This window comes from Primulina tabacum, chromosome 5 (assembly GCF_025594145.1).
Source record: "Primulina tabacum isolate GXHZ01 chromosome 5, ASM2559414v2, whole genome shotgun sequence".
NCBI classification, from domain to species: Eukaryota; Viridiplantae; Streptophyta; class Magnoliopsida; order Lamiales; family Gesneriaceae; genus Primulina; species Primulina tabacum.
In genome coordinates, this window is record NC_134554.1 from 41,821,568 (window position 1) to 41,965,746 (window position 144,179).

The following is a 144,179-nucleotide window of genomic DNA, read 5'->3' on the forward strand; positions in this document are numbered from 1 at the left end:
CTCTAGGAGATGTTGGATGTATCCAATTAAGAAAAAATCAGATGTTTTTCAGATCTTCAAAGATTTTAAAGCGCGGGTTGAACTTGATTTTGAAAAGAAAATCAAGTGTCTGAGGACTGACAATGGAAGAGAATATACCAGTGACGAATTTAATGCATATTGTCAACATGAAGGCATCAAAATACAATTCACGACGGCTTACACACCTCAACTAAGGGTGGGCGTCGGGTCGGGTTTCACGGGTTCGAGCAGTACAGGTCGGGTACCCGAAATTTTCAGGTAGCACATTTATTACCCGAACAGTAATCGGTGCTACCCGATGGTTCGGGTACCCAAAATTTTTGCGTATGGTCGGGTACCCGAAATTTCTGTCAGATTTAATCCTTGCGTTAGAATTTTGATTCATCAAGAAATGCTTGAATCATACTGTGCAGCAGAGTTTTGAATCTATGGAAGCCAAACCAAACATATGCAGAAGGCAAAACCATCAATCTATACAAGTATACAACAGTAAATATGTATCTTCTTTATATCTCAATATATATTTGTTGATATCTACAACAATAAATAGTTGTAGGAAAAACATCAATCTAAATAAAACATATTCCAATCAATGGCAAAACCACTTGAATTCATCATAGACAAAAAATCCATCACATATTAACCAATCCAATCATCTTCAAAAGTTGGACATATAATATTGACAGAAAAACTTGGCGTGAGAACTGGTCCAATGAAACATATAATATTGACGGAGGGAAGGAGGGAAGAGCAACTGAAACTAGGCGTGAGAACTGCATCAATTTTCGGGAGGGAAAGAGGGAAGAGCAACTGAAGTAGTTCATCACGTTTGACGCCCAACAAATAATAATATTTCACAATCCTAATAAAACTGAAGCAATTCATTCCCACGTACCAGAAATCATCACCTTGAACAAATGTATACTCACTTTTTCAGAAGAGGCAGCTGATTGGCTGAGGGGTGACCGACTGAGGCGCAGCGTCGGGAGGAAAGATGAGGCGCAGCGTCGAGAGGGAAGAGGGAAAAGTTGAACAGCCGAAGAGTGATTTAGGGAAGGAATACTGATTCACTGAATAGGGAACAACGAAAAGTGATTTAGATTTTAGGGATTTAGTTTTTTTATTTCTTATTTTAGAATATAAAACAATATAAATATATATATATAATATATATGTAAATATGGAATTTCGGGTACCCGTTTTTTATTTCGGGTAGAAGACTACTACCCGACACCAACCCGACATTTTAATATCGGGTTCGGGTTTCTACCCGAACAAAAAATTGAGGAAAAAAACCGATCCGATCGGGTAATAACCGATCGGGTCGGGTCGGGTACCCGATACCCGATCACAAACGCCCACCCCTAACCTCAACAGAATGGAGTGACAGAGCGGATGAACAGAACCTTGTTGGATAGAACAAGAGCTATGTTGAGGACTGCGGCTCTAGATAAGTCATTTTGGACAGAAGCAGTCAAAACCGCTTGTTATATTATCAATCTTTCTCCTTTTGTAGCGATTGATATGAAGACTCCGATGGAGATGTGGACCGGAAAGCCGACAAGTTATTCTCATTTGCATACATTTGGAAGTCATGTGTACGTTCTGTACAATGAGCAAGAAAGATCGAAGTTGGATTCGAAATCCAGAAAATGTATCTTCTTGGGTTATGCTGATGGAGTAAAGGGGTTTTGCTTGTGGGATCCTACCAAAAGCTTGTCATCAGTAGAGATGTTATCTTCGAGGAAGATAAAGTAAAGGGAGACAAAGATATACTTAATTCAGAAACTACTATATTTCAGGTGGAAAATAATACGGACGAATGTCAAATTTCTTGTGAAGCAGTACCAGAGCACGAAAAAGAAGAGCATGTTGAGTCTGAGATTTCCAATTTGAGGCACTCCACTTGAGACAGAAGATCACCAGGTTGGCTTTCAGATTACGTCACTGAAGCAATATTTCATATTGTCTGTTATCAGAGGATGGTGAGCCATCGAGTTTTCACGAGGCTACTCAAAGCTCGGATGTATCCTTATGGATGATCGCAATGCAAGAAGAGTTGGAGGCATTAGAAAATAATAAAACTTGGGATCTTGTTACACTACCACTAGAGAAGAAAGCCATTGGTAACAGATGAGTCTATAAGATCAAGCGTGATGGAAATAACCAAGTGGAGCGCTATCGTGCTAGATTGATGGTAAAAGGTTATGCTCAGAAAGAATGTATTGACTTCAATGAAATATTTTCTCCTGTGGTGCGGCTTACAACGTCAGAGTAGTGATGGCATTATGTGTGGTGTTTGACCTATATCTAGAACAGCTAGATGTGAAAATGACGTTTCTTCATTGAGATCTTGAAGAAGAAATCTATATGCTCAAGCCAGAAGGCTTCGCGAAAAAAGGCAAAGAAAACTTTGTTTGCAGGTTGAACAAATCTCTGTACGGTCTCAAACAGGCGTCGAGGTGTTGGTACAAAAGATTTGGTTCCTATATCATGAGCTTTGGATACAACAGATTGAGTACAGACCCTTGTACATATTTCAAGAGGTCTGGAAGATATCGCTACAATGGAGGCATAATACATGGCAGCTACTCAAGCTTGCAAGGAGACAATATGGTTTAAAAAGGTTATTGGAAGATATCGGACACAAACAAGATAATGTTCCTTTGTTTTGTACAGGTAGAGTGCCTTGCACATCGCAAGGAATCCAGCCTTTCATTCCAGGACGAAACACATTAGAGTCCAATTTCACTTTGTTCGAGAAGTAGTAGAAGAAAGAAGCATGTATATGCAGAAGATCTATTCAAAAGATAACATTGCTGATTTTTTTGACCAAGCTAATGAACACTGATAAGTTTGAGTGGTGTAGATCCTCAAGTGGCCTAGCGGAAATGTAAGCAGCAGAGAACGACGAGATTGAAAAGTTATGTGGAGATGTGTTTGATTCTCAATCAAATCTCCAAGTGTGAGAAATGTCGGCAAAATGAGTTTGCAGACACAATTAATGAAAGTTGATGATTGGTTGGGGGAAACCAGTGGAAAAATTAAAGTAACGTGTTTAATTAATGCAAAACGCGTGAAAGAACTCTATAAATAGAGTTTCTTCCATTTATTCTAAAATCATCTTTTCTTCGAGTTTTCTCTCATCTTATAAAAATTTAAGTGCTTAGTTCTATAATATTTGTGATGTTTTTTGTTCTCATATATTAAGAGAGTGTGTTCTCTTTGGAAACACAGTAAGTGAATTGTACACCATAAAAATATTATAGTGCAATTCTTTTCATCTTGCACGTGGTTTTTACTCTAATAATTTTTTAGGGGTTTTTCACGTAAATCTCGGTGTCCAGTTCATTCTTTATTTTCATATTTATTATCTCAAATTACCGCAAGTGGGACCAACAAAAGAGAGATATTAATGCATGATAAAAATTATGTTCAGTACAATTTTAAAAGAGAAATGCAACATCCCAAATTCGACGATTGCCCTCACTGTACCAAGACGAGCCTTTCCAACGTGCTTATGTCCTCACTCACACGCACCCTAGGAAACTTCCCAGGAGATCACCCATCTCAGAATTGTCCCAAGTCAAACATGCTTAATTTTGGAGTTTTTATGTGATGAGCTTCTGAAAAGAAGACGAGAACACGCATCTTAGGAACATTCATAGGCGATCACCCTTCCCAAAATTGTCCCAGGTCAAACACGCTTAATTTTGGAGTTTTTATCTGATGAGCTTTCGAAAAAAATACACCTTCTTTTTGGGAGCTCATCAAATAAGATCTCCAAAGTTAAACGTACTTGACTTGGAGAAATTATGGGATGAGTGATCCTCTGATAAGTTTCTTAGGATGCATGTGAGTGGGGAAATAAGTACGCTGGAAAGACTGTCTTGATACAGTGAGAACAGTTGTCGAATTTGGGACGTTACATAAAACTAATTTATTATGAAAATTTGTAGTTCTGATATATGTGTGGTCCATAAAAAATTAGGAAGGAAATAATTTTATATTTTAAAATCAAATCACTAATTTTTGAATTTGGAAGGATGGTTTTGAAAAATTAAATAAATTTTACCAATATACCGAAAGTTAGTATGTCTAAATGAAATAAATTTAATTAATAATATAGATATTCCAGTACAATTTGTTCTTTTTGCTACATAATAAGATAAAAAAATTTAAGATATTTTGAGAGAGTAAAAAATCTAGATTTTTAGCCCGTGTCTATATATATATATATATATATACATATATACACACACACATTTATATATGACAGATGCATATCAGTTTTTTAAAAAAGGTTAAAACTTTAATTAACTTGGATATGAATGTGTGTAAATGTAATAATTTAATAATATATGGATTTATATAAACTTGTTGAAAATTTATAATAATAGATATTGAATATCAACCTAAACTGTCACGTTCCGAAACTCAGGATTGACATCTGCGTTGTTTAACAATCACACAATCGAAACAACAAGCCTTTGTAGCATAGTGTAAACCAAAACCAGTTTATATATCATAATCTCAAACGAAATTAACCAATGTCTTTACAATTAAAAACCCAAAAATGACAGAGTTTAAATGCGGAAACGTAAAACTGCATGATAATAACTTAAACTTAATCTAACTCTTGAATATTCACCATCCCCAGAATTGTTCGGACTCTTCTTCCTCAAGTTCTTCTTCAAGCTTATCTGGGAAGGGTTGTAAGGGAGGTGAGTATTTGGGAATACTCAGCAAGTGGGGGCATATTGATCACAACACAAAATATTTAAACAAGTTTCGAAAACAACACATACATACATCATGCTTTTCGTATCGTAACATCATATTCATAACATAATAGCACTGCGATTTTTTCACCTTCTATGGTTTATTGACGTCAGCCCTAAGTTTTAATCTTCTAAGGGGGCGAGGCCATAAAACGGTTCTATCCTACCGTGAAGGGCCATATGTTGGAGCTCCACCCATTTTCAGGGAATCCTCACATTTTGCCAACACGTAAACGTATCAAAATTTCAAAAAAAAAACGTATAGACGGAAGACGGTGCTCGACCGAATTTTAAAAAAACGAACACATGCAAAACCGAAAATTTAAACATTTAAAACAGCCCACTTATAGTATTTGAATGCTAAAAACGTGGATATTTGGCTTCGGGAACTGGTCGCTACTCGTGCTTGCTCGAACAGTGCTTCGGCTTCGATTCTAGCCTAACTTCGGGACGATTTTCGGGCAGAGTTTTGGCTAGGGGAGCTGCTGGAATTTCGAAATTTGCAGCAAGGGGATTTCGAAATTGGTGGTGGTTTGTGGAGTGAGGGTGATGACCTATTTATAGGTGGAGGGATATGAATTAAATTTGGTACTCAAATCCTACCAAAAATCATGTCAAATCTCATAAATTTAACTCCAATCTTCCTTGCCATTTTCGAAAATCTTGCTACCTAAGTTGAGTGATTAAATCCTTGATTCTTTCCCCTTTGCTTGGCTCGAAAATTGTGATGCTAGGTCAAGGGATTTTTGAGCCAACTTGATGATATAGTTTCCAATCACACTAGTATCTATCCATCACAATAACTAGGAAATTAATCTATGAGAGATTTTCGAAAATATCTAGCAATTACCATGCCTCAATTATTTTAATTTGTATGATACTCAAATCTTGCAAGACTTCCTTCCCAATTTTCGAAATTGCATGCCTTGGTATAAATATTATTGACTTGGTAATTAAGATTTTAAATAATAAAATTTTCAATACAAGGATTTACAATATAATTCCCATTTATCCCAATAATCCAATATCCAATTAATTTCCTTGAAAATATTTAATTACAAGGTTGATTAAGAAGAAAATATTCGATCCTCACATAAACAAAGTCTGAATTAAAAATCACGACATGGAAGAAAAAGGGTCCCCTCCCTTTGAAGAAAATAAGAGGGCACAAAATAACCAAAGCATTATGGAAATGACATAATTTGTAAAGCTTATTAATTTTCATTTTAATTTTTGCAAAGAAGGTACGTGGCCCACTCATGAAAACAATGACGCGATTTGTTCTTTATTATTAGAGAAAAGCATAGCACCATCGTATTGTGGATAGAGACCCATTCATTAATACTAGTAAATAAATAATATATAATTTGTATATAAGTAAGAATATATATTTTATTTGAACTTGTTCAGCAAATAATGCTGAAGATTTTTGTTAATGATTAAAATTTATTAGTTATCAAGATTTTAAGTTTGGGATTTAAATCTAAATTAATCTATTCATAAGAAATTTTCTCCCAACTAAAAAAAAAAATGGCTCAAGTTTTTTTTTTGTATATATGATAACTTTCAAATAATTTATGGAAAAAATAGCAAATCAATACATCGTTACAACAAAAAAATTGGGTAAGCTACCAAAGAAGATAAAAACTTAAACTCAAAAAATCGTAAACTAACAACTTATGACACTAGCAAAAAAAAGTTAGGATTGTTTCGTTCAGAAAATATACTCTTCTCTTAGCATTACTATTTTTATATATCCGTATATCCACCTTAAATTTATGCTACTCTAATCTTTTGTTCATGTGCTCACTTTGCTGCCCAACATTCATATCCATATGATATAGTAAGGCCTAACATTTATGTTAGGATCAGTTTGATATTGTGTCAAAGTGTTTAGAAGATGGTTGAATAAACACCTTAAGATTTTTGGCTCTTTTCAAAATAATGAATCAATTTAGTGATAAACTGAATTCAAGAATCTTGTTGTCGATATCAGTCAGTTAACTAGTTTAAAGTTAGGAAATAAACTAACTGATAGATTGAATACTCAAAGAATAAATGAACTGTTGAACACAAAGATTTTTATGGATGTTCGGAGATTTCAAACTTTTTTACGCCACCCCTTCTATTACAAGGATAGATTTTCACTAAAAGATTTTGATTGATTACAGAAACTGTAATAACCTACTTCAATTTGGACTTAAACACTGTCAAACTAGAACTCTTAGTTTCTTGCAACTTATCAGTACACAAACTGATTATCTTTCGTAGCACAACTGATATCAAAAGATCGAATATTTCAATGTAAAGTGCTTAGTGATTTTGCTCAAATGATAGCCTGAATGCTATGAATATATCTACGAAGTATGAGCTTTTTTCTGTGTAACTATCGTAACTGATCTTGTATAACTGAATCTTTCTCTTGTTCTCTCTTTCAAGAATTCTCAATTCAAAAATCAATCAGCTTCTCACTTAACTCCTCATCTATTTATAAGCTTTGCTTCCAACGGTAACATTGAATGCATTAATTAATACATCAGTTGATTCGTCATTTCTGAATATTTCAACATTCTTCTGACAATATATAATACGATGTTTCAGTTTGCTGTGTGGCGCTCCTTCTCTTAGTTGCAGTCTGCTTAGTATGATTTGTCGATTTAAAGCTAGTCAAACTGATGACGTGTCAAACTGACTACTCGATTGATCAGTTTAACTGACTTAAGCCGTCCTATTCAGTTCCAACTGATGGTTTAGTTGTCTTTTCAGATTCAGTTAGTTTGTTAAGTTCGATTGCATATGATCACATTAATACTTCAGTTTTAGATAGCTTCGGTTCGAATTACTTCAGTTGTATGGTTTCAGTTTAGCTGATCAGTTCTGCAAACTTCGATAATTTATTCGTCAAACTCCGAAATCTTTAATTCTAACAATTTCCTCCTTTTAGGTGTTTGAAAAAACTTAGATTTCGAGAACTGATATAACTGATAGTAGATAAAATAATCTTCAATAGAACTGTACAAATTCGTACACAATAAGAATACAGATCGAATGAACTGTTGAACTATCGAACTGATTGAACTGTACATTATTTCTTTGTTTTCTTATCAGATGATCCTTGATTAGTTGGATGTCCATTTCTTTTCTTTGAAGTACCGTCTTGACCTTGACTTAGCTGTTGTTCCTCTTCCCCATTTTTGTCAACACTTGCCATGTGAGAGAGAAGGCGGAGTTCTGACTTGAGATACTGCATGAAGCATTTGTTCTTGCATTAAGTCCATTTTCTTAGACAAACTTGTATGAACACTGCAAGTGCAAGACATAATAACAAAAATATTGTGGAAGTGACATAATTTGTAAAGTTTATTAATTTTCATTTTAAGGAAAACGGAGTGTTTCTGCAAAGAAGGTACCTGGCCCACTCGTGAAAACAATGACGCGATTTGTTCTTTATTATTAGAAAAAAGCATAGCACCATCGTATGGTGGACAAAGATATATAACTACGAATATATATTTTATTTGAACTTGTTGAGCAAAAACTGCTGAAGATTTTTGTTAATGGTTAAAATCTATTAGTTATCAAGATTTTAAGTTTGGGATTTAGATCTATTCACAAGAAATTTTCTCCCAACTCAAAAAAAAAAAAATGGCTCAAGTTTTTTTTTTTTTTTTTTGTAAAATCGATAACTTTCATATATTTATGGAAAAAATAGCAAATCAATACATCGTTACAACAAAGAAATGCATAAGATATTAGAGAAGATAAAAACTAAAACTCAAAAACTCGGAAACTAACAACTTATGAAACTAATAAAAAAAAGTTAGGATTTGTTTTGTTGAGAAAATATACTCATTTCTTAGCATATCTATTTTTATATGTCTGTATATATCCATCTTAGCATACTCATTTATGTCACTCAAATATTTTGTTCATGTACTATCTTGGCTACCCGACACTCATAACCATATGGTATAGCACGCCTAACCTTTATGCTGTAAAACTTGATTGTCTTTGATTTTAAGATACCTTATGATCACACAGAATACAAGATTCACTTCTCTACTTCAACCATTTTATTTGTATTCTATTTGATAAAATCTCTATCAGTCTTCCCATTTTTATATAAAAATCATCCTAGATATTGCTAAAAATGGTAAATGTCCTTATGTCATAATGATGACATTTGTTTGTATTGAGGAAAGAGTATAAATGGAATAAATAAACTCTTTAAACAATTTTGCGATTAGAAAGAGTTACATTAGTTTGTTCTTGAAATATAAAAAATGAACCAAACATCAATAGATTTTATGAGTTTAATTTGGTCATAAATCAAGCGAAAAACACTCAATATAACATTCCAAAAATTGATTAAACATTTTGGAAAACGTTTGAAAAGAATGTAAGTTTAAATAATTTTAGTTGAAACATTTTGTATACAACATTTTTAATATTTTAGGTCATACATAAAATGCTTCAACAATACCTATCAAAATAGTAACAATAATTAATCGTGGTAAAGTAAAGAGACACATTTGTATATGGAAGTTCGAAAGTCAAATCTTTTTATGTCTCTCCTTCTTCTGTTGTCAGAAGGATTTCACTAGAAGACTTTGATCTATATAAGTCATTTCTACAAATCTTATTCAAATTATGTCACATTCTTGATTGGAACTCCTAACACACTCTCAATGTTCTTGAAAACAAGTCACAACCAAATACACATTGATTAATGTCTTTGTATAGAGACTCTCACTCAACTATTTTATGCAACACATATATCTTTTGTCTGAGTGAGCTCTTTTCAAATGATGTATTCTTCAATAATTGAACATGGAAGAGTGTTCGAACAGCTTAATTTAGTGTGGATGATTCTTCTTTGAAAGCTTATCTCTCATCTTCTCTCCCACACCTTACTTTTTTTGGTTTGCTCTCATTCTAGTTCATATTCTCTTTATAATCTTCCCATACTTTGAATACCCATCAAAAGATCTTGTTTGATCTTTAAAGTGTTGTACTTATAATCTCCAAGAATGATATGAATGTTAGAAAAAAGAATATTATTGTTTGGAAATGTTATAGACATTTTCTAACAATCTAAAGGTCACATTTGCTTTGTTGTCCATTTTCTACCATTGAGCTTGTATGTTGACCGAGATGGTTTGACCGGCTAGTCAATAGCTGGTTCAAGTTATGCTAGTCATTTTTAACTCTTGTTTCATTGATTTCTAGGCAAAGTGCTGGACATGAAAGTTCATTGTCTTAACTTTCCACATAATCAAGAATAACTTGAATTTGAGTTTGTATGAGAAAGATATGTTTAGAATACTCGATTGTATACCAGCTAGAACTTGTTTTTCATTCAGTACAGTTTTTCACCATCTTATGATCCGATATGGCCTTTGACTTTGTAATATTATTTTTAGATCATTGTATTAGATTCGTAACACATGCTACTTAGTTCCATTTCAATAACCAAGATGTGAGATATGACCAAAATATTATAACTTGTTTTGTCAAGCTAATTGTAGCTTCAACTCCATTCAGGTAGTCTTACGACCAATATTTCGCATATATAACATATGAATCAATCTTCTGGATTGAAATATTATTTATAGCATCTTGAGTTGACTGTTCAACCGTTTTGGAAGTTCGTCGTTTGTGAAACGTCCTCGACTTTTTCTTCCTTTAAATTATAAACTTCGAAAATACGAAATAAAATAAAAAACATTTTCATAAATCATAATAATTAGCATTTGAAATATCAAGTGCATAAAAATATCTCTAAATCATCAACTAATCAAAAATCCTACGTCGACCTTTAAAAACACCAACTAACATAAAATTAAAGCACAAAAAAATATCTCTAATAAATTCCTTAACATAAATCTTTCAAATCTTTTATCTATCAAGCTAGTGCGAAAAATAAATGTCCCTCTGGAGTGTACTACTGCACTCGATCCACTCAAGCGTCAGCGCCTCCTCCAATCATTAAATCCCGCATCATTCAAACCAAGAGAATATAATGACTCATCACGTTCTAAACATGAGTAGCAAATAATACATATACAATCACATGCATTGAAAATCATACTTTTACTTAAAATAATCTTTTGAAAATAAATAAACCATTTAAAATCATTTTCAGCATACATAAATCGTATCTCGTAAAAATCATTTTAATCGTAAAGCTTTCAATTCTTTATCATTTTGGGTGAAGTTTGATACTCGAAAGATGACTAGCATTTATCCTTTGGTCTACTGATCAGTCTTCAGCTCCACATGACCCATGGGAGTGGGCACTAAGCTCCACAATGGAAATATGATCGTTGGGATTTCTCTGGGGCCTTTTCCCGTAAACGGGGTCCCTCATGACATCCCAACAAAATTGTAAGTTCACATTTCCTTCTTAAAACAAATCCCCCACATATCATATATCATTTGTCACAGTCAATTCACATCCCTCAAAATATTTTTCCTTTTATTTTAAAAACATAAAATATCATAATTTTTCACAAATAGTATTTTAACAATAAAAATTGCAAAATTTTATCATAAATTATAAAATGTCATATTTTCATCAAAATCATCATTTTAAATCATTTCACGTGCATTATGATCCTTCAGGACCCTGCCAATCTTTTACAAAATTCCCAAGTGTAAAATGACTGTTTTGCCCCTAGAAGTAAATTTCTCGATTTTGACTTTTTCCTACTTTTAATTACATGCGCATATCCCAAATAATTATTTAATCTTAAATCTAATTTTTCACAATTTTATTCCGCTTAAATTCGAGGCTTTATATTTAATTCTTTAATTAATAATTCTTGAGCCATTTAATTCCCGAATAAATTCAAAACTTAATATTTTGATCCCAAATTTTAAACATAACCTTTTTATTTCCAAACTTACCCTTGTAAGCCATGAACCACCCCCGTGGACCCATGGTTCCAATTTTATTCTTTAATTTCGAAATAATGACCCTTAACCAAGATAACCGAGCCATCTCTTGATTCCACCGAGCCACGGCCGAGCCACCTCGAGCCAGACCCTACTCAACCCACCTAGGTACCCTAATGACCACTCTTGACCCCTAGAACTAGTCCCTATCTCACGCACATAGCCCTGCACTGAAGGCACATGAGCTGCGTGCATGCTTCTTCCTTCGCTAGGACTCTTGGTTAACTAGGACTCCTCTAGCCACTTAACCAGCGATTACCTCGGACCCTCACCGACACTGGACAACACCCAGACACAACCAAGCCCAGCCCAGACCCCAGACCAGCGTCTCGAGCCACCTGAAGACCAACAGCAGCCGCGTGCTCCCTATGGTGTTCTCCACGTTTTGCTCGAGCCTTCCCTAAACCAAGCCACACCAGCCACTGCCCTTACCCTAGACCATCTTTCTTAGACCCTAAAGGACCGACCACGAGCTGCCCAGTCCTAGCAGCGAGCCCCCTTGGCCGCTGCTGATTTCCACAGCTACGACCAAGGAGTCCTAGCCATGTTAAGACTCTTCCTAACCCTGACCCACATCCAGCCCAGGCCCCAACCCAAGCCCTGGCCAAGCTGTGAGTCCCCATGCAAACTATCGAGCCACTTGAATGCTATGCATGAAAATGGCACCTAGAAACCCTTGGTCCCTCTTCCCTTGCCATGCCATGATTCCAGCCTTGTTTTCCTTTAAAATTAATCATGTTTTAGCCATATTTCATGTTGCATTGGCAGTGTACTCGTTGGAAATCATAAACGTTGAAAACTTTTTAAATTATTTGACAAACTATGAACCAATCGTACAAACGTATTTTTCATGCATAAACAATTAAAACATGCATATTATGATTTGAATGATACTTAAAAGAGTTTAGAAAACATGCATTTGCGTTTAAAATGCTCGAATATTCAATCGTCGGCGAGGGTGCGAATATGGATGACCGGACGACGAAGAACTCTAGTCTTTCCTTCCTTGATGAATCTCGAATTTTGTGTGTGTGCAAGGGAGTGATTTCGGCTGCTACAAGGCTGAATTATAGTGTTATGAAAGCCTATGAGTCCTTTTATAAATTTAATTAACATGATAATGGGCTTTGGCTTTGGGCCTCCAAGTATAGGAGCAATTGGGCTATTCAATTTGATTAAATTGGGCCCAATAACACTTATTAATTAAAACATAAAAGTTTATAAATTTTAGTTTTCAAAAATAATATTTGGATCTTTTAAAAACTCCTTGTTTGTCCAAAAGCGACTTCCCGGAAAAAATCGAGCTCGACTCGTAAAATAATTCGAACTCTAACATTTCAAGAAAAATTAAATCATTTTTAATCATATTAGGAATCCTTGAAAGTATTTAGCGAATATAAATATTCTTGTCTTGCTCGTCCCCGGTCTCTTTTCTCCTGCCTATTATCTAATAATCGGGTAAAATCTTCAAATTCATGAAACCATGTCATATAATCATTTAATTATGCAATAATATTTTTAATCATTTAATAAATATCATGCAAGTATTTAAAATCAATTAAATAAAACAATTAAGCAATTTAAATAATCTTGCATGCATGTGGTTTACGTAGGTTTGATTTTTCGGACGTTACAGTTTGAATCATGAAGTGATGAGATATGCTTGAAACAATCAACAATGCTAGAGATAAAACTAAGCTAAATTCGAGTTTCTGCTTTTCAATCCTTCCAAATTGAGATCTACACATTTAGTGAAATATGTTAGCAACATAATAACAAGTTTTTTTTTTATCATCAAGATAAAGATTGCTAGTGATTTTCAATCCAAAAATATTGAACATTTTAGCTCAGGGTATATATTATATCAAAATAAAAATCTGATATTAAGTATTTTACTATCCACAAATTAAGTCATTGAGTTATTTTCTTGATGATTTTTGGATAGTTCATATATCAAAATAAATTAACCCCTCATTTTGATTTCCAACCTTTGAAAATTCTAGGTAACTTTTAAAAGGAGTAAATTATAATTTTGGTCCTATAACTAGTTTTGTTGGAACATTTAAGCTTTGCTGATGTACTCGCATTAAGAAATTAATTAAAAAATATTGAAATTCAGCACACCGAAAAATTCAGTAGTCGATAATTTCAGTAGACCACTTGCATATTTATCATAAAATTAACCAAGGTTTACCGAACTGAACAGACAACCATCATTGGCTGATCATTCACTACTGAATTAGGTCAATGGTCATTTATGATATCATATTTGCTAACTTATTTAATGAAGTATGATTTCAACAATTCAAATATTCAGAGAACGTTCAGTAAGCTATTTATGGAAGTTATTGCAACCATTTTCTTGTCATTTTCATAAGCATTAATTGGTGATTTCTATTTTTGGATCATGAAAAATGACACATGACAAGTATGATTGCATTTATGACTTTGGTAAGAATAATTTTTAGCCATTCAGATTCGAAAGTCAAAGATCATCAATAAAATGGTGACTCCTAGTTCAGTAAAAAAGGACACATACTTATGCGATCTATCTTTATCTATTGATTTATAGTTCTACTGAAAATATTCTAAGCACACATTCAAATTTTATCAGATATTTTGGAGATAATCTTTTGTTGTTTCGACTCACCATTCTCATTATAGCTATCCATGCCTATCTCATTATTTGAGTGAGTTATTGTAACTGACAGAAAGAGTCTTTCTGATCAAAAGGGTGTTTAAAATCTTGAGTAGTTGATACTAAGAGTTTCAGTAGTTAGTGTTTAAGTCCTACTGAAGTGAGTATTTACAGAAGCTATAAACATCAAAGCTTTTTAGTGAATAACTTCTGAAAACAGAAGAAATGGAGACATAGAAGGATTTTAGCCTTCGAACTTCTAGAAATAATTATATTTTTTACTTACCGCACTATTGTTTTTGTACCTGTTATGTCTCGGTAGACTCATTTCACATTGCACATCAATTGTCTGCTGAACTTTGACGATCAATATCAGAATTCTGCTGTTAACACTAATAGAGTCATCTAAAATTCAGAGGAGATGAAAATTGTAAGATGTTTATTTATTCCTTTAAGCACTTTCATTGATCCTAACAAGTGACATCAGATATGGCTCTCTTTGCCTCTGAACCCATATATACATCGACAAAATCTTTCAGCAAGATCCTTATGTTTTCAAAGGAAGAATTTGACAACTAAAAGATCACAATGCAGGCTCATCTAACTACCCAAGACGACGACATATGGTACGTAATTACTGATGGACCAAACAAAATCATGAAGGAAAATACCACAATAGCCATTACTGATGAAGCACCTCAGATGATATAAAAGCCATAATCAAAATGGACGTATGACGAAAAAAAGAAGGAACATCTAGATAACGTGGCGAATGACATATTATACAAAACCCTTGATAAAAACACATTTAGTGAGATCAAAATGTGTACATTGCAAAGGAGATTTGGGAAATTTTGATTTTGCTATGTGAGAGAAATGATCAGACAAATAAGAATAAACACATAGTATCCATTCAAAAATTTGAGAACATCAATATTAAGTTCACAGAATCTTTGAATGAATTTGATGAGAGATTCAGTAGAATCATTATCAAGTTGGCAGCTCTTGGAAAAGAGTACACCAACAGGGAAGTAGCATTGAAAGTTATGAGAGCTCTTCCAAAAAAATGAGACATAAATGCGGTTGCCATGAGGGAATCAAAAGATATAAAAAAAAGTTGGAGTTGCATCACTTGTTTGATGACTTCAAGGCATAAAAGTTTGAATTGGAAACGAGAAGTAGAGAGGAGCCTACTTTTAATCACCCAACCAAAGCTCTTGTTGTCACCACTGCTGAACATGTCTAGAAAAAGACTTATGAACAACTGTGCCATGATGCTATGTCATTGTTTGTTAAGAAATTTTCCAAGTTCATGAAGAAAAACCACATGATATTTCAGAACTCTAATAAGAATTATAAGGAGTCACCATCTGATGACATGAAATGTTTTAAATGTGGGAAGACCGATCATTTCATTTCTTACTGCCCTAAGCCAAAGAAAGATGATTATAGGAAGAAATGACACAAAAAAATGACAAGAAGTCTCGCAAATACCGTAAGGATATGGTTGCTGAAGATAGTAAAAGCAATAGTGAAAATTCAAGTTCTGAGTCCTCTGACACAAAGAGCCAATATAGTGATAGTGATACTTAAGGAGTTCAGTGTTCCATGGTCGATAATGATCTGAACATGACTAATGATGAGGTATTTGACTTTGACTCAGATGAATTTACAATAGCTTATTTAATTAAAACATTACATGATATGGTTGAGGAGTATTCAAAGCTTTCTTAATGATTCGAGGAAGTCAAAGCTGAAAACCAAAGCTTAACCAATCATATCAATAAGTCCATTTGTTCACGAATGGATAGTTGTAACGATCTCAAAGCTGAAGTGATTAAGTTAAAGAATGAGAATAAAAGAGCGATTTATGATTAATAGTCGCTACTAATAAAAAATCAGAAGTTGTCCTTACTAGTAAATACATGGAATGAGTCTTTTGTTTTATTAGAAAATATGCAAGAGCTACGAAAGAAATCCAAAGAAAGAAATGATCTTAGATTTATTAGAAATAAAATCACTTCTGAAACCACTACTCAGTCGTAGCTGAATATGTGCAAAGAGAAATATATTTATTTTGTTAAGTTCATTGCTATATATGAACACAATGAACCTAACATTCAAGTTGAAAAATCTATAAATTAGATAAAAAGGGTAGGCATTTTGGATTCAGTTATGTTTAGCTTGAGAGGAAAGCTTATTCGAATACTATATCCATTAGAGGGTCAATTTCAGTAGAGCACACCTCAACGAAGGCCAGACTACCTATACCAAAACAACAGACCTGTTCAGCAGAGATATAAATTAGAAGAGAAGAACATCGGCGAAAGACAACATGGTAGAATAAATTTTCATTTTAGATATATCCCCTTACACAAAACCCAAGGTTATCCGAAGTACAAGACATTTTTTGGGTAGTAAAAATGTAGTTACCGATCATGCTCTCGAACCATGTGTACAAATTTCATAAAGCTTTATATAGATTAAAGTAGGAACCAATGGCATGATATGACACACTATATCAATTTCTAAATGATCATGAATTTATTAATGGGTCAGTAGACCAGAAATTATTTAATTCACTAAAAATGATCATATCTTACTCTTACAAATTTATGAAAATGACATTATTTTTGGATCTATTGACTCAAATTAATGCAAGAAATCTAACAAGTTAATGTAGGATAAATCTGAAATGAGCACGATCGGAGATCTAGAATTATTCCTAAGCCAAAAAATCAGACAGATGGAATCTGGAATATTCATTAATCAAATAAAATACACCAGGGGAGATGCTGAAAATGTTCGGAATAAAAATATGTTCTTTAGTAGTGACTCATATGAGTTCATCTACTAACTTGATAAAGGCGAAGTGATGCAAACGTGGTTGATCAAGCACCAAAGAAAGGATGGGAGTCGTTGGAGTTGCCCGAAGGACCTATAACGAGAGGACGAAGTAAGAAGTTTAAAGATGCACTTCAAGGACTCATGATGAGCTATCAAGGAAGTCCTACAAGTTGGATGTCTAAATTAGAGGAGGTTGGGAATCATGGGAATAATATTGGAGGTTTTTGGAATGTTATTCAAGTGCAATTGCCGAAGGTGGAGCGCACCCGCGCCAGTTCAGGGACTGCACCCGCGGTCCATGATAATCAAATTTAAGAGAATATTGCCGAAGCTATACCGCACCCGCGGTCAGAAGGCGAGCGCACCCGCGGAAGGAGAGCGCACCCGCGGAAGGAGAGCGCACCCGCGCTCTTACAATGACCGCACCCGCGGTCCTTTTATTCGAACTTAGCCGAAGCCACACCGCACCCGCGGTCCAGTATGCAGCGCACCCGCGGTCTATTGTCAACTTCCGTGTCAAAGTTGCTAATTATCTTCTTTAATGCTTTCTACACTACTTTTTATGGGTTTTATTAATTATATAATGCATTGTAATGACCAAAAACAGGATATTAAAAGATTGATATCAAATACATTGAGTTCTCTCAATTTTCAAAGCTTTTTAGCTTTGTTCTTCACAAGAAGAAAACCAAATCAAACTTATCAAAGATTTTCATCTTTGTGGCGTTTGTCGATTGTTCTTCGCACGGATTGTCAAAACAAGTTCTTTGAAGGTTCGTTTGAAATTCAATTGTTTTATCGTTGATATTTGTTGCTAAGTTATAATCTCTTAGGGGTGAATATCACAAAATCGTTAATTGTTTCAAAAGATCGGGACAACATAATCATTCCTTGTTTGTTATTGAATTGAGGGTGCGATTTATATATTCGTGCTTGCCTTTCATTCGTACGAGGATTCGTATCATTTGGTATCAGAGCTTTGGCTCATTGATTCAAGTAAGTATCGTTGTTGTTATTTTTCAGATCTGTCTCAAATTTCATTCTGTTTTCAGATCTGTGGTATCCTTTTGTTTCTATTGTCATATCTACCTAAAACAAAAACAAAAATTTGTTTTGTTTCAAGTTTTGTGTTATCCTTTGTTCTATTTTAAGATCTGCGTTATTTCTATCATCTTTTGATAATCCAGAATTCCCGAAAAATTTGTTCTGTGTTATTCTGTCGTTCTTGTTTTTGTGCAATCCATGTGAAACAGTTGCAATTGTTCACAAGTTGAATCTTGTTAGTTTGATAAAAAAATAATAATATATATATAAAGATTGAGCACACCTTTGAGAGAACTATCAAATTCTAGTGAAAAAAAAACATTTGAGTGCGAGTGTTATTTCTTTGGAGTGATCGTGAGAATTTGGGTGAGGAAAATCTTTTATTTCTACTAACATTTTATTGCAGGTACAAAATCTGAAATTAAAATGGAGAGGGAAGTAGGAGAGAGTTCGAACCAAGGGTTATCTAAGGTTCAAATGGAGGCGTTATTTGGGCATTTTAGTAGAATGTTGAGGGCCGAGTTGGATCCTTTAAATGAGAGGTTGGATAGGCTTGAAGTTAGTACGAGTGAAAATAAATCTAAGCCTAAAGGTTTGGGTAGAGTGGATGAAGAAGAGAATGATTATGATTTGGAAGGAGAAGAGGATAGCCAAAACGAGAATTGGGGTAGAAGCGGAAGAGGTAGAGGATTTGGTAGGGGAAGAAGAGAAGCCTTACGTGGTAGGTACGATGATGGGAATAAGGAAGATAATAACATAGGCAGCATTAAGATGAAAATTCCGTCGTTCCATGGTAAGTCGGATCCAGAGGCTTATTTAGAATGAGAAAAGCGAGTTGAATTTGTGTTTGATTGTCACCATTATTCCGAACAAAAGAAGGTTAGGTTGGCCGTGGTTGAATTTGTTGATTATGCACTAATTTGGTGGGATCAATTAGTGACCACTAAGAGAAGATGCAATGAGAGGCCTATAGAAACTTGGGCGGAGATGAAAAGCGTAATGAGGAAGAGGTTTGTACCAAATCACTACTATAGAGAAATGTTTAAGAAGTTACAAACTTTGAGACAAGGTGTGAAGAGTGTTGAGGACTACTATAAAGAATTGGAAGTAGTCATGATTAGAGCAAACATAGATGAGGATAGTGAGGCTACTATGGCTCGTTTTCTGTGTGGTTTGAACAGGAAAATTCAAGACCAAGTGGAGCTTAGACATTACTTGGATCTAGATGAAATGGTGCAAATGGCGATAAAAGTGGAGCAACAACTCAAGAGGAGAGGAGTTGGTCGTACCACACAAACTGGGAATACATCAACACCTTGGCGTTCCAACGTTGTTAAACGTGAAGAAAGCAAGGTAGCGGTCAAGCCCAAAGTTGACATTAAACAGGAGGCGCCTAAGCAGGGAATGCAAGGTAAACCTGAAACTTCTATTAATCGTTCTAGAGATATTAAATGTTTTAGGTGTCAAGGAATTGGACATATTGCTAGCCAGTGTCCCAATAAAAGGGTGATGGTGTTGAATAATTATGGGGAGTATGAATCTCATAGTGAGGGAGATGATGGAGAGGATGAAGATGAGATGCCTGCATTAGAGGATCCTGATGAGGGATATGAAGCGGTTGTGGGTGAGGCATTAGTGACTAGGCGTATCATGAGTGCCCAAGTCAAAGAAGAGGAGACGAATCAGCGGGAAAACTTGTTCCATACTAGATGTTTTGTCAGTGGCAAAGTTTGCAACGTTATTATAGATGGAGGAAGTTGTACCAATGTTGCTAGTCTTGAGATGGTTGAAAAATTGAGCTTGCCTACTTTGAAACATCCTCAACCATATAGGCTACAGTGGTTGAACGACTGTGCTGAAGTGAAGGTGAACAAACAAGTTTTGGTTGCATTTTCGATTGGGAAGTATGTTGATGAGGTATTGTGTGATGTGGTACTAATACATGCTTGTCATATTTTGTTAGGAAGACCATGGCAATATGATAGGCAAGTGACACATGATGGGTTTAGAAATAAATATTCTTTTGTACTCAAGAAAGAACCCATTGTTTTACTTCCTTTGTCCCCAAAACAAGTGTTGGAGGACCAATTAAAAAAAAAGAAGAGAGATGAGGCCGAAAGAAAGAGTGAATTAAAAAGTGAGATGGCCTTTGAAAAGAAAAATGAAATGGCTAAAAACAAAAGTGATAAAAAAATTGAGATAGCCAAACAAAAGATAAATGAGGAAAAAGAAAATGAGAGGAAAGAGACCAAAAAGAAAATATATATGGTCCAAAAGAGTGACATGAAACAATTGTTGCACACACATGATACACTTGTGTTGATTCTTTACAAAGAGATTCTCTTTAACACAAGTGATATAGCCGGAAATCTTCCGAGCATTGTTGTTTCCCTTTTGCAGGAGTTTGATGATATATTTCCGGAGGAGCTACCTCAAGGAATACCACCATTGAGGGGGATTGAGCACCAAATTGATTTTGTGCCCGGAAGTGCATTACCAAATCGTCCAGCGTATAGAAGCAATCCGGAGGAGACCAAGGAGCTTCAACGGCAGGGGATACAAGTGGATGAGGACAAGGTAAGTGCTATTCGAGATTGGCCAACGCCTGCTTCTGTTGGTCAAGTTTGAAGCTTTCATGGTCTTGCAAGCTTCTATAGGAGGTTTGTAAAAGATTTCAGCACACTGGCGGCACCGATGACGGCGGTGATTAAGAAGAACGTTCCATTCCATTGGGGCGAAGAGCAAGAGAAGTCTTTTAATATTATTAAACAAAAGTTAATTAATGCGCCTTTACTTGTTTTGCCTGATTTTTCTAATACTTTTGAAATTGAATGTGATGCTTCAGGTGTAGGTATTGGTGGTGTTTTGATGCAAGGAGGACGACCAGTGGCGTATTTTAGTGAGAAACTCAATGGAGCAGCGCTGAACTATCCAACGTATGACAAGGAGTTGTACGCGCTTGTGAGGACTTTGGAGGTGTGGCAACACTACTTGAAGCCTAAAGAGTTTGTTATTCACACGGATCATGAGTCTCTTAAGTACCTTAAGGGGCAGCAGAAGTTGAACAAGCGGCATGCCAAGTGGGTTGCATTCATAGGTACATTTCCCTACATCATCAAGTACAAACAAGGTAAGGAAAATGTAGTGGCTGACGCATTATCACGGAGGTATGTACTAATCTCTACTTTGGAGTCTAAAGTTTTGGGGTTTGAGCATGTGAAGGAATTATATGTGTTAAATGAGGATTTTAAGAATGTATTTGAAACATGTATGCATGGTCCACATGACAAATTTTATTTGCATCATGGTTTCTTGTTTAAAGAAGATAGGTTGTGCGTCCCTAGATCATCCATTCGTGAATTACTTGTTAGGGAGGCACATGGAGGTGGCTTAATGGGGTATTTTGGTGTGGCTAAAACTTTAAGTGCATTGCATGAACATTTCTATTGGCCACACATGAAACGTGACGTTGAGCGTGTTTGTGATAAGTGCATTACTTGTAGACAAGCTAAATCTAAAACACAACCACATGGCTTGTATACTCCACTTCCCGTCCCTAGTGAACCTTGGGTTGATATTTCTATGGACTTTGTTTTGGGGTTGCCTAGGACAAAGAAGGGGAGGGATTCTATATTTGTTGTTGTGGATAGATTTTCTAAGATGGCTCATTTTATTGCTTGTCACAAAAGTGATGATGCATCTCCTCACATTGCGGATCTATTCTTTAGAGAAGTCGTTAGGTTGCATGGCATGCCTAGGACTATTGTTTCGGACCGTGATGTTAAATTCTTGAGTTATTTTTGGAAAACGTTATGGGCTAAACTTGGCACAAAATTGTTGTTTTCTACTACTTGTCATCCTCAAACGGATGGGCAAACTGAAGTTGTCAATAGAACTTTAGGAACACTTTTGCGTGCTATTCTTAAAAAGAACTTAAAGAATTGGGAGGATTGTTTACCATTTGTTGAGTTTGCTTATAATCGTAGTGTGCATTCTACTACGAATTATTCACCATTTGAAATTGTATATGGTTTTAATCCTTTGACTCCGTTGGATTTGATGTCTTTACCTGTGAGTGAAAGGTTGAATATGGATGGCAAGAAGAAAGCTGAATTCGTTAGAAGTTTGCATGAGAAGGTCAAGGATAACATCGAGAAGAAGAATTTACAATACACTAAGCAAGCCAACAAGGGAAGGAAAAAGATGGTTTTTGAAAAGGGAGATTGGGTGTGGTTGCACTTAAGGAAGGAAAGATTTCCAGAAAAGCGACGTTCAAAACTCTTACCTAGGGGTGATGGACCATTTCAAGTACTTGAAAAGATCAACGACAATGCCTACAAATTAGACCTACCAGGTGAGTATAATGTCAGTTCTACTTTTAATGTTAGTGATCTTTCGTTGTTTGATATAGGAGATGATCAAGATTTGAGGACAAATCCTTATCAAGAAGGGGAGAATGATGCAAACGTGGTTGATCAAGCACCAAAGAAAGGATGGGAGTCGTTGGAGTTGCCCGAAGGACCTATAACGAGAGGACGAAGTAAGAAGTTTAAAGATGCACTTCAAGGACTCATGATGAGCTATCAAGGAAGTCCTACAAGTTGGATGTCTAAATTAGAGGAGGTTGGGAATCATGGGAATAATATTGGAGGTTTTTGGAATGTTATTCAAGTGCAATTGCCGAAGGTGGAGCGCACCCGCGCCAGTTCAGGGACTGCACCCGCGGTCCATGATAATCAAATTTAAGAGAATATTGCCGAAGCTATACCGCACCCGCGGTCAGAAGGCGAGCGCACCCGCGGAAGGAGAGCGCACCCGCGCTCCTACAATGACCGCACCCGCGGTCCTTTTATTCGAACTTAGCCGAAGCCACACCGCACCCGCGGTCCAGTATGCAGCGCACCCGCGGTCTATTGTCAACTTCCGTGTCAAAGTTGCTAGTTATCTTCTTTAATGCTTTCTACACTACTTTTTATGGGTTTTATTAATTATATAATGCATTGTAATGACCAAAAACAGGATATTAAAAGATTGATATCAAATACATTGAGTTCTCTCAATTTTCAAAGCTTTTTAGCTTTGTTCTTCACAAGAAGAAAACCAAATCAAACTTATCAAAGATTTTCATCTTTGTAGCGTTTGTCGATTGTTCTTCGCACGGATTGTCAAAACAAGTTCTTTGAAGGTTCGTTTGAAATTCAATTGTTTTATCGTTGATATTTGTTGCTAAGTTATAATCGCTTAGAGGTGAATATCACAAAATCGTTACTTGTTTCAAAAGATCGGGACAACATAATCGTTCCTTGTTTGTTATTGAATTGAGGGTGCGATTTATATATTCGTGCTTGCCTTTCATTCGTACGAGGATTCGCGTATCACGAAGGGTGAATTTTGGAAGAGGTAACTCTCTATCGAGGTATTAATGGATCTTTTTTTTTTATTTAACCTCCGGTAGACCAGATATAATGTTTTTCTTTTGTATTTGTGTTAAATTTCAATCTAATCCCAAGAAATCTCATTTTATTGCTATTAAAAATGTACTGAAATATTTGAAAGGGACACATAATATTGGATTGTGGTATCCAAAAGATTCCACGTTTAATTTAATTGGATATTCATATGCCGAATATGCACGGTGAAAATTAGACATTAAGAATAATAGTGGTCCATACCAATTTTTTGGTGATCGACTGTTATCATGGTTCAGTAAGAAGCAGATTTATATTGATAAATCAACAGCAGAAGCTGAATATTTGGTTGCTGGAAGTTGCTGCACTCGGTTGTTATGAATTCAACATCAAATACGTGATAATGGAATCCGGGCATCTAAATCACTTATTTTCTATGAAAAACAAGTGCAATTTTGATTAGATACAATCTATTGTTACACTTTAGAACTAGGCAATCAATATCAGACATCACTTCATCAAATACCACACCATGAAAAAAGATATCAGATTGGAATATGTGTCTACTGAACAATAGGCTGCTGAAATCTTCACCAAACCCCTACCTAAGGCTATGTTTTCTTATTTCCGAAACATTTTAGGATTAATTGAACTATCTTGAATATCAAATGTTTTTATACATGATCTTAGGAGGTATTATTTCTTTTGATGATCAATATTTTGTTACTGAACATCAATCCACTTATTACAATGATAAACAGAAGGGTCTGTTGAAAAGAAACACGTGTTAAATCTCAGCATCCCTCTATTCAGTAGCCCTTATCATATAATGTAGTTAGTTTGATTTTTGATTTATTAACAATTAAGATAATCATTGGTTGTTGACCTTTAAATTTCTTTAAAATTCTAAAATTCCTTTGTCATCTCCGGTCAATTTTTTAAAATAAATTTGAAAATAACCCCAGACATGCTGACACAGGACACTTTGTCTACTATTTTTGGTTGTACATATACTCTCACTGCCACTAAATTATTTATTTTATTCTCGCAAACCTTTCATATTCTTGATTTCAGCACTCTCTACATTATTTGTTCTCGAGAATTAGTTTGGTTCGAATCTCTTCTATATGAATAAATGGAAGCCTACAGAACGAACACATATCAGGTGAATTTTGAGTCATTTTATGGAATAAAAGAAGCTGCTATGGTGAAAATGTTCATCTTGGGAAGTGTTGGACTCGTCCCTTTCTAAGTCTTCTGATGGTTATCTATGTAGACACCATTCTCGATTTTAATACTCATGCCACCGTTACTACTGATAAACAGATTTTCTAGCCATTATGTGGACAAAAATATTTGTTTGATGAAGCCTTATTTGCTTCCACTCTCTCTCTCACACACTGCCAACTGAGGGGCTTTCAAACTTATCATAGCTATCTCCATCCGTCGTCTCTTAGATGAAGCTAGCTAAAATTTTATATTATCGAATCTGTTATCTTTGTCTCTTTCAAGAAAAAGTAAATGATGATGGAAGACCAGGTGCTGATGGATCTTATCTCCAGGGCGTTGCTAGTGAAGGCTGATTCTTCTGATGCCATCAATAAAGAAAAGTTTTTGGTGATGGATGATGTAATTGCTGAAAGTAAAATCAATTGGTACTCATTTATTTTCAATGTCTTGGTGGACATGATCACCAAACACTCTACTGGATTTGTTGTGCAGATCAGCAAGATGCTCAATATTCTTGGAGTATCAGTGTCTACTGCTCAGGACTGGAGCAAGACAGAAATGCTAGATGATGCTAATGTTCTTGCCTAGATTCAAAGGCGTATTGTTTGAGAGATGAATGTTAATATGATAACAGTAGTGTAAGGTTATGAATTTGTGTTTTATCAGAATTAAGTGTTGTGTTAAATGTTACAACATTTAAGACAACATCTAGCGGAATATTAAAGTTTGTAACACAAATTGATTTTAAATAACTAGATGGACAAGATTAAATTTGCACAAGTATAAATATTTGCGCGGTGCCTCAGGGCAAAAATTAATCACTATAAAACCAATGAGTTTACACGAAAACAATTTCAATATTGATTATGACTAAAATCAATTTCCTCAACACGTTGAGAAACTAAACTGTTTTCTAAAACAACTAATAAAATTAAAACATAAACAAGAAACCAAAATGTGATGCCAAAAGCTTGGAGCAACGAAACAATCTTCGGCCAACACTTGCACTCATGTTGTCTGAAATGTCTCCAACAATCCTGGCAGCATGAGCAACAACATTGTAAGGTCTAAAATTAAGACGACGTAATTCAACTGCATGCAAATCTAGGGAATATGAAAAATGAGTAATTAATTGATTTAATTGCTTATTGATTATGTGACATGCACGAATATATGTAAATATGATTTAATTGTCATTATGCATAAAACTATATTTTTAAGGGATATTCAAGTTATGATCGAGGAACGGAGACCGAGGGCTGCAAAACGTAAAATGTTTTTATTAAATAATTATTTTAATTGTTTAAAATATGGTTGATGGTTTTTCATAATTTTGAAAATAAGGGGTTTTGAGATGATTTTATACGCCGGAACGTAAATTTTATCGGTGTTGGTTTTTCATAATTTTGAAAATAAGGGGTTTTGAGATGATTTTATACGCCGGAACGTAAATTTTATCGGTGTTGGTTTTTCAACAAAAATACAAACTCTTTGGCAACCCGACTTTTAAATTCAAAAACTTATTTAAAAAACTATTTTAATATTTTAATTAAACACTAATGGGCTAAATGAGCCTAACTAACATGGTTAATGGGCCAAGACTTTGATTAGTGTCTAATTAACTATTTAATGTGTAAAATAAATCCCATAACCTACCATATGCACGCCTCCACCCTAGCAATCAAATTCAGAACTCTTTTTCTCTCCCAAAACACTCCAACACACGACACAATACACACATCAATTTGAAGAAAATTTCGAAAGTTCAAGGAAGTGTCAAGCCAAGATTCTTGCCCCGTTCTTCGCAATCGTCAACGAGAATTCGTGCGTTTAAAATGCAAAGGCACGAATACTTCTTTCTTTCAAAACATCATCACATTATAATATATTTTTATGCATGAAAAGTTTGGAAAACAAGTGACATTTTTGTTTAAATTTCGTTTTTGCACATGACATGAAATTTCAAGTATGATTTTTGATCCAAATTGTGTTGTTTATGTGCATAAAGGGCCTGCCATGATTAGGACATGTTTAGACATTGTTTTACATGAGTTTAGAGTCTTACATTCAAGCAAACCACCATACACGATCATAAACACAAGCTGGTGCATAAGTTGCTGTCATGGTGATCATGGGTTCGGTCTTCAACCAGGGAGGCTTGGCTTGGTCTTGGATTCTGGTCAGGGATAGCTAGGGATGTGGTTGAGTCGGGGGTAGGGTCCTAGCCATGCTAGGATTCGATTTAAGTGGGCTGGGAGGAGTCCTATCCAACAAGGACTCCTACCCAAGAGGTGCGACCAAGGACGCGCGGGTTCAGGGACTTGTGCAGGGATCATGGCTCGGTCTGGGGACTTCGGGCTAGGCTAGGGTGTGACCTTAGGGTCTAAGGTGAGTGCACAACATGCTGGTTCAGGGGCTGGGCACGCTGGTCAGTTCCTAGGAATGAGTCAAGAGTCCTACATCAACTACAATTCTCGGCCGAGTACAAGTGCTGGTTGGGTGCTTTCGGTTCTAGCCTAGGGGTCCTGTCCGTGGGTTCCAAATGCACAGTAGGGTGCCTTAGGGGGTTGGTCAGGGTTTGGTCAGCATGGCTTGAGGGTGGCTTGAGAAAATCGAACCATGGCTCGGGGGCGAACTATATAGGTCAAGTTAGGGTTTCTAATGAACAAACTAATGGAAACACGGCTCACGGGGGTCGAGTCATGGTTCACAAGGGCTAAAATAATGTAAAAAGTCTATGTTTTACATCCTATGAATTTTATATTAAAGTTTGAAATTTTTTGGGATTAAAACGCCTTCAAAACGACTAATTACGAATTAATTAAAAAGTCAAGTTTTTAAGCTAAATAAAATTATGGGAATTTTTAATGTAAGCTTAAATAATTGTTTGGGACATGTTGGAGTCAATGAAGTTAAGAAAACGTCGAAAACGTGAAATTTTACGTCCAGGGGTAAAACGGTCATTTTACACCTAGAAATTAGTAAACGTCATGGCAGTGCCTTAAATGCTGTTTTATATGCTAATATGATTATTTTCAATGATTATGGATGTTTATGAATTTTTATATGTCAATTTACTATTTTTAAATGTTTATGATTTTTGTGATTTAATTACGAGCATTTAAAAGACATGTTGCATGCTTGGTTTAAAGAAAAACGATATGTGATGAAAATTGTAAGGTTTTTATTCACTCCCCTTTCTATTGCATGCTTGGTCAAGATCAGACTTATTCTGTTGACATCAATAGAGGTCACCTAAAAGGTAAAAGCGATGAAAATTGTAAGGTTTTTATTCACTCCCCTTTCTAAAGCACATTCACTTTGTCCTAGTTCAATTTTCATTTATAGTCATGAATATTCTCAAGTTGTAGTTTTAGTGCAGTAAGTAGGTCATTGTTTTCACTTTTAGTCATTTTCACCAAATTGCAGGTGCTAACATGATGCCGAACTTTGATGATCATGTGACGCCTGGTACTGTTGACGTGTATGATATCGCGTTACTACTCTAGAAAAAAATCTAAACGTGAAACCAATTACCAAATTATTTGAGTACTAAACTTCTAATTGAAAGTTTTAGAACTAAAAATGAAAAATTGACTAGTCCTGCGACCAAAATTGTAACAATAACCTCATTTATAATTTCTTCCCAAAACCCTCCATGTTGGCTTATAATCCCTTTTTTCCAAAGACTTTCCCTCTTTAATCAATTGAGGTTTTTGCTTACTTAATGCCAATTTCTTAAGCTCCAAATCACCAAATCTTGGAATTTCACCATATTCTTGAGGCTCTAGCTTAACATAAAAGTTCTCATAAATCCCATCTCCAAATTGCTCAATTCCAAAATGTACGGCATCATCAATATCTCCATTGTGCTTAAAAATATCATAAATTTCAAGAGAATCTGCTATGTGAGTGTTGGGATCATCTAGTGCGTTTTCCCCAAACTAGACTGTATTCTGAATAATTTGGATGATGGCTGGCTTGATTTCGAATTGATTTTCCCGCACAGTCGGTCTCATTATGCTTGGGCGTGTTCCGTTCAGAAAAGGTTGTGCATATTCCAGCATGGGTATGCGCCTTGGCTCCTCGACTCGCCGCTCTTCATTATCTTCATCCTCGTGCTTGTTCATGTTCATTTTGTCTTTGATTCTCTGATGTTGTCTTCTTCTGCTTAAGTTTCATTCTGCAGCTTTATCTATTGCTATGAACTCCGATTCCATGGTAGATCTAGCAATGCAAGTTTGTTTCGATGACCTCCAAGAAACTGCTCCTCCACCAATGCTAAATACATAGCCGCTGGTGGATTTGGAGTCATGGGTATAAGAAATTCAATTTGCATCACAGTATCCTTCAAGTACTGCAGGATACCTTGTGCAATTTATTCCATATTCTGAGGTGTGCTTTAAATATCTAAGCACCCTTTTCAACGCCTTTCAGTGTGCATCACTAGAATTACTTGTAAACCGACTTAACTTGTTAACCGCACAAGCGATGTCAGGTCTAGTACAATTGGTGATGTACAAAAGGCTTCCAATAATTTTGGAGTATTCCAGTTGAGAAACTGGTTCTCCACGATTCTTCGCCAAATGGACATTCACGTCTAAAGGCGTTTTTACTGGGGTAAAGTCATAAGCGTTAAACTTTTTTAACACTGTTTCTACATAATGAGATTGAGATAGGACTATTGCTTCTGGAGTTCTAAAGATTTTAATCCCTAGAATTACATCAGCAATACCCATATCTTTCATATCAAAATGTTTTGTCAACATTTTCTTTGTACCCTTAATCAACTCTTGACTATTCCCATTATTAGCATGTCATCCACATATAGACATACTATCACATAACATTTTCGAGTGCCTTTAATGTAAACACATTTGTCACACTCATTAATCTTAAATCCATTTGACAATACCACCTTGTCAAATTTTTTGTGCCACTGCTTGGGCGCTTGTTTAAGTCTGTATAGTGACTTAATTAAACGACAGACTTTTCTTTCGTGTCCTTTAACTATGAAGCCTTCAGGTTGCTCCATATATATTTCTTGTTCAAGTTCACAATTTAAGAATGCGGTTTTAACATCCATTTGATGTATCTCAAGGTTATGCAAGGATGCAATAGCAATGAGTACACGAATGGATGTTATTCTTGAAACTGGTGAATAGGTGTAGAAGAAATCATGACCTTCTCTTTGTCTATAGCCTTTGGCCACAAGCCTGTCTTTGTATTTTTCAATACTTCCATCAACTCTCATTTTCTTTTTCAATATGCATTTGCATCCTAATGGCTTGGGACCTGGTGGAAGATCCACTAGTTCCCAAGTATGGTTTTGCAAAATAGAATCAATTTCAGAGTTGATGGCTTCTTTCCAATAAAGAGCTACAGGGCTAGCCAGAGCATCTTGTATGTTCTTTGGTTCATTCTCCAACATAAAAGTATGGAAGTCTGGACCAAAAGACTTTGAGATTCTAGCCCTTTTGCTTCTTCTTGGCTCTTGCTCTTTTGAAGAGCCTTCCAATGGTATATCACTTTCATTTAGAGTTGGATCATGTGTAGGTACTTGACCTTCATGCTCCATCTCAAGTTTTCGCTTGCTAGAACCATTTTCTTTCCTTTCTTTATAAGGAAATATATTTTCAAAAAATACTGCATTTCTTGACTCAATTGTCATGCCCGTATTCATTTCTACATTTTCAGATTTGTGCACTATAAACCTATAAGCACTACTATTATGTGCATACCCGATGAATATGCAGTCGACCGTCTTTGGTCCAATTCGCTCTTGTTTAGCCTTTGGTATTTCAATCTTAGCTAGACACCCCCACACTTTGAGGTACTTGTAGGAAGGTTTGTGACCTTTCCACAATTCATAAGGTGACTTGTCATTTTTCTTGTGGGGTATCTTGTTCAGGATGTGATTAGCCGATAGTATTGCTTCCCCCCACAAGTTTTGGGGTAGTCCTGAACTTATTAACATAGCATTCATCATATCTTTCAGAGTTCGATTCTTTCTTTCGGCAATGCCATTCGATTGTGGTGAATAAAGAGCAGTCGTTTCATGAATTATACCCACAGATGTGCAGAATTCATCAAACGGTGTTCCGTATTCGCCCCCTCTATCGCTTCGAACCCTCTTTATTTGTTTGCCTAGTTGATTCTCAACTTCGGTCTTATAACATTTGAATGCTTCAAGAGCTTCATCTTTTGACCTCAAAAGATATACGTAACAGTACCTTGTATTATCATCAATGAATGTCACGTAGTATCTTTTCCCTCCTCTAGTTTGTACAAACTTTAAATCACCAAGATCGGTGTGTATTAGTTCTAGAGGAATTGTACATCTTTCAATCGAGTGGTAAGGCGCTTTGGTCATTTTTGCTTCAACACATATCTCGTATTTTTGTGTTGGATCGACGTTGTGTTTAGAAAATAATTCTCGTTTCATTAAACGTTGCAAGGTATTAAAATTTACGTGTCCTAAACGAACATGCCATAAATGAGAACACTCAAGCAAGTAAATAGAACTTTTGGCTTTATTACTTTCAACAACATTTTGGCATATAGCCATTACATTCAACTTGAAAAGGTTCTCATCGAGATATCCTTTTCCAATAAAATGATCATTCTTGGTCAATACAAACTTGTTAGACTCAAATACTAGTCTAAACCCATGTTTGACCAACAAAGACCCCGACACGAGGTTCTTTCTTATGTCTGGTGCATGAAGTGCATCAACAAGGGTTACTTCCAAACCCGATGTCATCTTCAATACCACATTTCCGGTGCCCACCACCTCAGATGTAGCGGAGTTCTCCATGTATAGTTTTCTCCCGGCCGATGGAGTGTATGTGGAGAACATCCCCTTGTTTGAGCATATGTGTCAAGTTGCTACAGTATCAACCCACCACTCATTGGAGTTTTCAACCAAGTTGTCTTCCAAAATAACTGCAGTCAAATCAAGTTGAGAAAAATCAAATGGTATCGACCTTTCTTGAACTACATTGGCTTGAGGATTTCCTTTCTTTGGCTTCCTACAATCCTTCGCCATGTGATTTGGTTTTCCGCAGTTATAACAAGTTCCTTTGAACTTTTTCTTGTTTGGTGGTTGTTGGCCTTGTTGTGGTTGCTTATCAAACTTTCTCTTCTTCCCTTGAAAACTCGATTCAACAATGTTCACCCTTGCTGCCATTTTACTTGACTTGGCCTCGGTGCTCTTGTTGTCCTCTTCTATTCTCAATCTCAATGAGATCCTCCAATCTCATCTTCTTTCTTTTGTGCTTCAAATAATTCTTAAAATCCTTCCACAATGGAGGGAGTTTCTCTATCATGGCCGCAACTTGGAAAGACTCGCTTAGACTCATTCCTTCCGCATGAATCTCGTGCAAGAGAAGTTATAGTTCTTGCACTTGACTCATCACAGATTTTGAGTCCACCATCTTGAAGTCCAAAAATCTCCCAACAATGAACTTCTTCAAGCCCGCATCCTCCGCCCTGTATTTCTTATCAAGCATTTCCCAAAGTTCTTTGGCGGTCTTGACTTGACAATACACATTGTACAATGCATTATCAAGTCCATTGAGGATGTAGTTCTTGCACAAGATATCACTTTGGTTCCAGGCATCCAAAGCGGCCCTCATGTTGGTATCTGTCTCGTTTTCAGCAACGGTGGGAGGATCCTCCTTCAAGAACCTTGACAAACTCAAGGTTGTGAGATAGAAAAGCATCTTTTGTTGCCATCTTTTGAAATCCGTACCAGAAAACTTTTCTGGTTTCTCTCCTTGTGCAGTGGTTGCATGTGGTGTTGTAGATGTTGATGCCATTGAAATTCTTCTTGCAAATGATCAAAAATCCAAATTCTTCTTAAGATTGTTGTTTGTGGTATTCAAATATGAGAGGAAAGCAAGAAGAAAATAGATGAATGGCTTTGTAGAGGCAAGTGTTGAATACTTTCTCCTTAAGAAAAATTTGCCCCTCACAATGTGCTAGAGGCTTGTGGCAATCTTCTCCCAAGATACAACTACAACTCTTGAATAATGAGCACTCAAATATTCAAGTTCTATCACAAGGAAATGAAGAAACTCTCTCTTGTTGAAGAAGGAAGAAGAAGAAGGTAATATGCTAATGATATGTTGTGTATGTTATATTTGATTTTCAAAATATCAAACATATAATGATTTTCATGTGAAAAGACATGATCTTTCATTCATAGGGATATCCATTGGCCATTGTAACTGATCACAAGTATCAAACAATGCCAAAGGAATGCAAAAATGTCAGAAAAACGCAGAAAAACTCGAAGTGACGCGTCTGTGCGCGCAGGGGCGCACGCCCGCTCGCATGCTGCCGAGCAGCGCTCGGCAGCGCCTGCCGAGAGCGCTCAGAAGGCGCGCGCACACGCACGCAGAAACGCGCGCGGGTGGCAGGCGCGCGCACCTGCGCGCAAATCCGCGCGCAGGTGCGCGCCTGTTACTGTTCATGCGCAATTTTTTTTCTTTCGATTTTTCGTCTCTTACATGTTCTGTCTACTCGTTTGAAGTTCTTTCAATTTAGATGAACTCGTTTCGAGTTTAATTCAGTACAACCGAACTTAATATTCGTTCATTAAGCTTCGTTTTTTTTTTCGAATTTTTTCAATCAAAACATTGATTAATTTGCTTAATTTTCATTCATTAAGCATCACATTTTCCAACAGACTCTACCTACGGCCACTATTTATAGGCCTTCAAATAACTAGCTGAAAGGTCTTCCGTTCATGGCTATTCGTTCCATTTAAGCATCATTATTCCTCCTTCATTGTGCTGTTACAAGTCTATAGAATTGTTTTACCTTCCTTTCCTTTTAATTCTCGAAAATATGGTAGTGGAAAGGCGTGGTTAAATCCAAAAATTATCGTGTGCCAAACCAAGCCTTTAAAAATTCAACAATTACTATGTAGGTAAATGAATACAATTATGGTAGTATGCACAATGTATGAATTTCTAATTCTTGGCTTGGTACAAGGGTGTATGCATAAAATCTACAAGGACTATCAAAATTTATTTCCCTTAAATTCTAAAACTTAAATCAGATAATGACAGCTCTGGTGCTCGATAATGGCAAGGTGTTTGGTGTTCTTTTGGTGTATTTTACTCTACTTTTGGCTTCAATTTATAGGCTGCAATTAACCAGCTGAAAAGTCCTTCATTCATGGCTATTCACTCCATCTAAATATCATTATTCCTCATTCATTATACTGTTACAAGCCTATAGAATTGTTTCACTTTATTTCTTTTTAATTCTCAAAAATATGGTTGTTGAAAGGCGTGGTTAAATACCATTATTCCTCCTTAATTGTGCTGTTACAAGTCTATAGAAATGTTTCACCTTCATTCCCTTTTAATTCTTGAAAATATGGGTGTTGAAAGGCGTGGTTAAATTCAACAATTATCTTGTGTCAAACTAAGCCTTTAAAATTTAAAAATGCAAGGTTTGGATGGTTGTTACGTGGCCGATAGAATGTGGTCAACACCACAATTACTATGAAGGTAAATGAATACAATCATGGTTGTTTGCACAATGTATCCATTTCTAACTCTTGGCTTGGTACAAGGGTGTATGCATAAAGGCTACAATGAACATCATAATTTATTTCCTTCAATTCTAAAACTTAAGATTTGCACTTGTGCTAAAGATATTACGATTCTGGTGCTTGAAGATGGCAGGGTGTTTGGTGTCGTTTTGGTGTGATTTTACTCTACCTTTTGCCATTTGTTTTAAGCTACAAATAACCAGCTGAAAGGTCAATCATTCATGGCTATTCACTCCATTTAAATACCATTACTCCTCATTCATTGTGCTGTTACAATTCTACATAATTGTTTCTAAAACATCTACTACTAAAATACTGCTATTTTTTGCAAGCTAATTTCGAATTGCTCATACACATGCATGCGAATGAAAACAGACCACCATACGTATAAAAATTTATTCAATCAATGAAAGAAAATACTGTAGTTAAATAAAAATATAAATATCAACAAATCCCTAGACTACTGATTTAAAAGAACTTCAATGCAATAAACAGAATCATGTCAAATCCTCAACATGTAAAAAGAAGTGAAACACAAAACTCAATGTATCTGTAGAACCCGTAAATTAGACTACGTATAAATCATGCATAATTCTAGTATTTTAAATTAAAATGATTTTATTGCATGAGTATTTAACTGCTTTTCTTTAAAGTTAATTATTTTATGCAGTAGTTTAAATTTTTATCTTTTCAGTTAATTCAGTGAGGCCGGACTGGAGTTGGAGTTTTGAGATAGAATTTAAGAATTAAGAAATCATTCCAAGAGTTTATTTTAGCTAGCTAATAAGTTGATTTAAGTTAAAAGGAGATTTAAGGAATTATTTAAGTAACTTGAGGTAAGTAGGAAATAAGTTCAATTAGGTTCCATAATTAAGGTGTTAATTCCTTAAATTATTTAAAAGATAGGTAAGGCTCTTAAGGTTTAAAAATTTACTAACTAAACAATATTTTTCCCTCCATTTAATTGTTCAATTTTCGGCCACCCCTTAGTTGAGTAAACAGTTACTTGCCAACTCACCTTTGACCATTTCCTTGTCATCCCTTAGCATGATAATTTTTTCATTTATTAATCACCCTTAATTAATTAATATTAGATCAATATCCCAGCCTTGTTTAGCATGTAGGATTCGGCCACACCCTATCCATTTTCCTCTCCAACAAAGCATTTTGATATCAAACAAATTCAAATTTCAAAAAGAGGTAGACTTGGTCTTGCCATCCCTCTTATATTACAACCCCTTCACCTCACTCTCCTAACCACCATTTCCTCTCCCCCGTCAACGAAATTGAGAGCATTTCAGAGTTTTAAATCGTGAGCCTCATAGCTAATAACAAGAGGAAAAATCGAGTAGCAAGCAAGAAAGAAAACGCTCCGTCTCCTCCGCGTCGCGTCGTTGCGTTTCGTTCGTTTTCTTTTCAAAACGAAACAAGGCATGTATATGTTCTTTGCTCTTCAATAAAGTTGTATTATGATTTTTAAACACTACATGATCATGATCTTTCATCCAAAACCGAAATACATGACAAAACATTTCGAAATCCAAGATGCAGATTTTCGGCCCTTCCTTGTGCTACTCACGGTTTACTTGTTTTTGGTGTTTCAGGTGGATGGCTCATGTCCAGGATCCCTAAGCTGCATTTAGACATGTACTAGGACATGTTAGGAACACATTTGTCCATTGGTTCTAGCCCCATACCCACTGGAATCAAGAAATGACAGCAACTTCCCCATGAGTGTCATATTGTGTTTGATTTTCTGTCATGTTGCTGTCAAGGGGAAGTGTCTGATCTTGGCTGCCCTAGGGGCCTATAGCCATGGTTAGAACACCTCCCTATCATGTCTAAGACGTGACCAAGTCGCCCTTTTGAGTCTTGGTCCATGGTTGCATCGGTTTTTAAATCGAAACACAAGGACAGCCCCTTCCCTTTTTGGCCCTTCTCATTTTACAGCAAGTGTGTTTCGGGTTTTGTGGAATGGTGTGGATCTTGGTTGGCCTATGGCCCTTAGCCACGGTTCACACCCTACCTCTGGATGTCTAGATCATGCCATGGTCAACCAAATGGCCACTGGAATGGTCCATGACAGCAAGAACCACGGCAACATCCCACGCGCAGAATTAGTGCTCGGTTGGGACGTATGGTTTGGTTTCTGGTGTGATTCGAATTTTGGCTGGCCTAGGGCCCTTAGCCATGGTTCAAATCATTCCTTATGATGTTGGTAAAAGGTTTTGGTCGGTGGTTCAAGCCCCAATGCCCATTAGCCTCGCAAACAACGCAAGGAAACCAAAGCACAGCTGCTGTATTTTTGTGACAGCAACTTGCTGCTTCGGTTCAGTGGCTCGTTTGAGTTCTTGGTTGGCTTTTAGCCTATGGCCTTGGACTAGACAGTGCCTCATCAAGTTGGGAAGGTCATGTTTTTGGCCGTTCGTTATTCGAATCATTTTTGAGGGCGTACGAGAAATTACGGCTCGTAAAGAGCGTTTCATGTTTTGGCCTCCATTCACCAAAATTTCGGCCCTTATAATTTTTGGAGCATTACTTCATCATTTTAAGTGTATTTTAATCATGACTAAATGAGGATTCGGTGTTGGTTCGAGTTGGCACGGAGTCATGATTAAATATGAGGTCGTTGGGTGTAATTGTCTCGTTTTTGGATTCAATTACAAAGTTTGGTCAAGAAAACCATTTGCATATTTTTCATGATAAATTTAGGTCGCAGCGAGCCTGGGAACGATCCAATCCATGTGGTAAAATAATACAGGATATTTCATTATGCCATTTAATTATATTACGTGCATAAAAATATAAAATATTCATTTTTGAGATTTATGCGATATTGCTTGTGGCCATTTCACTATCATGGGAGCTTTGTATTATCCGGTCGCCAGTTACCAGTCAGTTCAGTTCAGTTCCACCCAGTATACTGTGGCATTAGTCTTATCAGACGTTCATTATTTCACCCGGTCGCCAGTTACCGGTCAGTTCAGTTCAGTTCAGTGCAGGGGCCACTTGCGTAGACCATAATCTCAACAGAAAATTATTACATGTTATTTCATTACAGGGCTCCAAGGAGCAAACATTTTCACTATGATTTTCAGTCAGTTATGCACGTATTATAATTAATCATGACACGATATTTTACGTTATGCCTCATGACATAATATTTTTACTCTCATGCAAATTTTACTATATTATTTACTCGTTATTTACGATATATGCATGCTGAGTCTTTAGGCTCACTAGACTTGATTGTTGTAGGTGCTGATGATGTCGGGGCCGAGGGCGGGGACCAGTGAGCTAGCTTGGGTCGGCAGTAGTGGAACCCGAGGACCTCATTTACAGCATTTACCATTTTTTTATGCTCAAACATTTTATCTGTTGTTGCATTACTTTAAATAATTTCTTCCGCTGCAATTTTGAACATTAAACTTGATTTATCAGTTTATTTTGTGAATGAGGCATCTTAATTATTTTAAAAAGAAAATTTTAAATTTTTTCACAAATTTTCAAACATGAATTTTCGGGCCATTATAGTATCATCACTGACTCATAACATAAAGTGCGAAAATATACAAGATCCTCGCGTCATCGTGAGCACCCCCAGCTCCGCCTACTCAGTTTTCAGCGCCTCCAGTCTCAACTCATCGAGGTCACCTGCATCATTCACACCTAAAGAGTCTAAAGACTCAACACACCTGAATTATTATAACAAGTACATATACATAACATGCAACAGTGAAAAGTACTGTAATTAACATACATTTCATGATCTTAAAAGCATGAACTTAAACATACCATGTCAAAGTATAATGTGTCCATGACATATCTCATTATATCAACATATGCGTGTTCATTTTCTTTAATTGAATTTAGATCATTAGTTGTGACTTTCGTATCAGCGTTAATCGATAGATACATCTACGTAAAACTGTCGTACCCGACGACGGGGACATCAGCGACAGTATTACCCATCTCCTGAGCCTTGGCCTTACATGTTCTTATTCGTATTCGTATTAGTCACAACCAACTCTCATCCTTCAAAACATATCATCATATTCATCACTTATAAAAATCATGCATATATGTAAATTTCCTTAAAATCAAGCATGCAACGTATTTTTAGTATTTCCATAAAAATTCATGTTCATATTAACATATACGTTTTAAACATGCAATTTTGGTGATCAGTGCGTTGCCAGGACTACGAACTCGACTCAGGTGCAAAATGACCATTTTGCCCCTGAAAACACCTAATTTACCATTTTACCAATGGACTTTAAAATTTCGACCCGAAGCCAACCGAACTCCTTAAAACACCTCAAAACATATTATAATAATGTCTTGGACGTAAACTCGAACTCATGCAAGAACTTCTATAATTCGTTTTAAAACTTGGATCGGCGTCCTGGTTTTAACCCGAATCAACTCGAAACTCGACCAAACTATTTAAAACTTAAACCATGACTTGAACCTACATGACCAGCCCTTAAACCACTTGTTTCAGACCACCTAAGACCCTCGAAAACCCTCGACCAGCTGTTGGAAATTTCGGCCCTCCTCAAGATTCAAACCCTAGTGCACCTAGCCTCTCAAAACTCGACCCTATACCCGAACCAATGTGATCAGCCATTAACCAACTATTCTAGGATCAGGATCAAGCCGTGGACTCCCTGATGAACCAACCCTACTCACGCCTACAGACACATGCACGGGGATTGGTCGGTCTCACCAAGAAGTGACCCGACTAGCCCTTTAACCTTCACGTTGCCTCTACCCTTGTGTCCAGTTTCTCACGGCCCCTTCCCAGCCTTGTCACGCACCCACCAGGGTCTGAACCACGGCCGAAACTGAGGCATGCACTACTGCTCCCATCCCTTTCACCCAATCTATCCATATCGAGCCCTAACCCTCGACCAACCCCTCGGCCTTTGCATGTTTCGGTCCCCAAATCCAATTTTCCTCCTAGACGTCTTCCAACATGATGAACACCGCCCCTAAACTGATATTTAGCAGTCCCCTTACACACACAAGCAAGAAATCGTGAGCCTCATGAAAAAAATATGCATGCTTTTGTTTCAAAATCGTGTAAAACCAACTCACAATGATAAATTTGATGTTTCTTACGCAAAAACATACAAATACACATATAATGATGTGTATGATGAGAAAAACTGGATTTTGAGCGTGCCTTTGCGTTTATACGCTAGAAACCTTAGAGACTTTCGTGTAGAACTTGCACCGTAGAGGCGGGGAAGGATTTCTTTGCAAACTTGGGAGAATTTTCGAAGGATGCTGCTGTAGTTTTTCGAAAATTGCTGCTGTTGCTGCAAGGTGTGGGGCGGCCAAAGTGTAGGGAGATTAGGTTAGGGTTTGGGTGTAGGGTTTTAATAAAATAATTAGTGCTAATGAGCCCTTAATTAAAAATAAAGAGATTAAAATGATTTTAGGCCCATTAAGCAATAAAATTACCCCATAAGCCCAAAAACACTCCCGAAAAATATATCGTTTAGGTACGTTTTTGAAAATATTGTCTGATCCCTCAAAAAGTTCCCCGACTTGCTAAATTTTGTGTACCAGTTTAAAATATGACCTGACGAGTAAAAATAGCCCACCAAGATCCATTTTCAAAAATCGTAATTAATTACACCATATATGAAATAATTAAAAATAATTATTTAATAAAAATATTTTTCCTTACTATCCCCGGTCTTCATTCTCGTTCGAGCGGGAAGTACCACTAAAAGCCTTAATGCATGAAACCTTAATAAACCATGAAATAAAACACATATACATGCAATAATCATGCATTTAAAGTTTTAAAATAATTAAACATATATTTTAGTAAAATCATAAATTGGATGCAATTAGGTTACGTAGTTCGAATTTTCTATACCATACAATTTCACTTTCCTTCTCTTTTACTTCTAAAAACTATGGCTATTGAAATGCGTGGTTAGATTCAACAATTATCTTGTGCCAAACTAAGCTGTTGGGGATCGATAAGGATTTTAAAGGGGGGTGAATAAACTATTTCCTTTGTTTGACGATTTTGCAAATGGTACTAGAATCCTGTTAGAGATTATAGCTGGTCTTGTTTGAATGTAAATCCAGCAGATCACAATAAGTGCGGAAACGATCCAATGGAGTACGATGAAAAATAATAAAACAATAGGCAGTAGAACAGTGGTTGTTTCTGGAAGTTCGAAGATAAAGTTTTCTACGTCGCCCCTTCTTCTGTTTCCAGAAGGTATCACTAAAAGAGTTTGGATATTATATTATAACACTTGTACACACCCACTTCAGCAGGGCTTATCCTTAGCCTACTGAAACTCTTAGTTACAAAACTCAATAAAACGACTACAACAATGTTCTGGAAAAGATTCTTTTCCAGTTTACAAACTCTTCTCAATGATATAGTAAAGTTTTTAGCTTGAAGAGGTTTTCGAGACAGAAACAGCATAAAGTGATCTCAGAAGATCGGATATGGATAATAAAGCATGTGCTGCTTTTCTGTATGTTGAGCTAGAAGATAAGTAGTTGATGAAAGCTCAAAACTCACGTTGGAATAATCATTGCGTTGATAATAATAATTACGTTGTTTTCTATAAAGGATTGACCTCTATATATATAGAAAACTTGAGTCCAACATAAACAAAACGGCTTCTTTTGACTTCTTATAGAATCAGCTTTATCACTTAAAAAAGAGGGTCCTGCAGAAAGCTTTCAGAATAATCAGTCTTTGCTTTATACCAAAACTGGTAAGGCGTATTAAATAACTTTGTACATTATTAATGGTTCAATTAATGCTAGTACTAGGTAAAGTAACGGTAGCATTTAAGATTGTAACGATCAAGTAAAAGACGTTAAGTTACTTCTGCTTAAGCTAAGTTCTGCTTATAAAGCTAAGTTCTGCTTCTGGTTTTTCTAAGCTGATAAGTACTCGAAGAGTTCTGCTTTTGTTAACGCGATACGAGAGCTTCTGCTTTTATATAGTCTTCTGGTTTTAGCTATCGTGACCTACTGGTTTTGACTCTCGTCACCACAATTAAGTCTAACAATTTCCCTCTTTGCGGTGATGCCAAAACCTAGATGTTAGTATTGATGAATATGAAAGCAGATAGCAAATAAGATAATCGATAAACAAACTAACAGTAAAACAGAGTTCAAAATAATTTAATCATCAGTTTCAATGTCTCTTAACATTGTTTCCTCATCCTGAGGATCTTTGTTTCTGAAGGAGGATTCTGCATGTTGTCTTCCAGATCTGCCTTCTTCTCTGCCTTCTGCTTCCCCCTTTTTGGCATCATTGGCTTAAACACGAGTGAGTAAGTCATCCACTCGGTCAGTAAGAGTAAGAATGTCATTATTCAGAATCTCCAGAAATGGTCCTTGATTCGAAACTCGTTCATTTAGATCAAGAATATATTGAGATTGAGACTCAATCTTGGCATCAATAGTTACAAGTTTTGAGTCCGAGGCTTCTACTTTGGTGGAGACTTATTGAATAGCCGAATCATGATCAGAGACAGTTTTAATGATGTCAGAATGACCAAGCAAGATGCTGGCGTGACTTGAGACAACATTTTGTCTGAAAAGGCTGGTTTTGACATGCAATTTGGCCGATGATTCTGCCGTGCGAGTGACTTTTTTTGAGATGCTGTCACGGAAGAATTTGGTGGCACTAACCTCACTAGCACGTTCAAAAGACAACTGTTTAACAATCTCTAAAGATTATCAAGATTTCTCCTCAGAATATCTATCTCGAATTCAAGATCAAATGTTGCTTCTGTTGGGGAAGGTGTTCTTTCGAGCATACGATGTCTGATCTCTTCAAGTTGAGCATTATGAGCAGGGGATCTTGAGGGAGGGAGAATCAAAGCAGTAGAAGGGGCATCTTCTGGTTGAGAAGTAGAAGGAGCAGTATTCAGTTCTGCAGAAGTGCCTCCAGTAGTAGTTGGTTCAGGAGCTGCACTCTCATATGGTTGGGCAGCTTCTGTGGCTTCCAGTTGCTCAGCGGCTGGAATAGATTCAGATTGAACATTCAAAATAGCTTCCATTTCCGCTTGATGTTCAGCAGAGAATACCTCCAGATTCGGCAGTGATGGAGATGGGGTAGCATCTGATTCTGCCATGGGTTGGTCTACTGGTCGAGCTTCTGGTTGGACCACATCATCAGCCTGAACTGCTTCTAGTGCAGTAGAGACAGTAAGAGCAATAGATTGAATGACTTCATCAACTGAAGCCAATTCTCGAATAGAGACAAGTGATGAAGATTGAGTAGGCTGCTTCTGGGATGCAGGAGTACTGGAAACCTTAGCTTCTGAGGAGCTATATTCCTTTCCTCAACTGGCTCATTCTGAATAAAGTCTGGGATGAAGCCTACCTGATACTGTACAGGCTCTCCAAAGGCCTGTTCTTGAGCAAAAAGTTGCTCATTCATCAATTTCAGTCTATTGGTCAAAATTTGGATGACATTCTGATCCTGAGCAGCGGTGGGAAACATAGAGTCAAAATTAGACTTAAGAGTATTTAAAACAGTTTCCAGCTTCTGACCCTTATGCTGCTCAAGAATTAAGCTTCGACTGCTCATTGCTTCAATCACATTGTCAGTCTTGGCAAAATAAAAAACCTTCTTTTCATTCTTTACAATTTTTTCATATGCACCTAGTGTTTTGAAATATGTTATTGGATGGAAAACTCGAACCTTATGACAATCATCAAAGAAAATCATGCCTTCACTGGCAGATTTCTCAATCTTCTCCATGTGAAGATCAATACCAGTTAAAACGGATGACTTGGTGCCAAGAGATTGTGGTTCTGCAACAAGTTTACCCTTGCCTTTATCTGAAGAGGAGGCAGGCAGTACGGGTCTAAAGGTAGAAGACCCTGCAGTAGATTCTCGAATAACGACTCCAGACGAGGGTCTGAAAATCGGAACAGAAGTAGAGGTGGTGGCAGTAGATGTGACTGTTGGTTTGGAGACTGGGACAGATTCTGGTTGGGATGAGGTGGCTTCTGGAAACACTTGTTTCAAAGGGACAATGTCTAAATCAGCAACGGCTGCATTTTTCTTGAGGCGGAGAACTGTGCTAGCTTTCTTCTTGCTAGGGGTGGCAGGGAGTGATGCTTTGATTGGAGTAGCAGACTCCTCAGATACTGTTTTATCCGAATCAGTGGAGACAACCACTCTTTTTCTCTTGATTTTCTTTTGAGGCACTTGAGCCTCAGTCTGAGCATCGCCAACCTCTTTCTTCAGAGCAACAAACTCGGCCACAGTGGGCTTTGGCCTCAAAGCATGTACATTGGCAGCATCGATCATTGTTACAAAAGAAGCATCATGTTCACAAGTGTGAGAAAAACCAGCATCCTTTAACATCGTGCTGATATGAACAGCAAAACAGGTAGCTTTCCTCACATCCATATCCATCATGATTCTGAACAAGAATCGACTCCAATCCACCTTAAAGTCAGAAGTGATAGCTACCATCACTTGTACCTTCTCCTTGGTCAGCTTATCAAACGTACCAGCTTTGACCAGAAGTGCCTTTGCCACGATATCGGCAAGCACTTGATATTCCATTTTCAGAAGCTTCTTGAAGCAAGAGGGAGAGAGTTCCTCTCCAGAAGCTGAGAAGGAGGTAAGAGCAGTGGACATCTCCTCCTTTGAAATATCAGAAAAGTCAGAGATACCTGATCATGGAAGAAAGAAAGTCAATCCAAATAGTGTAGCATCAATGGAGATGGATGCACCTCCCAGGGAGTAAATGATTTCCCATCCTCGACAGTTGCTTTCGCATAGAAGTCCAGAAGTGTAGTCTTGTATATGATAGCAGGTGCTTCCAGAAGTCTTCTAAGACCAGATTTTTCAATTGCTTTGAATATCTTAACAAGATTCTCGTCTTTGATAGTCAGAACCGATGCAAAGTTGACTTGATAAGCATTTAGAGTGTAAGCTCTAGCCATTTCTGCAAACAAAAAGAATTTGAAGTAGATTCTGTAGTAGATGAATGCGAGAGAAAGCAGTAGCTAGTAAGCAAAAGTCTGAAATCATAAAAGGTGAAATGAGATCGAAAAGGGGGAAAATATTCAAAATGTACATCCGTCAGATAAACATTAGGACACGTGTCAGTATGTTTGCGGTTGAGTTTTTGAAAAGTTAAATTGAGAGTGTCAGGTACGCCAAAATTTTAAAATATACTAAAATAGGCGGGATGTCCAATCGGTTACTGTAGAAAATCAGAAGAGGATTTGTCGTCTTATGATAATATCTACTGGAAGTCATAAAGTACTGAAATATATCCAGCACTTTTATAAAGACCAGTAGACACATTGTTTTATCGAAAAGACAAATCTTCTTCTGATTATGACATGGCACGGAAATATCGTTCACAATAAAATTATTCCCCCTGAATAAATGCAAATAATAAATAAATATTAAAAGCGAATATTCGACATCCAAAGGAAAGACAGATGACTCTTGATATTCGTGCATGAGATGAACATTCAAGTGACTCTTTAGCTTCCCTGAGGCTTAATATAAATACCTGCACACACACAAACTAAGTAATTTACACATTTATCAAATCAAATCAAATGGATGGTGCAAGCATTCTCTCGGAGTCTTTTCCAGAGGCAGATTCAGCAGATGGGATTCAAAGGCGACTACCAACTTCTCGTAAAGTGATGTTTGAAGACATCCTTTTCCAAGAGATGAAGACTTGGAAGAAATTCCTTGACCTGTAATCTGAATAATCAGTTAGATTGTTCTAAATTATGTTAGAATAAGTTGTGGAATAATCCCTTTTAGCAACCACGATCATTCGAAAAGAGGGGGGTTATTCCATAGTTTTAGAAGGACTGAGCTGCGGAATCATCCCTTTCACAAACCATGATCATGTGAAAAAAGGGGGTGATTCCAGTAGCTCCTAGTTAGGTTCCTGCTCAGAGTCTTAGTACTGCTGATATCAACAAATGTAATAGCTTAGGCAATGTAACGCATCTGATTTATGAATGAAATATTCTATTTTATCATATCTCTTGTTTATCTACTGCCTTTACTTACTGCATAAAAGAAAACAGAAGATAGCAAACAGTAATTAAGACAAATCAATTAAACCGAGAACATTACGAAAATAAGAAAACTTATTCTCTTGTAAAGGTTTAGTAAAGATATATGTTGCTTTCTAATAAGTAGGAACATATTCCAGACGAATGTCTTTCTTCTGCACATGATCTCTAATAAAATGATGTCTGATGTCAATGTGCTTCGTTCTGGAATGAAGTACTGGATTATGCGTAATTGCAATAGAACTGGCATTGTCACAGAATATAGGTGATTCAGAGGCTTGAACTCCATAGTCTTTAAATTGTTGTTGCATCCACAGTATTTGAGAGCAGCAGCTTCCAGCAGTAAGGTATTCTGCTTCTGCAGTAGACATAGCTATGGAAGTCTGCTTTTTGCTGAACCAGGAGATCAACCTATCACCAAAAAATTGACAAAAACCACTAGTGCTTTTTTTATCCAATTTACAACCTGCATAATCAGCATCTGAATATCCAATAAGATTGAAAGAAGAATCATTGGATACCATAGGCCGACATTTTGAGTACCCTTTAAGTATTTCAGAATACGTTTAGCAACAATGTAATGTGATTGCTTAGGGTTAGATTGAAATCTTTCACAAATAAAAACAACAAACATAATATTAGTTCTGCTGGCAGTAAGATATAACAATGAACCAATTACAACACGATACTGAGTTACCTCTGCTGAAATTCCATTTTCATCCTTATCAAGTTTAGTAGATGAGCTCATTGGAGTGGAAATAGCAGAGCATGTTTCCTATGCCAAACATTTTCAGTAGTTCCTTAGTATACTTAGCCTGATTTATGAAGATTCCAGTATCAAGTTGCTTAATCTGCAGTCCTAAGAAGAATGTCAATTCTCCCATCATGCTTATTTCAAATTGTTCCTGCATTAATTTAGAAAACTTTGCACATAATTTGGGGTTAATTGACCCAAAGATAATGTCAACATAAATCTGTACTAATAAAATATGTTTATTCTTAACTAAAGTGAACAAATTCTTGTCTACTGTGACGATTGTAAAGTTATGATTGACAAGAAATTGTTAGAGCGTGTCATACCAAGCTTGAGGTGCCTGTTTTAAATCATACAGGGCTTTGTGTAATTTAAATACATGATGCGGCAAGAAATGATCAATAAAACCTGGAGGTTGTTCAACGTAGACCTCTTCTTGCAGTAGACCATTTAGAAAGGCACTTTTTACGTCCATCTGATAAACTTTGAAGTTCTTGAAAGCAGCAAAGGCTAAGAATATTCTGATGGTTTCAAGCCGTGCTACAGGTTTATATGTCTCATCATAGTCTATTCCTTCTTCTTGTCTGAAACCTTGAGCCACCAGTCTTGCTTTATTTCTGACAACAGTACCTTCTTCATTTAGCTTGTTTCTAAATACCCACCGGGTTCCAATAACAGCTTGATGAGATGGTCTAGGTACAAGAAACCAAACTTCATTTCTTTTAAATTGATTCAGCTCTTCTTGCATAACTTCAATCCAATTGGAATCCAGAAGAGCTTCTTCAATCTTCTTTGGTTCATCCTGAGAGATAAAAGCAGCATGCATATATTCATTAATCATTTGCCTTCTGGTTCTTAATGGAGCTGCTGGATTACCAATGACCAAAGATTTTCTCCAAACAAAAGGTTTTAAAGAAATTTCTCCCTAGTTTGATGGATTCGGATCATGCTCAGCTAAAGCAATAGCAGGTTCTGGAATGTCAACTTTTGGTTCTGGTATATCCTATGTCTGAACAACTGGTTCTACCAGAGGAATGTCTGGTTCTGGATTTTGAGCATCTTTGACGCTATGTTTTGCATCATCTTCACTATCTAGTTCCAGATGAATCATGTCTAATCTGTTACTTAGATTTGGCACGTTAGAAATTCCAGGAGCACTGCTATCTTCATCAAAAACAACATGAATAGATTATTCAACATTAAGAGTTCTATTATTGAAAATTCTGAATGCTTTTCTTACTGCTGAATATCCAAGAAATAATCCAGCATCTGATTTTGAATCAAATGCAGACAAATGATTTTTACCATTATTGTGCACAAAGCATTTGCAACCAAATACATGAAAATAAGATACATTAGGCTTACTTCCTTTTCATATCTCATATAGAGTCTGATTCAGCCTTTTGTTGATCATGGTTCTGTTTTGTGTGAAACACGCTGTATAGATTGCTTCTGCCCAGAAGCGCTGATAGATGTTCGCATCTGCTAGCATTGTTCTAGCATCTTCTTTAAGAGTTCTGTTTCTCCTTTCAGCTACTTCATTTTGTTGAGACGTTCTGGCAGCTGAATATTCATGATGAATGCCATATTCACCTAAATATAACTCAAGAATCTTGTTAGTAAATTCAGTGCCCCGATCACTTCTGATTTTAATGACAGAAACTGATTTTTCATTTTGAATCTTTTTCAGAAGCTTGATCAGGAGGCTACTGGTTTGATCTTTTCTATTAAGAAATATCACCCAAGTAAATCTAGAAAAGTCATCAATAACAACAAGTGTATACTTCATTCCCCCTAAGCTCATTATAGGTATTGGACCAAATAAATCCATATGCAATAATTCTAAACATCTTGAAGTTGATTTACTACCTTTATTTTTGAAGCTAGATCTTACTTGTTTACCAAGTTGACATGCAGAACTATACATGATTCTTAACGAAGTTAATATCAGGTAAACCCTCAACTATGTTCTGCTTCTTGAGATAATTAATTAACTTGAAGTTTAGGTGATTCAGTCTCTTGTGCCATAGCCAATGTTTATCGTTAAAGGAGGCAACTAAACATGTAGGAATATTAACATGATCTATGTTCCATGATATTTTGTAAGTGTTGCCTTCTCTTTTTTCTGTTAATAGAGTAAACTCATCAACATCTTTAACTGTGCATGTGTGCTTCTAAAAAGCTACAAAGTAACCATTATCACACAGTTGACTAATGCTAATCAAATTGTAACAGAGATTTTCAACCAAGAGCACGTCATTTATAGTAATGTTATCATGGATAATCTTACTATTGCCCACGGTTTTACCTTTTGAGTTGTCCCCAAAAGTTATCTTTGGTCTAGTACAGCTCATTATTTCTGAGAGTAGACTCTTTTGTCCGGTTATATGTCTGGAACATCTACTGTCCAGATACCATGTGGAGCTGCTGATCTTGGCTTTCCTCTCATGTTCCTGCAAGCATAAGTTTTAGTAACTGGTACCCAATCTATTTGGGTTCGAGCCTTATCAGTCCTTTAGGAACCCACATTTGTACAATTTTAGGTGACCTTGTACTTCGGGTATCCACAGATGTGTGTGCAACAGAAGGTCTGTTATCTCTAACAGAATGCATCTTAGAATGTTGTTCTTCCTTTCTGTTTTTGTTGTCTGGTCTGTATTTCTTCTGAACAGGTCTAAAATTATAGTACTGGTTGTTTCTAAACTGAGGGTTGTCCTCCTGAGTTAAATCCCCTTCTGGATCCATAACTCTGTTGGACTCTTCCCTTAGGTTCAACATAACTAGACCATAATGTTTTCTTCTGTTTGTCTGATCCAAAAACCTTTCAACTCGAACAGTTGGTACTACTGGTTCATATACCACACTGTATTTTACAAAATGAATGTATTTCCCTTTGTTTGTTTCCAGTTCTGGCTTAGTAATTGTTTCAGAAGTGCTTTCACTATTGTTGAATCCGAGACCACTCCTGTCTCCAGATTGCTTATGCAATTCTTGCATCTTCTCTAATGAAACAGAAGACTTGTTCCATGCATTTACCAGAACTGATAGCTTCTGATTCTCAGATCTCATAGCTGGTAATCTGCATTTACTCTATCATTCTCAGTCTTCAACTTACTTATCTCAACTTTTAGATTACTACAGCTGTTTTCTTACAAGCAAGTAAACTTACTGATTTGATCTCTAAAGTTTTGATTTTCAGTTTTAACTTCCTCGAATGATTGAGAGAGTCTTGAGTACTCTTCTACCATGTCATGCAGTGCTTTAACCAAATCAGTTCGTGTAAATTCATTAGAGTCATAGTCAAATAACTCTCCGGATGTCGAGGTTGATTCAGTGTTTGCCATGAGACATTTGATCTCTTCTGCATCGCTATCACTGGAATGACTTTCTGAGTCAGAAGACTCAGAACTAGAATCCGCCCATTTTGACTTGCTTTCTTCTACAATCATCGCTTTGCGGTCTCTTCTGGATTTCTTGTCATTCCTCTTGTATTCCTTTTTCTTTTGATCATCCTGCTTTAGTTTTGGGCAATCAGCAATGAAATGCTTGACTTTTCCATAGTTGAGAAACGCCATGTCACCAGGTGGTGAATCCTTCTTAAAGTTTCGGTTAGGACACTGGTAAGCTTGATGATTCTTATTCATGAATCTGGAAAACTTCTTCACAAATAGAGATATTGCATCGTTGCTGATCTGTTCAGCAGTCTTTTCATATGTGCTTTCAATGGCAATAGCAGGTGATGCACTTAGAACAACTGCAGTAGTAGCAGTAGCAGTAGCAGTAAGAGCCTTGGTAGGTGGATTTGATGAGGGCTCTTCTCCACTTCTCACTACGAGTTCAAACTCATGGGCTTTTAAGTCTGCAAACAAGTCGTATAGTTCTAACTTGTTCAGATCTTTAGATACTCTCATAGCCATAGTTTTTACATCTCATTCTCTGGGTAAAGCTCTCATAACTTTGAGTGTTATTTCTCTGTTGCCATATTCTTTCCCCAGAGCTGCTACATCATTAACTAAGCTGCTGAAACGTTCATCAAACTCATTCAGAGTTTCTCCAACTTTCATTTGAGATTTTCAAATTTCTGCATTGCTACAGACAACTTATTCTTCTTTGTCTGTTCATTTTCTTCACAGATTTGGATGAGTCTTTCCCAAATTTTTTTTGCAGTAGAACACATCTTGATCTTGCTGAAGGTGTTCTTATCAAGTGTTTTGTAGAGTATGTCCTTCGCAACATTGTCTAGATTGGCTTTCTTTTTGTTCTCGCCAGTCCATTCATTTCTGTGCTTCTCAACCATTTGTGGTGCATCCTCAGTAACAGCAATAACTGTATTTGGCTTTAAAATTTTCACTGAACCATCTGTGATGACAAACCACATGTCATCGTCTTGAGCTGCAAGATGAGCTTGCATCCGGATCTTCCAGTCATCGAAATATTCTTTTGAAAACATGGGTACTTTGCTGAAGTGTGCCATATCTGTTGTAAATATTTAAAACAATAAAAATCTGCTCTGATACCACTTGTTGGGGATCGATAAAGAGTTTAGAGGGGGTAAATAAACTCTTTCCTTTGTTTGACGATTTTGTAAAGGGTGCTAGAATCCTGTTAGAGATTATAGCTGGTCTTGTTCGAATGTAAATCCAGCAGATCACAATAAGTGCGGAAACGATCCAATGGAGTACGATGAGAAATAATAAAACAATAGGCAGTAGAACAGTGGTTATTTCTGGAAGTTCGAAGATAAAATCATCTACGTCTCCCATTCTTCTGTCTCCAGAAGGTATCACTAAAAGACTTTGGATATTACAGTACAACACTTGTACACACCCACTTCAGCAGGACTTACTCTTAGCCTACTGAAACTCTTAGTTACACAACTCAATAAAACGACTACAACAAAGTTCTGGAAAATACTCTTTTCCAGTTTACAAACTCTTCTCAATGATATAGTAAAGTTTTTAGCTTGAAGAGGTTTTCGAGACAGAAACAACACAAAGTGATCTCAGAATATCGGATATGGATAATAAAGCGTGTGCTGCTTTTCTGTATGTTGAGCTAGAAGATAAATATTTGATGAAAGCTCAAAACTCACGTTGGAATAATCGTTGCGTTGATAATGATAATAACATTGTTTTCTATAAAGGATTGACCTCTATATATATAGAAAACTTGAGTCCAACATAAACAAAACGGTCTCTTTTGACTTCTGATAGAATCAGCTTTATCACCTAAAAAAGAGGGTCCTGCAGAAAACTTTCAGAATAATCAGTCTTTGCTTTATACCAAAACTGGTAAGGCGTATTAAATAACTTTGTACAAAATTAATGGTGCAATTAATGCTAGTACTAGGTAAAGTAACGATAACATTTAAGATTGTAACGATAAAGTAAAAGACGTTAAGTTACTTCTGCTTAAGCTAAGTTCTGCTTATAAAGCTACGTTCTGCTTATGGTTTTTCTAAGCTGATAAGTACTCGAAGAGTACTGCTTTTGTTAACGCGATACGAGAGCTTCTGCTTTTATATAGTCTCCTAGTTTTAGCTATCGTGACCTACTGGTTTTGACTCTCATCACCACAATTAAGTCTACCATAAGCCTTTAAAATTTAAAAATGCAAGGTTCGGATGGTTGTTGCATGGCCAATAAAATGTGGTCAATACCACAATTACTATGAAGGTAAATGAATACAATCATGGTTGTTTGCACAATGTATTCATTTCTAACTCTTGGCTTGGTACAAGGGTGTATGCATAAAGGCTACAATGAATATCATAATTTATTTCCCTTAAATTCTAAAACTTAAATAAAATTTGCCCTTTTGCTAAAAAAATTACAGCTCTGGTGCTTGAGAATATCAGGGTGTTTGATGTGATTTTGGTGTGATTTTACTCTAATTTTGGCCACTATTTATAGGCTGTAAATAACCAGTTGAAATGTCATTCATTCATGGCTATTCACTTCATTTAAATACCATTATTCCTCTTTCATTGTGTTGTTACAAGTCTATAGAATTGTATCACCTTCCTTTCCTTTTAATTCTCGAAAATATGGCTATTGAAATAATTGGTTAGATTCAAAAATATTGTGCCAAAGTAAGCCTTTAAAATGTAAAAATGCATGGCTTGGATAGTTGTTGCATTGCCAATAGAATGTGGTCAACACCACAATTACTATGAAGGTATAAATGAATACAATTATGGTTGTTTGCACAATGTATCCATTTATAATTTTTGGCTTGGTACAACGGTTTATTTTATCCTACCCATGTGGGCATTGCCCCCATGATAGGATGGATGGCCAAGATTTGTCCATGCATATATAGAACCCACTTTTTTTTTTTTGAAATTGTATGTGTGGCAAGATCTTACCCGTTGAAATGAAGTGATGGTAGTGCCCACATAGATAAGATCTCATTAACCTGGTACAACGATGTATGCATAAAAGCTGTGATAAATATCAGATTTTATTTAACATAAATTCTAAAACCTGAATCAGATCTGCACTTGTGCTAAAAAATGACATCTCTGGTGCTTGAATGGCAGGGTGTTTGGTGTTGTTTTATGTGATTTTACTCTACCTTTGGATACTATTAATAGACTGCAAATAACCAGCTGAAAGGTCCTTCATTCATGGTTATTGACTCCATTTAAATACCATTATTCCTCATTCATTTGCTGTTACAAGTCTATAGAATTGTTTCACCTTTCTTACCTTTTAATTCTCGAAAATATGGCTGTTGAAAGGTATGGTTACATTCAACGTAAGGCTTGGATTGTTTTTGCATGTTAACAATTATGTTGTGCCAGCCTTTAAAAATTAAAAATGTAAGGCTTGGATTGTTTTTGCATGGCCGATAGAATGTGGTCAACACCACAATTACTATGAAGGTAAATGAATACAATTATGGTTGTTCGTATAATGTATTCATTTCTAACTCTTAGCTTGGTACAAGGGTTTTATGCATAAAAACTGCAATGAACATCATGATATATTTCCATTAAATTCTAAAACTTAAATCAGATTTGCGCTTTGTCTTCATATGGAGAAAAAATCTCGAATTAGGTATGCATGTTGATTAAAATTTCGGGTCTTCACAAAAACTTTGGGCGCTCTAAACTATTGATATTATGTAAATAGTTACAAAACTAATTTTGTTAATAAAATATATAAAAGGCAAACTTGATTAATGATAAACACTTAGAAGACTAATTTTAACATTCAATTATTTTTCTACTTTAAGCACCAATACTTCGATATATAAATTATTATTGATATAATTAGAGCGCCAAAAAATATAAGCCCTAAAATTTGTAAAGGTCCTTTTTTCTATCATAGGTTTGAGCCCAAGAATCCCAATTCTGCGGCCAAATCATTCCCACCCTCCTCAACACCTACTGCCCCAATTTCACCTATCCCTTCACTTATCAAATCCTCCCAAAATGCTTCATCAATTGGCTTGTAATCCCCTTTTTCCAAATATTTTCCCTCCACGTTCAGTTGAGGTTTTTGCATACTCAAGGCCAGTTTCTCAAGCTCCAAATCACCAAATCTTGGAACTTCATGACGGCTATAGTACTCCTGAGGTTCTTGCTTAACATAGAACTCCCCATCCCCAAATTTCTCAATTCCAACATCATTTTTGTGTGCGTTTTCTTCACTTTCCCGGCCTAATTCTCGAAATCCAATTGTGGCCAAACTTGCTTTTTCCCCTTCCTGGAACACTACTTGTTCAGCCCCAACATTTTTTGAGACATGCACTGGTACTCTTCTTCTCTTTTTGTTGCTTATTACTTCTTCAAGCTCTTTCTTCTCGTCTTTTACTCGCATTATTTGTTGCAAGAAAGTGGGGTTTTGTGTAGCTTTAACCAAGAAACTCACAAATTTTTTTTGCTTAATTTCTGCCCCTGTAAGCCTTTGTTCCATTGTTTTAAGACATAACAAAGCGGTTTGTTGTTGCTGCCTAAGTTTCACTAATTCCGTCACCAGAACTTTCTTGTCGCGCCTCAAACGATCAGTTTCTGCAACTAATCCAAGACTTCCAACCGCCACGCACGAATCTAGACTTTGATTCGATGTTAGAGAACTCGAATATTGTGTCTTTCTTCTTATGATGTTTTTTAGAAGATGCCTTTGTCCCCTTAAAAACCCTTCATTCGCAAACTCCCACCTGTCTGGATCAACCTTCCTGAACCCCTGAAAAATCACGTTTCTTCATAGTCATTCTTCACAATAATATTTGCGAAAATCATATTTTTTAGTAAAAAATGCAGAATTTGCTATCCATTAAACACAATTTAACTAAAACGCTCTACACTTAGAAATAATTCATGGGAAGAGATTAGGGAGTCTTCGCAATAGATTACACTTTTAAAGAAATGATTAAATTTAAAGATTACGAAGACGTGTGAAAAAATCAAAAGTGAATGGTGTGTTTGGAAACAAAAATGAAAAGCTGAAAATTAGAAGTGAGTAGTATTGGAAAAATAATTGATTCTAATACACTTTTTACTATAATCACTTTTGTAAAAGCAAAATCAGCATCCTTCCAATTTTTAGATTTCAATTAAACTAAGAAGAAGCTAACCCAAAATCTGGATTTAAGAAAAACACAAAATTGATTTTTGCAGCCAAAAGCCAATAATCATTATTTTTTAGTTGTTGCAAACACTCTCTTAATGTTGAATTTAGATTAATGGATTTCGAATCAAGAGATTTCAAATACATAATATCAAATTCATTTATTTATTTGGACAAATCAATTTGACAGTGAATTTCAAATCTCAAATTATTATTTTTCGACTGCGTTAAATTTCAAATTCATCCCAAAATAGAGTCATTCGAATCCTCGATCTCTTCAATACTCCCTCAAAACCAAATCTTTCAATTCAAATGCAAGATTTTAGCAATGAGTGTCGACTTGTTAGATACTAGTAGAGCTTAATCATTCTTAAGAACTTGAGTCACGGAAAATTATATTGACTCCCTAAAAAAATTACATTGACACAATAAAATCGGCACACAAAATTTGAAGTTAAACAAATATAAAGAACCCATTTAAATTATGAGTAGATCTCTTTTGAGATGGTCTCACGATTTTTTGTTCAGTGAAACGAGTCAACTCTGCACATATTTACAATAAAAGTAATATTTTTGACATAAAAAGTAATAATTTTCTTGGATGATTCAAATAAAAAGATTTGTTTCACAAAATTAACCCACGAAACCGAGTTTTTGTGTTAAATCATATACCAGAGGGTTAATTGCATTTGAACGAAAGAATTGATGTGAAATGAAGACGTTCGAAAATATTTATAAATTTGTTATAGAGGGAATTTGAAATTTACTTTATTTTATCTTACTCTTTTAAATCATGGATCATCTTTCCAAATTCATCAATACAAACGGAAGAAAAGATTTTTCAAGCTAGTTTCTAGCTCTAGCTTCAATGTCACATACAGTAGTTATCTAATGAACCTCTTCGTACTATATGGATCGAACTTATGCTAAATTAGAGGAACTAAATTATTTTTCTTTTCCTCCACTAAATAAAAAAAAGTGAGAAATTCAAAACCATCTTAAACAAATTGAGAAAAAAAATTTAAGAATATTACTCACATAAGAATTAAGCTGCCTCACAAAACTTGAGAAATTATTGTGCTTGAAGTATTTTGGAAGAATATTGGTTGCAAATTTTTGAGGATCCCAAACAACGAAACTATTGTTTCCACGACTCCACGAAACGAACTCATCTGTACTTGGATCTTCAACAAAATCATAAGTTTTGCTGAGAAATGGCGGAGGACCAGTCTCTTGCAAAGCCTCCAATGGCCGAGGAATCAGTTCCTCGCTATCCCAGTACTCTAATGAGCTTGCTCCTACATACTCCTCCTTCACAAAATCTATTGAAAAAATCATAATCTTTTGAGGAATTTTTTACATAACAAGATCGGTAATCAAATTTTTTGACAAAAAGCTAGCCCTTCTTTCTGGGAATTTTTTTTTTTTTTTGGGGGTCTAATCTTGAAGATAAATAGGGTTTCCACTGAAGATTATCAAGAATACTAAATCAAACTACATGAAACAATACGAAAAGATGAAAAAAGATCTCTTTTTTCTTTGATATTTCTTTCCAAGAAAATTGAAGGGACCAATACACTTGCAGATCTAAGAAAAGATTTGCTGAATAAAAATGTTTAAAGAAAACAATTAACAGCCGGTGAAAGATGGGAAATGAAGGGGGGCCTAAGCTAGGTTTCAGTGAAGATGGAGAAAATAATTAAATATAAAAATAATAGTGTGTGAATTATTTAATGGCAACATGCATTACTTTATGTTATTAATCCAAGTCGTGTTGGAAACTTTGAATAAATGAAATTTTTAATTAAGTAATTATGATGTAAAATCTGTTTTTTGTCAAAAAAAAAAATGTAAAAATTCTTGTTTTAATCGGTTTTTTTGTATATTATAAATTTTATGTACTTGAGTTCATATATTTATTAAACTAGGTAAAGACACGTGCGACGCACGTGAATATACATTTCCATTATCAATAATTGTTGTTAAAGAAATGAGATCAAAAGAGATTAATTTACAAAAAATTATATATTAATGATTATGCTATATTAGTCGATAGAAAATGAGTAATACTATATGTGCAACCAAATTTGTACAATAATTATTATAATTCAAAAAAATCAATACAGAAATTTCATTTATCAAAATCTCATGATAAATTAAATATAAAATCTCATTAGATAATAACAAAATCTCACTATATAATTGTTGTAAATATCGCAGTACAATATATTGGTTGTACCTTTAGCATTATCAGTAGGAAATTCAATGTAATATAATTTGTACTACATGTATTATAAAATGAGTGCAAAAGATATTTGTTTAAAAATTTTATATGTTATAAATCTAAGGTTATTCTTGAATGAAAGGATTTCAAATCCATGGATTTCAATACATTCAAATGTATTTTTGTTATTTAGAGAAGTAACATCATAAACTTCAAATCCACTCATTTCATGTTTATATAGTAGTATTTCATGTTAATTATGATATTTTTCAAGCCCACCCAATAATAATGTTATTTGAAATTTATTCTACTTTATATAAATAATAATATGTAAATAAGTAATGTGTATATTCAATATTTGATATATTATTTCATTGTTAACAATAAAATTATAATTCTAATCCATAAATTTGAAATCAATTTATCCAAGCGCAATCTAAATAAATTAAAAATTGTTGAAAAACATAGTAGTAATAAATATTATAATTTTGTATAAATTAGACATTGGAGAAAATATAATATAAAATTGATATCACAATAGTTATTAAAATTAAATTTGAGAGAAGAATAAAGTATAATACATAACGTTGACCACTTATTTTACAACGTGTTATTGATTTATGAAAAATAAAAATATAATATAGATAATATATTCTAAACCTTAAATTAAATTATTGCGTCAAATGTTTTTTTCTTTTATATTTTCAATTTATATTGCTTTCACGATTTTTTTTTTGTCATCAGTTTTTTCTTCTCTGTGAAAAAACAATATTATTGCTATCTTCATTAGCAAATCTTATGAGAAGAAATGTATATTCTTCTCTAATTGATGCCTCTACAAATCTCCACACAAATTAAATATTTTGTAGAAAAAAAAAGTTTGTTTCATCAAGCAAATAAAACCAAAGAATTTTGTTATTTCAGTATTCTACAAATTATATTTATTTTTTGTAAATATTTTAACTTAATCTACAAGCAAATAAAATCAATGAATTTTGATTACTCTATCTTCTAGACAACTGACAAAATATGATTTAATTAATATTTTATTATATTTATCAAAAAGTGTTCAACTCTTGATATAACATATTTATGCAATATGTTATTTAAATACAAAAATTCAAAATTACGATAACATATATTTTTTTATATTTCATACTATATTATTGGAAGTATTAAATTTGTATATATTAATTTTTTTTATGAGAAACTTCTTGCATATATAACTCATTCAAAAGATTATAGATTTACAAAATAAAACAAATCATATTCAATTTAATATTTTGTGAAAAATATATGTTCACTTCATCTACAAGCAAATAAAAACAAATAAATTTTACATTTCTTATTATCAATCATAATTCATAAGGAGAAATATTGAGCAATAATGAATAATTTTTGTAAAGATTTATTCATAATAATTTTAAAAATTTACCTTCAAAGATATGTCATTTCAAATTACATAAATCTATAATTGATTTATATCCATCCTTTATAAAAATATATCTTCGTCAATTGCAAGATCATCGAATAAGTAATTATTATAGTTTATGATCTTTACAAAGACGAAAAATAGTCAAAATTAGTAAAACTGTATGTATTCAATCATATATTGTTAAATTTTAATAATAAACTAAGGCTTTGAAAAATATTAGTTGGATTTTTTTATAAAGAAAAATAGATAGAATAAATACTCACGAAATATTTATAAGGTAATCTTTCTTTTATATCCAATAATGCTTTGTATCATTTTTGTAAAATGTAATTAACCGTCGAACCTTCTTCATAACACCAACCCACATGATTTAATTATTTGGCTTCATTATTTTAATTCGTCGTTTTAAATTAATTATTCTCAATTAATGCAAAATAGAGGATATTTAATATCATGTCCTTAGACAAATTATGTTTTTTGTGGAAAAAAATTCACTATATTTACAACCAAATAAAACAAAAGAATTTTGGTTTTTCAATATTGTACAAACTAATTTTTTTGGGAAAAAATTATTTTCGCTTCATCTATAAACAAATAAAACCCATGATTTTTTGTATTTCAATATTCTCAAATTAATATTTTGCGGAAAAAAATATGTTCAATTCATCTACAAGAAAATAAAAACCAAAAAGTTTTGGAGTTTCAATCTTCTTGGCAATTTGATCATTGCTACGTAGATTGATAATCTTGACATCATCATAATAATTGATTTACAAAAATTTCATCACCAAATTAAAGTCATAATGAGATCCTACCTATGTGGGCACTGCACTAACTTCATTTCAACGGGTAAGATTTTGCCACACATACAATTTCAAAAAAAAAAGTGGGTCCTATATATGCATGGGCAAATCTTGGCAATCCATCCTATCATGGGGCAATACCCACATGGCTAGGATGAAATAAACCAAATTGAAGATAAACTTCTTGCATATAAAAAATCATTCAAAAGATTATAAATCTACAAAATAAAATAAATCACATTCAAACAAATATTTTTGTGAAAAACATTTGTTCACTTTATCTACAAATAAATAAAAATCAAATAACTTTGACTTTGTCTATGGAGAAGTAGTGAGTATTGCTAATTGATAAATTTTATAAAAATTTATTTATCATAATTTTAAAAATTTACATTCAAAGATATATCTTTTAATGTTACAAAGACTATAATTGATTTGTCCATATATATCTCTTATAAAAATAATCATTCGTTAATTGCAAGAATCTCTCATAAAATAATTGTTATAGTTTCTAGCCTTTAAAAAGAGGAAAATATAGTTAAAATTAATACAAATATATTATTCAATCTTATATCGTTAAAATTACATAATAAACCAAGGCTTTGAACAATATTAGTTGACTTTCTTTTTGACAAAGAAATATAGATAAAATAAATATCAATGAAATATTTATTAGGATTATCTATATTTATATCTGATAATTATTGTATCATTTTGTAAATGTAATTAAATATCGAAACTTCCTCATGACACCAACCTTGTTAAAACAAAAACAAAATTAGTTTAATTATTTGACTTCATTAGTTTAATTCTTCATTTTGAAATAATTAATCTTAATGAACGTAAAATAAAATATATTTAACATCATATCGTTATATAAACTAAGTTTTTGTGAAAAAATATTTTCACTTTATTTACAAGAAAATAAAACAAAAGAATTTTGTTATTTTAATCTTCTACAAATTAACTTTTTTGTGAAAAAATCTACAAATTAAGTTTTTTGTGAAAAAATTCTTTTTCACTTCATCTATAAGCAAATAAAACCAATATATTTTGGTATTTCAATCTTTTCAAATTAATATTTTTTGTGAAAAAAGTTTGTTCAATTCATCTACAAGAAAATAAAAATCAAAGAATTTTAAAGTTTCGGTTTTTTTGGCAACTTGATCATTATCTAAAAAAAATGTAGTTTGACAATTTTGTACTTATCATAATAACTGATTTGACAAAAACATACTCACTAAATTTTTACTGTGTGTACAAACTAAGGACAAAGTTGACAATACACAATAGAAAAACTTTGACATTGATTCACACTTTTATAATATGTATAGATTAAATTAAATTAAATTAAATTAAATTAGATAAATATATAAATACAGTAATATTGTTTGCTATCTATTTTACGTCACTCACACTGCAATTTAAAATAGCGTAGCTTTGAGTATATGTAATACAAAATGATTACAAATATATTTTTTCAGGAATTATTCGATCATTTTGAATTTAAGAAAAAAGGTATAAAAAGTTATTTTATACCGATTATATATATTCTATTATTCACGTAAATATTTCTCTTCTCCTTTTGTTTGACTGGAAAAGCAAAATGCAATAATCTCCAATATTAAATTCTGCAATAATTACGACAATTTAGTGCCAACGAATCGTAGACACGCGGCACCTTGTTACAAGGAATGCCGTGGCACTTATCATGTGCAGACGGATTCATTTTATTTAATTTTTTTCCATAATACGGGGTTTTGAGTTTTGATAATATAAATAAATTTGTATTAAAAAATTAAATAACAAAAGAAACATGAGAATTATGAAAATGAATTTAAAATAATAATTACTTGGATGAAATTAAAAATACATTTATGAGAAAAAAATATTTGAAATAAAAAATTTACCCTAATTCTTCCTTCTCCATGTAACGAGCGCATGTCAATATAATTCACATTCATTTTTTTAAAAATATTGTTTGATAAAAACTATTACCATATATCCAATATCTTTTTGGAAATGCTGTTTGCCGAAATTACAAGTGTCTAACGGGGACATGAGTCATAATATTTAATAGATTTTTATTGTGGTGCATTATTCAGACTTTTTGTTGGCTATATATATATTTAAGACAAGTGGGAATTTTTGAAAGATATTTGGACAAGTGGGAATTAAAATCGATGAAGCCATATTGTCAGATAATTTCGTTTTCTTTGTTTGGGAAAAAGTGTCATCCCATTACAAAAAAGACAAATGAAAACCAATATAAAGATGGCTCATGTCAAGTCTAAGAATCAAAGATGAGGATTTCTGGCCAATAAAAGAGGGACGAGTAGTATTTCGAATTAGACAGTATTGATTTATGATAATAAAAAAAATCTCTTCAGTACAGCTCACAAAGGGCATGTAGCCCAGTTTGCTACATGATAAAGTAGAAGATTATTTTATTTTGAGATTCAAATTATACTATAGACACGGGGTTTTAGTCCAAATGATCTCATCCTCTTTCTCTTGTACAGTGGTTCGGGTTCGAGCCCTCCCCATCCGATAGTTTAGGAATTATTAAAAAAAAAGAAAAGAAATTATACTATGATTCATTACATGTTCATATAAGTTATAATTAAGTTTTGAAAATATAATTAACATTGATATGAGTATAAATATATAACGTTAAAAGAAATTTCCAAACATGATCTACTTAATGAGGAAACTTATTGAAACATAATGAAACAAATAAATGAAGCGTAATGAAAAAAATTTATGATTTTCTTGATGAATCTATTGATCAAAAAAGATGGGAAGATAATCTGCGGAAGAGCATCAATTGATGGACTAGCTAGTTGAAGAAAAAAGAGAGTTGAGAGAGACAAACAAATATGAATGGCCGAGAGAAAAAATTTATTTTAGAAGGAAAATTCAAAGGAGAACTTGTCAAAAAATCCCTATACTCATTCTTAACTTTCTCTTTACTCCCTACCCCACTAAAACTTTGTTTCAACTCCTCATTTCTTTTAAATTTCCAAATTTACCCTTATATCTATATTTTGAATAATTGGTTTTTCTTTTGTAAATAATGGCCCATCATGCTTCCGAAAGATAAATTAAATCTTTTACCTTTTTGACCAGAGTGCCACCGGGTTGTATCCACCGTATTTTACAAACTGCTCCTCACAGTCCAACCACGCGATCGCAACCGATGGTTACTGACGTAGATTCCTTCAGCAGCACTTGGCACAACCCTAATTCGTTTCCTACCTTAAGGGTGTACAGTAAAAGATAAAATTTTGAAAATAAAACATGAGAGGGGCTAAGAGCAAAGATCTCTTTATTCAAACACCAACATTTTATTAATACATAGTAACCTCCTATAAAGAAGGAGAAACTTGGTTAGCTACTAATAGTAGCTGAACTCACTACACACATATACTTGAAAGAAAATTATTACAAATGATTTGAAGAAAAATAAAGATGTTGATCGATGCCTTCATCTTCCTTCTGTCTGCTTATTTATAGAAGGCTTCCTTCGGATTTGAAACTCGGACTTCAAATCTTCATAAGCCTTTACAGCTTGCTTGGGGACCATATAGTAGTTGAGTGGTCCTTTTCCTGCAATGTCTTTTTCTAGATTATTAATCTAGACATCAACTTTTCCCATTCTTTTATTTCACCGCACTGCCAGTAGGAATGCGTTTGAAAAAGATCAGCTGTAATTTCTTTCCCTTATTCTTGGAACGTTTGAGCTAATGATCTGAGGGCTTTTAGCTCCTTCCTTTCATGTTTGAGTTTTCTTTTTAAAACCTTCAGATATGTAAAAATACATTTTCTTTAGGTTTTCTTGGTGTGATTTACTGGTTCCAATCTATCATTATTTGTAGATGAAAATTTCGGAACCAGTTTTCTTGCTTTTATTCAATGGATTCCTTTTTCAAATTAGGTATTCAATGATCCTTGTCATTTTCCACCCATTATTGGTGGTCCTTGTCCTTCCACTCACATGGTGGGTTTTCTTTTTGCTAGTGGGCTTGATCATATGTACACCTTTAAATTTGTCTAGGAATCTTTGGTTTTCGTTGTCCTCGAGGAAAAACGTGAAGGTGGTCCATCCCCACTTGTGCTTGTATCGTTAAAGTGTTTCCGATCAGATCTCGGTTTGAATCCCTTATCGAATTCATGTTCCTTCTGGTTCTGGCATTCAAGACAGATGTTTTCTGACCATCTTCCTATTTGTGCCATGTTACAGAATTTTCGGCGAGTCTCTTTACTAGCCGGCAGCTTGCTGTTCCACAAAAGATTTCTCTTTTTCTCGAATAAATCTTCTGCAAAACTTGTGGTTTTTCATGTCATAGTGTTTAACATGAATGATCTGTTCACGGAATGATTATAAAATTTGAACAGGAACTTGACTTTGTCCATCTCAATGAGACAGACCCATAGACCCCAAGCTCTTCTGGTAGACATATCGTCTTTAGAAATTGAAGCAACCAGGGGTGTTTCTTCTGTCGGAGGGTCCTTGATAAATTTTTGAACATTTGTATCCGGCCTCCTTAACTTAATGAAATGAAAGGCTTCATGGGAGCCTTTTTCTGCTGGTTCTGGTGCTGCACTAAAGAAGTATAGCTCCAAAACATCTCCTCTGGACAAATAATCATTATTCGCCCAAGTCTCGTGAACAGCTTCCTGGATCCACTTTGGTAGACTTGAGATTTCCGGAAAGCTAGGTGATGTAGTATAAACTGAGGCAAGAGCCCCGAATTCATACCATGCTTTAACCTCCTTTGGATATGAATTTGGTTTCATCCATACCCAGGGATATTTTCCTGAAACATCAACCCTGTTGGTAGCTGGGTTAATGCCAATTTTTGTCTTTAACTTCTCCCAATTCTGTTGATAAACCTGAAATGGAGAAATTGTTGCTTCGTTAGTACCAACCTTAGATTTGCCTTTGTCAATACGAGGCCTAAGGTTGATCTATCCCTCTTCAGAAGGAATTAACTGCATCTCCATTCTATTTCCTGTAAGTTCCATTGGGATTGCCATTTCTCTTCTAGAAACTTTATAGATTAGATGATGCTTTCTGTTTCTTAGGCCAAGACTTCCCAAGAACTTTTCTACTTGTCCTGCAGAGAATCCTTGATATCTCTGTAGACTAGGGTTTTCTCTCATGATCCTCTGGACCATGTTATTAGATATCGTTGTCTGGCTAAAGAATCCAGACAGATCCTCATGTGTTTCGTGTCGAAACACTTCGTCCTTAGTCAGATTCCGATTCAGTTCCATCGGATCCTTCTTGACTTAGAACTTCTTCTTCTTCATGTATACTCTCATCTGAGGCAATGTCCTCAAATCGGTATATTTGAATAAGATCTTGGTAATAAACTGCTTCTTCAATATTCGGGGTAGGATCGAAGCGTTTAATACCTCTTTTTTCATTTTCTGGACAGTTGGTCGAAATATGACCTCTTGCTCCACATGTCCAGCAATTACAATCCTTAAAACTTTCATTTGCTCGAGTATAAGCTCTTCTGAAAGTTTTCTTTGTAGGTGTTCTACATGTGCTTTGAGATGTACTCGATGCTTGAGATGATATCCTACTCCTTGATGGTTCGCTTCTTTGTCCAGATTTATAAGATCTAGCTTTCTGTCTAGACCATACAGTTCTTGGCTTCCAAGAACTTCTTCCACTTCTAGCATAAGGATGATTCCTAAAACTTTTCTTCTTATGATTCTGTGGTTTACTTCCAATAATTGTTGGAAGATCATTTTCCTTACAACACAAAGGAGTTTTTTTGTTTATACCCCTTAAGCGTTTGTAATTCTTTTGTAATGCTGTCATATGACACCATTCTGCCAATTTTCCTTTAAGGAAAGAGGCTCTTCTTGCCAACGTATCTGGATTTCCAGGTACGTATTTCCTTATGAGCATTTCTCTCCAGGGACTTGGCATCTTTGCGAAGAAAAGCTGCATAGCTATATCTTCCTCGACTCCTGAATTCCATCGATATTTAGTGAATAACATAATGTATTCATCTACCAAACATATATCGTGTAATTCAAGACTATACAGGGCTTGAGTATATTTATTTCTCTTCTTTGTATCTTGACTGTTAAAATAATCTACCCCTATAAATTGTGCTTTAAATAGGGTAGTCATTTTTCCGGCTATCTCGCTTAGAGATTCTCCGGCTAGGACTGACTCTTTCATTTCTAATGAAGTCATGTCCCAAGCAATTTTCACTGATCTCATTAGACTCATTTCTAAAAGTTTAATGAATCCTTCTTTGTTGAGATCAAGTGTTCCTGCTGCGATTCTCATAGCAAATGTCCAGTCATCTATGAGATCTTCCCTGTTTTTGAAATCTAATACATCAAAGTTAAGCATAACCCCGTAAGGATGTATCGGATCTAAAACAGTCTTCCCGTAGCGTGTTTGGTGCAAGAGAATTTGATTTCTCCTTGTCCTAGTTCCCGCAGGGTGTGATCCTCCACCAATATGGAAATCAGATTGAGATTCTCTCATGTTTACATTCTGAGATCCCACACTTTTCCTTGGTGGTTCCTGAGAAGATGACTAGGTTATAGCAGGTATTTCTCCTCCTGCTGTGTTCATCTTTAGATCTACCACTTTGAGATTTACGAAAGATTCCGCAAGCTCTTGTACATCCTCTAGACCAATCATTTCTAAAGTTGTCATCAGATAAATTTCTTTTCTGAGACAGATTTAATTAGATTGATTATCTTTTCTTCTTCAGTTAATGGTTTTAACACCACTCTGGCCTTCCCTTGTTGATGTAACAAAGGTTCGGTGCCAAATGATGGTGGTAACCAACCTCCTAAAGTTCTTCTACTAGAACTTGATTGTTGTTCTAGTTTCTGAATTCTTGTTTGAATATCCTTTAATATTCCAAGAATTTCTTCCTGGGTTTTAAGGATTTCTTCAACTCGTTGGGGTACAAAGTATAGCATGTTGCCATAATTTTGTACTGTTTTTTGGATCTCTCTAAGATCTAAAGAGAGCTTAGAGGAGTCTGGTACTATCTCCAGAAACTTATTTGCTTGAATCATAAGTTTATCTGAGAGTTTACCTGAGGGTGCTATTGCTTCCCTTTCGGCTTCTGATATCTAACAATAGTTAGATTAACTTGTATATATTCCAGAATATTGGAATAAATCTTGTAAATTATTTTTCTCGAACCTGAGTTCGGATTCATAATTTTTTCGAAATTCTCCTTCTCTTACAATTAGTTACTATTAAAAAATAAAGTTTGTGTTTGAAATAAATCAACCTTTGGCTCTGATACCATTTTGAAAGCGCGGAGGATCAATTAAACTAAAAATAAGAATAAGGGTATTTTTGTCCATTTTAAAGTATTAGGGAGTTTAAAGAAAGTTTTTGATGTGTAGGGAGTTTGGATAAAGTTGAGGTTGGGTTTGGGAATTTATGAGCAATTTACCCAAATTCAAATGAGGTTTATATTCTATATATTTCAAACAAAAATATTTTCATTAATTTATACAACCATAAAACTGATATCTTCTTTAAAAAAATACTTAAAAATATATATTCCATAACATATTTTTTTAAGAAAATTTTATACTTTTATCCGATCTGTCCCAAATTGTCAGGTAATTCGCTATTCGTAAGTAACTTTTATGTGTTCGTCTCCTCCAGCCATTCTTTTTTAATTTTGTATATCTCAAGTTACGAGCTTGAGTTTGAAACGAAATCCAAATTATATGTATAGTTCTTAATGTGATTTATTTGTTGGTCTCACGTGCGGTAATTTAAGATAATAAACCCGAAAATAAAGAATAAACTGGACACCGAGATTTACGTGGAAAACCCCTAAAAATTATTAGGGTAAAAACCACGAGCAAGATGAAAAGAATTCAACTATAATATTTTGTGGTATACAACTCATTCACTGTGTTTGCAAAGAGAACACACACTCTTTTAATACAGGAGAACAAACACCTCACAAATATTATAGAACTAATAAGATGAGAGAAAACTCGAAGAAGTGATGATTTCAGAATGAAAGGGGGTCTCTATTTATAGAGCTCCTTATAAGTGTGAAAACGCGTATATAAAGCGTTATTCATCTGAATATCCAGTCAAATTTTCCAACTGCATTTTCAATCTTCAAATTTTGCTGCCAGCCCATTTGTTGAGTCAACTAAATGACAATGCATTAAATGCATTGTCTATCGACATTTCTCCCACTTGGAGAATTGATTGAGAATCAAACACATCTCCACACATCTTTTCAATCTTGTCATTCCCTGCTGCTTACGTTTCTGCTAGGCCACTTGAGGATCTACACCACTCAAACTTTTCAATGTTCACTGGCTTGGTCAGAACATCAGTTATGTTGTCCTTCGTATGGATCTTCTGCATATCCACGCTTTCTTCTTCTACTACTTCTCGTACAAAGTGAAATTGGACTCCAATGTGTTTCGTCCTGGAATGAAAAGCCGGATTCCTTGCGATGTGCAAGGCACTCTGACTGTCACAAAACAAAGGAACATTCTCTTATTTGTGTCTGATCTCCTTCAATAACCTTTTAATCCATATTGCCTCCTTGCAAGCTTGAGTAGCTGCCATGTATTCTGCCTCTGTTGTAGATAACGCCACAACTGTCTGCAGTTTTAAAACCCAGCTTACTGCTCCCCTTGCAAGTGTAAACACATAACCATTAGTAGATTTCCTCTTGTCAGGATCACCTGCATAATCTGAATCAACATAGCCCCTGAGTGTAAAATCTGATCCTACATAATATAATGCAGCATTCGAGGTACCTTTAATGTATCTAAGGATCCTCTTAACAGTGCTCTGATGCTCTCGTCCGGGATTCGCCATATACCGACTAAATGCTCTCACTGCTTGAGCAATGTCCGATCTTGTACATATCATGGCAAACATCAAACTTCTCACTGCTGATGCATATGATACTCGAGACATCTCCATCCTCTCTTGTTCACTGCTAGAACACAGTTCGGAGGATAACTTGAATTAACAGGAAGAGATGTCGAAATTGGCTTACTATCTTGCATGTTGAAGCGTTGCAAGACTTTCTTCAAATAATTTTTCTGGGAAAGTCAAATATTTCTGTTACTTCTGTTTCGGTGAACTTGCATCCCTAGAATCTTGTTTGCTGGTCCCAAGTCCTTCATATCAAATTCCCTAGCCAACTGTGCCTTCAATTCTTGGACCTAATCTTTGTTGGGGCCTGCTACCAACATGTTGTCCACATACAACAGCAAAATAATATAATCATCACCAGACCTCTTGAAATATGTACAAATGTCTGCACTTAGTCTACTGTATCCAAGGCTCATGATATAGGAATCAAATCTCTTGTACAAACACCTCGGCTCCTGTTTGAGACCGTACAGAGATTTGTTCAACCTGCAAACAAGTTCTCTTTGCGTTTTTCCGCAAAACCTTATGGTTGGAGAATATAGATTTCTTCTTCAAGATCTCCATGAAGAAATGTCGTTTTCACATCTAGTTGTTCTAGATGTAGGTCAAACATCGCACATAATGCCAGCACCACTCTGACTGTTGTAAGCCGAACCACATGAGAAAATATCTCATTGAAGTCAATGCCTTCTTTCTGAGCATACCTTTTTACCACCAATCTAGCACGATACTGCTCCACTTGGTTATTGCCATCATGCTTGATCTTATAGACCCATCTGTTTCCAATGGCTTTCCTCCCTCGTCGTAGTGTAACAAGATCCCAAGTTTTATTCTTGTCCAATGCCTCCAATTCTTCTTGCATTGCTATCATCCACAAGGATACATCCGAGCTTTGAGTAGCCTCGTGGAAACTCGATGGCTCACCATCCTCTGATAATAGACAATATGCAATATTGCTTTCAGTGATATAATCTGAAAGCCAAACTGGTGATCTTCTGTCTCGAGTTGACTGCCTCACATTGGAAACCTCAAACTCAACATGTTCTTGTTCTTCGTGCTCTGGTACTGCTTCACAAGAAACTTGACCTTCGTCCGTGTTATTTTCCACCTGAAATATAGTAGATTCTGAATTCAATGTGCATTTGTCTCCCTTTACTTTATCTTCCTCGAAAATAACATCCCTGCTGATGACAAGCTTGTGAACAATAGGATCCCACAAGCGAAACCCCTTTACTCCATCAGCGTAACCCAAGAAGATACATTTTTTAGATTTCGAATCCAACTTCGATCTTTCTTGCTCATTGTACAGAACGTACACAGGACTTCCAAATGTATGCATCAAATTCGTCACTGGTAAAGTTGTTCAAACTAACCGCTGTTTGTTTTCTGGTGAAGCAAAAGTTTTTTTTCTTTGAATAGAGATAAATGCCCTGTAACGTCTATTACTAAAATACTTATAGAAATTTTTTTTTGAAAGCTCTTTTCGAAAAACAATCAAACCCATGCATGCAATAAAAGCTTTCGATCCATCATTTAAAAAGTGATTCAACTACCGAATAAAAGTACTGAAGTTAAATAAAAAATAAAAATATCATCAAATCACTAGACTACTATTTTAAAAAGGCTTTAATGCAATATTCGAAATCCTGCCAAATCCTCGACATATAAAAAGATGTGAAATGAAAAAAAGACATGATGTATCATCCCTTACTCAAAAACATATAATGCGGAAAAACATATAGTCCTCGGGTTAACGTGCACACACCCAGCTTCGCCTACTCAGTCTTCAGCGCCTCCAGTATCCACATCATCATGCTCACCTGCATCATTCACCCCTAGTGAATCTAAAGACTCAACACACCTGAACTGTAATAACGAACACATATACATGACATGCAACAGTGAAAAGTACTGTAATTAAAATAAACTTCACGATTTTAAAAGCGTGAACTTAATCATAACATGACAAAGCATAAACGTATCCAAAACATATCTCAATATATCAACATATGTTCATTTTCTTTAATTGAATTCAGATAATTAGTTGGGACTTTCGTATCAGCTATAATCGATGGATCCATCTACGTATAACCGCGGTACCCAGTAGCGGGGACATCAGTGATAATATTATCAATCCACTGAGATTTGGTCTTACATGTTCGTGTTAATCACAACAAACTCTCATCCTTCAAAACATATCATCATATTCATCACTTATAAAAATCATTCATATACGTAAATTTTCTTAAAATCAAGCATGCGACGTATTTTCGTATTTTCATAAAAATTCATGTTCATAATATCATATACATTTTAAACATGAAATTTTATGGATCACGGTGCTACTAGGATTGCTAACTCGACCAGAGTGCAAAATGACCATTTTACCTCTAGAAGCCTTAATTGACCATTTTACCCCTAGGACTCAAAATTTCGACCCGAAGCCAACCGAACTTATTAAAACACCTCAAAATATAATTATAATAATTTCTTAGACGTAAACTCAAGCCAAAACTTGGACTAGGGTCCCGGTTTTAACCTGAATCAGCCTGAAACTTAACAAAAATTTTCCAAATTTTAACCACAACTTATTCACACCCAACCAGCCCCTAAACAACACAATTTCAGCCCATTTGAACCCCTTAAAACCGGCTGCCACTTGCTGGAAATTTCTGCACCTTGCATCCTTCAAACCCTAATGCGTCTAGCCCTCAGGAACTCGATCATAGACCAAACTAGACCGGACCACCCCGAACCAACCACTCCTAGCCCACCTCTGGACCCTCTTGGACCGACCTAACCATTGCCCTCAGCCCCATGCACGCAGCAAATGAGATCCACACGACGCAAGCCCGAAACCCGATCATGCAACCCTAACTCACGGCTAGCCCCTTCGATCTTCCTTCCACACGAGACCAGCCACGCATGGACCTCCCTAGACCACGGCTTGAACCCACCAAGATCCGCACCACGGCCTGGTTCAGCCCTTCATGGCCGTAGCCTCCTCCTCCCTTCACTTGATCACCCAATAATCTTAGATCTCCAAAGACCCGATCGGTCCTCTCACCTAGCCATGACTCGACGTGCTCTCGGCCCCTTTTTCCTCCTAGATCTCGACGTGGACAGCCCTTTAGAACCTATATATATCATCCCCTTGCACAAAACCATAGAAAACGTGAGGTACATGAAGAAAAGTATGCATGTTTCATGCCAAAACCATATAAATCTGATGCAGACGATAGATTTATGAATTCCTCATGCAAAAACACACAAACAAGCATATAATTATGCAAATGATGAGAAAAACAAGATTTAGGGCGTGTCTTTGTGTATATACGCTCGAAACCATTGAGATATTCGCGTAGAACTTGCACCGGAGAGACTGGGAAGGAATTCTTTGCAAAAATTTGAGGAAATTCGAAGGTTTCTGCTGGTAGATTCAATATAATATTTAGTGTATATGAGCTCTTAATTAAAAATAATGAGGTTAAGTAAAATTTTGGGCCCATTATGCATTAAAAAATCTCATTAAGCCCAAACACTCCCGAAAAATATCTCGTTCAGGTACGTTTTTGAAAATATTGCTCGAACTCTCAAAAAGTCCCCCGACTTGCTAAAATTTGCGTACCGGTTAAAAATATAATCCGGCAAGTAAAAATACCCTACCAAGACCCATTTTCAAAAATCACATTTAATTACACCATATATTAAATAATTAAAAATAATTATTTAATAAAAAAATATTTTTTTCTTAATTGTCATCGGTCTTCGTTCCTCATTCGAGTGCGAAATACTACTAAAAGCCCTAATACATGAAACCTTAACAACCATTAAACAAAACACATATCCACACAATAATATTCATGAATTTAATGCAGCCAAAATAATTAAACAAATATTTTAGAGAAATATTAAATTGCATGCAGTCAGGTTACGTAGTTCGAATTTTCTAGACCTTACATGACCAATGTCGGATGAATGGCCGGGCCGGTTCGGCTTCGTTATTTGATGTTGTCCCCCGATTCGCCAATCGAACTCCAAGCCTTGCCTATTGCACTCCGGTTAGAAGTGCAAAAACACAAGCGACATTGATCTGAGTATTGTAACATAAATACCCGTGCTTATTGCTATACATACATATAGCATACATACGTATGTATGTTCTTTTTGCAACCAAGTTATGTCTTTTGATCTTCAATTTATGAACACATTAATTTTAGTAGCACTAAGGATTTAGTTTTCTTTGTATTTATACAAGTTATGATGAATTTAAAGTTGTTACATGCATGCAAATAATATTAATTTATTGACTTCGAACTAAGTATATAGATTTATTAAAATCGATTATGTTTAAAAACAATGATGATTTTGATACTCAAAAGATAAAGGACTAACATTTATAATATATGAATAGCTAATCGACTAATTTTCAGATATATAAAAGGAAATTTTTTATTAATGATAATGAATTCAAAAACTAATTGGGCATTCTGAATAGATAAAAGGCAAAGTGTCAAAGCCCTACACGAAGCGTGATGAAGCGTCGCTATCAAGTTTCCAGCTGGAACAAATTTAACATGAGAAGCGTGAAAAAATCTTTTAATTTTTATAATAATTTTAATTATATCAAATCAATTAATATATTAAATAACACAAAAAATATACAAATTTTAAAAATAAATACGTAAATTTTCAAGTTATAAAAAAATATTTTCAAAATAACAAATTGTGTAGTAAATTTTTTTATCAATCGTCATTGAGTCAAGTGTTTTTCTTAGTCGCAAGGAAGGGCTCATGAAAAAATTATTTCGACGCTTTTAGAGGTTTTTTGTTTGAAAAAATTATACTATTAAATATTAATTATTTAAAATAAAATTAAAACTTTAAACTTTATTAAAACAAAAATTTACTTCAAAAATTATCCTTAAAAAAATTGAATTTTTCGCGTTTTTTACACACGTACGTAATATGATCAACCATAAGTTAACTTATTTTTCACACTTTTGCTAGAAGCAAAACTTTTTCCTCACACGTTGTGCTTAATCGCACTTAAACCACGCTTATTCATATTTATTAAATACTGTTACATATACAAGACCGAAAAATGAAGTTTTACCTCTAAAAATACTATACTAATATCAAATACTATTCAATATATAAAAATATGATACTATTAGATAGCCAAAAAAACCATAAGCCCAAAAAATTTTTAGATCTCCTTTTTTTTATTTTTGGTTTGAACCCAAGATTAACTCCAATTGCCCAGACAAATCACGTCCGCCCTCCTCACCAAGTGTCCCAATTTCACCAATCCCCGCATTTATCAAATCTTCCCAAAATCCTGCGTCAACTGGCGTGTAATCCCCCTTTTCCAAAGATTTGCCCCCCATAATGAGTTGAGGTTTTTTCATACTCAATGCCAATTTCTCAAGCTCCAAATCACCAAATCTTGGAGTGTCACCGTCGTGCTCTTGAGGCTCTAGCTTAACATTAAAGTTCCCATATTCCCCAAATTGCCCGATTCCAAGTTCATATTCGCATGCCTTTTCCATACTTCCTTGGCCTACTTCTGGAAACCCAATACTCCAAATTGTGGACAGATTAGTGTTTTCCCCTTCATGGAAATCTAATTCTTCAGCCTCAACATATTTTGAGACTTGGTCCAGTGTTCTTCTTATCCTTTTGTTGCTAATCACTTCTTCAGGCTCTTTCTTCTTGTCTTTTTGCCGCAATATTTGTTGCAAGAAAGTGGGGTTTTGTATAGCTTTTGTCAAGAAACTTGTAGTTTCTTTTTGCTTCGTTTCTGCCCCTTTAAGCCTTTGTTCCATTTTTTTAAGACATGACGAAGTCGTTCGAAGTTGGTGCCTAAGTTTCATAAATTCCATCATCAGAACTTGCCTGCTGCACCTCGAACGATCGATTTCTGCATCTAATCCAAAACTCCCCGCCTCCGCATACGAGCCTAGACTTCGATTCGATGTTTGGGAGCTCGAGCATTGTGTCTTTCTTCTTATGATGTTTTTTAGAAGATGCCTTTTTCCCCTTAAAAACCCTTCATTTGCAAACTCCCACCTCTCTGGATCAACCTTCCTGAACCCCTGAAAAATCAAATTTCTTCATTCTCTATATTTCACAATATATCTAGAGATCTTGTGATTATTGCAAAAATCACAAATTTTTAGTAGAAAATGCAGAATTTGATTAAAACTTTAATTATCGAGGAATTTGCTTTTAAATTCAGTCAACACAATTTAATTAATTGGAAGAAATTAAGATTTTAGCAAGCAGTGTTAACTGATTAGTTACAGCTAGAGCTGAATGATTTTTAAGAACTCTAGCTAGTCATGGAAAATTACAGACTCCCTCAAGAATAATTACTTTTACATACAATAAAATCTGCAAGAAAAATTTAAAGTACTAGTTTTATATATATATATATATATTTTGAACATGGTACTAATTTTATGTTAACTGTAATAAGAATAAACAAATATAAAGATCCCATTTATACTATTTACCAGAAGATTGCATAAATATTTGATTTGTAGAAAATGATTTAAAATTTTAATTAACTTGATATGAGATGGATTTTTTACATTCATTTTGATTTAACTTATCCAAACTACTCAATAAATTTCAAATCAGGGATCTAACTTCCATCTATCCAATCCATCCCTTTCAAAGTCTGCAGAAGCTTTTTTGAGCTAGTTTCTAGATCTTCCAACAAATTACATTATAGGTCCTATAATTTTATTTTACCAATAAATTTTTATAATTAATAATGTAATTTGTATTTTTTATTTTTAATCTTTTAACAAATTTTTTTATTTTTAATCATTTTTATGTTTTTTTTTAAAAAAGTTCCTTAATTTTATCGGAGTCTAGTCTATCGTCTATGCCGATTAAAAAAACTAAAAAAATAACATAAAAGTTATGTGACAAAAAATTATAAAAATATAAAAAAATGATTAAAATTGTGAATTTATCATAATAAAATCAAAAATAAAAAAATAAACAAATTATAAAAGTAAAAATATAAATTTACAGTAACAATAACACGACAAAAAGTGCAAATAATTATAAATTATGGGATAAAAAATGTCATTGATAAAACTTAGAATTTATATTACTCACATAAGTATTAAGCTGCCTCACAAAACTTGAGAAATTGTTGTGCTTGAAGTACTTTGGAAGAATATTGGTTGCAAAGTTTTGAGGATCCCAAACAATGAAACTATTGTTTCCACCGACTCCACGAAACGAATTCATCTGTACTTGGATCTTCAACAAAATCATAAGTTTTGCCGAGAAATGGCGGAGGACCAGTCTCCAGCAAAGCCTCCAATGGCCGAGGAATCAGTTCCTCCCTATCCCAGTACTCTAATGAGCTTGATCCAACGTACTCCTCCTTCACAAAATCTATGGAATTATTCATAACCTGGGATTTTATTTTCTTTTGGTAGCTCAAATCTTGAAGATAGATAGGGTTTTAACAGAATATTATCAAGAATACTAATAAACTACAAGAAGAGATGCGACAATAGAAGGGATGATACATTATTCTCTTTCACCTTTTTTATTTTCCTTCGAGAAATTTGAAGGAATTCAATTACATGTGGATTTAAAAAAAATAGACGAAGAACAAATAGGTTTAAACAGAACAATGAACAGCTGGTAGAAGATGGGAAATGGGGGAGGCTAGCTAGTTTTAGGGAAGCTGGAGAAAATATTTAATTTAAATAGAAAAGTGTGGAATTATTTAATGGCAACATGCATTTTTTTAAGCCAAGGATTAAATTCTTTGAATGAGTGGAAACTTGGTTAAGTAATATTCATATTTTATAAATTTTTATGTGTTTAAATTAATATATTTATTAAATAAGTACGAGTATATAAATTAATATTTTTTATGATGTTGGAACGTCCATTCACTATTTTTCGTTGTGTACTGATAACTCCAAACCAATAAAATAGTCTGTGAATAAGAGCAAACCATGTTTTCAAATGCTCATCCGAGAAGGCGTTGGTAAGAGAAATAAAACTTTTGACCATTGACTAAACGTTTAACTACTCTACCAACTTGAACATTTTTTTTAAACATAAATGTATAAATTATTTATGTTATTAGTATTCCATTTTTACATCATTCGCACTTCAAAGTTTGAATCTTAAATGTACTCAAGATGTTGTCGTTTGAGATCTAGTCGTCAATCATTTTTTTAAATTAAATCTATTAATTCAAACACGATTTAAATTATATATTCTTATTTTTAAAGTAAATATACCTCACTCTCCTTTTGGTTTACCATGGTGCGCCGGGAAAAGATAAATACAGAAGCATGCAATAATCTCCAATATTATTACATTTTATAAATTTTGATGAACCTGAGTTCATATATTTATTAGTTTTAGTATTATATCTTTGAATTTTCGATAATTTTAGTCTTTCTTAAGTGATGATGCGGAGTTGTACATATATATCATCTTCATGTGACAGTCGCAAAGACGTTCTTTATCAGCTCCACGTCTGAAAAAGACTAAAATTGCAAATATAAAAAACATGGTGAACCAAAATTAATATTTGACGACATAAAAAACTAAAATTACACAGATAAATGTAAATAACTTATATGGCAGTTTTTCACAAATATTATTATTCATAAAAATTATGTTTGATCAAATATTCTTATTTTTAAAGTAAATCTCTCTCCTTCTGGTTTAATAACATCGTTGACTGGAAAAGCTAAATGCAATAATCCCCAATATTAAATTCTGCAATAATTACGACAATTTAGTGCCAACTAATATCTCCACACGCTGCACTTCGCTACGACGCATGGGCTGGCCGTGTCTCATTTGTCACGGATACAGCAAAGAGCTGATATGTCACGTTGTAAACTTTTTATATTTGTGAAAAAAAACATTCAGTTAAATTTACGATTGAAATTTCAATCGTAAATTGTGAAAAAATTATTTCCTGTGTATACTATTTCATGAAAAAAAATTATTTGAACCCAAATAAAAACATTGTATTACCTTTTTCCCGTATCACATGGTCATTTATATTATTAATTGTCCTACATGGTTGGATAAATAACCTAGCGGTTATATATATGGATTTTGACAATCTTCCCCCCTTGAGCTAGTTTTTGAGGTTGAGTTAGGTCCAAGTTTCAATCTTAACATGATATCAGAGCTCAGGTTCCACTGTTATGTGTTGGACTACTCAAAGTTGGGTTATCCTTCTGCCCATAATTAGGTCATTTGTAAACTTTACGCTCCAGATGTTCATTTCTGAGCGTAAGATGGGTGTGTTAATTGTCCCACATCGGTTGGATAAATAACCTAGGAGTTACATATATAAACTTGGACAATCCTCCCCCCTTAAGCGAACTTTTGGGGTTGATTTAAATCAAGTTCAAATCTTAACATATATCATCAAAATTAGGTCTCAGTCCCTAAAATTTTAATTTTTTTGCAACTTTAAATCTTCATTTTGTAATATATGTTCTTAGTATAGATATAGCACTATATTTATGTCAAAATTAGTGTGATGTCATTATTTTTGCGAAAAAATGAATATTACAAAAAAAATTTTGATTAACAATTTAAATTACAACGAGACAAACAAAATAGTTTTAACCTTTTTCACCATTCTGCTGTGTACGTGGTGAAGATGTGATAAATTTTATATTATTATTTTTTTATGAAAATTAGAAAACGGTCAATGTCTGTGGTGAAAGGACAAGTGTTCAATGGAGATGGCGAATAATAATATTTTATAGATTATTATTGTGTGCAGTACTCAGACTTTTGTTGGATATTTAGACAAGTGGGACTTGTTAAAGATATTCAGACAAAGTGAGAATTGAAATGTGAAATAATCTCACGTTTTTTTCCTCTTTTAGGTTCACGTTTGGGTCCATCCATTACAGAAAAGACAAATGAAATCCAAATTCTAAAATGTCGAGGATAAAGATGATTTCGTGTCAATAAACGAGGGACACGTAGTATTTCGAAATGGACGGTATTAATTTATGATTAAACAAAATTTAAACCTGAAAATTAAAAAGATAGACATGTAAAATAAATTAGGAAGACTGGAGTTATAGGGTAGCTGAAGATAGAAGGCTAAAATTTGAATGAAAATTGTGAAATGATTATCTCAAAAAAAAAAAAAATACAAATTGTGACTTGGGATAAAAAGGGTGAAGAAAAAATAATGATTTTCGAAAAACGTGTTTGTCTCTTGATACACGTTTTATACTGGAAATAATAGAGCACAAAGACATATCCGGAAAAAGAAAATAAATAAGAGAGGACAAAATGACCAAAGCGTGGATTTATGAAAATGACAAGAATTCTTTAAAGGGAAGTGGTGATTTCCCCAAAGGAGGTAGGTGAAAAATGGTGACTTTTCCAAAGGAGGTACGTGGCCCAATCATGGAAGCAAAATGGGCAACTGATGCCTTTTGGATTTAGACAAAAAAACTCACTTCATCACTTAAATTCGTGACACGGATATAAAAATTATTAATTTTTTTTAAATTTAGTGGTTAAGCTGTATTTTGGGATTACAAAAGAATTATTTCATCAGTTATCAACATTAAAAATATTATTAGGATCAATGGATAGAGTGGGTAAGTAAATACCTTACAAAAATTTATCTTTTGAGCTTAAAGAATCTCAACTGGTGTTAGCAGTCAAGCTTAAATATCGTTCTTTTGAATGTAACAGACAACTTGAACAACCACTACGAAAAAAGTCCAAGTGAACTATGTGAATCAAAGCTTCTCAAAATCATTAGACCATAAATCAAAAGGCAATAAAAGTAAGTTAAATGCACACAGAAAATTGCACATAGATTTATTTGCATTGAATGTTAGCAACGGGTTCGAGAATTATTTTGCTCTGAAAATCTCCACTTCGTGTAATGGAAATATTGAGACAACATCCGCAAAGAAGTTGGCTGAAGATCGTTTTCGTGGATTCCCTTTTAGCATCACACTTTTGCTTTCTCGTTAACATTTTATTCTGATTATTTGTTTTTTAGAAAACTTTTATTTTTCCTCAACTTGTTGAGGAAATTGATTTTAGTCTTAATCACTAGTGATAAATTCTTGTAAATGGTTTGGTTTTCAAGTGATTTATTTTTGCCATAAGGCACCGCAAAAGTATTTATACTTGTGCAAATTTAATCTCGAAATACTTGTGCAAATTTAATCTCGTCCATCTATTCATTTAAAGTGAATTTGTGTTACAAACTTTAATATTCCGCTACATGTTGTCTTAAATGTTATAACATTTGACACAACACTTAATTCTGATAAAACACAAATTTACGTTTTTACACTACTGTTGATATATTTATTCACATCCGTCGAACATAAGTTATTGCTTCAGGAGTCTCTTCTGGATGAATAAACAGGGCACTTGGATTTTAAGAAACCAGAGGAACAATAACAGTTAGATAAGCAGAAGGTCTGGAGATGGTGAAGGGAACAGTTCTTGAACATGTGAGGTTCTTTGAGCATCTTCTTCCATAGCAGTAGCATTAGAACCTTGGATTTCTTGATGTTCAGTTGGGGGGATAAAATGGATGATCTTACAATTCCTGCGTTTCTTGTTGATGATCATAAGAAAATAAACCAATTTAAGTTATAAATGGAGTGTTCAGCAGAATCTCTTGACAACAGATGCTTTAGCTTGTGTAAGAGCCACTTGGACAATAGAATTTAGAACATCATCCACTGTGGATAATGCTAACTCTCGTGTGGAGAGCAGAGAGAAGGATTTATGGGGTTGAACAGATGAGGGGCAAATCAACAAAGAAAGTATAGAAGTACTGGATGCAGTGTCTCTGGGAAGAGACTTTGCAAGCCACAGAGGACTTAAAAGCATTTTCTTTTTCAGCAAGAGGTTCTTCAATCATCATTCTTTTTTTATTTTCAGATGTATCAAGGCAATTGAGTCCAGAGTAAGTGTCATCCGGCAGGGGTTCATGAATTACGACTCCCAAAGGTCTGGGAGCAATGAGAATACTAGAAGATGAACAAGCTTTGGATGTAGTGGCAGACAGAGGTGCTGATTTTGGGTTCTGTTGGTTGAAAAACTTCAATGGTAGGAACATTATTGGAAGGTTTGGTTGGAGGACTAATGGGTTTGGAGAAGATTTCAGCTAAGGTTACTATCTTCCTTTGCAGTTTCACCTTAATGGTGTGAGCTTTATTTGTGGCATGATTAAAAAGAATGACATTAGAGCCCTCAGAAGTGGTATTCTCAGAGTCACTCAAGAGAACCAACTTCCTCCCTCTTGGACTTCATCTCATTTACGGTGGATTTGGAGATAAATTAAATATCAAAAAGTCCTCGAGTAGGAAGCTTGAAATTGGAAGCGAACATGAGCTTTATCAACGTTAATCGCCTTTCCACCCGAAGTGAAAGAAACTTGTTTGCAGAAGATTTTTGTAGATAATAATATGAAAACTCAGAAAAGTATTGAGTCCAGAAGTCTTCAAATACTTGAACATGGACACCATAGCAGCGTCGTCAATAGTGTAGACAGATTCGAGGTTAAATTGGTTTGCGTTCATCTTATATTTGCTTATTTCTTCTACAAAAATAGATATGAATCAGAGTAAAATATGTCAAGGATGCAATAAAGTTGCAGATTCTGAATTCAAGAATGTGAAGGGTTGCTGAAAAATCAACAAGGGTAAATGAGACGGTGAAAAACTATATGTACATCCAGAAAAAGACAAACAATGATATATGTTAGTATAATTGTGGTTACTTTCAAATTTTAAAAATATTTTTCCATTGATTAACCAATAAGAGAAAATGAAGTAATTTAATGTAACCATAAATTCTCCTTAATAAATAGGAATAAATCATTTGATCACACTATATGAAAAGGATTACAGAATAGAGAGGTGCTGAGTAGACCTTTTTGTTTCATCTATGTAATCAATGAATCAATTTAGCCTCACATAGTGGTTTGGTGAAGATATCAACAACTTGTTTTCCAATAGACATCTATTCCAATCTAATATCTTTCTTCACAACATGATCTCTGATAAAGTGATGTCTAATATCGATATGTTTGATTTTTTAGAGCAATATTGGATTGTATGTAATTGCAATTGCACTTGTGATGTCACAAAATATTATAAAGTTAGAGACATCTGCTTTATAATATCTTATTTGTTGCTCAATACATAGAATTTGAGAACAACTACTTATAGCAGCCAAATATTCAGCTTATGTTGTTGATGCATCAATGAAAGTTTGTTTCTTACTGAACCATGAATTCAATCTGACCAAGAAATTGACAAGAGCCTATGGTATTTTTCTTGTCAATATTACACCTTGTACTGTCAACATCTGAATATCTAATAAAATTGAACATTGAATTTTTGGAATACCATAAGCCAACATTTTGAATTTTTTCAGACATTTTGTTATACGTTTTGAAGCAAGATAATGTTATTGCTTAGGATCAGAATGAAATCTTGCATGAATACACAAAAAAAATATAATATCATATCTACTAGTAGTTAGATATAACAATGAACCTATTAGACATTGATATGATTACCTCTACCGAAATTCCCTCTTTACGTTTGTGTGATTTAGTTGATGAACTCATGAGAGTTGTTGTAGCAAAGTATGTTTCCATGCCAAATTTTTTCAGCAATTCTTTTATATATCACAAGTAATGAATACTCATTTTTCACAAATTTAAACATGATTTTTATCCATAGAGTGCGTGCTTGAATGAGCGATTGAGGTATATGATCTTTGATTGCGATCAGATTCTGTAAGTATGCATGCTTGAAATAAATTCGCTGTTGAAAGCTTGATGACTGTGTATCTCGTTCTTGTTGTGTGTCTTGCATGTTTCCAACTCTTCTTATATAAGCTGTTACTCCAACGGTCGGAAAAATGATGAGTAACATTAACCTATAACCTTGGAATGATGTATCACTATCAACTGCAAATACATTAAATGTTCTTCAGCTAAGCATTTAATGTTCTCTTTGCTGGCATAGCCTTGAATCACGTTTCTTGAAGAGTTACTTCTGAGTTTCCTTTTATGGTAACTGTTTTTATCATCAGAACTTGTAAGATATAAGTAATCTTTTCTCTTCTGGGATAGTGACTTAAATGCATATCGATATTGTGACTAGTGCATAACATGGTTGACTTGTAGCGATGCAAAACCATTTGAATGTTTTGAACCGGACATAGAATGGTTTTCATTAAGTGAGCAATAAATAGCTCTTTAATGATTCGACATAAAGTTTTCGAATAGCCGGTTGAGAAGATTGAACTTCTTTTGCTATAAACAGTCGAAAGATGGGCGGACTGAAATCCTAAGCAGTTGAAGACTAAGCGGTTGAACCGGTACCTGTTATAATTGCAGTTGTTTCCTGAAACAGTTAAGTGTTGTTTTGATTTTGTCAATCACCAAAACTCTTGGGTAATCATAATTTCTTAACAGTTTTTTTAGTAATTTCAATACCGCGGTCACTTCGACTTTTGGTAATCATAAAAGACTTTTAATTTTGAGCACATTTCAGAAACTTGATCAGTTGAGCACTTGTGTGAACTTTGCTAATGTTTGTTGTCACGCCCCGGGACGAGGGTTGGTCGACACCGGCGTTGCTCTCAAATTTACATTCGAAAGCAACAAGCCTCAGAAGTACAAAATTCAGAAACCAGTCTTTTTATTCATAATACTCAATAATCCATTATCTGTTACAACTCAAATACTAATGTTTTACAGCGGAAATGTAAAACCATACATAACAGTATCTTAACAGATGCAGCGGAAATAACATAAACTAGAATCATAACTGAGAAATGGCAGTCTTTTTCATCAGTCTTAAAACTAAATCTGCTTTTCTTCTTTTAATATTTCTTCCTCGTTCTTATCTGAGATGAATTTGGTGGGTGAGTGATATGGCTGTCACTCAATAAGCGGGGGCGGGAATAACTCCGAGTTTTCGAAATCATTTTCAACAGAAACAGTAATACAAATAATATACAGAAAGCTCTTCTTTTCAGAACATGAATCAATATTCAGAACAGGAATCAGAAATTAGCAAGTAAGTAAGCACTGAGAACGTTTGTGAATTTCATGGCTAAACTGATATCAGTCCCATATATGTTCTCTTCTCTAAGGGGTGAGGCCAGAATCAGAAATCATAATTCAAAAATGTTCAGAATATATATTCCTACCATTAGTTCACTAGGTTTCAGTGCTTCAAAATCAGATATCATAAATATGTAAAACAGGAATTATCAAACTAATTTCAAGATATTTATACATAAGCCCACTTACCTGTAATTTGATATAAGGTTTCAGGTAGAAGTCTGGAATCTGCTTGTTCTTGCTACTGGTTTCTACTGCTCGAAAATAAGCACTCTCTTAGCTCGAAAATTCAAGTGATAATCTCAAGATTTGTGTAACATCCAATTCAGAGGTTTGATGGTGTTATTTATAGGCAAAATTCTAACTGTTAGCTTCCCAATTAATGGTCATAATCTGCCATTAACAGCCTTTATTTCATGTTAAATGCTTCAGTTACAAGTCATGAGCTGAATTAGTAACTGTCTGCTGGAATCTCGTTCTTCTGCTGCTGGATTTTATCTGTTGTCTGCTGCTGAATTTAATATGCTGGAAAAATACCATCTTCTGAAATATTAGCTTCTGCTAGAATTTTGCATTGCTGCTGAAATGCTACCAGCTTCTGAAATATTAGCTTCTGCTAGAATTTTGCATTGCTGCTGAAATGCTGGAAATTCGGGTTCTCACATTTGTCTTCATTAAAAGCAATGAAAAAATTATGATGTTCAAGTTGACCATGTTTCTAATCAGTTTTATATATATTATCATTTCCTGTTCCAATCAGAAGTGTATCATCATTAGCATTTTTTACAATATACGTGTTTTTGTGAAACTCTACTGAATATCAACTATCACATAATTGACTAATACTGATTTTATTATAATACAAATTATCATCCAATAATACACGTTTAATAACAATATTATCATGAATAATCTTACATTTACCCCCACGATCTTATCCTCTGAGTTGTCTCCAAAAATTATTCCTGGTCCTCTATATTCAGAGACTTGTAATTGTAGTTTATCTTGACATGTCATTTGCTTTGAACATCCACTATCTAAGTACTAAATGTAGCTTACTGACATCAACAATATCATTTTTTCCTGCATAAACAGATGTTATTAACTTATACCCAATCTATTTAAGTCTAAACCGCATTTGTACCCTAAGGATCCACATTTGTACTGGAATAACAGGCCGTGAACAATATATGTCCAAAGGAGTGTGTGCATTAGAGGATCTAAAATAATTTCCATCATAATTCATCCTATCATATTGTTCCAATATATTTTTTCGTCGTTCAATCTGTATCTCTTTGGAACTCGCCGACAACTCTGGAATCGATGATGTTTTCCCGTTCATTGAGACATGCTTTGCCGAGATTGACTCTCTGATGGGTCCAGTCTGTTGAAGAAAATTTTTCTCTCAGGCTGAGCATAACCAAATACAAAGTGTCTACTACTGTTTATCTGATTTAGTGACTTTTCAACTTGAATTTCAAGTTCCTTAAATTCATGTATCGTATTGGATCTGGTAAAGTGTATGTCTTTCCCTTTGAATGTTTCTAGATACAATTGTGTACTGGTTTCAGAAGATGCACTTCCATTGTTGGTAAAGCTTAGACCACTTTTGTCACAGATTACATTTGTAACTATTTCATATTTTTTTTTAAAACAAAAGAGTTATTCCACGTATTTATCAGTAGATCCAACTTCTTGTTTTCGTTCGGTAGCATATGGTAATTTTTATTTACCATTTCATTATCTGTCTTCAGCTTAATCGCCTCAGCATTAAGACCCTCACAATTATCATTTTTGTAAGCAATCAGACTTATTGATTTGGTCGATCGGGCATCTGTTTTCAGTTTTGATTTTTCGAATGATTGAGGTAGCTTCAAGTACTCTTCTATCACATCATTCAATGCTATAATAAGATCATTACATGTAAATTCTTCATAGTAAAAGTTAAATAACTTATCATTTTCCATTTTTCCATATCAGCATCAGTCATCAGGCATTGGACTTTCTCATCATCACTGTCACTTGATTGGCTTTCTAAGTCATAAGACTCGGAATCTGAATCGGACCATTTGTTTTTGTTTTCTTCATCAACCACAACTTTTATGTTCTTTTTGAACTTTTTGTCTTCTTTTTTGAACTCTTTATGTTTCCTTGATTTAGCTTTCTTATCCTTAGGACAATTGGCGATGAAATGTCCTTTCTTTTCCACAATATGTATTGCGTTGTTGATTTTCTTTTATGCAGTGTGTATTGCGCGCTGTTGATTTTCTTTTGTGTGACGTGCATTAGGCACTGTCCATTGTCTTTTCCTCAACTTGCATTACGCGTTTTTGATTTTCTTTTCCACGACGTTCATTACGCACTCTCAATCACCTATGACTTTCAACAGCTTTTAGTTGTACAACATGCAATGCGCGCTACGGAAAGCCGAATGTGTATTGCAAAAGATCATTTCTGTTGATTTCATATCGCTGTTGATTTTCTTTTCCACGGAGTGCATTGCATGTTGTACTGTACATTGTCTTTATCGATATGTGATTGCGCGATGTTTATTTTCTTCCCGCATCATGCATCAGACATTGTTGATTCCGAGAAGTAGATTGTGTATTGTTGATTTTATTTTATGCGGCGTGCATGTGCGTTATCAATAATATATGACTTTCAACAGCTTTTTATTGTTCAGCGTGCATTGCGCGCTATGAAAATGATCTACGTGCTGCAAAATTTTTTTTGCTTGTAGTGACCTCATCACCTCCATCGTCCATTGCCAGCTTGTCTTAAGTTTCCTCAGTTCAAAATCTGAGATGATCTAACATGAACTCAAATGAGTGGAAATGCACATATTGGTGTACACAAGAATCATTCACAAGCCCCCATATGAGTGTGCTTGATTTCGTTTATCCTGAAAAACACATCGTTTCCATCCTAATTGGCATATGATGGATGGCTGGGTTTAGTTTCTTTATTCGACATTGTCAACGCCCTTTCACCAAGAACTCCAAGCATCGACTATTGCATTATCTGCATCATAGTGCATGAATACAATTAAGTCATATTGATCAGATTGAAAAATACGTAGCACAACTATGCGTACTTCTTACCATACATACATATGTACCTCGAAGTTTTTGCAAACAATTTTTGATATTCTATTGATGAATACATTAATTTAAAAAATAGTAATAATAGCTACACGGCTAATTTCAAGTTATGTTTGAGAGTTGATTTATTTAACATAAAAGTACAAAAATTGATTAGATTGTGTGTATGTGTAAGGACCCAAAAATTTGAAAGGAGATTCAACGAAAAAATAATGACAACTGAGTATCATCTAATGTCATTTAAAAAAGGCAATCAAGAGTTGTTTTGACTTCACAAATAACAGTCATTTTAAGGCTTATGAAGGCCTTAAAAGAGGGCTGTAATGGGCTTGAATGAGAGCCTTTTCATCTCGCCTCCATGAGCCTATAAATACCCTGCAAGATGACCAAAAAGAAGACACAAAACATCCACAAACATTCTGAAATTTTCAACAGAAAGTTAGCTATATTTCCGAGCTCCCTAGCTGCTATTCTCAAGCATCGATTTACCTCCTTCCCACACACATTTTGTCCCAAGTTTTGAGCTGAAGTTGTTGCTCAAAGTACTGTCACTATTTGAAATTCCAGCAACTGTGCATCGGATTTGCAGCAACCAAGTCTTGTACAAGTGTCAACACCTTACGGTAACACAACAAAACTAGCATGAGTTATTCACGTAAAATATTCACTTCTCGGTTTCTCTGCACGCTTCGACAAACAGCAACGAACTTTACACACATCCCTCTCTCTCTCTTTGTATCTCTACTTCTCTCTCGTTCTCTCTTATTTCTTTTACTTTTTACCTAGATTTGATTCCTAATGGCGAATCCTACACAATTAGAAACAAAGAGTTTTATTAGGAAAAAGAATTTTATTGAATAGTAATAAAATATCTAGAGAACTTTTCATAATATTATCTAACAAAAACAACTATAGAAGAAAATCTAATTAGTTTAGAAAGACAAAATTTCATATTTAAATATATCAATATTATCAAAGAAGGAATTTATTAAGAAATATTTTATCCTTTCAATGTTGAACTTAAAATTGTTACGTGCTTGCATAAAATTAATTTTATAGTTTTGAATTTAAATAGTTATCGTTTTAAAAATCGAAAATCATAAAAACACAATGCGAAATTTGATATTTAAATAGAAAAAGGACTAAATTGTTAATGTTTTTAAATAGTTACACGGCTAATTTCCATGATCAAATAGATAAAAGGCAAAGTTGAGATTTTCTAATAGAAAAAGTGCCCGACGTGTCGCTAGACTCGCAACCCTACCTATACATGCAAGACCTAAACATGATGTTTTAGCTGCATGAAAGATGATCATGTGTCCTATAATTGTCTACCCTACAAATATATAAGACAGACTTAGGAAGCATTTGGAGTCATTAATATTTCAAATATGTTGTAAATTTTCAGTTAAATTTAATTAAAAAGAATTTAATAATGATTACTAAGGAATTCAAATAGACATATTAATACACATAACATTTGGGACAAAATTACAATTCAAATAGTACTTCAAATAAAATTTTTGTTTTTAAATCAAATTCTTTCATCCAAATACAACCATAAATAATATTAAATTTTTAATGATCCATCATAAATCATATAATTAAAAAAAATACATTCTAAGTTAAGGAAAATAACATTTTTATCGATTAACTTTCTATTTATGGAATTTAATCCATTAAATTTTTAAAATTTGATTTCAGTGCATTAACTTTGATTTTTTTTTTTTGGCCTTAGGTTCTATATTGTCGGAGTGCTGACGTTACACTAGAAAATTCTGACATGTCATCAAAATATTTGATGTAGCATCAAATATTGTTGACATATTCGATGCCACGTCAACGATTTAATCAAAATAATTGAAAATTAAACTTAAAATATTGAAACTAACCAAAACCTAGGGGTGATCAAATTTTTTTATTAATCGTCCGAACCGAATTGCATCGCACCATTTTTTATAATATTTTATAAAAACCGCTGATTAAAAATAGTAATCATAAACCGCATCACATACGCGGTTCGATTATTTTTTTTTGCTAAGAACCGCACCGCCTAAACCGTTTGCCATAATATTTGGCATAAGATTATAATAATTCGTAAATAATATATTCAATTAAAGAAGTCGTCATTCATTATATCTCAACTCTCTACAAAATTATTACTCCTACAAATAAAACTTATCTTTTTCTTAATTATTCTCCATATTAATCTTTTATTAGAGTATTTATTTATTTTACCACGATAATTTGTTTGAATTTGAAAGCAAAAAAAAAAAAATTTATAAATATCATTTTTGTTGTGAGTGTGTTGTGTTATTAAATTATTAACTTAGTTTTGAATCTTGATTATTATTTTTATTTAGTTTTATATTTTGAATAGGTCTCTTGTGAGACGGTATCACGAATCTTTAGCTGTGAGACATGTCAACCATACCGATATTCATAATAAAAAATAATATTCTTACCATAAAAAGTAATATTCTTTTCATGGATGACCCAAATAAGAGATCTGTCAAACAAAATACGACCCGTGAGACCGTTTCACACAAATTTTTTCCTTATCTTTTTATGATTTGGACTATATTTTATATTTGAAGACACTCTATTATTGTTGTTTTGAAATAAATTAGAATATATGTTCTAATATTTTTTATTAAAAAAGTCGTAAACCGACCGCAACTGGCTGAAACCGCTCAAAACCGTAAGACTAATTCTACATGTAAAATCGCGATTATTTTTTAAAAATACTAACCGACCGCATATGATAATTCGGTTTGAATTTTTTTAAAAAAATCGTAAAATCACACTGTGATCACCCTTACCAAAACCCAAAATCACACAAGTCAGTTGATAAAAAAAATTATTTTCTCTTCAATTAATTTGCAACAATGTCACATTATTTGAATAAATGAAAATTCAAAAGAAAATTCGACAAACATACCAAACAAGCAGGCTAATAGTTTATATGATGGTCCAAATAAAGTTCACTATAATTGAATGAGCGCAGTGTAACTGTTGGCTTAATAGGAGGTAAAAACGGAAATAACCTTCTTGATGCTAAGAAAAACAAGAGACAATATCTCTAAAAACACATTATATTAATCATGAATACAGTAGTGGGAAGCCAAATCATTCAAACAGAATAATATTGAATATTACAGCAGAGGTGAGGTCAATCATTCGAAATGCAAATTATGATATTGTTAGAGAGCCAAGTCTCCTTTTTTCTATCTTAGGTTTGAACCCAAGAATCCCAAACATTGCTCAGCCAAATCATCCCCACCCTCCTCGATACCAAGTGTTCCAATTTCTTCAATCCCATCATTTATCAATTCTTCCCAAAACCCTTCATCAATTGGTTTATGCTCTCCTTTTTCCAGAGGCTCTAGCTTCATAAAAAAATTTCCTTCCTCAAATTGCCCAATTCCAATATCATCTTCGTATGCATTTTCCACACTTCCTTGGCCTATTTCTTGAAACCCAATATTCCCAATTGTGGAAAAATTGGCACTCCCCCCTTCTTGGCATACTAATTCTTCAACCCCAACATTTTTTGTGACATGGTTTAGTACACTCCTCCTCCTTTTGTTGCTTACTACATCTTGATCAGGCTCATTTTTCTTGTCTTTCTGCTTCAATTTTTGTTGCAAGAAAGTGGGGTTTTGTATAGCTTTTGCCAATACACTCACAGTTTGTTTTTGATTCATTTTTGCCCCTTCAAGCCTATGTTCTATCGTTCTAAGCCATGATAATGTGGTTAGTTGCTGCTGCCTGTGTTTCACTAACTCCGTCTCTATAACTAGCTTGTCGCATCTCAGACGATCAATTTCTGCATCTAACCCAATGCCTAGACTTTGATTCGACGTTTGAGAACTCGAGTAATGTGTCTTTTTTCTTACTATGTTTTTCAGAAGATGCCTGTGCCCCCTTAAAAATCCTTCATGTGCAAACTCCCACTTATCTGGATCAACCTTCCTAAAGCCCTGAAAGATTACATTTGTTCAGAGTCTGTATTTCATAATATCGAAGGCCTAGAATTCAATCCGTTGAAAAATTGCAAAAGTCATTCTTTTCAGTATAAAATTCAGTATTTGATAAAAACTCTAAGCATCGGGGACATTCTCTTCTCAAAATTATGTTTCCAGTAATCGGAGTTGACTAATTAGATAGTACTTGCAGATCGAAATGAGTTTTTTTCCCGAATTGGAGAAGGGGTTTATGGGTCTTGAACATGGCACCTCGTCCCAAACTTGGGACACTGAATCCAGATGAGTTAAAGCCATGACGATCTAAATGATTTCTGAAAACTTGAATCACAGAAACTTATACTAACACAAAGCAACCTACACAACTTATTATAAGTACTTTTATATTAACTATACAAGATTTGTTGGTTTCGAACACGGCACCTCGACCCAAACTCAGGACTTGAATCCAGATGAGTTATCTACCGGCTGTGATGATCGAAATGATTTTTGAGAACTTGAATCACAAAAACTTATACTGACACTACACAACTTGTTATAAGTAGTACTGTTATATTAACTATAACAAGATACATTGGTCTCGAACACCGCATCTCGCCCCAAGCCCAGAATTCAGATGACTTACAAGCCATGACGATCGAAATGATTTTTGATAACTTGAATCACAGAAACTTGTATTAACTGTAAAAAGAATATAACGAGCACATATAAAGGATCCCATTAAAAACTTATACTCCTTCAATGTCCCATATACTTGAATATTTAAAAAAAAAAACTTTATACTGAACCAGAAGAACCAAGAATTGTTTTTCGAATAAAAATACGTTATGTAATGAATTGGGAAAAAAACGAAAGAATATTCCTCACATAAGTGTTGAGCTGCCTCACAAAACTTGAGAAATTATTGTGCTTGAAGTACTTGGGAAGAATATTGGTTGCAAACTTTTGAGGATCCCTAACAACAAAACTATTGTTACCTGGACTCCACGAAACCAATTCATTCGTACTTGGATCGTCGACAAATTCATAGGTTTTACTGATAAATGGCGGCGGCCCCGTCTCCAGTACAGCCTCCAACGGCTGAGGGATCAGCTCCTCGTAATCCCAATATTGTGAAGAACTTGATCCAACACACTCCTCCTTCATGAAACCTGTAGAAAAACCCATGATTTTGTTAGAGATTTTTCGATATGATAAGACTAGTAATCATATAGATTTTCTAGGGGAAAACTAGCTAACCTTTCTTAGTTTTTTCTGGGTTTTTTTGGGTCAAATCTAGAGGATAAATAGGATTCTAAGAGAAGATTACTAAGAATAACAAGATGAAACAATCCCATCTTTCTTTGTTTTCTCCTACAATAAAATTGAAGGGATTCAATCACTCGTATTCTCGGCAAAAAAATACATATATATGGAACAATTGTCAGCAGAGGAAAGAGTGGAAATGAAGTCGGGTTAGGTTTTAGGAAAATGAAGAGAAGATTTAAATAGAGTAAGGTGATTAATTATTTAATGACAACAGGCACATTATATTAAGGCAATTGTTGAATGCCTTAAACAGGTGTAAAACTTGATTATGTAATTATGATGTATACATGTTTTAATCGATATTTTAATTTATAAAAATATAACTTTGTAATATATATATATATATATATATATATATAATATTTAAAAATTGAGTGTAAAATTACAAATAAATAGATTATAACTTTACAAATCTACAAGAAGAAGGGTTTAAGTCAAAATATTCGATAATGTCTTCATGATAATTTCCATTATCAGTATTAAATTTAAAAAATATTTTTTATGTGAGATAAAATATAAACTTTAAATATTTAAATCAATAATAATTATTAAATTTATAATATATATATATATATATATATATATATGTATCCACGCGGTAAGATATATCTCATCGGCCAAGAAGATTAAATTCCGCAATTATTACAAAATTAATGCCAACTAGCTACATGTTACACGCGGCACCTTGAGCACTAGCACCACATCTTTTGTTTATGTCCAGAGAAAAAACAATGAATTTTATATAAGTATTTTTTCAGGGAAAAAAAAAAGGTAAATTTCCAAAAAATATATATGTCAGTGTTTCAATTAACATGCAGTATCTAACCATTATTTTTTAGAAATTAGTACCTGACAGATCTATATATTTAGTTTTAACTACCAAAAAACAAAATTTACATTTTTACCCTTTATTATTTAAATAAATGTATTATTTTATACACAAAAATTATATTAATTTTCTCCATTTAAAATATAATTTTAACAAAGTATTGTTTCTCAATTATCATGGAATAAAAGTAAATACTTATTTTGACATACCAAGTACATATTATGGGGTTTCAGATACTTGATTTCGCTCTTTGAATACTCTAAATATATAAGAAAATACTATATTTTCCAGCATTCACCATAAATTCAGTCATTGTTGGTCTTTTCATGAAAAATGCATTAAGATGACTTATTCATGTCATTTTATTTTTTAAAAAAAACATAGGTCGTCAGTCATCGTGAAATAAGATTAAATATTTATTTTCACTAACAAAATGCTTATTTTGGAGTTCCAAATGCTTGATTTTACTCTTTGAATACTCCAAATGTGTAAAAAAATACTGGATCTTCGAGTCATCACAATAAATTCAATAATTGTTGGTATTTTCATTGAAAATACATTAAGATGACTTATTCATGTCATCTAATTTTTGAAAAAAAACAGTTTCTCACTCATTGTTGAATTAGAAAAATTACTTATTTTGATCGATAAAATACCTATTTTCGGGTTCCAAATATTTGATTTGGCTATTTGAATACTTCAAATGTGTAAGAAAATACTTAAGTTTCAAGTAATATTAAGTGACTTTTGATTGTGTCATTTGTAAAGTTAAAATGTGATACTTAAATTGGTACAAAGAGTATCTAATTAGAGTATATAAATACATGATTTTATCCCGTAAATACTCATATCCAATTATTTGAGGATGCCAAAATATAATTTGAAGTTAATATTAAGTGATACCGATGATGATATTCGTGAAGCAAAAATGTGATACATAAATTAATACAAATAATACATAATTCGAGTTCACAAACACTTGATTTTACCTTTTAAATACTCAAATTCGATTGAGTATGTCAAAATATATAATTTGAAGATAATATTGAATATTTTTTTTAAATTTGAGATTTGTGAATAAAAAACGTGCTACTTAAATTGGTACAAATGGTACCTAATTTGATTTCACATATACTTGATTTTACCCTTTTAAGACTAAATTTTGATTATTTTGGGATATAAAAAAAATATAGTTTCAAGTAATATTGAGTGACTTTTGATGTGTCATTTGTGAAGTTAAAATGTGATACCTAAATTAGTACAAAAAATATCTAATTCGAGTCTACATATACTTTATTTTACTCCCTAAATGAGAAATATTTTAATTTGAGTTTTCAGATACTTGATTTCGTAAATGAGATACTCACAATATGTATTAAAATACTAGATATTCGAATAAGCAACGTAAGTTCATCAAGTGTTGGTATTTTTATGGAAGATACATTTAGATGACATATTCATCTCATTTAATAATTTAAAAAAAAAACAAATTCTCAACTAAGCATGAAAATTTTAAAGTACTTAGTTTTACTTGAGAAGTACCTAATTTGAGTTTGCAAATACTTGATTTCGTAAATGAGATACCCACAATATGTATTAAAATACTAGATATTCGAATAGGCAACGTCGGTTCACCAAGTATTGATATTTCCATGAAATAAGCATTTGGATGACATATTCATATCATTTAATATTTTTTCTGTAAAAGAAAAAACAAATTTCCAACTAAGCATAAAATTTTTAAAGTATTTGTTTTTATTCGTGAAGTACCTAATTTGATATTGTAAATATTTAATTTGTTACATGAGATACTCATAATATGTAATAGAATACTGGATATTCGAATATGTATCGTAAGCTCACCAAGTGTTTATCTTTCCTTGAAAGTTTTGAATGACATATTCATCTCATTTAATATTTTTTTTGTAAAAAAAAACAAACAAATTCTCAACTAAGTATTGAAATTTTAAAATACTTATTTTTACTTGAGAAGTATATAATGTGATACCTAAATTAATACAAATAATATCTAATACAAGTCCACAAATACTTGATTTTACCATTTAAATACTCAAATTCGATTATTATTTGATGGTGTCAATATTGAGCTTTGAAGATGATAAGTAAGTCTAAGTGCTCAAATCGACGTTCGTATATAGGAGAATGCAAACGTTGTTTCGGTAACCTATAAACGTCGTTGATCTTGTGTATTTATAGAAGTCTTGAATCCAACGTCTATAAATAAAACTGCTTCTTTGACATCTGATAGGATCAGCTTTATTACCTAAAAAAGTTCATGCAAAAAGCTTCAGAACAATAAGTCTTGTTTCATACCACATTTGGTAAAACGTATTAAATGACTTTGTTCAGCATTACTGATGCATTTAATACTCGTACTTGGTAAAGTAACGATAACATTTAATATATGACCGATAGGTTTTGATTTAGCAAAAGTCAAGTTTTGCTTCTGTTTTTCTAATCTGATAAGTACACGAAGAGTACTGCTTTGTTAAGACGATACGAGAACTTCTGTTTTTATATGTTCTTCTGGTTTACTAACGAGATCAATTGGTTTTGACTATCATCACCACAATTAAATTAAGTCTATCAGAGAATTTGTTTTTTCCTTTTATAAAAAAATATTAAATGAGATAAATATGTCATCCAAACGAATCTTCCATAGAAAACCAACACTTGATGAACTTACGTTGCATATTCGAATATCCAATATTATATTACATATTATGAGTATCACATGTACCAAATCGAGTATTTGTAAACTCAAATTAAGTACTTCTCATCCAAATGCATATTCCATGGAAATACCAACACCTAGAGAATTTATGTTGCATATTCGAATATCCAATATTGAATACATATTATAAAGATCTCATTTACGAAATCAAGTATTTTCCAACTCAAATTAGGTATTTTTCAAGTAAAATTAAGTACTTTAAAATTTTCATGCTTATTTGAGAAATTTTTTTATTTACAAAATATATATTAAATGAGATGGATATGTCATCCAAATGCATCTTTCATGAAAAGCCAACACTTGGTAAACTTACGTTGCATATTTGAATATTCAGTATTCTATTACATATTATGAGTATCTTTTATATCAAATCAAGTATTTACAAACTCAAATTAGGTACTTATCATCCAAATGCATATTTCATGGAAACACCAACACTTGGACTCTTTGAGAACTTACGTTGCCTATTCGAATATCCAATATTTTCATACATATTGTGAGTATATCATTTACGACATCAAGTATTTGACAACTCAAATTAGGTACTTCTCAAGTAAAACTAAATACTTTAAAATTTTCATGTTTATTTGAGAATTTTTTTTACTAAAAAATATTAATTGAGATAAATATGTCATCCAAATGCATTTTTCATTGAAATACCAATACTTGGTGAATTTACTTTGTCTATTCGAATATCCAATATTTTAATACATATTGTCAGTATCTCATTTATGAAATCAAGTATTTGCAAACTCAAAATAGGTATTTCTCAAGTAAAACTAAGTATTTTAAAATTTACATGCTTAGTTTGGAATTTGATTTTTTTTACAAAAAAATATTAAATGAGATGAATATGTCATCCAAATACACCTTTCATGAAAAAGACAAACAATATAATGACTAAATTTATGGTGATCGTTCGAAGATCCAATATTTTTCTTACACATTTGGAGTATTTATAGAGCCAAATCAAGTATCTGAAACTTCAAAATAGATACTTTATAAGTCAAATAAGTACTTAATCTTATTTCATGATGAGTGAACAACTATATTTTTTTAAAAATAAAATGACATGAATAATTCATCATAATGAATTTTAAATGAAAAACCAATAATGATTGAATTTAAGGTGATTTTTCAAAAATATAATTTTTTTTACTCATTTGGAGTATTCAAATAACACAATCAAGTATCTGAAACCTCATAATAGGTATTAATACTTTGGTGGATGGAAAACACACAATTAATTTGGTGGGTAAAATTATATCTTTATTTAAATAATAAAAGGGCAAAAAAGTAAATTTATCTTTTTAGGTAGTTAAAACTAATTTATAGTGTGTGTCAGGTATTGATTTGTAAAAAAAATCATTTAGGTACTGAATCTTAAAGTAAACATGGACAGATGTATTTTTTTCAAATTTACCCAAAAAAAAAACTACGCATATTTTTAAGTTTAATTGAAAAGGTTAATTTGTTAAATAAATTCCCTAGTACATAATGTCATGACCTTTTTTTTTGTTCGTGTTACGTGATTTTAAAATTTGTCAAACTGATCAAAAATCGGTCCGATCACTTCATAGATTTTAATTTTTAAAAAAATTAAATTTTTTATATATAAAATTTTATTGTTTTGGTTATATATATATATATATATATATATATATATATGAATATATGATTGTTCTGATTTAAACTTTATTAAGAATATTATTTTAGTAATTTTAAGATTTATTTTGATTTATTTATTATTTTAAATATATAATATTATATTTGATTTTATGTATTTTTATTAGATTTTAAACTTGGATAAATATTTTTTTATTAGTTATATATACGGACTTGGAGATAAAAGTCTTTTTTTCATTTTTCGACAATAAAGTAAGACCAAGCTCGTGAGCTTATTATCTTAGGTCATAATAGTTGATAGGATCCCCTTTATTACGTCCTTATTTCCCCACGTGTGGCGACATGAGGGCGAACAATGGAAAAAAAAAAATGAGATTTAAGATATTTAAAATCAATAAAATATATCGTCTACTATTATTTTATTATTTTATATAATATAATGATTTTTCATTCAGTTCTTCGATTTAATTGGTCAAACCAATTAAATTATTTATAAGATAAACTGGTTCGATTCGATTATGAATTTTTTTTAAAAAAAGCTGTTTGTCCATGAATAATGGTGGTAAGGACAAGTGTTCATTGAGTCATAATATTTAATAAATTTATATTGTGACCAAGATTCGGACTTTTGTTTCATATATTCAGACAAGTGGGAATTTTGAATAACGAAAGAGAAGTGGGAAGTCAATGATACCATCCTTATATTATTTGGTATAATAATTACTAAGTTAAGAGATTATTTTTAAAAAATAATTTGAATTATACCAATAAAATCAGCTATAAATTTTTTTTAAATAAACTTTCATTTCTAATTAGTTGTTATTTTGTGAAATTGTATGAGACAATTGTATTTACCGTTTTTCGCCATTTGGAAACTTTTTTATTTTATTTATTACAAGTGTCACTTCTTGCAAGATAAGTTACAAGTGTCGCTTTTTTATTTTATTTATTACAAGTGGCACTTCTTACAAGTGTCACTTAGTTGTTATTTAGTGAAATTTCCAAGAATATATATAATTATTAAGGATAAAGATGCCTAGCAACATATGAGCACAAGTGGTAATTTAAAAGGACAATTTTAATTTATAATAAAATATCCTATACCATCTAATTCAGGACACGTAGTTCATCCAAGAAATGATTCTGAGTGAGAAATTTTGCTAACCAAACAGATTTACACATATAAATTACACGTGCATATTTATCATAAAAACTTTAAAATATTATTTAACTTTGATATGAGGAAAAATATAAATAACACAAATGAAATTCTTGATCATGATTGACTCTGTAAGGGTTATTGCTTAACAGATGTGAGTGTATATAACAGTAGTAGTATAAAAATGTAAATTTGTGTTTTATCATAATTAAGTGTTGTACTGAATGTTACAACATTTTTAGACAACATGCAGCGAAATATTAAAGTTTGTAAAACAAATTGAGTTTAAATAAATACGATAATCAAGATTAAATTTGCGCAAAAATTAATCACTATAAAACCACTGAGTTTACACGAAAACAATACCAATAGTGACTAAAATCAATTTTCTCGATACGTTGAGAAAATAAATGCTTTCTAAAACAAAAAACAACAATAAAAAATAATAAAGAAAGCAAAAACGTGATGCAAAAAACTGGAACAAAAAAAAACGATTTTTGGCCAACTTCGTTACGGATGTTGTCTGTAGATGCCTCCAACAATCAAAGCAACACGCGGTATCAGCACTTCTTCGATCAGCAGCGACCTTGTGAATTAATTTTCTCTGAAATTTTGTGTCGTGCAAAGTGCATGAATGATCAATTCAAAAGCCCCCACGAAAAACTCTCACGAAAAACTCTATGTACGAAAAACTCTCTATCTGTTTTTGCATGATATGAATCCTCTTATTTATAGACTTCATCTCTCGTAGAGTTTATCTTCATAAGGAAAACCTATTACACAAGGAAAGTAGAAGTTTAATTAGGAACAAACTTCTTTTGAACAAATATATCATATCACAAAAATCTTAGAATAATTATCACATTAATTGTCACAATATCTTGAAAAGCAAAACCATATTTAAATATTCCAAAATCATATCAATAAGAAAATAAATTTAAGGAAGATATTATTTCTGGGAATAAATTATATCTTAAAATTCAAGATTATTTTTATTTTCAGACTCCAATGAAAGATTTATTTATGTACTATGAGATAAATAAGTTGAGATCAAATTACAAGATTTTTTTTAGAATTTATTGATGAACCGATTTATCACAAAAGTTCAAAAGACGATTGCAAACAACATTATTAGTAAAAAAAACGGTTACTCTTATCAAGAGATCAAGGTTTCAATCGGTCTCTGCTTTCATCATTCCAGTTTTGAGTATGTTACACAAAGCTTGTCTATTACAGTTTATCTGTTTAGCGTGATTTATAGGCTACTTGATTAATCTTTAAAGTTTACTCATAGTCCACCAAAAATAACGATGGCAAATTCCCAAAGATAAACATAATAATAATGATCCAACGAAAAACATAAATAGCCAAAACAACCACAAAATCAACCACATAAAAAAACTAAACAATTATACCCCCTAATATCCATAAACATCTTTGAAAAGTTTTGGCCTTGAATTATATTGGATATCAATAATTATTTTTATTGGATAAAGTAATCGAAACGTGATATTTGAGTTGATATATACTTTAAAAGATTTGAACTGAATAATTATCACAACCTATAACTTTTAATAAAACAAAAAATGTTCGATATTACAATTAATATTATGAAATCGTGTTGTAACAATGGAACTTCTTGTTGATGATTCACTTCCAATTCCTAAACAAAATGATGATATTCTCAAGGGCCAAAACTTGTGTGAGACGGTCTCACGAGTCGTATTTTGTGGGACAGATCTCTTATTTGGGTTATCCATGAAAAAATATTACTTTTTATGGTAAGAGTATTAATTTTTATTGTGAATAACGGTAGGTTGACCCGTCTCACAGATAAAGATTCGTGAGACTATCTCATAAGAGATCTACTCATTTCCAAGTAGGGACAATATAATGATCTTGTTCCAATTTAGATTCTTAAGATATTTCAATTATTTTTTATGCTAAATCTAGAACAAAAATTTTGTAAATACTATAAAGGTTCGAGAGATGGAGAATTTTTTTTGGGTATTTTTGTTTTCCTGATATTTGATTTGGAAAAAATAGGTTCCCCGACAATATCTGGTAAAATAAAGTGCTTTTTTAATTCTATTTTTGAAAAATAAAATAAAACTGAGGAAAAATTGTGTCTTATATATTGGATTTTGATCATCTCATTAATAAAAAAATAATTCTTAGTACTATAACTTGACTTTTTCTTTTTCATTTTTTTTTTCACATTTTAATCGATTTTGGTCGGAAAATTAATGACGCCGTGTAAGCAATATCGCATGCCAAAAATCAAAATATTTATGTTAAATATTTTTTAAAATATTCAAACTATATAGAATTATACTTTATAATATTTTTTAATTACAAAGTTATGGTTTTTTTATTTAATAAAAGAAAATCCCTTATTTTATTTAATATTAGATTATTACAAAACTGTAAATATATTAGCATTCAAAAGTATCTAAATCTTATCCACATTTAAATAATTATATCTTATTGTTAGAACATTTCATTTTCGCAATCTATATTTTGATGTTAACAAAACTTATTTATTTGTTTCTAATGAGTTTACCTAAGTGCACAGAAATTAAAAATGATAAGGTTTCGAACTGATAAGTTACCAAGCTTAAACTGAAGCTATCGAGACGCAAACTGAAAGTGACAACTGATTGATCGAACTAAACCAGTACAACTGAAGTATCAAGTGCAGTTCAACTGATTGTCCAGTTGATAGGTGGTTCAGCAGAAGACCTTCAGAAGCTCGGCCAGCGGATGAAGTGTTCAACTGATGAAGAGCCCAACTGACCAGTTCAACTGAATCAGTGAAATTAGTTCAGCTGACGAGCCAACTGATTTCACCTCACCAGTTCAAGACCAGTTCAACTGACCAATTCAGAACATCAGTTAGGAGTGAACTAGTTAGCAGATACGACAAGCTTAATCCAGTTGTGTACAAAGGTACAAAATCCATTGTACGATCAAGGTACAATAAGAGACGTTGCAGTAGTGCTTAAAGTCAAATGTTCCAGATATCTATTTGAGGGAACAAATTCAAACTGCAACAAATTCATTCACTGAGTCTCACTGTACGTTCAGCCAAACGCCTATAAATAGAAGCTGAAGCTCGGTGAAGACGATGATGAGAGTTGACAAGTGAAAAGATAAAATACAGAGAGAGCACGCATAATGCATATCAGCTTACTAGAAGCAATTTGCCCACAGGGAACACTATCGTGTTATCAGCTTAGTTAAGAAGCATAATTCCCTTAGTGTGTGAAAACACTTTCTTGTAGTGTTCATTGTTTAGTTCACACACACACACACACCACCCAAATACAGTCTTGTACAAAGACAATAAACTTGTGTATTTAGTCTTTGACACAGACATTAAACAAGTGTTGATTGGGAGGTGCTGCCTTCAGTCTAGTCTAGGAGTTCAGTTAAGCAGTTGGTAAGTTCTAAGCTGTGTGGGTTATTACACTTGTTGTAATTAATCAAAGTCTTCTAGTGTATTCTACCCGATGAGGTAAAATGAGTGACGTAGGAGCAATTGAAGTCTCCGAACATCTATAAACATATTTTGTGTTAATTATGTTTAACTGTCTGTTTTAGTTCTTAACTGATTTTGATCAGTTCAGCTGATATCAGTTCAGTTACGAACATAACTGAACTGATATAAGCCAGTACTGATTCCCCGATATTTTCAGTTATTCAGTTACAAATGATATAAAATGTATCAGTGTTTCTTAACGAAAGATTACTTCGCGTGTTTTCCGCTTGGTTTGTAACCAAACTCGATTTAATTCATCGATGTAAACATTCTTAGAACACGAGCTATTGCAGCTCATTGATTTATTGTGTTCAAGGAACTTCAAGGTGCCCAGCACACGGTCATTCACTTATCCAATTCCAATAATTTAAATAAAAAATATACCATGACAAGAAAGTTTATCAGTAAAAGGAGCTCATGTTTAATAAGATAATATAATATAAATATTATAGTTTTTGTAAATTAACAATGATAACCTAATTGATTGTTCTTATTTTTAACAAATTCATTAAAAGGAGCTCATGTTTAATAAGATAATATAATATAAATAAGTTATTTAAAACATTAATTACTGTTAGGATTCGGAGATTTATTAGAGGAGGTGAAAAAACTATCTCTATAAATATCTGAAATTTGGTTAGGTTAGCAACACTTGAATTTTTATTCTTGTCGGTCAGATTTCTGTAAACCAGCAATTAGGCAACTGTGTGGAAAAGGCTCACTGAATCGGTTAGAACAGTAAATGGTAAAGATCAAAAACAGTTTGGCTAGCAAAATTAAAGTAAATGCACAAATCATGGTGTGAGTTCGAGATTGCAATAAATCTCGAGATTGCAAAAGAGATCACTCAAAATATCAGATTGCGAAAGAACTTTATTATTTGAACAATAAAATTCTTTAATTAATTATTTTTTATACCAACGACTAACTTTTAAAGTGTGTGTTCGAGAGTATTTCATGAGATATGTCTAATAGAAGGATTTGCACTTTTAGAATGCCGATTGGTTTGATTTTTTATTGGTTAGTCAAATTGTAATAATGATAATTTATCATTAAAACTCAAAGAAAGTTGTTCAACCACACAAAATTTAGTTGTTTATTATCTAAATTTAGCTTTGACAAATTTAAAGAGCTGAGAATCATTAACCGATTGAGAAGAAAATATCGGAATTTGAGTTTGAGATCGATAAGTAAAAATTTTCACAAGATGATTTTTATCCACGTGCCACGTCAAAGTTCCACAACCACTTCCTGTTGAAATTTATAAGTTTTCGAACAATATTTGCTTTTGGCTTACATATCACTGGAGGAAAGCGTCACTTTTTCGAAATATTTGATGAATACATTGGATGTCAAGTGAGAGACCGCTCAAATTTTACTTTTAGGTGTTATCGGATTGCTCATAATTTTTTGACTTTGATGATGACGTATTTGTTGAGTCTCTTGTCCACGTTCTTGATGTTCTTCATCGTAAAAATCAAGGCTATAGTCAATGACATTGAATGAAAGAAAATCGCGATGCTCAAAGCCAGGTACGTAGCATGATGCCCTTTCCCTTTCTTTGTCATCCCTACGACTTGATCCGGCTTCGGTCATTTGTATAAATATGAAAATAAATCAATAGTTGACAATAAACCAATAATTGAGACTTAATATTTTAATAAGCAAGAAAAATGTTAGAATAGAGATTGAGAGAATATCGTGAAAAAATGAAGGGATGGAGGTATTTATAGAAAAAAATTTGGACAAAAAAATAGCAACGGTCAACCTATCGGTCCAGACCAACCCGACGGGTTGACCGTCGCACAACAGCCATGTTATCATAATAAACGACCACAAATTCGTGACGCGGTTGACAATAGTCAAGCAATCGTAATCGTGGATCTTCAACGATCAATTGATCAACCAATATTGACCTACCCGAAGGATTGAATCTGTCCAACCCGGTGGAACGACGTGTTTTACACCCGTAAACTATAACCAGACCGTCGACCACGGATCGGTACTGTGTCAGGTCTGAGTTTGACCCAGCCATTGGCCAAGTCTAGTCGCAAGAAATAGGAGTTCTGTATATATATATATATATATATAGCTTTTTCCGAAAAAATCATACTTTGGTTTTGCTTTATTGCTGTCCCTTCAAGCCTTTGTTCCATTTTTTAAAAACATGATAAAATAATTAGTTGTTGCTGTCTAAGTTTCATTAATTCCATCTTTAGGACTTGCTTGCGTGCCTCAAACAATTAATTTATGCATTGTTGATCTGGCTTTCTCTTATTTCTTGGTTAGTTCAATTGATAAAAATAAAAAAATAAAACTTAAAGCAAAATAAAAGACATAAAAAAATTTAACGTTGTTCGGTCCAACCAACCTACATCAAAGGGTCACGCTCAACTAACAAGCAGATCCACTAAATATAAGCAGTTACAATGATATAATGACTTATTCAAATAAAAGACTTCCTCTTTTCTAATGACACATCTATGAGGAACATATTCTGTAGACTTCATTTGACGAGTACCACTCATTTTCAACATCCACTCCCTTCAATAACATGTGGATTGTTCTCTCCCGAGGAATGAATCATCAATCGTTGAATGCTTGTGCACCACCATCAATAGAAAAGCTTTCAAAACATAATGATAAAAGTAACGATGTTTGAATCTTGTCGTAGTAGATATCGCGACACATAATGGCCCATGAAATGAACATATTCGTTTTGACTCGTTAATTTCGCGTCCAACCAACCTGACAAGCTCACAACATCAAATATGCAAGAAATATTGTTCTCCCGAAAATTCATCTTCTTTTCCTGAAAAATGTCTGAATGAATATAGTGCATAAAAAATGCAACCAACGAATCAACTCTAAAAGATTTGATATTAAAATCTCATCGGTCTCCCTCGACCACACATGACCACTCTCGCCAATCTTCAAAATTAATGAACACTATTTTGTGTAAAAGAACTCATCATATCCATAATAGACATTATATTTTTAAATCGTATATCATATCTTTTTAAGATAATGTTATCCAATATCTTCGTTATATTTTCAAAACATATTAAAACAAATATTTTGTTCATTATCTTTCTATCTCCAAAAATCTTTAGATCAATATTTTAAATTTTTTTGACAAATAATCTGAAAAATAAAGCCAACAAAAAATTACATCTAACATGCATCTAACCCAACACTTCCCACCTCCATTTATGAGCTTGGACTTTTCTTTGACGTTTGCGAATTAACTCGAATATATATTGCGTCTTTCTTCTTATGATGGTTTTCAGAATATGCCTTTGTGCCCTGAAGAACCCTTCAATCGCAAACTCTCACTTGTCAAAATCTACCTTCCTAAAACCCTGGAAAATTACATTTATTAATATATTAATATAGAAAGCCTAAAGATTTTATTTGTCAGTATAAAATGCACATTTTGATTAAAACTCTAAGCACTGAAAATTTTTCTTTCCAATCCATTCTGCACAATTCAATTAAGATGCTCCACACTAAGAATTATAATTCCTTAACACATAGTACATTGGAAGAAATTAATTCTTTAGCAATCGGTGTCGACTAATTGGAATATTGGACCCCATTTTAGATCAAAATCATGCTCCTCCTCTATGGAATCTCCAGAAAATTCATAACATTGTTAGTGAATTTTCGATATAATAAATTTAGCATTCATATATTTCCGGGGAAAAAAAAAAAGCAAGTCCTTCTTTCTGGGTTTTTTCGGGTCAAATCTTGAGGATAAGTAGGGCTGACTTCAGATCACCAATAATATTGATTCAAACAAGAAGATGAAACAATTTCTTATTTCCTTTTTTTCTTTTTCAAGAAAATTGAAGGGATTCAAACACTCGTATTCTGGGGAAAAAAAAGAAGCATATATAGAACAATTAACATTTCTTGGAATGTACTTTATTTAAAAGTTAAATGGGAAAATGTGGATCATGGATTATTCTTGTTTGGTAAAGATGGCTCAGTGTCCAAAATCTTGTGTTTTTTATACTTTTTTTTTCCTTTTTTCTTTTTGAAAACCGATGTGTTATTATGGCCATGAATGGTGGTGATAAAGACAGGTGTCTAAAATCATGATTCATATTAAATGTGTTGCGGGTAATATTCGGAACTTTTCTTTAAAAAAAATAATTAATCGGATTTTTGTTCGATATATTTTGACAAGTTGGGATTGTTAAAAATTAATATTTAGACAAGTGGGAAATTGTTGAATATATATAGACAAGTGGGAATTCTTTGAAGCAACGGTGAGATAATTCCGTATTGCCCTTTTGCTTCTCTCCTTGTTTATTTTTTAAAGAATCTTTTAGTTAAGAATATGAAAAGATAAACTACTAAAATACAATTTTGACAATATAACGAACCAAAATCATAATTGCAAACATGACGAATTAAAAACAATTTTTCCAGACACGAATGGACTTGGCTGTGAGACCCAAGTTTTTTGGGTTCAAATCAACACTCTGGACCAAGCTCATCTTAAATTAAAAACCAAAAATTCATAAAGGCATATGAGGCAACAACTCGAAGGCTCAAGGTTCTCGTGCAATCAACCTTGAATTCAATGTTAGTATAAAATCAACGTAAGTCGAACGTGTATTTTCTGGTATCTTTGTAGCATTCTAAATCTAAACATGTGTTCTGTTGTATGAGATTCCTTAACAATGATTTTTATGGTACAAAGTTTCTATTTTGATTATGAACTTGTATAGTAGGAATACTGGATACCTGTTAGACCCTTAAAGTTTGGCTCGATTTCATGGCATGAATGCGGAGTGCCATGAAGCAAAGTGTTGATACTTAACATTTAGTTATGTCCTACATTGTGGGGATGTGTTTGGTGCAGAAAAGGTGTTGGCAATAGTGAGCTTGGTTGCCATTTCGAGTTGGCTGATTTGGGGACACGTGTCATTCATTTCTGATGGTTTGAAGCAGTTGTTGGGCAGTTAAGAAACTTGGCAACATTCACCAACAAGTGGCATGCAGGCAGGGCACTTGTACATGGCAGTTACACTTGGCTCCATGCAGACTTGACAGGTGTCCTAGACAGTTAGTTTCGGTTTTCTGCACTGTATTGTGTTTATATGCTTTGGCCTTGTGTTGCACAAGGCATTCACGAGTGTGAGCCTTCTTTGTGGGCAAACCTGGGCTTCCTTTTGTAATTCTGACTGAGGATGAATGCAAAGGTTGAGCATTGCCCGTAATTTGTTGTGTGCTTTACACTCTGCACGTTTTGACTTGGTTTGCTTGGCTCTGTGAGTTTGATATTCCACTAAATAATTAAACACGAGGGTTGAAAGTTAGGCTGATTGAATCAGTTCGTGATTCAAGCCGCACAAGGGTTAGAAACTTGAAAAAAAAGTTGCTGCGTGATTAACTCCTGTGACAGTTGGTATCAGAGCCAGGTTTGCTCGAATTTGTTGAAGTTGCAGACGCCCAGATCATGGCAGATTCGTCTAGCACTTCCGGAACGAACAATACTTCGGTGCGGGATCGTATTCTAGAACATGAAACTAGAATGCGAAGACTTGAAGGGCTCCTTGGTGTTCCAACCGGATCACCCACAGAGACGCTTTACCAGCAAGTTGAAGGATTGCATGCTATTGCAGAAACTAATGTTGGTAGCATTGTAGATCTGACGGAATTTGTGGAACGAAGGTTGGTGTCTGTTGGAGAAGACCTCGAATCCAAATGTGATGGATTCGAACTTGAGTTGAATTTTTTGAAGAAGACCGTTGGTGCTAGACCAACCGGGCATTTTGCCTCTTCAACAAAGTTCAAAGTCCCTGATCCTAAGCCATTTGGTGGAAAACACAATGCCAAAGAGTTGGAAAACTTTCTGTGGGACATGGAAACTTATTTCCAGGCTGCCAAAGTCCCTGATGAAGAGAAAGTATCAATAACAAGCATGTATTTGATCGAGGATGCAAAGTTATGGTGGCGAGCTCGTCTATCTGATGATGCTAGTGCAAACCGTGACAAGATTGAAACATGGGAGACCCTGAAACGTGAATTGAAAGAGCAGTTCCTCCCTAGCAATACTTCGTAGCTTGCAAAGGAGTCCCTTCGAAAGTTGAAGCATTCTGGAACTACTCGGGATTATGTGAAAGATTTCAGTTCACTGATGTTGGATGTAAGGGATATGTCCGAGGAAGAAAAACTCTTCAATTTCCTCGCAGGATTGCAACCTTGGGCCCAAGTTGAATTGCGAAGGCAGGGGAGTCAAGGATTTGCCATCCGCCATTGTTGTTGCTGATAGGCTGGTTAATTTCAAAGCCATTGGTGCTAGTGATCCTGTCCTGAAGCGAAATGATGCGAAAGATAAAGGCAAGCCTAAATTTGTCAAATCTGACAAATTTAGGAAAAAGAAGAGTAAGAAAGATGGTGAAAGCATTACCACCAAAGAGACCAAAGAAACCTATGTCTTTGATAAAACGAAGCGTGGGTGCTTCATATGCAATGGTGACCACCGAATGCGAGACTGTCCAAAGAAGGAGAAACTATCTGCATTGGTGGCCGAAGAGGAGAAGGTGCAGAAAGAAGATGGTCCCTCGTTGGTGAATCCTTTACAATGGTTGGGTGCTTTACATGCTAATTCGTCTCAAGCTAAGGACTTAATGTATGTGAAAGCCCTCATCAATGGTCGTGAGATTATGGCCATGGTGGACACAGGTGCAACACATAACTTTGTTGCTGAAAGGGAAGTTCAGTCGTTGGGTTTGAAGCTTGCTCAACACTCGAGTCAAATAAATGCAATGAATTCTGAAGCAAAGCCAATCAAGGGGGTGACCAATGTGGAACTTAAGGTAGGGAGTTGGTCCAGATAGTGTGGTTTGATGGCTGTTCCTCTTGATGATTTTGATGTTATTCTAGGCAATGAATTCTTGGTTGCGGCTCAAGTTGCAGTGATGCCACACTTGGGTGGATTATTGATAGCGGATGTCAATAATCCTTCTTTCGTGAAAGGAGTGTATGATGTGACTACAATCTCCGGAAAGAAGGCAGGTCTGATTTCGGCCATTCAGATTGAGAAAGGCTTAAAACATGGTGATGTTACTTATATTGCAGCCATTGTCGAAATTAAGCCCGATGTGTACCAAGAAGTGCCCGATGCAGTTGCTGATTTGCTTGAGCAATTCCATGACATAATGCCCGTGGAGTTGCCCAAGTCGTTGCCACCCCGACGTGCTGTTGATCATAAGATCGAATTAGAACCAGGTGCGGTGGTGCCTGCAAAAGCTCCGTATCGAATGAGTCCCTCAGAACTTGTTGAGCTGAGGAAACAATTGACCGAGTTGTTGGATTGTGGGATGATTCAACCATCTAAGGCCCCATTCGGATCACCGGTGCTGTTCCAAAAGAAACAGGATGGGACGCTAAGGATGTGCATCGATTATAGGGCATTGAATAAGGTTACTATCAAAAATAATTACCTTTTTCCAAATGTCCTGGATTTATTTGACAAGCTGTCAAAGGCAAAATACTTCACCAAGATCGATTTGAGATCAGGTTATTGGCAAGTGAGGATTGCTGAAGGAGATGAGGCAAAGACCACTTGTGTCACAAGGTACGGTTCTTACGAATTTCTCGTGATGCCTTTCGATCTAACTAATGCTCCTGCGACGTTTTGTAATCTGATGAATGACATGTTGTTTGAGTATTTAGATCGTTTTGTGGTGGTGTATTTGGATGACATCGTGGTATAGTTAGTCTTTGGAAGATCACTTGATGCATTTGACTGATGTATTCTCACGTCTTAGAGAATACGAGTTGTATGTGAAAAAAGAGAAGTGTGAATTCTGTAGGGATCAGATTACTTTCCTTGGACATGTGATAAGCCATGGAAAGGTTCACATGGATAAGAAGAAGGTGCAAATGATTGTTGATTGGTCTGCCCCGAAGAAAGAATCTGAATTAAGGTCCTTCTTGGACTTAACCAATTACTACAGGAGATTCATTATGGGGTATTCTCGGATCGTTGGGCCATTGACTGACTTATTGAGGAATGGCAACAAATGTGTTTGGTCGGTTCAGTGTGTGGAGGCATTTGAGACTCTCAAGAAGGCCATTGTGTTAGAACCCGTGCTGAAATTGCCTGAGTTTGACAAGCCATTTGAAGTGTTTACAGATGCATCAGACCGTGCATTGGGTGGAGTTCTTATGCAAGAACGGCACCCCATTGCCTTTGAAAGTCGAAAACTGAAGGATGCCGAGGTGAGGTACTCGACTTATAAAAAAGAAATGATGGCAACAGTGCATTGTTTGGAGGTGTGGATACATTATTTGCTTGGCACAAAGTTTGTTGTAAACACAGACAATGTGGCCAACACTTATTTTCAGACTCAAAAAAAGTTGACTCCTAAACAAGCACGCTGGCAAGAATTCTTAAGTGAGTTCGATTTTCAGTTGGTTCACAAGGCCGGGAATCATAATGAAGTTGCTGATGCTCTTAGTCGAAAATCTGTACATGACTATGTAGAAGCATTGACAGTGATTGAGTCGGACTTCTTGGGCAGAATTCGTGAGGCATCTCCTCTAGACAAAGTGTATCAGAAGTTGGTTGATCAAGTGCGGAATGGGAAGATTCGTAAGTACTGGATCGAAGACGAGCTTCTGTTTGCCAAGGGAAATAGGGCTTATGTTCCAAGCGGCCCTCTTCGAAAGGAATTACTTCGAGAAACACATGATCCTCAATGGACTGGTCACCCAGGTATTGCTCGAATGTTGGTTTTGTTGTCTCGGACTTATTATTGGCCGAAGATGGAAGAAGATGTGGAACATTATGTCAAAACTTGTCTTGTTTGCCAACTGGACAAGACGGAAAGATTGAAAGAAGCAGGATTGTTGCAACCATTGCCTATCCCCGGGCGGCCGTGGCAGTCCGTCTCTATGGATTTCATTCTTGTCTTTCCAAAAGTTCACGGTTTGGCTTCCATTCTCGTTGTGGTGGATCGCTTTACAAAGTATGCAGTATTCATCGGTGCTCCAAAGGTATGTTCCGCTGAACTTACTGCCGAGTTGTTTTTCAAGAATGTTATCAAATGCTTTGGTTTTCCGCAAGATATTGTGAGTGATAGGGACACAATGTTCACGGGAAGGTTCTGGACTGCTTTGTTCAATATGATGGGTTCGGTGTTGAAATTCTCTACTGCCAATCATCCACAAATTGATGGGCAGACTGAGAGAATGAATCAGTTGTTGGAGGAATACATGAGGCATTATGTGACAGCAGGTCAGCGTAATTGGGCAGATTTGCTTGACGTTGCACAATTTTCATACAATTTGCACAAGCCATCAGCTACTGGTTTGAGTCCCTTTGAGTTGTTATATAGCTTTCAACCAACAACACCTCATGAAGTTGCTTTGCAGAAAAGTGAGGGTGATTGTCCTGCTGCTTATTGGTTTGAAAGAGCAAAGCAAGAGTTGTTGGATGAAGCAAATGATAACTTGTCCAAAGCTCAACACAGAATGAAGAAGTATGCGGACAAGGGTCGAAGGGATGTTGAATTCCAGGTTGGTGAGCAAGTTCTTTTGAAGTTAACTCCTCAAATTTGGAAGAAAATCAGTGCAAAGACGCTGCATCGTGGGTTGGTTCCTCGATATGATGGTCCTTTCGAAGTGATGACTAAAGTGGGGAAAGTTGCCTACAGGTTGAAGCTATCCGATAGGTTGAAGATTCATCCAACTTTTCATGTGAGTTTTCTGAAGAAGTTTCAGGAAGATCAGGCTAGAGTGCAGACAAGTCGTGCACCGCCAGTTGTTCGATATGAGTTTGATCGAAAAGTTGAAAGAATTCTGGATGACAGAGTTTGGGTCAAAGTAAGAAGAATCGAAGAGTTGATTACTTAGTCCAGTGGGTGGGCGATTCTGAGGCAGATGCTACTTGGATCCGAAATGTTAATCTATGGCAATTTGAAGATGAGATTGCATGAATATGAGACAAGGAAAAGCTTGCTAGGGGCTTCGACGAGGACGTCGAGTTCTTCTAGTGGGGTTGGTTTGTTAGACCCTTAAAGTTTGGCTCGATTTCATGGCATGAATGCGGAGTGCCATGAAGCAAAGTGTTGATGCCTAACACTTAGTTATGTCCTACATTGTGAGGATGTGTTTGGTGCAGAAAAGGTGATGGCAATAGTGAGCTTGGTTGCCATTTCGAGTTGGTTGATTTGGGGACACATGGCATTCATTTCTGATGGTTTGAAGCAGTTGTTGGGCAGTTGAGAAACTTGGCAACATTAACCAACAAGTGGCATGCAGGCAGGGCACTTGTACATGACAGTTACACTTGGCTCCATGTAGACTTGATAGGTGTCCTAGACAGTTAGTTTCGATTTTCTGCATTGTATTGTGTTTATATGCTTTGGCCTTGAGTTGCACAAGGCATTCACGAGTGTGAGCTTTCTTTTCGTGCAAACCTAGGCTTCCTTTTGTAATTCTGACTGAGGATGAATGCAAATCAATTGGCAAAAACATAAAAATTGTGCAAATCAATTGGCAAAACATAATGTGTTAGGCATCAATTGTGCAAAAACATATATTTTGTGCAAATCAATTGGCAAAACATTGTGAGATGCTTGGGGAGATAGATGAAATTATGTCTACTAAATAAAATATAAAAATGACCAAGAAAACTAGTACGAGAAATTATATTTTTGGTTTTGTAACGTACAAATTTCCATTTTTGGTCTTGTTATCAGTTCATTCATGTTTTTAAATGGCACTAATTCACTCTTTTTCTTTCTTTTTTTTAATAAATTTTCACCAGAACAACAACGTGATATTAGACACGTAAAAAATGTTAGTGATTATATCAATAATTTTCGATATCACATTATCATTTTTTTTACATCACATCAACGTTCCGATGGAAAGATGAAGTTATAAGGTACCGGAAGATGGAATGTCAAATTTTTAGTTGTGTTTAACTTTGTTGCTGGTGTTTCCCGCGAGAGATTTTAGAAAAATAAAATAAAATGCATGATAAATGTCCAATCAATGAGTTCTATTCAGATAGTTTATCTTCATACTATGTTTATGGAATTTTAAAAAATTTAAATATTTGTGATACTTTAATATAATAAAGAGTAAGTTTCTTGTAAGACGATCTCACGAATCTTTATCTTTGAGACGGGTCAATCCTACCGATATTCATAATAAAAAATAATTACTTTTAGCATAAAAAATAATAATTTTTCATGGATGACCCAAATAAGAGATCTATCTCACAAAATACGATCAGTTAGATCGTCTCACATAAGTTTTTGCCTATAATAAAAGCGCTTTTAAAGATCAATGGAAATTTGAATTATGACTGATATAACATGATATGTGAAAGTAACATTTTTTTACACAAATACGTTAATAGTATTATGTGAAATGTCTGTTTTTAACAATTAGAAAACATTTTTAAAACCAAATCAAATGGATTATTCTATGTTACATTCGAGTATTTTCCTCCATATGATGTGGTTAAATGTTAGTACTTGGATCATCAACAATATGTTAAACTTTCATAAAATGTGAGGAACTCGCATGAGCTAATTATACTGGAATAGAATGAGAAACACTCTCGATATAACATAAACTAATTATGATCAAACATAACAACCGATGAAAGAGTGCAATGAAGGAGGCTACTTTTAGGACAGATGGAGAGAAGCTTTAAATACAATAAGTTGTTGAAATATTTAAAGGCATGCAACATTCTTTAATTTTTAAATTATTTTAAAAAAATTATTAAATAATAATTCCTTCGTCCCAATTATATTTTTCACATTTTGTTTTATTTGTCCCAAATATATACTGCTTTACAAATATACTCCTATTTACTTTGAGGTCTTGTATTAATTAATTATTGAAAAGATAACAAACAATATATATAAACACTCATTAAATTAGGGTAAAATTGGAAAGCTATTGTATGATAATAATGAATTTTTTAATCTGAGTGAAAAAAGAAACAAACATATATAAGAGGGACGGAAATAATATAATATTTGAATCGATATTTCATATTTTTTAAACTATTATTCAGTTGAGTGCATATTAATTGAACTCTACTTTACGCAAGTTCACGAAAATATTGCTCTTCTATTTGAGTGATATTCAGCAGATTTCCGTGTCCTAGGCTCTGGAGGCACATATTCACAAATCGTTGATGCGAATAATACACCTAGTTGTAAAAATAAACAGAATTGGGTTACTTTATCTACCATGTAAACGGTAGTTGTTTCTGTGGTTTCATTGTGCCAACTCAACCATCTTAGTCAGCATTTAATGAGTGACATGGCAAAGTTAACAACTTCAGAGCTGAGGGATCGAGAAAGTAACTGGAGAGGAAGGCTTCTGTTGTAACAGATAGGATAACTGAATAAAGGAGTTATGCCCATATAAATAGAAGCAAGGAGTCTTGAAGGAAGGCAGTTCTTTGAATAGGTTCATTCGGTCATCTCTGAAGGAATAGAAGTACACCAAGAGAGAATTCAAGAGCATGTGTTCTGAGGAAGAAGAGAGTGCATGTTGAGAGTGAATTCTGTATGAGTGCTTGTTGGTTTTTCTTTGTACTTCAAACTCAGATTGTTGATGAATAAAGATGAGCTCCTCCCGTGGATGTAGGTCGATTAATGACCGAACCACGTAAATCGTGTCTTGAGAGTTATTTTCTTTTATTTTGCTTATCTTGTGTTGAGTTCTTGGATTGATTGTCTCGTAATTTCTCAAGTGTGATCTGTTAACGAGTGATTACAAGAGATTCTGAGAGCTTGGATCCATTACAAGTGGTATCAGAACCAGGTTCTAAGCTGTACAAGTCAAAGCGATGGGTACAAAGATTGAGGTGGAACGTTTTGACGGAAAGGGAGATTTTGGTTTATGACGAAGGAGAATGTACGCCATTCTTGTTAAACAGAAAGTTGCGAAAGCCCTACTGGGTGAAAAGAATCTCCCTGGTACACTTGACCGTGAGAAGAAAGATGAAATTCTTGAATTGGCGTTCAGCACCCTCACTCTGAATCTAGACGATAAAGTTCTTCGGGAAGTATCCTCGGAAAAAATAGTTGCTGGCATATGGAACAAGTTAGAATCTCTGTATATGAAAAAATCCCTTCAAGACAGAATCTATCTAAAAGGTAAACTATTCGGGTTCAAGATGACAGAGACTAAATCAATATGCGAAAATCTTGATGAGTTTAACAAGCTCATTTTAGACTTACAAAATATTGGTACAGACGTAGAAGATGAAGATAAGGCCATTATCATTCTTAATGCTCTTCCAAGATCCTACTCAGTGTTCTCTGATACTATGAAGTATGCAAGGGAGTCCCTGTCATTCGAAGACATACAAAAGGCCCTAAAGGCAAAAGAATCTCAAACACACAATGAAAAGGAGTATAAAGATGTTGGAGATGGATTGTACTCTCGCGGCAGAACTGATAAGAAGGATTCTCGATCAAAACACCGAAGTAGATCGAGATCCAAGACAAAACAATTCAAGTTCTTTCTCTGTCATAGACCCGGTCATATCAGAAGAAACTGTCCAGAACTTAAAAGAAATGGTGAAAAACATCGAGATCAAGGTGAAGCAGAGGCAACACTTGAAGGATATGAAAGTGAGGATGTCCTGTGCACAGCAGACCTCAAAAAGGAAAAATGTTGGATACTAGACAGTGGATGCTCTTTTCATATGAGTCCTAATAAGGATTGATTTGAGTCTCTAAATGAGTCCAATGGGGGACAAGTCATTCTTGGTAACAATAAAACCTGTAGAGTGAGTGGTATTGGGAACATCAGATTGAGATTAAGAGATGATACTGAGAAAATCCTGGAAGAAGTGCGCTATGTACCAGAACTTAAAAGGAATCTCATTTCTCTTGGCACTCTTGATAAACAAGGATATACATTCAAAGCTGCTCAGGGAATATTAAGTGTCTCCAGAGGGTCTCTAATTCACATGAAAGCAACTCAGCAAAATGGCTTATACATTCTAGATGGAAGTACCATTGTTGGATCTGCTGCTACAATAAAAAAGGACCAAGATAATACAATGCTATGGCACTTAAGGCTTGGGCATGTCAGTGAGAAAGGCTTAATAGAATTACATAAGCAAGGACTGATACGAAATAAACAAATTACACCACTAGCATTTTGTGAAGATTGTGTAAAGGGAAAATCTACTAGAGTAAAGTTCACCAAAGGACTACATACGTCAAAGGATCCCTTGCAATATGTGCACTCTGATCTGTGGGGGCCTTCACGTGTTGCTTCAAATGGTGGGGCCAGATATTTCCTATCCATAATTGATGACTTCTCTCGTAGAGTATGGGTTTACACATTAAAGAATAAGAGTGAAGCTTTAAATAAGTTCAAAACTTGGTTGACTCTCACTGAAAATCAATCCGGACAGAGACTTAAGAAGCTAAGGACAGACAATGGGCTGGAGTTTTGCTCAAAAGAGTTCTTTGAATTCTGCAGGGAAAAGGGTATCTCGAAGGCACCTAACAATCCCTGGCACACCACAACAAAATGGCACAGCAGAAAGAATGAATAGAACACTACTTGAAAGAGTGAGATGTATCCCTGTCCTATTCAGGGATGCCCAAATCTTTCTGGGCCGAGGCAGTAGCTACTGCATGCTATCTAATTAATAGAAGTCCATCAATACCATTGGGTTTTAAAACTCTCATGGAATTGTGGACAGGGTCACCTCCTAATCTAGATGAACTAAAAGTGTTTCGATGTGCTGCTTATGCACATATAAAACAAGGAAAACTAGATACAAGAGCCATCAAGTGTGTGTTTCTCGGCTACCCAGAAGGAGTTAAAGGCTATAGATTGTGGTGTATAGAACCTGGAACTCAAAGGCTACTTCTAAGCAGGGATGTGACCTTCAAAGAGGATATGTATCCTTTTAAAGATAAACCACTGAATATATCAACTCCAGAAATCAGTACCGGTAGCAATGATACATCTGTCAAGGTGGAGCTTCCTAACCTACTACAGGAAAAGGATGATGTCATTCCAGACTCCACAGAAAGTACAACATCACAAAACACATACCTGGATGACTATCAATTAGCAAGGGACAGGGAACGAAGGACCATTATACCACCATAGAAATATGGTCATGCAGACTTGGTCTCTTATGCTTTTTCAGTTGCCTCTCAAGTAAATGAAGATGAACCTCGAAATGTGGAAGAAGCAATGAATTCAGAAGAGAGGCACTCATGGTATACTGCAATGAAAGATGAAGTTGATTCCTTAATAAAAAATAAGACCTAAGCCACAAAATCAGAGAATTGTTGGCTCTAAGTGGATCTTCAAGAAAAAGGAAGGTATACTCGGAGTTGAGAAGCCTAGATACAAGGCCAGGTTAGTGGCAAAAGGATACTTGCAAATTGAAGGGATAGACTACCAAGAAATTTTTTCACCTGTTGTCAAACACAGGTCAATAAGGATTGTGCTTGCCATTGTAGCTACTGAGGATCTTGAGCTGGAACAGCTGGATGTTAAGACAGCTTTCCTGCATGGAAACCTTGAAGAACTGATTTATATGGAGCAACCACAAAATTTTGAATTTAAGTCAAAATCACCACATGTATGTCTTCTAAGAAAATCCATTTATGGTCTCAAGCAAGCCCCTAGGCAATGGTATAAGAAATTTGATGAGTTCATGTTGAATCACAATGTGGAAGACAAATGCATCTCTTACTTTATGTTGATGACATGCTAATTGCATGTCATAACCTTACTGAAATACAGAAGCTGAAGCATGAACTCAATGACCAATTTGAAATGAAAGACTTAGGGGCTGCCCAAAGGATACTAGGAATGGAGATAGTAAGAAACAGAACAAAGAGAGTTCTATGGCTTACTCAAACTGGATACCTGAGAAAAGTGCTTCAAAGGTTTGAGATGACAGACTGTAAGGCAGTGCAGGGACCACTTGCAAATCACTTTAAGCTGTCAACAAGCCAATCACCAAAGTCTGATCAGGACAAAGCCAATATGCAGAAAGTTCCATATGCAAGTGCTGTGGGATGTTTAATGTATGCTATGGTCTGTACTAGGCCAGATCTTGCTTATGCAGTTAGCTTAGCAAGTAGATTCATGGCTAACCCGGGAAAAGAGCATTGGCAGGCAATTAAGTGGATCCTCAGATATCTTAAGGGAACCCTTGAGTTTGGGTTGATGTTCAGACATACTGGTGAGGCTTTGGACATTGCAACCGGGTATGTTGACTCAGACTTTGCTGGAAGCTTAGACACAAGAAGATCCTTAACCGGATACATCTTTATGGTGTATGGGACAGCAGTAAGTTGGAAAGCTATGCTACAACATGTGGTAGCTCTATCAACAACGGAAGCTGAGTACATTGCCGTTACTGAAGCTGTAAAAGAAGCCTTATGGATGAAAGGATTCTTGGAAGACTTGGGATATGCTCAAGAGACAATAAATGTTCACTGTGATAGCCAAAGTGCAGTACATTTATCCAAGCATCAAGTCTTCCATGAAAGATCAAAACACATAGATGTTCGAATGCATTTTGTAAGGGATGTGATTGATATAGGCTCTGTATCAATAAGGAAGATCAGTACAAAAGATAACCCTACAGATATGTGTACAAAGGTTATTCCAAACTCAAAGTTTCAGCACTATTTGAATTTGATAAATGTTTCCAGTGGGGAAAAGACGTAGAAGCAAGGAACCTGGAGGAGCTAATCAGTTTAAGCTGGTTGATTGTCAAGGTGGAGAATTGTGGTTTCATTGTGCCAACTCAACCATCTTAGTCAGCATTTAATGAGTGACATGGCAAAGTTAACAACTTCAGAGCTGAGGGATCGAGAAAGTAACTGGAGAGGAAGGCTTCTGTTGTAACAGATAGAATAACTGAATAAAGGAGTTATGCCCATATAAATAGAAGCAAGGAGTCTTGAAGGAAGGCAGTTCTTTGAATAGGTTCATTCGGTCATCTCTGAAGGAATAGAAGTACACCAAGAGAGAATTCAAGAGCATGTGTTCTGAGGAAGAAGAGAGTGCATGTTGAGAATGAATTCTGTATGAGTGCTTGTTGGTTTTTCTTTGTAATTCAAACTCAGATTGTTGATGAATAAAGATGAGCTCCTCCCGTGGATGTAGGTCGATTAATGACCGAACCACGTAAATCGTGTCTTGAGAGTTATTTTCTTTTATTTTGCTTATCTTGTGTTGAGTCTTGGATTGATTGTCTCGTAATTTCTCAAGTGTGATCTGTTAACGAGTGATTACAAGAGATTCTGAGAGCTTGGATCCATTACAGTTTCCTACCTAGTCCCTCCCCACTTTTTATTTAGGCAAAAATTTGTGTGAGATGATCTCACGGATCGTATTTTGTGAGACGGATCTCTTATTTGGGTCATCCATAAAAAAATATTATTTTTTATTGTGAATATCGATAGGATTGACCAGTCTCACAGATAAAGATTACTGAGACCGTCTCACAAGAGACCTCCTCTTTTATTTATGGACACATAGGAGTTTGCCAACCCCACCCTGACCGAGTGCTTTTTTTTGTCGAAAACTAATAATAATAACCATAGGAATATTTCGATCCATAATTTTATTACTTGATTTTAATGTGATAATTTTATACGGATTTAGAAAAGTGGAAATTTTTATAAAAAAAAATTAGACTATTTATTATTATTATTTTAAAAAATAAGGAGAAGTGGGATTTGAAGCAATTGCGAGATAATTTTGTTTACCCTTTTTCTTCTTTGGAGGGGAAAAAGCGTGACTTGTTTCAACAAGACGAATCTTAGCCGATACAAAGATTTCTCATGTCATGTTCAAGAGTTTATTATTTAGGATACAGACGTCTAGCCATTTGGTGAGGGACAGGTGCTATTTTTACAAAATAAATAATATAATAATAATTTATATTTTTTTAAAAAAAACAGAAGATCACTTAAACCAATTAATATAGGACGCGTATCTATTTTGTTCAGATAAAATAATTTTTGGGAATGAATATATATATATATAGATATATATAGACACACACACACTACTAATTACAAGTTCACATTAGTTTTCTTTTTTAAAAAAAGAATTTCTTTAATATATATTCGTGCTCATATCCAAATTTAAATAAATTCTTTATATATATATATATATATGTCTTTTTAACTTTTATGATTAATAGGTTCATCAAGAAATTCTTCGACTTTGACTTGTTTATTGAGTTTTTATTTTGATTGAAGATTACTATGATTGTGATTTGAGAATTTCATTTTTGTGATTATATATATTGTTGTGAAAAAGTAAAAATTTATGGTAAAAAGTAAAAATCTCAAACTCTCAAAATTATCAAACTACACACTTTATAATATTTTTCTCTCAACTCAATTGTGATTTTCTTCACAAATGAGAGATCTATTTATAGAAAATCTTTACAAATAATTCAAAAATAAATTCATCATTACCTACTTCATCACACACTAATTTTCAATATTTACAACTCTTATTTTCAACATTCAATATTCAACATTCAAATATTCAATACACACATTTTAAATATTATTTTTCAACACTCCCCCTTGTGATGATGATCATAATGATTGTCTTCATTACGTGTTTTTATACTGACTCGTTAAAAACCTTACTAGGAAAAACCCATTGGGATAAAAACTATAGAAAGGGAAAAAAGAGTGCAGTCACGTAAACTCCCCCACATGTTGACACGAACAATTCTTCACAAATTTCGTAGATTGCGCATCCTAATATTATATATGTGCTTTCTGAATATTGTCGTAGAAAGTGCTTTTGTGAAAAGACCTGATGAGTTTTCACTTGATTGAATGTGACGAACATCAATATATTTATTCTTCTCAAGCTCCTTGGTGAATGCGAAGAACTTAGGAGGAAGATGTTTAGTTCTGTCGCTTTTTATGTATCCTTCTTTCATTTGAGCAACACATGCAGCATTATCTTCATATAGTATCACAGGCTTCTCGTCGAACGATAATCCGCATGATATTTGGATATGTTGGGTCATTGATTTTAACCACACATTCACGACTTGCTTCATGTAGTGCAATAATCTCGGCATGATTGGATGAAGTTGTTACGAGCGTATATTTCTGTGAACGACAAGAAATTGCAGTGCCTCCACGAGTAAATACATATCCAGTTTGGGAACGTGCCTTGTGTGGGATCAGATAAGTATCCAGCATCGGCATAACCAATTATACTTGGATTATCATCTTTTGAATACAAAAGTCCCAAGTCTGTCGTTCCTCGTAGATAACGAAATATATGTTTAATTCCGTTCCAGTGTCTCTTTGTTGGATATGTTCTAAATCTTGCCAACAAATTTACGGCAAAAGATATATCAGGCCTTGTACAATTTGTAAGATACATAAGGGCACCGATAGCACTTAGATATGGTACTTCTGGACCAAGAATATCTTCATCATCTTCACATGGACGGAATGGATCATTTTCTATATTTAATGATCTAACAACCATTGGAGTACTTAAAGGATTTGATTTATCCATATTAAAACGTTTAAGGATCTTTTCTGTATAATTTGTCTGGTGAACAAACATTCCACATTCTTTTTGTTCAATTTGTAAACCCAGACAATACTTGGTTTTTCCAAGATCCTTCATTTCAAATTCTTCCTTCAAGTATGACACAACTTCTTGAATTTCATTATTCGTTCCAATGATGTTTAAATCATCAACATATACAGCAATAATTACGCATCCGGATGTTGTTTTCTTAATGAAAACACAAGGGCATATTGAATTATTTACATATCCATTTTTCATCAAGTGATCACTTATTCGATTATACCACATTCGACCGGATTGTTTTAACCCATATAATGATCTTTGTAATTTCACAGAATAACATTCTCTGGGTTTTGAACTTTGTGCTTTAGGCATCTTAAATCCTTCAGGGATTTTCATATATATATTACTATCAAGTGATCCATATAAGTAAGCTGTAACAACATCCATAAGACACATTTCTAAATTTTCAGATACCGCCAAGCTAATCAAATACCGAAACGTAATTGCATCCATCACGGGAGAATACGTTTCTTCATAATCAATTCCAGGTCTTTGAGAAAAACCTTGTGCAACAAGTCGAGCTTTATATCTTACAATTTCATTTTTGTCATTTCGCTTTCGAATAAAAACCCATTTGTATCCAACAGGTTTTACACCTTCATGTGTAAGGACTATAGGTCCAAAAACATTACGTTTATTTAGCGAATCCAATTCAACCTGGATGGCTTCTTTCCATTTTATCCAATCCTGCCGATTTTTACATTCACCAAAAGATTTTGGTTCATGATCTTTATTATTTATGATGTCGATTGCCATATTATAAGAAAATATATTATCAATTTCTTCTATATCTTTTAGGTTCCATATTTTTCCAGTATTAATATAATTGATAGAGATTTCATGATTCTCGTCAGTTTGTGGTTCTGACGGAACATTTTCATCATCATGTGTTTCTTCAGGAACACCATTCTCTATTTTGTGATCATCATGTGTTTCTTCAGGAACATCATTCTTTATTTTGTGATCATCGTGTTTCTCTATGAATTTTCTTTTTCGAGGATTTTTATCCTTGGAACCGACAGGTTTTCCACGCTTCAGGCGTTTAATGACATCATGAGTATCTTCAATTTGTTTCTTCGGAATTTCAATTCGAGCAGGGGCATTTGCAGCATGTATATATGATTTAGTCACCCCTTTTGTGTCTGCAAATGCATCTGGTATTTGATTTGCTATTCTTTGCAAGTGCACAATTTGCTATACATATTTTTCACATTGTTTTGTTCTTGGATCCAGATGTAACAATGATGATACATACCATGTAATTTCCTTTTCGGTATGTTTCTGTTCTCCCCCTAACATTGGGAAGATTTCCTCATTAAAATGACAATCAGCAAAACGTGCTGTGAACACGTCGCCTGTCTGAGGTTCAAGATATCGAATGATTGATGGACTATCATAACCGATATAAATTCCAGTCTTTCTTTGAGGTCCCATTTTCTTTCGTTGTGGTGGTGCAATAGGCACATACACCATACATCCAAAAATTCTCAGATGAGAAATGTCTGGTTCTTTACCAAATGTAAGCTGCAATGGGGAGTATTTATGATATGCACTTGGTCTGATGCGAATTAATGAAGCAGCATGTAAAATTGCATGTCCCCATATAGAAATAGGGAGCTTTGTTTTCATAATCATTGGTCTAGCAATCATTTGCAGACGTTTAATCAATGATTCAGCCAATCCATTCTGTGTATGTACATGAGCAACGTGATGCTCAACAATGATTCCCATAGACATACAATAATCATTGAAAGTCTGAGAAGTAAATTCACCAGCATTATCAAGTCTAATTTTCTTGATTGTATAATCGGGAAATTGATTCCTCAATTTTATTATTTGAGCAAGTAATCTTGCAAATGCAACATTTCGAGTTGACAGTAAACATACATGTGACCATCTGCTGGAGGCATCAATCAATACCATAAAGTATCTGAATGATCGACTTGGTGGATGAATTGGTCCACAAATATCACCCTGAATACGTTCAAGAAACATTGGCGATTCAGTTTGGATTTTGACTGGTGATGGTCTTATAATAAGTTTTCCAAGAGAACATGTTTTACATTGAAACTTATTATTCTGAAAGATCTTCTGGTCTTTCAATAGATGACCATGTGTATTTTCTATAATTCTTCGCATCATTGTTGAACCAGGATGTCCTAATCGATCATGCCAATTGATCAGCATTGAAGATTATCAACTACCATGTTTGATTCAATTGGACTTATATATGTATAATGAAATCCAGTAGGTAGCATTGGTAGTTTTTCAACTACATATTTCTTTCCTGATTTGTATGTGGTAAGACACATATATTTCTCATTCCCTTCATTCATTGTTTGAGTATCATATCCATGGGAGTATATATCATTAAATCTCAACAAATTTCTTTTTGATTGTGGTGAATATAAAGCATCATTAATCAAAAATTTTGTACCATTAGGTAACAAAAATTGTGCTTTACCACATCCTTTAATCAAGTCTACAGGACCTGATATTGTATTCACCATTGTTTTTGTTGGTTTTAGTTCCAATAAATATCTTTTATCTCGGAGGATAGTGTGCGTTGTACCACTATCGGGTATGCAAACTTCTGCTTTGTTCATAGCATTTTTCATTTTTGAACTTCAAAAAAAATATGCAATGAAATAAAATTACTGACAATACATTTATAAAAATAAAATACAATACAATACATATGTAAAAATATAGCACGCGATAAAACATTATCATACGGGTACATAAAATATTTTACATATTTATTCCACCAACAAATTGATCATTGTCTGAGAAATCAATCAGAAAGTCTCCGGCATCAAAATGAGTTGAATCACTCAAAGGTTCACTCTGTTCAGTGAAGTTGGTCTCCTTTTCTTTCCCCTTTATTGATTCTTTATAAAGTTTACAAAGGTGCTCAGGGGCTCGACAAATACGGGACCAATGTCCTGGAGTACCACATCTGAAACAAGAACTTTCAAATCTTTTTGAGTGATTCTCATTAACACTCATATTTTCATGATGCATTTTTCTGTGGATGGTTTGAGATACTCTTTTGAGATGAGTTATGGAAGTAACTATCTCGATTATTTTCAAAACCACGGCCGCGTCCACGACAACGACCACTTCCACGTCCATGTCCACGACCACGACCTCGATTTCGTCCTCGACCAAAATCTTGTCTATAACTTTGATTTTGGTTTCCAGATTTAAATTAATTTTTGTTTACGACATTTACTTCAGGAAATGCCGTTGAACCAGTTGGTCGTGCCTGATGATTTCTCATTAACAGCTCATTATTCTTTTCCGCCACAAGGAGACAGGCGATAAGTTCAGAATATCTCGAAAATCCACGCACTCTATATTGTTGTTGTAGAGTTATATTCGATGCGTGAAAAGTGAAAATGTTTTTCAAGCATTTCCAATTCAGTAATCTCGTGTCCACAAAATTTCAATTGCGAGATTATTCTATACATCGCCGAGTTGTAATCATTGACTTTTTTTAAAATCTTGGAATCTCAACGTTTTCCATTCATCTCGGGCGGTCGGAAGTATATCTTCCCTTATATGTTCGAATCTTTCTTTTAATCCCTTCCACAAAGCCATGTGATCTTTTTCAATTAGATATTCACATTTTAATCCATCGTCGAGATGTCGACGCAAAAATATCATGGCTTTTGCCTTTTCTTGTGGTGTCGATATGCCATTTTCTTTTATGGTCTCACTTAGATCCAATGACTCAAGATGCATTTCTAAATCGAGAGTCCATGGCATATAATTTTTCCCCGTAATATCAAGAGCAATGGATTTGAGCTTTGTCAAGTTTGACATGGTGGTACTAAAAAAAATTACGATGCATTTTATTAGTTAATGAATATTGCAATACAAAGTAATGGATAAACAACAAGTACAAACATTCATAAAAATAAAGAAAATACACGAGGAGGATATTCTCCGATAAATAAAAACTCGTGAGTATGATAACCAAAATAATTAAAAATATCCTTGAGAAAGTCATCTTCTTTTTTCTTCGAAAATTTGATGAAGAATAATTGTTTAGAGAAGAAGAAAAAGTTAGAGCTGATTGAATGTGTTTGTGAGATCATATTTATAGGACAAAAACTAGCCGTTTTGTTACCGTTTATGACCTTTGGTGTACAAAAAAAATAAATGTATGTATTTGTATAATTTTATGGTAATAATATGATGTATATAATATTAGTCATGCTTAAATAATTATGTATATCATATCACATTATTATAATGCAGTGTCACAACTTATTTTGTTTAAAAATCTTATAGGCTTTTATACTTGTCGTATCCCTTACCGGGAGTGTGGGATGTCGTCTTAACATCATCCCAGGATTTATAACAAGTTTTTGAAAAATTTATTTTTATTATTTATGAATAACATTATATTATATATTATAATAAATAAATAACAGTAAAATAAATATTATTACTTTTGTTACCTTTTTCTTCTGTTTGGAGCTTGGAAAAGTATGGAGGACTTTTAGAGCTTCGTGCTGATAACGTGTTGTGAAAAAGTAAAAATATATGGTAAAAAGTAAAAATCTCAAACTCTCAAAATTATCAAGCTACACACTTTATAATATTTTTTTCTCAACTCAATTGTGATTTTCTTCACAAATGAGAGATCTATTTATAGAAAATCTTTACAAATAATCCAAAAATAAATTCATCATTACCTACTTCATCACACACTGATTTTCAATATTTACAACTCTTATTTTCAACATTCAAATATTCAATACACATATTTTAAATATTATTTTTCAACATATATATATATATATATATAAAAGACAATCCATATCAATAAACACCACTCTTAATTAATCATTAGTAAAACAGAAACAAAGGCCACAGTAGTTTGAGAGAAGAAGCTAGCTGCAGAAGATGCATGGAAAGGTTAAATTAGTGCTTCCTGATATTTTCCTTGGAAAAATGGACTGGATTCAATAAAGATTTTCGATATCATATCAGTAATTATATTGTAAGTCAACATTTTTTAAAACGGTACCCTCATTTTGTTGTCCTATATATATATATATATATATATATATAAAGATAAACTTAAATAATCCAAAGTTTCTAAATGATCAATCACAATCGTTATTATAGGAAAATAATAAATACTGTAGCTGCACTCATAGCAGAAAAATCTCCTTAAATTAAATTGCGCAAAAAATAAGAATAAATATACAAACAAAATAAAATTTGAAAAACTTACTAATAAGTTGGGGAAATTATATATATATTTTTACATTGCACATTTATCCATGTTATCCTGTTAATCCAAGGTCTTAATCTAATAATTTACGCTTTTTCAATTTTATTTTTCACCAAGGTGCTGACATAATATTGAACATGTTAGTAATGTATATCGTAACATTTACAGTTTTTCGTGACACGGCATCATGGTTTTCATCGTTACGTAAGCACTCTAATAAAAAATAACTAAAATAAATAAAATGTACAGATGAATATACTAAGACCGTAAATCAACAGGCATCAAATAAATAAAGAAAAACGTGCAAATATGTTACATTTATGAGCCAAAAAATCATATGCTATAAAATATTAAATCTTTTGTTGTCTATATTAGGTTTGAACCCAAGAATCCCAATTTGCTCAGCCAAATCATGCACACGCTCCTCAGTACCAAAGGTCCCAATTTCGTCAGTACCTTCGTTTATCCATTCTTCCCAATACCCTTCATCACTGGCTTATAATGCCCCTTTTTCAAATATTTTTCCTCCATAATCATTTGAGGTTTTTTGCATACTCAATGCCAATTTCTCAAGCTCCAAATCACCAAATCTTGTAATTTCACCATACTCTTGTGGCTCTAGCTTAACATAAAAGTTATCATCCCCAAATTGTTCGATTCCAAAGTCATTTTTGTATACATATTCCATACTTTCTTGGCCTAAATGAGTACATTCCTCCTCTTGAAAAACTAGTTCTTGATCAAGACCAACATTGTTCGAGGTATGGTCTATTATTCTTCTTCTTCTCCCTTCGTTGCTTATTGCTTCACCAAGCTCTTTCTTCTCGTCTTTTTGCCGCAATATTCGTTGCAAGAAAGTGGGGCTTTGTATGGCTTTTTCCAAGAAACTCATAGTTTGTTTTTGCTTCATTTCTGTATCTCTTAGCCTTTGTTCCATTGTTCTAAGGCATGATAAATTGGTTTGTTGCTGCTGCCTAAGTTTCACTAATTCTGTTGCTAGAAGTTGTTTGTCACGCCTCAAACGATCAATTTCTTCATCTAACCCAAAAGTTCCCACCTCCGCACACGAACCTAGACTTTGATTAATCAACGTTTGAGAACTCGAATATTGAGTCTTTCTCCTTACAATGTCTTTTAGAAGATGCCTTTGTCCCCTTAAGAACCCCTCATTTGCAAACTCCCACTTATCTGGATGAACCTTCCTAAAGCCCTGGAACATTAATAAGTTTAGTCATAGTCTATATTTCATAATACAGAAGGCCTAGAAATCTTGTGGAATATTGCAAAAATCATAAATTTTCAGTATAGGATGCAGAATTTGATGAAAACTCTGAGCATCGGGTTCTTTGCATTAAAATCCATTTTACAAAATTTAATTAAGAAGCTTTACAATAAGAATTAATCCCTTCATATAAATTACATGGGAATAATTATATCTGTTTTCAGTAATCGAATTCCATAATTAGATCGAAATGAATTTTAACATCCAGAATCACAAATAATTAAACTAACACAATGCAACAATCTACACAACTAGTACTTATAAGTACTCTTATATCAACTATAACAAGAATATCATGAGCAAATACGAAGGATATTTCACAGACATAAATAATAAAGATTTTATACTAAATTAATTAAAGGTACTACTATTTATTTTATCGAAAAAAAAAAACCATTATGAAACAAATTGCGAAAACGGGAGACAATTGCTCACGTAAGTGTCAAGCTGCCCCCACAAAACTAGAGGAATTATTGTGCTTGAAATACTTTGGAAGAAGATTCATGGAAAATGTTTGAGGATCCCGAACAATGAAACTATTGCTACCTCGACTCCACAAAACGATTCTTTCGTACTTGGATCCATTGACATATTTAATCGAACTTTTCTACCTAGATATGGATCGAACTTATACTAAAAAAATATACATTATGAAATAAATTGCAAAAAAAAAGAGAATGTTGCTCACATAAGTGTACCTAAAGATTTTTCAAGTAAGTTTCCAGTTCTTCAATTCATATATACTTAATAAATCTTCCCATAAAACTTCATACTAGATTAGATATGGATCGAACTTGTACTGAATGAGTGGAGCTAAGATTTTTTTAAAAGAAAATAAAATAAAATTTTCAAACAAATTTTCGAGAAAGAGATAAAACTTAGAATTAATATTACTCACATAAGTATTAAGCTGCCTCACAAAACTGGAGAAATTCTTGTGCTTGAAGTACTTTGGAAGAAGATTCGTGGCAAATGTTTGAGGATCCCAAACAATGAAACTATTGTTACCGCAACTCCACGACACGATTTCATTCGTACTTGGATCGTCCACGAAATCATAAGTTTTGCTGAGAAATGGTGGAGGACCGGTGTCTTGTAAAGCCTCCATTGGCTGAGGGATGAGATCCTCGTTATCCCAGTATAGTTTTGAACTCGATCCAACATACTCCTCCTTTATGAAATCTATAGAAAAACTCATTATATTTTTAGGGATTTTCTGATGTAACAAGATCAGTTATCCCTTCTTTTCTTGGCTGTTTTTTCCTTCGTTCAAATCTTGAGGTTAAAAGGGTTTTAACAGAAGATCATCAAGAATTCTAATTCGAAAACAAGAACGAATACGATGGTAACTAGATGAAACAAGAAGATTAAGATGAAACTACGAGTAACAAGAAAATTGAATGGATTCAATCACTCCTGGTTTCAAAATAGACGTGAACAATTAGGAGCCGATGAAAGAGTGGAAATGAATGGGGCTAGGTTTCAGGGAAAGATGGAGAGAAGATTTAAATAGAACAAGGTGTTGAATATTTTAATGGCAACATGCATTATTTTATATATTATTATAAGGCAAGTGTTCAATACTTTAAATATATTAAAAATTGATTGATTAAGTAGTTATGATGTATATTTGAAATAATTGATGTTTTATATTTCATAAATTTTATGCTGAGAATTAAGTATACATAAACCGATAAATACACTAAGCTTGTGCTTGAATTAAGAGATTTTGTTTGGGAGAGAGATATTTGAAAAATAAATTTGAAATCATATCTATCTTGAACTGTTTCAAAATAATAACAATTGTCATTACATTTACATAAATTGACAAGGCAAAAACTTGTGTGAGACGGTCTCATGGGTCGTATTTGTGAGGCGGATATCTTGTTTGGGTCATCAATGAAAAAATATTATTTTTTATGCTAATAGTATTACTTTTTATTGTGAATATCGGTAGGATTGACCCATCTAACAGATAAAGATTCGTGAGATCGTCTTGTTACCTACTCAATTGACAAATGTGTGGACCTGAAATTCATCCAAACAATTATCATTACGTCTACAAAAACTATCAAATGTGTGGATTTAAAATCCATCCAAACATTAAAAATAGATATGAAATTCACCGACTTGATTATCAAATTCATAAAAAAAAATATAATTAACTTTAATTATTCATGGGTAAGTTTATATAACATAAAATGAAAAATCCAAATAACATTACTAATTAAAGTATACTATATTATTTTTTCACATGCATAAGTAGAAGATTAAACTCAAAGGTCTAATTTTCTAGATATGACCTTTTTCACCATGAAATGATCAAATTTTTTTATGTAATAATCCGCAACCGTTACCGTTTAAATACATATTTCGTAAACCATCGAGCTTAATATAGTAGTGTGCAAACTAGGTCAGTCGGGTAATATTTAGATATTTTTCATGTTTGATTACTCTCATCATTTTTAAGTAAATTTTTCTCGTTTTGTAATTATTAATGTTCCCTAGTTAGCAAAAGTGTCAATTATTTATTATTGTTGCCTGAAAGCATGCAATAATATTCAATTAATCTCCAAATTAAACTCTGCCATAATTACGATAATTTATGGCCAACTAATACTAGACACGCGGCACCTTGCTACAATGAATGCTCTAGCATCACATCATTCGTCAAGATTCAAAAAATACAACGAAAACAGATAATGTCAAGTTATATTTTTATATTTTTCAAAAATTCAGGTAAGTGTACTCACGGGCGGATCCTGGAGTTGCTCCGCCGAGGCGGGGTGGTAGCTCAGGTATCTCGATTTTTCTATACATTTCTCTAATTTTCCGATTGCTCGGACACATTATTTTCCAATATTAGTTCATTTTTGACTTTGAAAATTTTAGTTCGAGTAAAAACTGAAAATCTGAATCCACTAATGAGTGTACTTATATTAAACAATAACAGAATCTTGAGAATTATTGAATTAAAATTAAATTATTAATACTTAAATAGATAAATGTAAAAATTCTATTCTTTATATACGTGGTGAAGATGTGATTCTATTTAAATTACTGTTTGATAATGTTATTATTAGCATATTCCAAAATCATGCGGCTTTTTTTTTAAAAAAAAATTTGATTGTTGTGAATATGACCACGAATGGTGGTGTCAAGGACAAGTGTCCAACGACATATTCAGACTTCTGGTTGAAATTCAGGCAAGTGGGAATTGTTAAAAAAATATTCAGACAAGTGGCAATTGTGAATAATATTTAGACAAGTGGGATGTCGATGAAGCAATTGTTAGATAATTTCATCCTCTTTTGGAGGCATATTGTGGAGAGAAAAAAGTGTCACTTCTTTCAAAAAGAACAATACAAAGATTTCTCATGTCATGTATAAGAGTATAATATTTAGGATAAAAATTTCTAACCAATAAATGAAGGACAGATAGTCTTTGGAAAAGCAAAACATTATTGTTTGATAAATATATATATATATATATATATATATATATATTTGTTTAATTGGTATAATTGAAAATTTTATTTAACATAGTTCTCACAAATATATGATCATGGATATAATTTAAATTTGTAATATGAGCTGATATTTACCATATGACATAATTTAGAAATTTTCTCCGGTCCCACTTAAAATCACCCTTAGTTCATCAATTCATATAAATAGATATTCTTGAAAAAATCAAAATTTTCACCTGCAAAAATGTTGACTCAAGACAAAAAAAAAAAAAAACAGAGAACAACTATTCCAATTATCTTGTAAAATTAAAAAAGAAGATTAAATTAACGAAAACTCAAATTGAATTTCTTCAAAATCAATTAAAAGATCCAGAGATCAATCTTATTTATAAACAGTGGTTTACCTATCCAAATTTGAAAATATCTAAACTCGCCTTAAAGGTCTTCGAGAGACAAAGTTCACAGCTAGCTGCTTAAAGATGAAGGTTTGAAGACTTAATTTTCTTGAATACAGGTGGTTGTTGTAATTTAAGCCTTAAAGGTTTTGTTTAAGTTTGTGTGTGTGGGGTATCAGAGCCATTAATCTTGAAAAAATTCTTCAATAAAGTTTTATTCTTGTAATATATCTTATTCTTTTATCTTATAAAGAAGAAGGTAGATATACCCAGGAGAAATCCTTAAGTCGGGTTCCGTAAAGCCTGTAAAGACAAAGGATAAGGTAGGAGTAAATCCTTGACAGTATCTACTTAATTCTTAAATGGATAAAATAATACGATCTTTTACTAAGAATAAATCTTCAAGTATTACTAAGAACAAATAATTAATTATTTTCGAGAATTTCGAAAATAATATTCAAAACTGGAAATTACCAGTATCTTCCAATATGAAGATTTTAGATCTATTGGATTTAATTTTAAATCCGATTACATAATAAAAACAATTGAAGAATCAATTCCTTTAAAAGGAAGATATATGTAGAATCCGTAAATCAGACTACGTATAAGCCATGCATAATTTCTAGTATTTAAAATTAAAATGATTTTTTTATTTATTTCATGAGGATTTAAATTATTTTCTTTAAATTTAATTATTTTATGCAGTAGTTTAGTTGTTATCTTTTTAGTTAATTAAGTGAGGCCGGACTGGAGTTGGAGTTTTGAGATAAAATTTAATGTTAAGAAAACATTCCCAAAATTTATTTAAGATAAATAATAAGTTAATTTATTGTAAAAATATGTTTAAGGAATTATTTAAGTAATTTGAGATAAGTAGTAAATAAGTCCATTAAAGTTCATTAATTAATTTATTAATTCACTAAAATATTTAATGGATAGATAAAACACTAAAGATTTAAAATTCAATAATTAAGAAATGTTTTCCCCTCCATTTTATTATAATTTTCGGCCACTTCCCTTAGGATTAAAATTTTATTTGTCAACTCTCAAACTTTGATATCTTTCCCTATCCATTCATAGTAAATAATTCCCTAAAATTTTATTCACCACTAATTATCATTTAAGCAATATTTCTACCATGTTTATCTAGCAATATTTCATCCCTATTTATTTGAAAAATTTCGGCCACCTTGGGAGATTCGTTTTGGAATTTACAACTCACCATTTCTTTTGATTCCTTTCCTTATCCCTTTCTTGATAAATAATTCCTTCAATTTTAAATCTACATTAATTATCAATTAAGCAATTCCCTACCCTCATTTTTATTTGAAAATTCGGCCATCACTATTCTAGACTTAAAAATATTTGACAATTCATTCCTTTGATTCATTTCCATAATCTTCTCTTGGTAGATAATTTTCCCCCACTTTTAAATCATCCAACAATTAAATAATTAAGCAATTTTCTCCTTTGTTCCTAGACTAGAAATCAACCAAGTGCACCCCTTAATTATCCTTCAAATCCCTAGATATCATTATTGTTTCCTTATCTCCCAAACTCAAAAGATAACAAGATTCATTTCTCCCTTTAATCGTGCAACTTTTCCTTCATTTTCCCTAGACTTCCCCTCACCTTTTCCACCGAAAACTTGAGAGCAAACTTCAGTAGAAAAACGTGAGAAAAGCAAGGAAAAATAAGAGAGAAAAAGTGAGATAAGAAGAGCACTCCGTCTCCTCCGCGCCGCGTCGTCGTTTCGCTTGTTTTCTTTCAAAACAAATCCAGGCATGTATATGTTTTTTTATTTACTCCTCAATCAGGTCATAGTATTATTTTAAAACATCACATGTGCATGATTTTTAATCATAAAAACCGAAACAAGGCAGCAATAATTTTCGAAGAATGCACAGATATTTTCTCGGCAGATTTCATGCTTCACGGTCTTGTTGTCTTTGGTGAGTACAGATGGTTGGCTCGATTCCAGGGGCTCGAGGCTGCATCTAGACATGCACTAGGACATGATAGGGTCATGTAAGAACGTTGGTTCCAGCCCCTATACGCTGGAGATAGAGTTTTGACAGCAACTCCCCAAGCATGTCACTTTGTGTCTCGAATTTGCATGTGTATGGTCTAAGGCTGAGATTCTGATCTTGGCTGCCCTAGGGGCTGTAGTCATGGTTAGAACCTCTCCTTGGCTTGTCTAAGACGTGACCAAGTCGGCCTTTCAAGGCTTGGTCCATGGTTGCATCGGTTTTTCAAAAACAAAACAAGACAAGCCCCCTTCGATCCCTTTTTATTTTTTGCATGTGTGAGTTTCGAGTAGATGGTGTTGGTGTGGATCATGGTTTGCTTTTTAGCCCTTAGCGATGGTTCATACAATACCTCATGATGTCTAGCCCAGGCCATGGTCAATCAAATGGCCACTGGAATGGTCCATGACAGCAAGCGAAGCAATCCTCCCCACACGCGCAGCGTGACTTCTCGGGTGGGAGTTTCGAGTCGTTCTTGGTGTTGCTTGGATTGTGGCTGGCCTAGGGCCCTTAGCCATGGTTCAGGCCACACCTTAGGATGTTGGTAAGAGGCTTTGGTCAGTGGTTCAAGCCCCAATGGCCATTAGCCTCGCAAAGAACGCATGCAAGCGCAAGCGCTGCTGCTGTAATTTTCTGTACAGCAGGTTGGTGCTTCGGTTTAGAGGCTCGTTTGAGTTCTCGGTTGACTTTTAGCCTATGGCCTTGGACTTGACAGTACCTCATCAAGTTAGGAAGGTCATGTTTTTGGCCGTTTGTGATTCGGTTAAGTTTAGAGGTCGTGCGAGGATTTACGGTGCAATGTGCCAAAGTGACTCTCGAAAGAGCGTTTCATGATTTTGGTCTCCATTGCGCAATTTTCGTATATTACAGCCCTATGGTTATGTTTTTCAGTATTTTAAGAGTATTTTAACCATGGCTAAATGATGGTTCGATGTTGGTTCGGGTTGGTACGAAGCCATGGTTGAATACTTAGTTAGTTGGGCGTAATTGTCTAGTTTTTGGGTCGATTTTGAAGTGTTAGTCAAGATAAGTTTAGTTGCATATTTTTCATGTTATAATTAGGTCGCAGCGAGCCTGGAAACGATCCAACCCATTCGGTAAAATAATACAAGATTTTTAATTATATTACGTTCATAAAAATATAAAATGTTCGTTTTTGAGATATATGCGATATTGCTTGTGGCCACTTCACGTTCATGGGATTGCAGCTTATCATGGGATTATTACTTCATCCGGTGGTCACTGACCGGTTCAGTTCATGTATGGGTACAGATATCCAGTCCAAGGGCTGTGATGATCTCTACCGCCCAATATACTGTGGTTTATTCTGATTCAGACGATTCATTTCACGTTATGGGCCACTTGCGTAGAACATATTCTCAACAGAAAATTATTATATGATATTTCATGACAGGGCTCTATCGAGCAAACATTTCACTTACGATTTTCAGTTCAGTTATGCACGTATTTATAATTATTCATGACACGATTTTCATGTTACGCTTTATGATATGATATTTTACGTTACGCCAGATTTTACGATATTTTTACTTGTTATCCATGATATATGCATGCTGAGTCTTTAGACTCACTAGACTTGATTGTTGTAGGTACTGATGAGGTCGGGACCGAGGGCGGGGACCAGTGAGCCATCTTGGATCGGCAGTAGTAGGAACCCGAGGACCTCATAATCAGCACTTACTATTTTTATTCCAAAATCAGCATTTTTATTTTGTTGAATTATTTTAAGTTGTTATTTTGAAAACATTGTTTACTTCCGCTGCTACTTTAAACATGGAATCTTTTTATCAGTTTATTTATGAATGAGGAATTTTAATTATTTAAAGAGAAAATTTTAAATTCTTCCGCAAATTTTCAAGTACGAATTTCGGGCCTCTACAATATGATTCATTTAGTTTATTATCTCAAAGACTTGTTGATATTCACAAGCAATCTTACAAATTTATGCATCTAGGGATGATTCAAGTAGGTTTAAAACCTCTTACAAGATTAGGATTAAATACTTCAGCCTTAATTATTGTACGGGATCAAAGGCATAATAAATTTGAAGATTCCTTATTATGAATAATAGAGTCCTCATTATGCGAAGGACCAATACATTTTATTTGTTTTCCTAATTTTTCAATCTCTCTTTCTGATCCAGATATCATAAAAGCACTCACTTTGAACATAAAGACCGAAGGTTTTGATATGACAGATGGAACAGAAAATGTTGTTCTATTACATTGAATTTGTTATAAGGTAATGAATTCAATTATTTCTAATTTTAGAATTAATACTAATGAAATTAGTTCAAAAAGAGGATAAACTACTCTTTTTATAACCGATATTAATAAAAGTAATATTATGATTTCTAAACAATTAATTGGAGTCAAGTTACTCTGCCAGAAATATGGAAAATGGAGAATATTGCTCCTTCTCTTAAGGAAGAAGCTAGAAAATTAGAAAGCATAGTTCAATATGTTGACGGTGATGTTGAAATAAAATTCTCATCTCAAAGACATTTATGAATTAAACTTCCTGAAGAAAGTAGAAATTCTACTTCTTCTATATCTGATTTTGAAAAAATTAGTATATCTGGTCTTCAAAATATTAATGAAATATATCTCAACCTGAATACAAGGTTGATCTTCTTGAATCTAGTACTTCTCGATTTCAAAAAAGTTATTCTGTTAATAATAGAACTTCTAATTCCCCTACTTTTTCTGATATGAGTTATAATATTATGGTTAATAATAATAATAATAATAATAATCTTATTCAGAAAAGTTTAGATAAGATTAAAAATCTAAATAAAAAAAATGGTTTTTAAGTTGTTTAAACCCAAAACCACAAACTCTATATTCCTTAAGATATACCAAATGGGTTGAATAAACTAAATTAAATTTAGATTTTTTTCAAATGGATGGAAAACTTATATTTTCCAGCAATAAATAAAATATTTTCAAATTTTTCAAACGAGTTTTTTATAAATACTCTTGAATCAATATATAAATTATATGTTCATGAAACTGGAGAAAAATCTTTTGAAATTCATCATCCATTCACTACTTTACAAATTAAAATGGGTAATAAAGAGATATACGCTGCTCCTATAAAATCTGAATTAGGAAATGGTAATTTTGATCATATAATTCAGCAAAATAATTTTACTAATCTTACTTTACATTCTTTAAGAAATCAAACTACTTGAATAGAAGAGCTTTTATCAAAATCTAAACAAGAAACATCTAGTGGTGAAAGTTCAAGAACTTTAATGATAAAACCTCCTCATAATCTTAAAAGAGAAAAATTTCTTTTAAGTTCCAAAAAAGATGAAGATTTTATGGAAGGTCTAATAGACAGATTACAAAAAATAAATATAAAAGAAAAAAGTTCTATTTCAGTAATTACCAAAGCTGAACAACTTTAAAAATTTTCAAGTTCATCAGAGGATGAAATGCAAATTAATAAAATGCATAAAATGTTAATTGTAAATCATTTTTATAAAAAGACAACACCAATTGATTTTCAATTAGAAGAAAAGAAAGATTATGTTCAGTTTAATGGAGAAGCCATTACTGAATGTAATATAGATGAAAAATCTGAATATCAGATAAAAACTGTTATTAAACAAATGTTAATATACTCTTCTGCAGCAAAAATAAAAGGTAATAATGATAGGCAAATTGCTCAAGCCATTATTACTGGTTTTACTGGCCAACTTCAAGGTTGGTGGGATTTTTATCTTTCAAAAGATGCAAAGAATAAAATTCTTAACTCCTCTATAATTGATCTTAATGGAAGAGAAGAGTCAGATGCGGTTATGTTAAAAACTAAGTTTCGGCGTTTGACAAATTGCGAACCAACTGCTTATATAACTGAATACGAGAAAACTGAACTACACAACTGAATGCGTACCAGCTAAATATTATACACGTCATCAGTTGAATCAGAAATATAACTAATTGATCAGTTGGGAACTGATCAGTTGAAACAATTAGTTTTGTGTTTTCTAGCAAAGTATCTTTCAGCTGATCCCTCAGCTGTATACATCATCAATTAAGAACGACAACCGACAAGGAGTACACAACAGACTGCAACAAATAGTGGAACACCGCATTTCAGAGATTACAATATACGAATGTCAGAGAATATCGACATGGCAATCAACGGATATAAAGATTCAAAACGTTATTTAATATTACCGTTGAGAAGGAAGCCTATAAATAGGTTAAGAGAGCAGCTGAGAAAAATACACGAACTACCATTCTATTCAAGCTTGCTATTACTCTGCTGAAATCACAACTCACATTCAGATATCAAAGCTCAATCTTATCAGATTTATCAGTAGCAATTAAGGCTACCTTTACGAGCTTGTTAGCACTTTGAAATCTTCTGTTAGATTCATTCAGTTGTGTTATATTCAGTCACGCACTGTAAAAGTTAATGTATACTAAGAGTTTCAGTTTTGGCAAGTGTTAAGTCCAAACTGAAGTGGGTCAGTACAAAGTTTGTATTCGATCAAAGTCTTTTAGTGGAAATCCTAACTTTTTGATAGAATGGGTGACATAGGAGTTATTCCATTCTCCGAACATCCAGAAACAAATCGTGTGCATTTAATTTCAGTTACTGTCAGTTATTCTATCTTTCAGTCAGTTTACTTCCGCAACTGTTTTTCAGTTAAACTGATTGTTATTGACCGATGAGATACCAAAGGTCAGTTTGTCACTAAATTGAACTCAATATTCGAGAAAAATACAAAACTTGATAGTGTTTATTCAATACCCCTTCTAAACTACTTTCCACCTATTAACCGATCTCTTCAGGTTAATACACTTATTTATACTATTCTATCTAATTTTATTGGAGCAAATGAGATTCAATTAGATAGATATCAGGAACAATTAATGAACTTGAGATGTCCAACAATATCTGAATTCAGATGGTATAAAGATGTTTTTATGACAAAAATTTTAATCAGAAATGATTGCAATGCAAATTTTTGGAAAGAAAAATTTATTTCTGGACTTCCAGTTCTTTTCGCTGAAAGAGTTAAAAACATATTAAAATCTAAATCTCTAACAAACTCTATAGATTGGAGTTTACTTACTTATGGAGATTTATCCGCAGAAATAACTGCAGAAGGAATAACTCTTTGCAATGATATCAAGTTAAAAAGACAACTTGATATGCAAAAGGAAGAAAATCGAAATATTATCGGTGATTTTTGTGAACAAATTGGTTTTCAGTCAATGCAATATCCTAAAAAGGATAAGAAAAGAAAAAGATATCCTTTTAAAAAGAAAAAAACATTATATAAAAGATAAAAATAAATTTAGAAAATATTTTAAGAAAAGGTCTAAAACAGACTATAAAAAATAATGATCCAAATAAAGTTTCAGTATGTTGGAAATGTGGAAAAATTGGACATAAAGCTAATAAGTGTTATGTCAAGAAAAAGATAAATAATCTCAATATAAATAATGATTTAAAAGAATCATTAATAAATATTTTTCTTAATAAAGAAGAAAATCTAAAGCCGAAAGATTTCTATATTAACATTATTGATGAAGAAATATCTGCATACTCTAATAATAGTTCAAATAATGATTCTGAAATATCAGAAAATAAAATCTGTGATCCAGATTATGACTGTGACACATGTCTCATAAATTTTATGAGATTAGAAATAAATGTTATATCTAATGAAGAAACTTTCATTTTAGATCTTATAGATAAAATAAAAGACCTTATAGAAAAGAGAAAAGCTATAGAACATTATATAAATATGATCAAACTCATTATATGCAAAATAATTCATCAGACAATATTAATCAAGAGCTGATGGACAAAGCTAGCAGTTCCAAGCAACCCAATCTTGCAGAGAAAAAGAGGCTGACATTCGAAGCATCTTGGAAGAGAGATCGAAGACTTTGTCTTCACGAAAACAATATTCACCTGGACTAAGATTCAGGAGCTGCAGTCACTCCAAAGAGAAGGACTAGTTGCCACAAGTGAGCAAAAGGCAACTGAAATCAAATATAATCGGCGTCTCTCCGTCGTTCATACGTTATATCTTGCCACAAACGAAGGTCTCTAATACTTGATTCTCATGAAGGAGCATATAATTCTGGAAGAATTGCCTTCTCAGAAGGCTTCAGGAGAACTTCCTTCGAGGAGATATCCAGTTGGATGTCCCTTTGGCAGGATGCAGTAGATAGGGAACTGAACCGTGTAATAGCAGCTCGATATTATCAATAAGATTCATATTTTTGTTTATTGTTGTTCATTATTTTACGGCTTTGTTATTCTGCATTCAAACTGGTAATAACTGAACAAGAATATATAATAATGTGAATAACATTAAGAGAAATCAATTAAGCCAAGAATATTGCGAAAGAAAGTAAACTTAGTCTCGGGAAGTGGCTTGGTAAAGATGTCAGCTGCTTGTTGTTCAGTTGATATGTACTCCAGTTTGATTTCCTTCTTGAGAGCATGATCTCTGATGAAGTGATGTCTGACATCAATATGTTTGGTCCTTAAATGAAGAACTAGAATTGTATGTAATCGCAATGGTACAAAAGATTGTGATTCTTCTGCAATGACTCCATAGTCTTTCAGTTGTTGCTGAATCCAGAGCAGTTGGACATAGCAGTCCACTACCAGCTCCAAAAATGGTGTCTGATTCCTCTTTCTCTATTTCTTTTTCTAATTTATCTGGAAGGATAGAGTAAGGGGTGAGTGATATGGTCGTCACTCGGTAAGTGAGGGATGTTCGAGCACAACATAACAAAATGCATAAAAATTCAAAACACACACCATGCATAACAGGACTCATATCATATGCATATTATTAACCAGACACTAAGATTCCTCTACTTTTTATGGTTTACTGATATCAGTCCCTAATTTTTACTCCTCTAAGGTGGCGATGCCATATAGCGGTTTCATTCCTACCGCGTAAGAGTCATATCATAGTTGGGATTCTCTCCCATTTCAAGTTGAATCATCACATTCCCAACACATAACTCGTGCAACAATCGTAACCAGAAGGGGGTAGAAGAAAAATTTGCATTCGACCAAATTTTCAAAAACGAAAATTATACATAACCGAAATTAAATTTGAAACAAGACCACTTACCTTAGACCTGGAAGAAAACATGAAGAATTCGAAAACCATAGAAAAATCATGCAGCCGATACTTCGAAAACGCAGCAACACATCGCCTGAAAAATCAGTCGTATTGAAAAATTCATTGCGCCTTATTGAATCGTTGGATCGAGCTTAAACTTTTACAGCACGTTCAAAAGTACGTCAAATAACTTATGAATGGTGAAGATCGGATTTGGAAATCATTTTATCCTGTTTATAGATGAAAAACCGTAGGTATGTTGCTCCTGCCTAAAATCTGGGCAGTTTTCTTACGAATGTTATAAACAAAAAACTAACCGTTGGATTTGGCCGAATTTTGGATATGTTATGCGAAATATATTGAGGCATATTCTGAACGGTGGAGATAGGATTCTGAGCATTGGCCGAATTTTGGATATGTTATGCGAAATATATTGAGGCATATTCTGAACGGTGGAGATAGGATTCTGAGCACTTGAGGGAGAGAAATAATTTTCCAAACTCAAACTGAACTTTGATGACAGCAGCAGAATATTTGGAGAGGAATTTCGAAATTTTGGAGAGAGAACTCAAAAATTTTAGTTATAAATTCTGAATGGGAGCTTCTCTTATTTATAAGGGGTGTTTGTTATTCAGATCATGTATTATCTCCTTGTTTAAACTCTAAATTAAATCTTGAATCTAAGATATATTATTATCTCTTATCTATCTCATTATCTTTATCCAAATATATATAAAAAATATCTCTTATCTTATATCGATAACTTGTATTTATATATCCCAAAATCGAATGTAGATATATTATTTTCTTAAATTTTTGAACTCCTTGGATAATTGTACACAAAGATTAAATTATCATACACCACTTTATATAATTTTGATAATCTTAAATAAAAAAACTTGATAACTTAATTCAAATTTCTAGTACAAAAATAATACATCGAGTTTGAAATTTACGGGTTTTCCATTTTCCATTTATTTCAATAAATTTCGATTGATCCTCAAGAATTTATTTTCGATTCAACTGATTAAAAAAATATGTTTTTCCTTAAATAATGTGAGCAACAAAGTTTCGTCTTGCCTACTTTCCTCCTCCATAGTAGACAAATTAAACATTTCTTCCCCACCTAATGATTCACTCTCCACTGTGTTTTGTTCAACATTACTCGAATCATCAACCAGTGAAGTACCATCATCTATCTATTCAGCTTCCACAACATACTGCTCAACAGTCGCGTCAAAAACCAGTGTGTTATTATCATCCTCAACTTCAACTTTAACTTCAGATTCAAGTTCAATTACAACATCAACCTCAATTTGAGAATCAAGCTCAACGGACGACTCTACTACTGTCATCTCCTTACATGGACATTGGCTAGTATCATGCCCAACTTCTAAACACCAACAACATATAATATCACAAGTACGAGAAATTGGGTTTTTAAATTTACCTTGATATTCATATTTGGATGATTCATGGTTTGTACCTGTCATTGGGCTAGCCATGATCTTCTCATCCATGCTCGACCTCCATGTAGATGCCAATAACTCCTTAGGGCACCCACATTGATGTTTGAACCTATTGGTTTGAACACTAATGTGGGTGTTAATTTCAATGTGGGTGGATGTTAATCACCCATCCACTTGTACCATGTAATGTGGGCGTTCAATCACATTACTTTATATATATATAATTTTATTATTATTTTTTTAAAGAGAGTGAATGGGGTGGGCAAGCATTAGTTACATATATTAATATTTTATTTATATGTATATTATTTAATTTAATAATGTATTTTAATAATAAAATATAGATTATTTAATTTTAAAAATATTAATAAAAACATATTATTATTTATATAAAATAATAATAATTTAAAATTTTAAATAATTTGAAATTGAATTTATGTAATGTAAAATAAGAATAATGAGTGGACTAGCGGGACCTACAAATAATTAGTGTTAATGTTAAAATGAATGTGGTAGAATAAATGTGTTAATATAATGTGTATGTGGCATGTGGACCCTACGATTTTTGCTGACATGATGGGTGTTATAATGGTAACGAATGCGGATGCCCTTATGCACATAACGTTCACCTCTTCTGCCTAATCCTCTATCGTAGTGATAAGGAACAAATCGATTCATCATCACCCTTTTCATCTCATCCCACGTTCCTATAAGGTCCTCATTGTATCTCCTTCTATCTCATCCTAACTTAACACACCAAGTAATAACATAGTCGATAAACTCGCTACAAGCTCGCCTTACATTCATTGCTTCCATATAAACCCGACTCTCAAAGATACACTTCATCATCTCCTCCCACTCAAGGTAAACCTTTGGATTAACTCCCCCATTGAAAAATAGAATATTCATCTTTGTGCCACTCAGCCTATACCTTTCTCGGATTCTATACCCACTATTTTTGTCACATTGCCTATCATCATCACAATCCAAATGCAACACTCTATTTACGTCAACCATCTACCACGTCTATTCTCATCAACCTGCCAATCATATGTTTTCTCTTCTTCGCACCGCCTATACTTTCCACGTAGAGAATTAAACTCATTCGCCCATACTCTATCCAACTCTATTAACATTGTTTGAAATTGACGATCGTCAAACATTATACCTGCAAGAAAAGGTTATTAGAAAACAATAAAGAATACAGTTTCCTGACCACGAATCCTCACTAGTCACTCCAAGGAAAATTCACTCGACCCGCTTTTTTTTCCTCACTACAAATGCCTCGCACTTCATTCCAAGAAATAAACACTCACGCTCAAGTATTTTACTCGATTTTGAGAGTTATATCGTATGGTACACTTTTGGCTCTGTAGCTTGTGTGCATCATACTCACAAGTTCAAACTTCACGGCACTCGCAAATCGACTTACTCCGACAGCGTATAACAAGAAATTTTATTTTCTTTTTTTTGATTGTGAGAGACACTTGATGTAGAAGAAAATGATCTTTCATTAAGAGGAATTTCCTAAACTCAAACCTGTACCACGCCCAACTCAAAAAGAAAAAGAAAAAAGAAGGGCGACTCACGGAATTTCGAGAATCAGAAGATTCACGAAAGAACGAAGAACGATAGTACAACACAGTTTTGAAAACAAAATGAAAGGATAATCGGATCTGATAATAAAAATGAGATACTTACTTGAATCAAACGGAACCAAAAGCTCTGATAACAAATGATGTGATTCTTCAAACATGAAAAGCAAACGCGC

The 144,179-nt window shown here is 33.9% G+C and overlaps 3 protein-coding genes, 1 long non-coding RNA gene and 1 pseudogene across 5 annotated transcripts; 1 reads left to right on the forward strand and 4 right to left on the reverse strand.

Moving 5' to 3' along the window:
* The first annotated feature begins 28,618 nt into the window (after nucleotides 1-28,618).
* On the forward strand, nucleotides 28,619-90,038 carry LOC142547750 (uncharacterized). Its single transcript, XR_012820727.1, has 2 exons — nucleotides 28,619-28,710; nucleotides 89,917-90,038. It is a non-coding gene; the product is annotated as an uncharacterized LOC142547750 (long non-coding RNA).
* On the reverse strand, nucleotides 53,485-56,566 carry LOC142547748 (heat stress transcription factor A-7a-like). The gene is made up of 2 exons (XM_075656187.1): nucleotides 55,930-56,566; nucleotides 53,485-54,507 (listed from the first exon to the last, which is right to left on the reverse strand). The coding sequence occupies exons 1-2, from the start codon at nucleotides 56,227-56,229 to the stop codon at nucleotides 53,644-53,646; spliced, it is 1,164 nt and encodes a 387-aa protein (XP_075512302.1). The 5' UTR covers nucleotides 56,230-56,566; the 3' UTR covers nucleotides 53,485-53,643.
* LOC142547747 (heat stress transcription factor A-7a-like) lies at nucleotides 73,314-76,031 on the reverse strand (annotated as a pseudogene).
* LOC142547749 (heat stress transcription factor A-7a-like) lies at nucleotides 89,614-92,008 on the reverse strand. Of its 2 annotated transcripts, none has more exons than XM_075656188.1 (3): nucleotides 91,830-92,008; nucleotides 91,388-91,671; nucleotides 89,614-90,517 (listed from the first exon to the last, which is right to left on the reverse strand). In XM_075656188.1, the coding sequence occupies exons 1-3, from the start codon at nucleotides 91,855-91,857 to the stop codon at nucleotides 89,762-89,764; spliced, it is 1,068 nt and encodes a 355-aa protein (XP_075512303.1). In that variant the 5' UTR covers nucleotides 91,858-92,008; the 3' UTR covers nucleotides 89,614-89,761. The 2 variants fall into 2 exon arrangements, with proteins under 2 accessions (XP_075512303.1, XP_075512304.1); XM_075656189.1 differs by having other exon boundaries at nucleotides 91,760-92,007.
* Nucleotides 92,009-126,901: 34,893 nt separating this feature from the next.
* LOC142547752 (heat stress transcription factor A-6b-like) lies at nucleotides 126,902-129,404 on the reverse strand. The gene is made up of 2 exons (XM_075656190.1): nucleotides 128,811-129,404; nucleotides 126,902-127,840 (listed from the first exon to the last, which is right to left on the reverse strand). The coding sequence occupies exons 1-2, from the start codon at nucleotides 129,108-129,110 to the stop codon at nucleotides 127,127-127,129; spliced, it is 1,014 nt and encodes a 337-aa protein (XP_075512305.1). The 5' UTR covers nucleotides 129,111-129,404; the 3' UTR covers nucleotides 126,902-127,126.
* Between the last annotated feature and the right edge of the window lie 14,775 nt (nucleotides 129,405-144,179).

Coding starts and splice junctions, on each gene's coding strand:
- LOC142547748 (XM_075656187.1), bottom strand. CDS start 56,229: ATGATTTTTTCAATAGATTTTGTGAAGGAGGAGTATGTAGGAGCAAGC. Junction 54,508..55,929: donor TGAGGCAGCTTAATTCTTAT/GTGAGTAATATT, acceptor GTGATTTTTCAG/GGGTTCAGGAAGGTTGATCC.
- LOC142547752 (XM_075656190.1), bottom strand. CDS start 129,110: ATGAGTTTTTCTATAGATTTCATAAAGGAGGAGTATGTTGGATCGAGT. Junction 127,841..128,810: donor TGAGGCAGCTTAATACTTAT/GTGAGTAATATT, acceptor TTAATGTTCCAG/GGCTTTAGGAAGGTTCATCC.
- LOC142547749 (XM_075656188.1), bottom strand. CDS start 91,857: ATGGGATTGTTTCATCTTGTTATTCTTA. Junction 91,672..91,829: donor GTTTCATCTTGTTATTCTTA/GTAATCTTCTCT, acceptor GTTTTTCTACAG/GTTTCATGAAGGAGGAGTGT. Junction 90,518..91,387: donor TGAGGCAGCTCAACACTTAT/GTGAGGAATATT, acceptor GTAATCTTTCAG/GGCTTTAGGAAGGTTGATCC.